Source organism: Apteryx mantelli, chromosome 3, assembly GCF_036417845.1.
Source record: "Apteryx mantelli isolate bAptMan1 chromosome 3, bAptMan1.hap1, whole genome shotgun sequence".
NCBI lineage: Eukaryota > Metazoa > Chordata > Aves > Apterygiformes > Apterygidae > Apteryx > Apteryx mantelli.
The window spans coordinates 100,725,356-100,869,534 of record NC_089980.1 but is presented as its reverse complement, the minus strand read 5'-3'; the positions used below and the strand labels follow the sequence as shown (position 1 = coordinate 100,869,534).

Below are 144,179 nucleotides of genomic sequence, written 5' to 3'. Positions count from 1 at the left end.
ACCGTGTTCCTCTCTACATCATCTGTCATTTGTTCAGGTTGAATATAATGAGGCAGAACCTTAGAGTTTGTGTGGAGGGGAAAAATTAGGTTCTTATCTTTCATTTACAACAAGTGAAATAAAAAGGCCCACATGAGGGTTAGAAAGTAAGAAAGACCCTGGCAGAGAGCCCTAGTCCTTGATAATGCCCCAAAAAAGGTCCTTCTTAAAAATGCTCCACCAACACTTTCTGGTGCTTTCACTGCTCTCGGACCATCTCCTTACTGTGTTATGCTGCTCATCTTGGCTTCAGACCAAGAGACTGTGGGCAGTATCGTGCCTTAAGATCTAATCTGCACATGTTTGTGTAGGTGCTCCTGTGCCAGAAAAATTTAATTGCTTATGCCAGTATCTTTCAATGCATTCAAATTCACTGATGCATTTCAGTGCATCTATGTTTTCATCCACTGTATCCACGGGTGTATAGACTGAGGCCAGTGGGGAATCATGCACCAGTGACGAGATGCACTGTAAGGACACCAGAGACCTGCTGAACAGATTTTTCTTTTTGTAGCATTAGGATGTATAGTAGTATTAGATGGATATGCACACAACGCAATAGCAAACACAAACTGCATTTCAAGGACTGGAACGCCCCTGCAGAGGATAAACATCTTGGTTTTGCACATATTCAAGTAGCTATGCATGTTTCCTAGAAATTATGGGGGGTTGGTACTTTGAACTACACAGAGTAATTATTAATTTTAGTCAATAATTTAATTTAAATAATTTAACTGATTACTAAAATTACTTTGTATAAGGAAGATAGAATAAGCATGTTTATAAAAAGTAGAACTCTCCAGGCACTTCATTTCTCAGGTGTCTTAAGTATTATGACCAATGGCAGGTGGAAAAAGCTAAAAAGCAGTAACACAATGTGTGCTCACATTATTTAAGGTTACTGTTTGTGAGGAAGTTTCTGATGGAATAAGACAGGATTGGATGATAAAATATTCCAGAAACCTTCATTCTAACCTAAACTATATATTCTGTGAGACTAGGCTTCTTTCCAAATAATCAATTCACTGCTGTCCTCCTATTTTCCAAAGCAATTCCCAGAAGACTTTTGTTATGACGAAGTACTCTGTTGGAAAGGTGTGACATTTTCCATTTATTTTGTGTTAGAGTAACTACGCAAAGAAACAAAGGTAGTATGAAACATCACAAAAAAATTGAGGGGCTGTTTTTTCTGAGAAAAAATGAACAATGTTGGGATGTAAGTTTCCATCTGCAAAAGCAACCAATTGAAGAGAACTGTCTGCAGAATATTATGGTAATTCACAGTAAATTAGTTTTAAAATATGTAATTAAATCACATTTTCTTGCTTCACAGGGGTACATGGAGTACATATGTGAGGTCCTTTACTTATTGGATTCTTTATTGTGCTATAAGAGCGAAATTTTTAATGCTGCGTCTTGATATCAGGAAAAAAGTAGAACAGAATAATTAGCCTTATAAAAATTTCAGGTCAGTAATAAATACATTGGAAAGTTTTATATTCTTTCTTTTCTTTCTTCACCAAGAGCTTGAGTATCTTTGCATCCTTCTCCTGTAGCTTCCCCTGTTTTTCTCATCTCACCTATTTAAGAAATGGAATCTGATTTGAAATTTGAATGCCAAAGGAAAGGTTCAGAAACATATTACCGCTTTTCAAAATGCATGTGTGCCATCAAGGCATTCCCCCATGTGAGATGCCAGGCAAATATGTATAAAACTGGAAGTCGAATATATACTGCTTCTGCTCTGATCTGTAGCCTTTTCTCCCTACTCCATTCTTGTAAATGGTTAAACAAGGTACAAGTAACCGGAAAAAAATCCCATCCTTCTCAGATCTTCGCCATTCTCTAAGTGCCATCAGCAGACGGTGCTTAACTGAAGACCATAATTTTTAACTTGCAGGCAGGGCTATATAAAGATACAGGCACAAAACCAACCTACTTTCCATACGTTCCGTATGAAGTGACAGTCCTATATTGACGAATATGCAGCACCAGCAGTGGCCAAAAATGATATTAGTACATGTCAGATGGGACAAAATGGAAGGGTCAGCTGTGTTTGGCTGGGGCACTGCCACTTCCTGGGGCGTATATCCTCCCTTACACATCTGTGCCTTGTGTGAGGAGCAAAGCAGCTCTCAGCCCTGTTCCTGCAGCCGAGGTGTCCCTGGGGCCATGCCATGGTTCATCCTTTGCCTCTCTCAGGCCTGGGAGAGCCAGTGCAACACTCCAAGCTGCTACCCCTATGCCTGACCTCAGGTGCACAGAGACACAGAGTAAGATTTCTTCTAGACTTCTGAATTTTTGAGAACTTCAGACAACTTTAATCTCCACTTACTTTCTTCCGAGGCCAACCATGAGTGTCTCTTTCTTATAGACACCCTCAATAAAACTGAGAGGGACCCAAAAGAACAAAATCTCTGACCTCTACATGCACCCATCCCATCCATGGTGAGACTCTGGGAAAGCTCCAGCCCACATGTTGCTTTGCAGCACAAGCCCAGCTAGGCAACACCCACCGACAAAATATTTTTTCTGGTTTTCACACAAAAAAGGACCCCATTGTTCCAAGGAACTATGTTTTCATTGCCATCATTGACCTTGACAAGAGATTTTTCTCCGTATCAGGCACACTAGTCTTCCTTTAACTCCTGTGAAAGATCAAGGTGGCCTCAGAGCAGCAAGAGGTACAACTTTGCCGAGAGCAGCCAGTCTCACTGTCAGGACCGCCATCTCTGACGGCGGCAGCAACCAGAGTCATTGGTCCTCACCAGCTTTTAATGAATACAGAGTCATAGCCTCCAAGCCACATGCCATCAAAAATCAAATAAAAAACAGCCCTTTCCCATTCTGGATGTTTTCTAGGGATTGTTGAAATAAGAAGCCTAAATTTCTCAAGGGATCATCTTTCCCCCAGGACGATTTCTTTTCCACCACATAAGGCTCCACGTACACAACACAACTTATGCTGGTTGAACTTGGCTTGGCAAAATCTGGACTGCCTCTTGCATAGAAATTCCTTCATTTTTTCCCCTTTGCCCCTTCTGTCCTCCTTACTCAGAGTATTATCTATCTCTGCTATTCATTGATTTTCTTTGATTCAGAAAACACACCTACTGAAAGAATATAGGCTAGGTAGGGAGGGTTTTAGCCACTCAATCCTGCCAGGTCTACTGAACAAGTTAGCAGTGATCATATTTTTCATATTCCCTGTATTCTGAATCATTACAGTTAGAAAAATCCACCAATAAAAGGGTTCCCACTAACAAGTCTACTTATAAAGCTGCATTTCCAATATCTTTGATAAAAAGAGTCTTACAGATGAAAGTTAACAGATCCTGCTGGTTATTTTTAGTTTTTGCTGTTGTCAGAGGTTCAGTAGGGAAATATTTGTGGTGTGTGGCAGATACTTCTACTGCCTGCCTCCACCACGGTAGCAGAGCCATGTCAACGCATCTCTTGATGGCCAGGAAATGCTTAAACTTTGCTAGTCATCATTTTAAAAAGCATGAAGACGTACCTATTCATACTGATCTTTCCCCAGAGGAACAAGCAGCAGAGACAGGACCATGCTCCAGGTGATTTCCACACTGGTCACCTTGGGCTGGAAGTGATTAAGGGAGTCCTTTTTCTCACTAAGTGCACCTACAGCTGGGGGAGAAATGGGAAGGGAAGAGAGTAGCTCATTCCTATTGCAAATAACACTGGTGAGCAAAAAAAGTGAAGGTACAGGCGAAGGGATTTACCACCCCAACTCACCCACCTAAGAATATTTCTCATCTAAATAGTTCCTAAAACCTTTTTTCTTTTTTCCTGCAAGATATGAACTACATGCAGAAGGCAGGGCGGTGCTGGCTGGCTGCGTGTGCACCCTTTTCTGGAGATAACCTTAAATAACTCACGATGGATACACAGGGGCAGGTATGGGGTATATAGGGCAGCCCCTCAGGGGAAGACAGCAATTCCTTGGGACTGTGAGGGAGCTCAGGCTGCCTATGTAGAAAACACGTTAGAAAATACTAACTTGAGAGTGCCTCTTACTATAGCCAGTGCCTGAAAAGACAGCAAGCCTTATGTGTGCAGCACCTTCAGGTGTTTAAGCTTTGGAGAAGAGAAGTTCTTAGATCTGGACATACTCTTTGGACAGTGCTGCTTGGACAGCTTTCACTGAAAAGGACACGTTTGCACCATACAGGTGCTTCTCACAGAAACCTCAGCAACCAAAAATAGATATAGCTAGTACAGAAAACAAAATGCCAACATCTGATTAGTATAATGAGGCCACTGAAATTTTCAGTGCTAATTAGTACAAATTCTAGATGGCAATAAGAATATGCTGTCTGAAAGTAAGGAAAAGCACACTAGTTTAAGCTAACCTGTTTTTCCTTTTTTAAACTCTAAAAGAGACAACATGATTTGTGAAAACTTTGACTTGTGCTTAGGAAAAAAATGGGTCATAACACATTTTATTTTTTCTGGAAACTCCAAATATAATTTCCTTCTCTTTTTCTCCATATGCTCCTCCACAGGATTAATGAACCTTGATATAAACACAAATCAGGCACTTGGTTGCCCTTTTGCTGTTCAGTGCCTCAGTATCTGTATGGAAGGCTTGGTCACAATATTGATTCTGGATATGATAACAGACATCAAGACTAGCAGTTTAAGGCTAACTAGTTTACTGTGAAATTACAGAATAATAGTAAAGGCAAACAAATATTATCACGATTCCAGTCAAAACAAGAATAAACTTAGCTATCCAATAATACCAAGCTAGGGTGAATATCTAAGCATGCAAGTACTTAAAGAAGGATAGATACCAGGCAAGCTTGAAGGAACCAGAGCATGGTTTGGTGGACGAGTGACTCAGACCAGCCAGCAGGCTCAGTAAAGTCCAAATTTCCCGGTTGTATCCGTTCCTTTTATTCGTTGAGTCTCGGAAACACTATCCAGACCCATCAGCCCATCATCACCTTGTTACAAGTTTTGGTGCATTTTCCCCTTTCGGGGTTTTGCAACCCTTTGTGCCTCCAGTCCTTCATCACATTTTGGTTATCAGTAGCTTACATATTTTGTTTTTTGCAGGGGGGTGCTTGACGTGTGATTACAGCATGAGGCAATATTAGCCTAGAGTTGCATTACAGTATCCCTCTTGCAGAGTCAAGTACAATGCACCGCTTATGATATTCAGGTGTGTGATGTTAAGTGATCATTTCGTTCAGTGACTTTTATATTGTTACAGTCTGAGGTCAGAGATCTGATATAGCTTAAATCTGCGATTTTAAAATCTGTTTTAATAGAATAAGAGCTCTTATTCCAGCCATTTAAGGCTACATCCATGAAAACTTGCCTCCCATAATTAGAATTTGTTCTCCAGGAACTTCAAACGTAACAGACTGGGTCAAACAAAGGGCAAATTGTGGTCTGTTTGGGATAAAGCTGAACATGAACTTGTTTATGGCAGGCTCCAGAACGAATGGAATACAATATGACAAAACAGCGATGCTGTCCTCACTTGGCAAGAACCAGACAATAAAGTTATTGCAGAGCTTGCAACGGTGGAGTTGGCAATATAGTTCATTTTAATAAATTGCGTTATATTGGATATTTAATCTGTGTAGACCAAGTCAAGACTCATTCCAATGAACTATATCATATCCTTCTAACCCATGAGAAAAGGCAATAAAAAGCATTATATACGTATGTATACAGACACACACACACACACGTATACATCTACGCTTTGTAGATGCAGCAGTCAGCAGATAGTTGGAATGCCACGGGTGTATATGAATGCTTTCCCTCCAGTCCTCCTCCTTGCTCGGCATTTCAGCTTACTGTCAAGTGCTACTTCTCTACCGTTTATTTAAATATGTAAACTATGCTTAGTGTATAAATATATTTAGATGCCTTAATCCTTAGAATTCCAGCTGTCAACTGCTGCTTCCACTGCTAAACGCCCAAAAATGCATGTTGTTCAAGACTATTGTTTGCTCAGAATCATCAATATCAAATATTCAGAACATTTTTTGGCTCAAACTAGGCACTTGTTAATATATGACCAGTAGTGGGAATGTGCTAGTTAGCAACTGTACCCTGCCTTGGGGATCTTATTTCTCCATTCATAGATATAATTAAATGTGGGGGAAAAAAACTTCATTCTATTTTGGAAAAAATGGGGGGGGGGGAGATTAAATATGACACTTTCATCTGAGTCAAAAATTGAAAAAATACATCATTCATCACTTCACAACTTTTTTCCTTCTGATTAGGAAACAGACATTTAAGATGTGCATATAAACAAGTTGAACTTGCCAGTTAACTGACTTCTGCCAGGAGAGTTGCAGTACTTGATAAATGAAAGCAAAAATCCTGTTATGATGAACGTGAATCAGTAATTCCCCTTCTGGAAGAGCGAACCCCTTTGGCAAACAGGAAGAGCTCAGTTTACCATTACCAGCCCGTTTCAGAAGGGAGCAAGGGCTGTGCTCTGTTAGGTCTGCCCGGTGGCCCGCTACGTCCTGGCCCTGAGAAGCAGCATGTGGCTGGTGGGCCACAAAGTGTAGTGGGTCCCTCACCTATGCCAGGACTGACCCTACCTTAGTGGGTCATATGTATGATATGAGGGAACCAGGCCCCAAAACTTGTCTGTAGAATGACACATTTTTGATTCATGAATGAAAAAAGCCTGTTGTAAGTCAGATCTAAGTCCCTCCAGCCCAGTATCCTGTCTCTGACAATGGCTGCGGTCAGGAAAAATGTGGTCAGGAAAAATCCTTCCCCTTTCTAACCGTCAGTGACTTATGGACAACCTGGCTTGAAGGATGCAAGTGGACCGTTGCATTCATTTATTACTGACAGCTCTTGCCTTCATGGATTTATCTGGTTCCTTTTGCTCCCTGCTAATCTGCATCATGAGAAATCATGAACAAGTTTCTTATTCACGCGCTCCCTTCCAGTCAAGATTGCTTAGATCTCTCTGTCTCAGCCTCAGTCATCTCTAACGTTAACAGCCACCTCTGTAGTCTCTCATGCCTATTTACCTGGAAAACTCATCCATCCCAAACCACTGGCTTTCACATGGCCCCATTTACATCCTCCTTCCAGGCTCCTGCCCCTTGAGACTGACTCTAGAGCCTAGGCTTTGCCTTATTCATCTGGAATCCCCCGTACCTTATTTTCTTCTGTTTTCTAATGGGTTTTTGGAAGTCCCATGGAGTGAGTCCATTCTATTAACTCCAACTTTTCTTCTTCTGTCACCTTCCTCTCAGGGCCTACAAAGCTTTGAAAAGCTGACACTTCACTATTCTCCTGCCCCAAGATAAATAATTGCCTGAAAAGACACCCAGTCCTAAAGTTTCAGACTTTCTGACCTTGGGGATAAGCCTTAGCTTGCATAAACCATTATACCAGACTCTGGAAACTAGTCAGTGAAGCCTACTAATACCCCAATGAATAAAGTCAGAGAGCTAGCTTGACTTTCATCAGTTCAGAAAGTGGCTCACTCAAGTTCAATCTAAGGGCTTTTTCAATCAAACAAATGAAGAAATCAGCCTAAATATAATGTGTGTGTTCAGCTTGATATCAGGAATTCCACATATAACTTTAACCCTATCCGTGTATCAGATCAGTTGTTTGTTGACAACGAGTATGTCGTGTCATGCCAGTATTTTGTTTGGAAGCAGCCATGAAAGCCATGAGAGAATTTAATGGGATTGCCTCTGTCCTAGGAGATCAATGAATACACTGAATAGTCCAGCTGAGCTTATGGAAAACCAAATCTCCCCACCCATTTGTAGGAGGTAGCAAGATAGAATTCTGCAGCAAGATAGAAAAAAAGGAGAGAAAGGTGTTAGCCGTGAAAAAGATATGCACTTTGAATTGAGGAGAAGCCAGAATGGTGAATGGAGACAGAGGGACTAGCGTTTTGTGATATTTCATATAAACCTGGCTTAAATACAGACTGCTTCTGATACTCACTGTTTCTGCTGGTGTCTAGTTACAATCTAAGCAGCTGAGACAAGCCTTGCAGAAACACTGGAATTACTTGCTATGATTTCTCAGAGATAAACTTGTAACACTAAATTTTGGAAGAAATTAGAATAAGAGGAGATATGTTAAAACTTAATGCATTTTAAAAGCCCAGTACCGTGTTGCATTTATTCTTGAAATCTTACAGCTGGAATTCTGGCAGCAGCAGAAGATAAGTAGGCCTGTACGTGTTTCCTAAGGATGACAACTACGAAAAAATTCCCTCAAGGAGGAGAAAAGCCTGGACAAACACTTTAGCATCAAGAGAGGGAAATTTTCTGTGAGAGAATATTGTAATAGCAAGCCAAAAACTGCTGTTGATTAGGCAAAGTGATTTCTGTCAGTCATAAAACAAAGTTTAGGTTAGTAAAAGCTTGGCACAGAGGGACTATCTTTGAGCATTTTTTGTTTGTTAGGCAATACTTTTAAATTAGCGTAGCCATTTTTAGGCTGTTAAAACTGAGATTGCCTCCTTTCATTGTTGATTGTTATATGCCTGATAACAATAAAGGATGAGGGATCTGGGAGTCAAAGCACCAAGCTTAGAGGTTAGACACAAGAAGCCCTGCTTGGCCGTGTCCTTCCCGCGCAGCCCCGAGCACGTCCTGCCAACCACTCGGGCGTCCCCCGCATTGGCGTAGATTGGGCTGGCACCACCACCACCGAAGGTGTGGGAAGGATCTGCTCACCGGGGGCGAGCGTAACATCTGTCTGCATAACATAGTTTTTAACTTTCTTTTGTTTAATAGCAGGACTATCAAAAATAATGTTTTGTACCACTGAAAGTTCCAACGCTGCGTTTGAGTTTCAGCTCGGTTTTCTGCTCAATTAGGGCTGTTAAAGTCATCTTGACATTTCAGAAGTTAAGATGATTTGGAGAATAAATAAGTTTGAGCTCAGTGGATAAAATAAGCTGTTTTTCTTTGTGAGCCTTATAGATTTGATACTAAAAAAAGGTAGTGTATCCTACTCAACTATTCCCCGTTACAATGCCAGATTCCCATCTGGCACTAGAAACTGGAACTGGCAATAGGCAGGAGTCCTGATTTGTAATGTGAAAGGCTAAATAATACTCAGAAATAACTGTCAATCACAGATAGAGATGGAACCATTTTAGTAAAATGAAGTCTAAGTAGCACATCTGAATAATTTATTGTGGCAGCATAATCTGCAGATTTCAGTAGTGATTACAATATAAAACTCTATTAAAGACTAAAAAGCACAGAGAATAAAGCTCAGAATAAATCAGAATCATAAAGCCACTGTTAGCAAGAGGAAAGGAAAAGTTCTCAGAAGAAACCAGCTAGAGCTTCATGTTACAAAAGTCATTTCTGCAGGTGCTAGGAATTTGGTCTATGGAGCTCAATGACTGAAGTTAAACACCTAACTAGTGTCCTGCTTTTTTCAAATGATGTTGACTTTCTTGTGAAGTTAATGCAAATTGTGGGCATCAACATTTCTGAAAATCCAGTCATTTAGAAATGTAGTTTTCAATTCTGGTTCCCCAAAATTCGGGATATATACGCTGCTGCCAAAAAGCCTAAGGAAAGTCATGATCTCTATACTTTTTTTTTTTTTTGGTATACCAGAGTAATACAGTAAGCCCTACTCCTCACTTCTTCCTCTGAGAACTATTGTATTATCAATATCAAATCAAGTTAGATACTAAACAAAATACAGAGAAGATCAGTTTTATAAATACAACACAGTGGCTCTGTTTGTCTTAGCCCCTTTTCCAATAACGCGATAGGAGAGTTCTGCATTTTTACCTCAGCAACTAATTTATGGGATAAGCCCTAACTTATCCTGGAATGCTTTTTTAAGAATCGGACAGCTGCATACAGTCTATTGATTTTTTTCTTAGGGTTTTGAAGGTGCAACTGCTTTTAAATCCACACCAAGAATATAACTTTGGAGACTGCAGCTGTCTCTCGCCTCTCACACAATGGGGTCTCAGTCAATGACTGTGGCTTCCGGGCAGTTTATGACGGGTATAAATAAAGAAATCAGAGCTTGCTGCACAAGCTCTGAGAAGCATAACACGAAGGGAAAAATGAAAAAGTCAGGGGTCCAGATTAAAACCTGATGGATAGAAATGCAAGAGTGATGTTTGCACTGAGGTCTCCCAGGGGAGCCTGTCCTCAGTCTCTCCCCGTTAAGGCTGTGACGAATGACATGGAAGGAACAAAGACTGCATTTTAGCTTCAGCAAGGAGAGGACAGAAACGTCTCTTAAAATAAAAGCAAAACCTAAAAATGTGCTTTCCTCAGCAAAAAGTGATAACTAAATTAAACCTTCCACTGGGAAGAGCTCTCAGCAGAGGGAAGGGAGCTGTAAACAAAGTGGCTTCTTGTAATTATAATTGTATCTTCTGGCTATTGCTAAAACTCCAAACACTTCTGAAAAACAGAAGAGAAAGAAACAGATCCCAATATAGTTTAAGGCAACTGTAAAATAACACAGGCAAATATGGGCACCACAATTCAAACTGCCTCCCTGGATTTCTTAACTAGTTATTTTCACTAAACATGTGAAGCTTTGGACAAAATGAAAAAGAACTTAAGAAAAGGAGAACTCTATGATATAATTCACATCAATAAAAACATATGTATATAAAATAATGCATACCAGTAAACAGTCAAACTTCAGAATAATCCCCTTCCTAATCTGGAAGCATGCTTTTCTACCATTTGTACTTTCCTTTTTTTTTTTTTTATCTCAGTACTAATGCCAGTTGTCCTAATTCCCCCACCCTGCCCTCCATGATGACATAGCAAAGCTTTCTGTGTGGGCAGCTACGGCAGAAGTAGCACTTTTTATTTTCCATATTTAAGAGCATAATGCGCTGCTTGGTTAGATCAATGGTCCACCCAGTCCAGTAGTCTGTCCAGCAGTGGCAATAGAAGAGACTATTTATGGGCACACATGGACCTCACCACATTCTAATGCTCTTGTTATATTAGATCCCTGCCTGTTCCTTCTAGTATCTGTTTATATACTTGTTGGCCATAAACGTGGTTTATATAGTTGTTGGCCATAAATGTGTCTAATTCCTTGCTTAACCCGCTGACACCGCCTCAACAAAGTCCAGTGGTAACACGTTCCAGAAGTTCGCTACCTGCTTTCACAATGCTATTTCTTATATCTGTTTTTGACTGTCCTGCTGGTTTCAGTCAGTGCCCCTACTTGGGGTATTTGATGACTAAAAATACCGCATCGGCCTACATACCACCTCCATGGCTCTGCAAAGCTCAGTGAAGTGCCCCCTGAGCCTTCTCCTCCCCAGACCGAGGTGGGACTTCCCAGGATGTTTGACAGCTTTAAAAATACAGCTTTCATTAATCAAATACCATTTGGCAAAATAGGCGATGCTTATATGGCAGTGAGAGTCCTTGGAAAGTACAGCAGTTCCCTTTATGAAGTGGCATTTACCAACAAGCATTACCATACTTTTCCCCTGTGTTTAGGAAAAGAAAATAGTTGTGATAATAGCTGGCAAACCAAGTCCTTCTGATATATTTCATTTCACCAGTGACTGGTGCAATGCTTTTTCTGGTTACTTCCCTTGCCCTTCACTGCACAGAACATATAAAACCTGTTCTAGTGCATAGCAGTTTGTAATTTATCTATCATCAAAAGTATTTATAGAGCACTAGTCATCCGAGCATTCAGGATCTAGCCTCACTGACTCATTAGAAGAAAGAGAATAAGTCTCATTATAACAGAATGATAAAGCATTCTTTTCTAGCAAAAGGCTTGGAGAAGCTGTTTTTATATAGCTTCCTTTGAAAAGCTATAGGTTTTAGAAAAATATTGTTAAAGGAAAAGTTCCAGCACAGATGCAGAAAAGGTGATTTCTGCAGAAAAGGTAAAGAGGATATCCTAAGCTAAAAAATACTAAAAATGCTCTTTTTGAAGTAAAAAGGTAAATGAACTTCAGAAATCAAAAAAGGTTCTCATATGGTGAAAAAGTTATTTCATATTACTTCAGTTATTTCAGAATTATTTCAGATAGTTCCACCCCTGATCGAAGTACCAAGATCCCAAGCAACTTGGAATAAGCATACTTACTAAAAAATCATCCTGACCAGTGTAGAGCATGTTTTCATTGGCAACACTGACTGTAAGGCAGACTTTCCTACAACCATCACACAGGAAAATGTTAAGGGGATCAAAGGCTAATGAGAAACATGAAGTCTTTAGGATTTTCCCCTTTAAAAGTGCCTTTTGCCTATTGTTCCAATATTCATCTCCTTAGAGAGAGCTGGAAGAGACAGATGAGTATTTCAAAGCATTCAGGACTTGAAAAACTCTGCTTTTATAGTTGTTATCTCCAGAATCAACCAGACAAGTGAAGAAATGTTTGGTTCACTATCCTATGTCCTGATTTATGCACCATAAAACACTCTTGTGGAGTTCAAACTGACATTAGCAAAAATGGCTCAATGGGAGTCCAAGTCTAACAGAGCCATGAGGTTAATGCTGTACAACAACTCAGTTAACACAGAGAACTATTACGTGTGCAAAGAATGTATGAGGTCTGTTAGACTACAAGGGCAGAGTCTACACAGCAGTGTCTGTAACTGGGTGAGTTTAAGCCCTGTCTTGGTACGGGATAAAGTTCTCCAACCTGCCAACCCTGCTTTGCTTCTGGTTGCACATCAAGCCCATCCAAACAGCTGGGGACACTGCAGACAGCTCCCTTCCCTCTCTCTTCTGCCTCCAAAGAAAGCTGTCGAGAAGTCTTCCTGGCAGCATTTTAAAAAACAGCGAGCTCCTATATGCATTTAACTATAAATATATTTAAAATAACAAGCCCTTAAAAATTAAAACCTATCTGTGGCTGCAGAATGCAAATTCTAATGCAATTCATGGGCACTTTAATGCAGTGCTCATGAGAAACGAAAGATGAAGCTCGCTCTTTGCTCATTTCCTTAACAACATGGAGTTCATGTGAAATGTCCCTCCGTGGCACTAAAACACTAGCTATTTTTCGTGGCCATGCAGCACAATGTAGAAAACAGCAGGATAGTGATCACTGGTGCCATATGCCTGGTTAGCCAGAGCTCAGACTTCAAGCTCAAGTTGCAAATGATGCAGAGACCCTTGTGTGTGGAGGCAATGCATGCTAAGGTGCTTTTTGTCTTCAGGAGCAGTTTCAAGATCTTCCTCAGCATGTGATTGGGAAATGCCAGATATATTGTGCATTGAAATAGTTCAGTACTATTTGCTCTTGCAATTTAGATCGGTATGATAGTACTCTGAAGACAAAGGTGGCAGGCCAGTGCTCACTCTAAGGCACGCTCTCCTACAAACACCGGGTGGGAAGAGGTTGAGGGTTGGGCGCAGCTAACAGAGGCAACAGACGCAGCAGTCTGCGAAGCAGTTCATGCAGAAGGGTGCAAGAAGGCACCTTTGTTTCCAATTCTAGTAGTGTACGCTTCCTCAGATATGGTCATGACATGCCACAGAGCACATTCCCCAGTAGCTGTTGGAGTTGCTGCATCAGCTGTGTCAGAGGCTTGGATCCAGACAGACCCTCTGACAGCTGATGCAGCTCTACAGGTCTCAGGCTGCAGGGAAGGCTTGGGACTTCTCTGTGAGGCTTAGGCTGATAGTCAGCTCTCCTGCAGGAAGTGTGCTGTTGTTGATGAGTTGTGTCGTCAGGTAAAGGAGTTATGGGGGGAAGTCAGTAGGCTGTGTAGCATCCAAGAAGATGAGCAAGAGATAGACAGGGTATTCTCGGAGACTGTACAGCTCCAGGAGTCCCAACCCCCCACAGCAGTGGAGTTGCCAGAGGGTTCTGTGCTGTGTGAAACGGTACATCATAACACCGTAGAAGAAGGCTGGAAACTGGTCACTGCTCGTGGGAGAAGAAAGGCTCCTACTCCTCCCGAAGACTTGCAGCTGAAGAACAGGTTTAGTGCCCTCCAGGATGAGGAGGAGATGGGCATGGCTGCAAGGGAAGTACCTGGGACAGCAGACCCTGTGCCCTGCCGGAACGCCTGGAAGAAGCGGCGGGTGATTGTTGTGGGGGACTCCCTGCTGCAGGGGACGGAGGCACCTATCTGCAGACCTGACCTCTTGTCTAGAGAGGTTTGTTGCCTGCCAGGGGCTTGCATACGAGATGTCATACAAAGACTGCCAAGACCTGTCCACGCATCTGACTGTTACCCTCTACTGCTCTTCCATGTGGGTGCTAATGACACCAAGGGCAAACTGGAAACCATCAAGCAGGATTTCAGAGCTCTGGGGATGGTGGTCAAGGGTCTGGGAGCCCAGGTTATCTTCTCCTCAATCCTGCCAGTGAGGGGGATGGATGAGAGGAGGAGGAGACGGACTTTCCAAGTTAACGACTGGCTGTGCCGCTGGTGTTGGCAACAGGGTTTTGGTTTCTACGACCATGGGACCCTGTTTGAAGATTGACAACTGATGGCGAGAGATGGGATCCACCTCACGAGGCGGGGCACGCGGGTCTTTGCCAACAGGTTGGCCAACCTGGTAAGGAGGGCTTTAAACTAGGAAAGACAGGGGAAGGGGAGAGTTATAGAGACAGGGTAGTCAGCAAAATGCAGCTTAAGTCTGGATGTCTCCAGCAGGTGAATGCAGCCGGGGAAGTGCACACAGGACATGACTATGGAGGATCCTCTTGCACAACTCCTGGGAAACCTGCATGCTTGATCACCTCTCTGAAATGCCTGTACACCAATGCACGCAGCATGGGGAACAAACAGGAAGAACTAGAGATCTGTGTGCGGTTACAAAGCCATGATCTCATTGCAGTTACAGAGATGTGGTGGGATAGCTCGCATGACTGGAGTGCTGTCATGGATGGCTACGTGCTTTTTAGGAAAGACAGGCCAGGAAGGTGAGGTGGTGGAGTTGCTCTTTATGTGAGAGAGCAACTGGAATGCATCGAGCTGTGCCTAGGGGTGGATGAAGAGCGAGTTGAGAGCTTATGGGTAAGGATCAAAGGGCAGGCTAGCATGGGTGACACTGTTGTGGGTGTTTACTACAGGCAACCTGATCAGGAAGAGGAAGTCGATGAGGCCTTCTACAGACAGCTGGAAGTAGCCTCACGATCCCAGGCCCTGGTTCTCATGGGGGACTTCAACCACCCTGATATCTGCTGGAAAGACAACACAGCTAGGCACAAACAGTCCTGGAGGTTTCTGCAGAGCATTGGTGACAACTTCTTGACACAGGTGGTGGAGGAGCCAACAAGGAGAGGTGTGCTGCTGGACCTCGTACTAACAAACAAAGAAGGACTGGTGGAAGATGTGAAGGTCGGGGGCAGCCTAAGCTGCAGTGACCATGAGATGGTGGAGTTCAGGATCCTGTGAGGAGGAGGCAGGACACTAAGTAGGATCGCAACCCTGGACTTCAGGAGAGCAAACTTTGGCCTCTTCAGGGACCTACTTGGAGGAATCCCATGGGTGAGGGCCCTAGAAGGAAGGAGTGTTCAAGAGAGCTGGTTAATATTCAAACATCACTTCCTCCAGGCTCAAGAGCGGTGCATCCCTATGAGTAGGAAGTCAAGCAAAGGAGGTAGGAGACCTGCATGGATGAGCAAGGAGCTCCTGGCAAAACTCAACCAGAAGACGGAAGTATACAGAAAGTGGAAAGGGGGACAGGCCACTTGGGAGGAATATAGGAACATTGTCAGAGTATGCAGGGAGGCAAAAAGGAAGGCCAAGGCTCATTTGGAATTAAATCTGGTGAGAGATGTCAAGGACAGCAAGAAGGGCTTCTTCAAATACATCAGTAGCAAGAGGAAGACTAGGGAAAATGTGGGCCCTTTGCTGAATGGGGTGGGTGCCCTGGTGACGAAGGATGCAGAGAAGGCAGAGTTACTGAATGCCTTCTTTGCTTCAGTCTTTACTGCTCAGGCCAGCCCTCAGGAACCCCAGACCATGGAGGCAAGAGAGAAAGTCTGGAGAAAGGAAGACTTTCCCTTGGTGGAGGAGGATCAGGTTAGAGATCATTTAGGCAAACTTGACACCCACAAATCCATGGGCCCTGATGGGATGCACCCACGAGTGCTGAGGGAGCTGGCGGATGTCATTGCTAAGCCACTCTCCATCATCTTTGAAAGGTCATGGAGAACAGGAGAGGTGCCTGAAGACTGGAAGAAAGCCAGTGTCACCCCAGTCTTCCAAAAGGGCAAGAAGGAGGACCCGGGAAACTACAGGCCAGTCAGCCTCACCTGCACCCCTGGAAAGGTGATGGAGCAGCTCATCCTGGAGACCATCTCCAAGCATGTGGAGGACAAGAAGAAGGTGATCAGGAGTAGTCAGCATGGCTTCACCAAGGGGAAATCATGCCTAACCAATCTGATAGCCTTCTCTGATGGAATGGCTGGCTGGGTAGATGAGGGGAGAGCAGTGGATGTTGTCTACCTAGACTTCAGCAAGGCTTTTGACACTGTCTCCCATAGCATCCTCATAGGCAAGCTCAGGAAGTGTGGGCTAGATGAGTGGACAGTGAGGTGGATTGAGAACTGGCTGAATGGCAGAGCTCAGAGAGTTGTAATCAGTGGCACAGAGTCTAGTTGGAGGCCTGTAGCTAGCGGTGTCCCCCAGGGTCAGTACTGGGTCCAGCCTTGTTCAACTTCTTCATCAATGACCTGGATGAAGGGACAGAGCGCACCCTCAGCAAGTTTGCCAATGATACAAAACTGGGAGGAGTGGCCGATACACCAGAGGGCTGTGCTGCCATTCAGAGAGACCTGGACAGGCTGGAGAGGTGGGCGGAGAGGAACCTCATGAAGTTCAACAAAGGCAAGTGCAGGGTCCTGCACCTAGGGAGGAATAACCCCATGCACCAGTACAGGTTGGGGGCTGACCTGCTGGAAAGCAGCTCTGCCGAGAAGGACCTGGAAGTGCTGGTGGACACCAAGTTAAGCATGAGGCAGCAATGTGCCCTTGTGGCCAAGAAGGCCAATGGTCTCCTGGGGTGCATCAGGAAGAGTGTTGCCAGCAGGTCGAGGGAGGTGATCCTCCCCCTCTACTCAGCCCTGCTGAGGCCACATCTGGAGTACTGCGTCCAGTTCTGGGCTCCCCAGTACAAGAGGGATGTGGCACTACTGGAGCAAGTCCAGCGAAGGGCTACGAAGATGATGAGGGGACTGGAGCATCTCTCTTATGAGGAAAGACTGAGAGAGCTGGGCCTGTTTAGCCTAGAGAAGAGAAGACTGAGAGGAGATCTTATCAACGTGTGCAAGTATCTGAAGGGAGGGTGTCAAGAGGATGGGGTCAGACTCTTTTCAGTGGTGCCCAGCGACAGGACGCGAGGCAACAGGCACAAACTGAAACACAGGCAGTTCCATCTGAACACGAGGAAAAACTTCTTCACTGTGAGGGTGCCAGAGCACTGGAACAGGTTGCCCAGAGAGGTTGTGGAGTCTCCTTGTCTGGAGATATTCAAAACCCGCCTGGACGCGATCCTGTGCAATGTGCTCTAGGTGACCCTGCTTGAGCAGGGGGGTTGGACTAGATGATCTCCAGAGGTCCCTTCCAACCTCAACCATTCTGTGATTCTGTAATTCTGTGAGGACTTGAAGGCTGATGATGGATAGAGGGGGGAGAAACCCAAACACCCTAAGAGCTGTGACTTATGAAGAAGAGAGAAAAAAACATACTTAGCTGTAACTGGGGCTGGACTAAAACAAGCTGCAGGGAGAGAGATACCTCAGTTCCTCTAGAGAAAAGGATGCTCTCTAAATTAGAAGATTTTCCAGGAGAGAGGCCCTTGCTGCTGGTGTCCTCAGTGGAAGCTGCAGGCATCAGCAGATACTGAAACTCCAGGATTTGCTGCCAGCTGCTTCTCTCGGGGCTGGCAGGCTCCTGCTACCACCAAGGGATGGCGTTCACCAGTGGCCCCTTACAAGCTTGATACTATGCCAAGTCCTTCCAGAAGAGAACAAGCAAAAGGAATAGTGATTTAGCAACTCATATCTCAGATAGGTATAAATGCATTTTCAAGTGGAGAGGGAAAAGCATTTTCTTCCCCAAACACTTTTCTTCAGCTGAAAGTCACAAAAACCTGACACAAACAATGGATGTGTTAGACTTTCTTATAAAAGGGCTCCAAGAGTTTTTATAATAGCACATAATACTCAGCCTAAATATAGGGTTAGTACTGGCTTTCCTATAAAAAGACAAGTACCACACAATCGGTATTTGATCTGAAAATTTTGAATACTTAAACTGGGTGTTCAGAAGAAGTTTCCTTCCCTGTGATCTTCCTGTTTAGTTAAGAGAAAGCAAAATACCATGGATATTATTCTGGACATTATTTTTGGTCAAACCACTTCCTGTGATTTCTTATTTTTCCTTGCAAGTGTGCTACCAAAAAAAATAAAAATTAAAAAAAAACATGAAAACACTGCAAGTGCAGCTCTTGAAAAAATTCAGAAAGGACCAAGAAGAGCAGCACTAATCCTAAGATTAAAAGAAATGACTTATGAGAACAAGTTAGAAAACTATGTTTGTAAGTAGGGATTTAATAGAAGTGACCAAAATCATAAATAACCAAGATAACAGAAGCTTCTTTTTTAGCTTCAGTGCTGAAGACTGGATAAGGGGAACACAAACAGAAGTTAAAGAAAAATAAATTGAAAGTAAGCATTAAAAAAATCTCTTTTCATCTCTGATAGCAGTAAGCAGGTTAAATGACCTACTGCTCAAAGTTGTGAGGTGATGACCTTGGGATTACTCAGGAAGGAGACAGAACTAGAAAGTGTTGTAAAAACAAGCAAACTGCACTGAGTGAAATAGCTGTTACTTGTGGGTTCCCACGTGCTCTGCTTTTTTAAACATTGCCACTTTAAATACCATCTACCAATGCTCGTAAATCCACCATTCCACACTGTACTTTATCAAACTTGCAGAAATACGAGGCATTTATTAGATCAAGAAAGTGATAAGTTTCTGCAAGATCTAAGTAAGTAACTTGATATTTAGGATGTGCCATCTAGGCACCATTTTGATGGGTTTGGTGCATGAGAAAGCAAATGCTGCTGGTGTATGAACATGTAGCAAGTGTAATTATGCTAAGTGAACAGGAATCATAATCTAACGCGAACGCTGCGAAATAAACCCATCCATTATCTTCTATTATGTTAGTGCTAAAAAGGAAGCTTTCTTTAGGCTGAAAGCACTATTTGACAAGCTCTTCTAGACCATCAGCTTTACATAAGAGTCTAGAAAGATCATCGTGCATGAGCATATATTTGGTGCATGAGGAATCTCCCACAAGGCACATAAGGGTCCTACTGCAGACATTGTTCATGCAGGCTTCCTGGAAAGTCCTTCTTTGTGGCAGCTATGAAGGACTGAACACACAGCTGATTTTATTTAGCCCTTCCACTTTCTCACCTGCCGTATTGGTTTAAATTTGGGTTCAGCGAGCTGCTCTGGCTTACAACCTCAGCAAGACATGCAGAAAGGTATGTTTGCAATCCTGCTAAATCAAGGGCTGAGCCACTGGTCCAAAGCCCAGTAAAATCAATGGCTTCCTTGGATTTGGGATCAGAGTCATTTCTTCAGCGAAAGGGTTAGGGTTTTTTTTCCCTATTATATTGACAGTAATCCATGGCCTGGCTTTTGAAGAGGACCAGAAGGACCTGAGTGACTGGGGGAGAAGTAAGTAGACCAGAATTGACTCAGAAATCAGGAATTAAGGTCAGAGCTGAATTCTCATCTGCAGCACCCAAGCTGAGGTGAGGCTAGCATGATGTTACGGTTCATCCAATCCAGCCCCCAAGCGCAGAAGAGGCCCTTGATGCCTCTAACAGGAGTCAAAGTACACGAACATCTGGGAGAGGGAGCTTCCTTAGTAGGAAGGAATGGGAGCAGCAAGCTGCAAATTACAAAGTGTTATAAAAGGAGGCAAAAGCTAATCTTCATGAAGTCTGATGTGATAGCTGTGAAAGATACTTGTAATTGGGAATGGAAAGTACATGGCTGAATCCTAATTACAAAAATCTCTCTCATTGCAATAGGGTTTTGGGTCATGGCTTGCTGAAAGAGAATTTTAGTTGCACAAGCACCTATTTCCCATATATTCACACAGGTTGAAGACTGGAACGATGGTAAAGGTCCTTAGCAGATAAACTATGGTATCGTCAGGAATTACTAGAAATAGCATTACCAAGTACTGAGATGCCATAGCCATGATTTAGAAGTCCATGATGAAGGGTTTATACATACATAAAAGAAACAAGCAGTCCATACTACAGCATATTCGCTATGTGAAGACCACAGCACTCAAGTGCACTTTAAAAGATCATCAGAATAGAAATGTATTCTTTGTTTGGGTTAGTGAAAGATTTATTATTATTAATATTTTTTAAGTTAATAGCTGTTGTAACACAGCTTTGCACTCTAGTAAGCAGGCTGAATTTTGGCCTTGAAGCAAAAATGGCTAGAAGCTGCTTATACAGAATTTTTGCTCATCAGCAGAATCTAAAGAATTAACCAACCCAATGGTGTAATATGCCACCACAAGAAAAATTTTCCATAGTGCCAGCTGGCCAGTAAACACACTTTTAATAACTTTTATTTTTTGAACAATCTTTCTCAAAGCTATCTTATGCATTAGCTCTTTAAAATAAAAGGGTGCATTGAGACTGATCTCATAAAACCCAAGCAATCTTTTGCAACCCAAGCAAGCATCTGAAGAAATGCATTTTTTTTAATTATTACTATTTTAATAAAACTGAAAAGATTACTTTTCTAATCTTTTTACTATCCAGAAAACACCTTCTTCAGGTAGCGAATGAGAATTTTGTGACGAGGGCAAATATTTCTAACAGCTATTCCACCAGCAAAGTCTCACTTGCCCTTCTCTTGCATCCTGTCTCACAAGCTCCATCTAAGCATCTTGATGCCCTTCACAAATATTAAGCAAGCCATTTTCCCTTACGAACTACGTCTAGATGTTGCTGAAACTAAAGTTTCCCATAGCCATGAGAGCTCACATACACTAGAGGGATTAAAGTATTTATATTTGATTGCATGCATCCACATAAACCAAGCTTCAAAACAGAATGTGAATAAATACTGCCTGATTAGTAAAATTTGTCTGCTCCAGTGCAATTCTTCAAATACAGTAATGCCGAATATGGAAAGTTCTTAAGATCTGCTAAGTGTTTGAGGGGATCTTTTGTTTTGCTTCTTTTGGGTGGGGGGAGGAGGTCGCATATATGTTTTAATGGAGATGATTTTATTGAAACTGGTTTCCTTTCTCTGCCATTTCTGCAGTAGTAGATAAATATAGGTAGGAGCATAGACAGGAAGTACAGGTGATGGTGGAGCAACTTAAGTTGTGGATGTTGTCAAACAGAACCTAAGTTCTAATTTTCTGTTGTTTTCTTTCACAATGACCTTAAAAAAAGTTTGAAATATATTTAGTCAAGGGCATCAGACTGACCTAGGAATAAGCATGACTTTTAAAGCAGGATTTAATCAGCCACCTCCCAAACAGGAGAAACATTTGTACCTAGGTTTGTGGTTATTTTACCATCCTTTCTAACTGCACATTCAAAGATGATGTCTTTTTCAACAAACTTCTATCCACATCCTTCATTTAATTATGCAGATAACAGATGGGTATGAAGGTGACCCATTATTATTCTGTTCATTCTTTGATCCTTTGTTAAAGGTGTCTTTATTTACAGTACTTCTTTGATCATAGATGTGAAAGTAAATTCAGGCCACACAGCATCAAAAAACGATAGGTCCACTGCAGTTTCTTGAAACAGTCAAGATATCATCTATTAAAATTTTTCTGCCTATAAAAACTTCTTAAGACCCATTTATTTAAAGTAACACAGACAGTTATTGCATTTAATATCAAGGAGAGGTAAAGATATTAAGACAGGTGCTGGCTCAGTGCTTGCTCAGGCCCTTTGAATGACTCCTCAGAGATGACTGATGAATTTGCACTGCTCACATCTGTCCTTACCAATCTCCTGGAGCAGTGTGTAGAGGAGGAAAAGCACTGACCCATGGGTACGACATTGTGCAGAAGGGAAGCGCAGCTGGGCAACATCACCCTCACTATTCTGCGATCCCCACCAGCTCACCCTGCTAACTCTGTGTTTAAAGGGGAGATTGGCTGGCAGAGGCATGCAAGACTGTGGACCACTCTTCTTTATGCCTATTCTGGTCCGTGGATCCGCCTCAGGGTTTTCCAAAATCCTCCTTTCTTGGGGAGCCGACACCCTCCTATGTTACATAGGGAGACTTTTGTCTGAAGAATGACAGGCAAGCAGTCCCCAATACATTTATAATCCATTGTTTTTCACAGTTTCCTAAAGGAAGAATTATTGGTCTGTAATTGCCAAATACATTACCATTGTTTTTTGTTTGGGGCATTTTTTTAACGCGTATTTATTTGACATTTGTGACTCCCTTGGGGAGCAGTATTAAAGACTCTGCAAACTCGCTGGGAACACTGAAACCTTGGATTAGCACGGTCAGGAAAACTGGCAGCTTTTCCGTATGTTGAATTCAATGGCTTGAGAAACACATCTTCTTTTGACGTCTTTAAACTCTAGCAGCAAGTCAGCTCTGCTTTCTGTAAGGAACAAGACTGAGCAAGCCTGTCTCCAGCATCCTCTGGTGCAAATGGAGGTGAGGAAGTCACTTAGCTTCTATGCTATATTCTTATCGCCTTTAACTGCTCCATTGACTCCAAGACTGGTAGACTTGCCATTCTTTGATTTCTGCTTCTGACTTTCAGAAAAGCCTGTCCCCTAAGGTGAATAGTAGACTCTGTAGCAAATTATGCACCTCTTAAGACTTGCAGGTTTTGCAAGTGTTAAAAAAATCACTCTCCCCACAGAGAATATAGTGAGAACATATTATTGCATGCAAGCTATTTAAGAGGAAAGTAAGGACATTTTACATCACACTTTGAATGGTAAGACTTCAAAAAATATGCATATCCACATTGACAATTTCCTGGATCGCCCTCACAGAAGCAATATCCGAACTGTTTTTTTAATTGAATTTTGCATATGTGCAAATGTATATTTTTAGAAGCTCAATCTTTAAACAGCCAGTGGCATAAAAGGTACTTCTTGTTAGCTAAAACAATATGTTACCGGTCAGCCCTGCTTGCTCAACGTCTGTGCTGGCAGCGAAGGCTTGCTGCGCTCTGCTTTCTACCTGGTGCCTCTTTGCAGCAGCTTGGCAGCTGCAGCTGCTTCCAATCAACCCCAACAAGTGCAGAGGTCACAGTCTTGCCTTCATCTTTTCCCTCCCCTTTCACATTCACCGAGCTGTTTTTCATCATCGAACCGGGCTGGAGCGATTTGGACAAGCATTGTTTTGCTGCTGTGCAGGCTGGCTTGGTTTCAGGCTCATCTGTTGCGGGTCTAATTCCCAATTGCTCGTTCAGACGGGCCGCCCGTGCCCCAAGGTGGGTGCCCTGCCCTCAGACATGTGGCACTGGCATGTATGCCAGGTTTTCTTGACCTTGGAGGCCTTGGGTATACTTCTTGCTGCTCCCCTCAGTGACTACTGCTGCAGAAAGGCAGAAATTAGAGATCTGGGCCAGATCCCTTCTGCACTTGCCATTAGACCAGCTCCAGAAGAGCAGGAACCTCAATTTATTTCAAAAACCAAGGCTTAGGAATGGGAGGGAAGGCAGTGCTCTCCCTGCCGCCCTCTTCACCCATCCCCAGACATACCCAGATTTCATTAAAACCTCTCCTCAAAAAGAGAGGAAGAAGGTCTGTGCATCTTAAGGATCATCTGTGTCCTTAGTACTTTCATTATTTACACTGAAATGGCAGCAGGAGTAAAAAGAACACCAGCTCATACCAGCACTGTTCCACCTCTAGCAATCTGCATATTTTTAAATTACAAGTTTAAATAATAATACATCAAATGTGACTCTTGATAGATGCTTACTAATGTTTTCTTTAGTCCTCTGCATGAAACTATTACACTTTTCTCTGAAACCTTTTTTCTCTTTTTTCACTAAAAAATGAACGGAACTCTTCCTGTTTATTCACAGCAATAAAGAAATTTTATATATATATACATATATATATATATAAAAAATTAACAGTGATTTAAATATAGAAGTGTATGGATACATGAAGGAAAATATTCCCATTACGTGCCTATTTCTGTATTTCAGTGGGTGTTTAAGTTACTTTAGTCACATTACTTAAAAAGGGATAGAACATAGATAGAATTTTGTCAATTCTATTGCAGTTATTTGACTTGTATAACTGTACATAATTATGCAGTTGGGGTAAATATACTCAGTATTTGCAATATGTAAATATCTGGCATAATGTGTTCAGAAATGCTAGAATATCATGGCAGCATATACATGCTAGTTGAAATAATACAATCAAAAAATTAGCATTTTGTTCCATTTCATATATGCAATTTACATTTGCTTACTGTAGTAGAGCCTCACTATCACTTTTGTTGGCTTTCTTATATTCATGTTTGTGCTTCTTTCATGTCCACCAGCACCTTTGTACAAGTTTCACTACTAATTCCTTTCTTCTGTCATAAAGCAAGACCTCAGCAATTCGCAAAGATTTCTGACTTTATCTAATCACACCTTCCTTCTCAGCAAGCCTTTTCATTTTCCAAGAGTTTCCATTAATTTTCTAGACAGCTCTGACCATCCTGCACAGACAACGAGCGACCAAAACCAGTACTGAATTCTGCCCTTCATCTCAATCCAGTGGCCTCTAACTTCAAAGCAGTCCAACTTTTTCATCTGTTTGTATTTTAAATCTCCCAGACCAAAGACCCTTTCCATCAAGTCCAAAATTTCAAAAATTAGATGCAGACCCTGCCTGACCTCTCTCCTCTTCTTACCTCTTAGATGTGTTTTAGTTTTAACACAGTTGTTATTAAGAAAAGCATTTGGACAGAACTGTAGAATTTGGGCACTGGTGATTAGAAGCCTTTTTAATTTTCACAGCTAAAATATTGATCCAGTCTTCTCTCTGCTAGTTGCTGGAAGGCCTCAAAAGTGCACTGTATTACTCTTACTTAACTTTTCCCCTCAGAGGACTAAACGTGCCCACATTTTGAGTTAACCCCTAGCACACTCTATCCCAGTACATTCCTTTTGATCCAAACATTGCAAAAAAATTCAGTTATGTAAGACAGATCCTGTTCTTTTCCCATCATACAGCATAATACAACATTTTGAACAATTAAAAATTATAAGTCCAAAAACAGCCTGCATTCCAAATTCATATTGGAAATACATCTTCTATTTTCAGGTAAAAGAAGGCATCATAAAATAGAGAGTAAGGGACATGCTAGGCTCCTTAAGAGCTGCAGTCAGCTGTCCTGACAGACATGAACTTGGCAATGTGCTTTGAAATATTTGAGTTATGAGGACTAATTTGGCTCTGTGGGTGTTCACAGAGGTAACTTTCTCACTTCTCCTTCGTACCCTAATTAGGCATATACCAGGGGATGCACGCAGGTGAAACACAGGGCACCAGAAGGACCGCGTTCTCTCTCACACTGTCCTCCCAGATGTTCAAATGATATCTCTGACACGAGATGGAAGACAGGCACTCACACACACATACCAAGAAACAGTAAAAACCTACAGTGAGACCCAATTAACCATTGAACAGCTGCTAATGGGAACCATTTATTGGAAGATTTAAGACCTGTTGTCATGAGCGTGAAATGCTATTGCTGAGCCTTCAGAGATTGCTGGCGTTCTCAGGGATGTGGACTCACAAATCTCTAATTTGGGGTCTTCAGTTCTGCAGAATTGCAGGTTTTAATTCAAAACAGTACTCTGCAATTAATTAGGAATCTTGTTAATGGAACCAAACAAGGTTTTGCTTTGTAATAGAGTTATGAAGTGACCGCACCGTGTAATGGGCAGTCACTTCTTAAAGGGAACAGGATCACGCCTGCTCTGAAACTCAGACAGTTGCTCTTTAACCATTCAAACACATGGAGATAGCTAAGATTTATGTTTGCTTATCTGTTTCTGTTTCGGACAGTGCTGCACCTGCAGATTTTGACAAAGTAATATATGAATGTGCTCAGTATTTTCCTAACTCAGAAGCCCCTGTGTTCTTTAAGGTATGGAGATATTCTTAGAAAGACAGCTTAGTCTGGCAAGCATGCACTAGGTACTTTTTGATTATATGCATTGTAAATGCAACTTTGTCAAGTACGACTCATCATTGGGAAGAAGTACATGACACAAGAAAGTAACTCTCATTTTAAAGCAGCTTCATATTGTAGTTATAGATTTCTAATGTACTTTTAATTACGGTGATTACAAGCGCTTATAAATTATCAGCCAGGTCTTTGGGAATATCACTCTTTTTATTTCACTCTGCTTTAATTTATTGTTCCTAAATAGACCACAATTATCATTTACAGCCAGCTGCTCCTGAAACACACTAGAGAAAAAGGATTTGTTTCTGAAGCTCTTTCTCGATTGTTCTTTTCTTTTTTTTTCTCACAAACAGAAATGTATGTACTTTCCCTTTTTGGCCAAGGGACAGACCACTCCTGTGGACTCCATTAGTCCCAAGACTGGTCCTCACAAGTTTCTGATTTGAGAAGAAAATTTGGTGGGTGCCAGGGACATTTTTTTCCCATTTGTTTCTCCTAGGAAGGTGCCTATTCACTGCAACACACCGTCCACCAGGCCTGGCCCAGCTCAACCCACTTAGAGGAATTTCACGAATGTGAGTAGGAGGAATGAGATGATTTAAGTCTTTCTGGGCTGCTCCAGAAAGATTCTTGGAAAAGGATTAGTAGATGTTTATTGCAACTGGTATTTGCCTGAGAAGAGCAAACAAAGCCAGTGTAATATTACTCCCCCATTATCTGCTGGGGCTTACAGAATAAGGGCCCAGTTGTGACGTGGTTCCTCCCCAGCTACCCAATGCCTCTGTGGCAGGGGAGTGTCACAGTTCATTGTGAACTCTCAAGTTTACAGGACAGCATACTGTGTGCCTCATAACTGACTTTAGTTTTATGAGCTCATTAGATAAAAAAAAAATAAGCAAAAAAGTAGTTAATCCCTTCTCTGTAGACTAGCCTAAACTGTTACTTCTCTAGTTACTTAATTTGCTATTTTGTTAACTTGATAATTCATCCTTCTTCTTCCGCCACAACACAGGTGGCTCCTGAACTGCCCTGGGAGCACAAGAGCTCAGCAGTGAGGCTGCTGGTGGACCCGCTTCAGAGGTGATTGGGAGAGCTGGTGTATTCGCACCTTCCGGCTCGGGCGTTTGGCCTGTACCATCCCTGTTGGTTGTTTCAGTCACCGGGCAAGGATTTACTGAATTCCAAAGAGTTTTGGTCTTGTCAGGTGTTAACAAGCACTTACTTACAAATCTGCAAGGATGGCAGACCAGATTCTTTTTTGTCCTTCAGTGTCCGACATAGGTGTTGCTCTTGCTTTAGCCTAATGGCACTGCTCCCAGCATGCAAAAGTCCTTAGCATGAGCTGCATGTTAGTTCCGAAGCCTAAGCATGAGTCACATGAACAGTCATGGGGGCCAGGCAGGGATGGAAACCAGCAAGAGGGATGCGGGAAGTAGCACCCATGATGACCCAGGAAGCCTCTCCTGGCCTCACCTCTGTCTGGACAACTGAGCCAAGCCCTGCTGGGGTGGGAGAGGGAGCACAGCTCCCTGCTCCAGAAACAGAGAGACTCTTCTATTCATCCAGCCAAGCAGAAGGAGGTCCTGCAACAAAGAGAAATGTTAATGGGAATTTAATGGAAATAGCAACATTTTAGAGAAAACAAAAAAGAAGTTATTTATTTGTATACATTGTTAGTGGGTCTTCTCGTCTGTTCTGTTGTGATAAAACAGCCAGTAATAGCATTCATAAATGTTTCATCAATTCTTTATTTAATCAAAAAAGAGAGATTTAGGCCCCGATCCCCAAAAGAAGCAAAGCTCAAGTGCAAGAAGCTCCTATCCACATGTTTAGGAGGCATGGGAGCATTATGGCCTCACCTGGGTCAAGAGCTGGACACAGTGCAAATGGGCTGAGCTCGGCAAGCCACAGCCAACAGGACAATGCACACAGTGTCATGAGCCTTGCGTGGGCCACGGACCACCAGCTGCCAAGAGAGCATACCTGAAACTGCTGGAAAGGTAGTTTCCCTCACAGAGCCTATCCCTCACTTGGTCCACTAAATTAAATTGAGCTTTGCAGTGTCACATGGTTTGTGTTGCTTTTCCGCCCTTGACATCCCCCCAAGGTCATAAACCTTGGCAAACTTGAGATATTCATTAGAAAAAGACCAACTAATATTTTATCTTTATCCTAATAATAATCCTAACAGGAAAAGCTACTGAAAAGTTCTTATTGCAATTTTAAATCAGCATAAAGGAGCAGAAAGATAGCTGAATTATCTGTAGATAAAATCTGATTTAGAGAAACGGGGCTGTGGTACAAGGAACATAGGTTCCCGGCCCCCTCGGGGCAAAAGGCAATGCTTTTCATCAGATTTTGTTGACACGAACAGGACTGGTGTGAGTGAAATAAGGACAGCGTCAACAAATCAAACTTAATGTAGCATTATCAGTTTCAGTGCTCTGCAAGAATTAGAGATAGGTAACAGACAGCAGGACTGTGACAAGTGTCTGCACTGCGCTGGCTAAAGATGCCTTTGGTAGAAAAAAGACAAAATAAAACTGTAAAATCCCAGACTTTAAGACAATGTATTAAAGTCCACCATTCCTTTTGGACAGAACACTGTTGCTTCCTTTTGCTTCCAGTTGACATTGGTCAGCTAACCAATGGACACTTGATTGAACTTATTCCTTTGTGAATCACATACAAAACTGCTCAGACAACCCAAACAGACGTTATTAGCACAGCCTTAATGATTCGGCTCTGTGATATGGAGAAGAGAGGAAGGTAGAAGGCATCATTTTCTTGCTAAGCTTTCCTCCTCTGTCCTGAAGTCATAAAAGATAATCATGCAACAGCAAGCTGGTTTGATTCCTCCCCCTTCAGTCTCTAATGTTCCCCCTTTTGAAAGTGGGTGTCTAAAGGAATAGCTAGCAAAGCTACCACAAAGAGAAAAACCTAACCATTTGAAGATGGTTTTTAATCTGAGGTTCATACCTTTGAGACAATGGTTCTGTGATCATTAGTGCTTATCAATATGCTATCAGGTTACTCAGCAGTACATACATGATCTAGAGCAGGCAGAAACAAATGGTCATCTTTCTGTTGAATAGCCTCCATGTCCAACATGGAATTTATCCTACGTTTATCAGGAGTGCTTTATATCGGCTACAGAGGACAGCTGAAACCTAATCTTGTGTAAAGCTTCTCAGTACAAAATTAGCCCATCCAAGTTTTCTGGAACAAATCTGAAACCACAGGGTGAGTTCATGCCATGTCAGCTCGCTGCATCACTTTGGGCCTGCTATCAGGAGGCCTGAAGCCAAACTTACTGTACCATCTAACCACAGCCTTAGATCTGAAGTCCAAGCAAATCTCTTCATAATCTCCAAAAGTTTAATTCACTCATGTCTGCAGCTTTTTAGATGGAGCTTTGTCCATTAACTCTAACCTGTTTATATCAACACCAATCAAGGCTTAATTGAAAGTTTATGAGGTTTCTGGTATCACAGAATCACAGAATCGCAGAATCACTGAGGTTGGAAGGGACCTCTGGAGATCATCTAGTCCAACCCCCCTGCTCAAGCAGGGTCACCTAGAGCACATTGCACAGGATCGCGTCCAGGCGGGTTTTGAATATCTCCAGACAAGGAGACTCCACAACCTCTCTGGGCAACCTGTTCCAGTGCTCTGGCACCCTCACAGTGAAGAAGTTTTTCCTCATGTTCAGATGGAACTGCCTGTGTTTCAGTTTGTGCCCGTTGCCTCACGTCCTGTCGCTGGGCACCACTGAAAAGAGTCTGGCTCCATCCTCTTGACACCCTCCCTTTAGATATTTGTATACGTTGATAAGATCTCCTCTCAGTCTTCTCTTCTCCAGGCTAAACAGGCCCAGCTCTCTCAGCCTTTCCTCATAAGAGAGATGCTCCAGTCCCCTCATCATCTTCGTAGCCCTTCGCTGGACTTGCTCCAGTAGTGCCACATCCCTCTTGTACTGGGGAGCCCAGAACTGGACGCAGTACTCCAGATGTGGCCTCAGCAGGGCTGAGTAGAGGGGGAGGATCACCTCCCTCGACCTGCTGGCAACACTCTTCCTGATGCACCCCAGGATACCATTGGCCTTATATATATTAGCACTAGAGCAACCAAGGCTTCTGGTCCACATTATATACTATCAGTATTGTATACAGCATTGTTGCATGTAACCTGCAGTAACAGCAGGGACTTCCTGGCCTGGACAGAAACATGAGACACGATGTCTCCTGCATCCTCACAGTGTGGCCCCCAAGGCTGGACACACTGAGCTATGCAGCTCACTTTGAGGTCTTGAAAGTTTTCATAGTGGCTTCATTGCCTGCTTGCTTAAACCTGCTGTTACGTGCAGCAGTGTGCTGATGCAAGGCCTTGGCAACAGGAGAACCCACTGCAGTCATCTGAGCCTGAATCGTAACAATTAATGTTTAATTACAGTGTTTTAGGTAAAGCTCATTCTTGCTTCAATGGCCTTTCATGGACTTCTGCTTTTGGATTGGTAGCATGTATTTAAACTTTCCTTGGTCTTTTCATTGTCGGCTGATGCAAGTTGGCCTGAGGGGTATATTTCATTAAACTTGTACACATATGGGATGAAATTCAGTTAGCACAACACCTCAGAACCTCATACATTTCACTATATGCTGTATTTGCTCATTTTGAGGGCAAAGAAGAGACATAAACGATGCCTAAAGCACATGCCAGTGTGATTTTCATCGCTCTTCCCACAGATGACCTAAGCTCTCCAGCAAGTATTTCACAATGCTATTTAATGAGGAACACAAGTTAGTTCCTTGCATTTTGCCTTACCGTGCTTGTTGGCTCCTTTCAGTAGGTTTTCCTGGCTCCAGGGAGAGCAGAGATCAGTAACACGAATCTAATATTAGAAACATCTTCAGAGCAGCTGCAGCCGCGGGTGCGCTCCTCGCCTGCAGCGTCCCCTCACAGCAGCATGCAGTGGCACCTGGGGCGCAGAGCCACTGACCCATGGGAAGTTGTGCACAGGGTGACGTGAATGCCCCAGCACTCCCTGCCTTGTTGCAATAACTGTATACTTTGCAAATAATTTGAAGAAGCCATGGTGTATGATAATGTTCATATAATTTACTTTCAGTCGCTGCTATCTTGAGGGTAGCTTAAAGCTATCCTCAGAGTTGAGAATAATATTTTTTTAGTGTTGCAAGGCCTAAGAAGCTACAGCAGTTTGAAAATAAGCTAGATATTACTTTTTCATGAGCACTGGGCTCGTCTGGTAAACAAGTCAGAAGACAGAAGTCTGTAGTCTGCTACATGCACATGAAGTTGTACGGGTCTCACTGAGAGCATTTTGACCAATAACATTCCTAGCGCTTTTGTCTTATGTCACATGGCCAGGTATGTTTAAAATTTTACAGGTTTATATCCAGCCCCACAAATCACTAAGAGGAGACTTAGATGCCTGTCTACAGGCATCTCACTGTCACCAAGATCAAGAGTATTGTATTTCCAAGTAGAACCATCCGTTAATGAGATGTAGAAATGGCTAAAAATTTGTTTCTCTCACCTCTTGGTTCACAGCAGGAAAGATAACATACATGTCTGTAATAGCTACCTAATGCCATGACAAAACCAATATCCAGATGTTGCAAGGTTATTTCTGAGTCTCTCCAGTTTTCTGCGAGACCTTATCTTCTATCAACACCCTTCATAACTTCTTAGCAACATAAAATTCTGTTTGCAGCTTATTCAGTTCTAATTCCAATGCTCAAATATTATTTGATAAAATAACTGCTTTGAAAACCACACAATCATATTTCATATCAGGTAGTCAGAGAGGCCTGACTTAAGGTGAAATGGCTAATAACATTCCGTCAGGTACTCTTTGGCAATCAAAAATACAGATTGAGGAGAGAGACATCGCTTACGGACCTGGTCAGCACCAAGTATTGCTGCAATCAGAGAAGACTGGCAAGGATGGAGAACAAAAACATTCCCTCCTCACACACCAATTTTAATCCAGAATGCCAAGGATTTTCCACAGACACCCATCTCAATACCAATACAGCCAATGTATTAGTGAGGGGAAAAATCTGACCTCACAAGTGCCACTTTTAAATTAAAATTGACTGATCACTTACAAAAATAATGTGATCTGAGTTACTCCTAAGAACATATCTCCAGTTAGTGAAAGAATACTGTCTGAAAAGCCATTTTCTAGAAACAGACACTAGAATTAGTGGCGAGTCAGAAAGAGAACAGGGTAATGATAGAAGCCACCTCAGTGGAGGAGAGGCCATATCTCCTCTTCCCATTCCCTGTTAATTTGAAGAAGGCAAGAATGATAGACAGGTTCAAAGGGACCAAAAGGCAACTGAAACAATCTCAGGGAAGACCCAACACTCGATAAAACTATTATCCCAGCGGCAACATCCAGCTCAAGACTGGAAGAGTAAAGAGGAGAAAGCCCAGTTTATCTTAAGCTTACATATAGCAAGAGGAGAAAACTTTATGAGACCGAATTCTGCATCTCCATTATATCCACCCACATCTGCAAGGAATGGGTATATTCATCTCAATTTACCGGATTTTTCTATCAGATACACAGAGGGTGGAGCAAATGGTGCCTTCTTTTCATAAATCACTAGCAACCCACTAGTATAGTCAGAGCCTTCATATATAGTGGAATGCATCTGATTTCCAAAATCTCTATTATGGTTGCAATAAAATTACAGGAAGGAAAGGCAGAATTGTCTGTATGCAAATAAATGCCTAACAGAATTGGAAGTTTTTAAAACATGTTTCTAAAATGCAGAGTAATAAACCCATGCTCACATTATCATCACTGCTCAGGCATTTAAAGATTTGCTAGACACATTTGCCACGCCTGCATCCTTCTCCTTTTTTCCTCAGTACAATCTCATTAAATGAGCAGCAGGATAACATTTCCAAAACGTATGCATAGCAACATAGGGAACTATGTTACTCCAGATTCTCAGACTGTTATTCCTAAGTTATATATTGGCCATCTTTGGTTTCTCATCTGGATTGTCAAGAGGCTGGAGAAGAAGACAATACACACAAAGGATCTCTGAGTTTATGCACCTAAAAATATAATATTAGAAGGGCACAATATAAAACATCCACAACTACTGAAAGATGGTGACACGGACAGACGGAGGCTGAGGCAATCTTCCACTACAGTCAACACCTTTGGAGAAAGGTGGGGGAAGGCAGAGGCCCTGCCCCAAAAATAGCCGACTTGCTGAGAAGAAGCAAGAGCAGGGAAAAGAAAGGCAGAGGAGGATGTTGGCATTGCTAACACTTGTCTCCTGGTCTCCCGCTGTCCAGAGAGCTGCCAGGCTGAGGGACCTGGTGGACATTGGCCTGGCTTTGAGCATGGGCTTGGGGCGGTTGACCTCCAAGGGTGCTTTCCAACCTGTGCAATCCTGTACATCTGGGAATGTTATCCCTAATCACACGTTTTGTTTTTGTCTCCTTGGATTTTGGAGAGGAAGGGATAAGAAGGAGGTGCAAGTTAAGCTTTGTGCCCTGGAACAGGTTTGCAGGTGGTTATAGGCAGAGAGGATCCCCTAATCCTGCCGGTGAAATTGGGCAGGATTGCTCTCTTCATCTGAGCCCAGAGTGCATTTTTCACACAATCATGCTGCCCTTTAGGGCACACTGCCATGTGCTTCTGGCCAGTGTGCTCCAGGACAGATGCCTCTCCCAGATATCCTGGCTTGCACAGACATAAGAAGAACCTCAGTTGCAGAAGGGTGGCATTTTCCATTTCCTCCACATTGATGCTAATGTTCACATAGCTTCAAGGAGCCCTCACTAGGAAAGGGGTTCTCTCTCTGCTGTCTTTTGTGCAATGGGACTGGAAGCACGCGTGGGACCCCCTAGCTGCACTGTGACCACCACATCCCTGACCTACCACACTTTCTAAATGGATATCAGAGAGTTTCGCAGGAGACAAATAATATTTTCATTTTACAAATGGCAGGCAGAGGCATGGGAAAATGGCAGTCACAGAGTGGACCCCAATTCTCCTGATTTCCAGTTCAAGGTTTTATCCAGCTGACGTTCTTCAGCAAACTCCTGCTATTAGTCTACATGCCCAGCACTGCTCCAGGGCCACCAACCCCTGAAATCCCAGATCACTAGAAAAAAATAGTCTGCAGCCCAGAGATGCCCTTGAGCCTTAAACTGTGAAAGTTGAGCTCCCAGACCACCTGCTGGGAACACTGGGCTCAAAAGAAAACCTGCCAGCAATTTACTTGTAACACTTAATTTTGCTAGGAGATTCACAGTCAGCTTGGGATATTACTGAATACCTAATGATATTTAAGAATTTATATTACTAGCCTTGTATTTTTTTAAAAAAAATGTTTCTTTAACTTCCAGAAGAATGACTGCTGCTAGAAAGAACATCATCATAACTGTCACAGAAAGGGAAATGAAGATGAGGATTTGCCAGCAGATAACTTTTGTACATAGTTTCTATGGATAAGGAGAGGAACAGGGCCGTTTTAATTCCAGAAGCAATTTGATTGCTGAAGCTTGGCTTCATTTACATTTAAGTGGTTATTGCATCCTGCTTATGTTCATTGTTTAAACTTTAGAGTCACAGACAGTCCACAGAGGGTCTTTATGCTTCTTAATCAAAGACTTCTGGAATATTTTCCTCATATTCTCTGTCACGTATTTTAAGCTTCAGTGTTGCACATCAGTTCAGGAGACATATTCTCTGCCGACTGGATTTTTTTGAGGATTTTTGCTATATCTTTTCTTCAGCTTCTCAAGGAAATGGCACCAACTGGCTAGCTTTCTCTTTAATGGGTTCTGAAATCCTTCAAAGGAGTCCAAAAAAGAGGGAGTTTCTCTCCTTTTTACACTGCAAAAACATTATACATTTTCTTCATTCTTCTCCAGGGTGAGGGTCCCGAAACTAATATAAAGTTATTTTCCTCAACAGACTTACAAGGCTATCATTAGTACTTTCGATGGAACAGCTCTCAGTGGAATAGCTTTATATAATCCCTGGGCCTTGAAAAGATACCTTGCAATTACTCTGAACCTTTTGTGAGAAACTTAGGAAGCTTTAGTGCATCACTGAGCAGTTAACATCTGTGATTTCCTACTGAGTTCTGAGGTTTAAATCAATTAGCAGTAATTGGGGCTGTTTACAGTGCACTCTCATGTGGAACAAGCATATGCTGGTGTTTTAAACTAAATATTTAGGTTCCTTCACCAAGTGACCATACTGCGATTTTTAAAAAATATTTTGACCCCATGCTGCACTGCTAACTTAATTATTAACTCATTGCTCTTAAAAGAAGCCTTTTAAACAAAACTGAAATCATCAGGTTTGGAGAAATAAGTGATTTTCTGTTTTATTTTTATGTTCTCCATTTCTCAACATCTAACTGCTTATGCTACACTAAAATTACATGAACCTGAATTAATTAAATGTAACAAAACATCTAATTCTGCATGGAGTGCTCTGTAAAATTTTCTCCTGCCTATTAAGGTAATAAACCTACCGCATCAAATTGCTCGCAGAAGTGCTATATGCAGTTTGTGTAGGGGCTCAAAGCCGCTGATAACAGTAGCTAGCTGTGAGGGAATACAGTAGAATTATACTGCACAGTTTTAAACAAATCTGCTGATGTTTCGATATGGAGAAAGTATCAGGGTTAGCTAAAAGTTTGCTGGGGCGTTTTCCTGAACACTTGGAAGTGAATTCCCCCATTACTTCCCAGGCAGGACACCAGGAGAGAAGGAGAAAGGTGCCAGCTCTCCAGACCTTCAAATGCGAATGAAAATTGGGTTGATTTCTCAGAGTCTGCAGCTTCTCAGTATCTTTAAGTAGATTTACCAGTGCTAGCACTTCTGAAAACTGTCTGCAGGGGTTAGACTGAAAGCAGGTGCCAACCAGTAGTAGATGTCTCAGCACCTGCAGGAGAAGGGAGCTGCTGTTTGTCCCAGTTTAGAAAATGGGAAAGGTGAAATATTGAGAAGCTGTGACACCAACACAGTGAGAGAAACCTTGTTTGCATGAGCGATACTTAGGAGCTCTTTCACCTCCATGCAAACGGCAAAGCTAGAGAGCTGCTGTGGATGTAAAAATGACTATTGCATATTACAGCTGAAGCAGAAAAGGTTAGTACAAATTCTTATTTCCATTCTGTTATGTTGCCAAGGAAATCTATATCAAATACAATCAGTGCTGCAGAAAGCCAGGTCAACCAGAGAAACACTTATAAAAAATGAAAGTTGAAGGGAGACACAATTATATTTTGTTCAGGTTAATAAGGACTTTCACTCAAGAGGATGATTATCAGCCAGCAAATGTGAGGATGCAAAGCCATCGTCACTCCGTAACGAACCAAGTCTGGAGCTGGTTTAGCAGCTATAACCTGAGGACAACACAACCAGCTGTGCATTGCCCAGGAGCTCACATGCTACCCGCGCTTGCCGGGCTTTCTGCCCAGGGCATCCTCCGCCAGCGCCTACGGCAGGACCATGAAAGCCCTTTTAGTAGTTTCCCCACAGTAAATTGAAGGGCAGAGCAAGAACCATTCCTCTCGGTGCTCCTCAGCCCCAAGGCCGCACCTCTGGGCCGTCTCTGGGCTTGGGAGTGATCATTTATTTTGCCTTGAAGAACAGACCCAGCAGAAGCCGTTTTCAGTTCTGCCAACACATTGCAGCGCGTGCGTGAGCGCTGCTTGCCTAATTGCCTTGCTGCAATCCAGTTCCACCCCACAGGAGCATCATTTGCATCCTGTGACATTGCGAAGAGGCACGGACAGCTGCATCCCCTCCCCCAATCTTTGATCTAGCAAATACAGCAAAGCAGAGGAAAATGAGGCATACAGTCACCCAGAAGTTTAACTACGTACATTTTCTTCATTTCAGGCAACCATTCCAAGTTCTTTCTTTGTGAGTGTTACCATATTTCCTGATTTTTTTTTTTTAATGCTAGCTAATCTTATATTTCTCTCTATGAGGTTTCTGGATGTAACAGAGGTGATGTAAATTTAGAAACTGGCCTTCCTAAATTTGTCACAGTGTTGCAGTCAAATTCTTTCTTTGTCATCCCCCAGCAACCTGTGTACATCATTAAAAAGAGCATCTTGCTCCCAGGCTCAGCTCACCCTGGGATGCAGGAGGTGACTGAAGTCCAGTTCTTCAGGAAATGGGGAATGGTTGCTTCTTACAGGAATATCAGTGTTTACATATTTCATCGTTGATCAGGGAGAAGCTTGCACTGTACCTGCTGGTACTCATTCTTTCTGTCTGAAAGGAAGATAGCACCCGCCCAAGGACACTCAAGCCAAGCCCATTGGCTTTCACTATGTTTTCCATTTTTAAAACCAAAAATATCTCTACTTTGAGGAACTGAGTAATCTGTAATTATTAGGGTAGCAACATACCAGGACAACAGATGTACTTGTTTTATCCTAGCATCTTAGCCAATTCTGACAAATGAAGAAAAAAATGTTCAAATCACCTCCAAATATATAATTTCATATTCAGGTTTCACAGTCTTTATATTAACACAGCAATATTGCAATGTTTGACAACAATTCCTAAGTCTTTATACTCCATCGAACAACCCAGGGCACATATTAAATAGTTTCAAGTGTATTTGGGAGACTAAAGGTGACAGAACTGGTAATTACCTTGTTTCTCATTAAAGATGACTTAGTACTCCAGGGACCCATATTAGAATAAATATTGTATCTCCTGTTTATTAACCTTTGTTCCTTAAAATGGTAAATGAGTGCTGATAAAGCTATTGCTGTTGTGACTGGCTCAGGAACTGATGATGTTTCCTAATATGATTTGGAGTCACCTTACCAAAAATAAACAGAACTTGACTCTGTCGTGCTCCAGACTGTCTGTATTTCCAATACACACATTAAACCTAAATATACATGCAATATCAACTGATATCTTACCATCTAGTAGGAATGAAACCTACTGTATATCTCATGCATAGTTTTATATATATGAAGCTGTAGGGATGCAAGTACAGAAATATGCAGAGCCCTTAAGTTCCTTGGCCCATATTATTTTGGAGTGTGAGCTCTTCTGAGTAAGGAATGAACCCAAATTTTCCTATACTGCATGGGAAATGTCATCTGTCTTGTTTCCAACAGTGGCCGGAACCAGCTACTTCAAAAGGAAGTTCCTAAAATCCTAAATTCGGCTGTTATGCAGCAACTTGTTTGTCTATCCCCAAACTAAATGTCCTGAAGCAGGAGAGTTTATATAACTGATAATAACTTCAATAACTGATAATTTTAGATCTGGCAATTTCCCCTAAATGCCAATGCTAATGAAGTATTATTGTTTTGACTGCAGAACCTCAAAGGAAACAGAACAAGCAATGAAGAAATGGCACAAGCACCATTTTCACAACAAGACGAGATTGTGCCATGACGAAGAATAGGCAGCTGGGGTCAAGAAAAAAGTGAAATATCCAAGTGCTACCTTGTCATATTGGGCACACTTGGTAGGAGTAAGTCCAGTAAGTGTAAGAAGCAGGGTGACTGGAATCAAGGGAACTAAACTCTCAGTGGTTCAGTCACTATCTTCAGAGTAAATTAACTTGGTAACATTTATTGCCCTTGTGCAAATTAACACTTTTTAGGCTCTGTGACTGGATAGCAAAAGGATGTTCTTTTGTAAGTCTATTATAATTGTATTTGCATAAAACTTGAAAATAAAACATTTTTTCAGTCCAATAAAAGTGAGAAACAGATCAGACTTCCTGTAAAGATTTCAAGGCTGCCAAAGGTATTTAGGACCAAGCTCCAACCTCCTACAACAGGTCCCTGTCATGGACACTGAAATTATTATACTCATTGCCATCTAATAAGCCAAGACCATGGACCACAGACAATGGACACGCAGAAACTCATTAAGTTTCTGGATGGTGCATGTGGGGATGGACAGATTATGGTTCCCAGATGTTCCTACTAATGGGTCTGGAGAACAGTGAGTTCTCAGTGACACTGAAAAAATCTCAGGAGAAAAATTCCGGCATGTATATACCCTCTTTATTTTTTGCTATAAAGAATCCCAGGAATGATGACAACCATTTTTGATAGGAACTGGAAGACATACCTGAAAGTCAGCTACACTGATTGCTTTGTTACCTTTTAACTTCTCTGCCTGATGGCCACACTGACAGGTTTGACACTTCATTTAGTGGGGATTGGTAGTAAAATCTTCTTGGCTAGACATTTGACACCTACCTTGCCTTGTTATGTTTCTGTGCTTCTCCTCCCAGGGCTGATTCATTTTAGTAGCATTTGCTGCAAGCAGAACCCACTGGAACACAAAGTCACAGATATCTGGGTATCCAGCTCCGTGCTCACAAGCTACACAGGGAGCTACACCAGAGGCAGGCAATCAGGGCACTTGCTGAAGTTGCTGAAAGTTATATGCATTATTGGGTTTGGGAGGGAACATTCAACTTTCCTAGTTTACTTATTAACTGAAGATTATACACTGCAAATCAAATGAAACAAAAGTGAATTGATCCTCCATCTCAAGATCTGCTTGAGGAACCCAATCAATTCCCCGCTTCTCTTAAACTGCAGAAGCCCAGTCTCACTGGGTATGACAGGCAGGCAACTGAAATGAGTTAACTATGATTTCAAATGAAAAAGCATGACAGTGTGAAATACACAAGAGAAGAGAGACCGTGGCTCGCCTTTCCTAGATGAGCATCTTAACTACTGGGCTGAGCAGTCCTTCTCGAGCTCAGGAAAATATTTTATTGTCCCATGAGATGTGGAGCACGATTAACAGGCAGGATCATACATGGTACAGTGGAGCCAGTCTGATACACCCCTGCCGCACAAGGAAGGAGCTCCTGCTCTTCAGCTCCTACCCCTTTTCTCCCCTTCCAGGAGAAACTTAAACCAACAAAACCAAGGCGAACATCTTGCACTTAGTGAACATAGCACTTTGCTGTGCAGTCAGCAAACCATCAAGGCTGGCATGAAGGAGAGGGCAGGGCTACAGGGCCGGCATGGCACAGCCGCACCTGCTGCGGAGCCATTAGGTAAAATACGGCCAAGTCACTCTAATTTCTGGAAAGAGCCCCGGCACAGAGACCCTGCATCCTGGTGTCTATTCATCATGCGCTGACAGCAGACAAAGATGGGATCTGAATCTGTGCTTCCTGCCTCCCAGGTAAGCGCTCTGTCCACTTGGCCAGTATGTGACAGTGGGACTGATACGTCTCCACTCTTGTTGGAAAGGAAGCCTAATATTCACCATTCCCTTTTTCTTTTTTTTTTTTTTTTTTTTACTTTTCAAGAAAGAGATCAAATTCCTAACTCCAGGAAAGGGTTCAGAGTTGTTAGGATGCAGGAACATGTCTCCTGCACGCTTCCCACTCCCTTGCTCAGGTGGCAGCTGGGGTTATTTCCCTGCTGAGGGGAGACCACGGTCTCGCCGTGCAGCCCATGGGCTCCATAATCCCACTAAACTGCTCCACCAATCCTGAATGCTGCAGCATTTCACTTCCATCCATCACACTGGCTTTCGGCATGCCGTTAGCCTTAAAATAGTTGCTGGGGAGTGTTTCTTTTTGCTTCAGAAAACAAAAAGAGGAATGTGAAAAAAACTGGATAAATACTTATGGATGTGCGTTACTACGTCTGTGCCTTTGCCGGCTTGCCTAAGAGATGGCAGCGATAATTTCCTTTGCTGGTTTCTGATATAAAAGTGGGAGCATGATACCAATAAATGTTCTAACATGATCGCTGCTAAACTACCTGTATTCCCAGCAAACCAATAGTTGTTCATGAACAGAGAAAGAAATGGAGAAAGAGAACTTCACTCTTTGCACTGAGGTTCACTCTTCCAGAGAGGAATAAAAACCCAGCATGGCTCAAGTGTACCAATGACAAATTCCCTCAGGACCACTGAGATTCAGGTATTTTCCCCACTATCCTGCTAAAGATCTCACCTAGTGATGCCCCACCAAGGCACCAAGAGACAACATGCCTCCTCCCTCCTGGGATACCACCTCCCAGACTGCTTATTAGGACTGCAGCAGCCTTTGGCAAGGAAAGTCTTGTTTATAACCAGTCACTTTAACTCAAGCTGGGATAAGGTAAAATGCAAATGGGAATATTTATTTACAGCATCCAAAATAGACAACACAGTAACAAAAGTGTTTTCAGGCTTAGTAAAGAAGACGACACTCAGTCTGCTTACAAGAGGAGGTATAAAGGTCCTTTTTATTCAGTATCCCACTCATTTGCTGCAGATGCTTTCCTGACACATCAGAGCTTCTGTCCCCTGGCATATTCTGTGTTTCCCATTGCTCTTGTTAGAGAAAACCTTTCCTCCATGGAGCGCACCAACTTCTATAACTAATTTCCTTTTCAGGGGCTCTGAGCAGATTTAATTTTTCCTCTTGAAACTTTCTTTCTTTCTATCTGAAATTTACTTACTTCTAACTTACTCAGAAGATGATCTTGACATTTCTCCAGGTAAATTAAGAGAGTCTCACTTACCTGGAAATGCATATGTCACTTTGTCAGACCAGCTGTCATCCCCTGTACTTCACTAGCCAACAAGCAGCTTCTTGACTCAGTGCCGCTTCACCTGCTTAACTTCTCCTTTGGCAACTCAATTGCTTTCATCAAGAAGGTGTCCCTGTGCATTGAAGTTTATATCTGATATCAGTCAGAGCCCTCATAAACACCCTTCGCACAAACATCCAATGCAACAAGTGAGCACAGCTCATTACTGTCCCCTGAATGAGATGGTAATACCGGGCTGAAAGCACCCAAAGGAGACAGAGCTGAAAACCTTTCTTCCAAGTACGCCTTGAAACTATCACAAAGCATTGACAACAGAACAGCCCTTGGCACCTCTAACAGAGATTTTCCTGGAAAATGTCATATTTTCAACTTACATTGACTCTCTATAAAACAAAAGCCCGTACAAACAACAATGGGAGGGAAAAGTCCAAGCCATTTTGCATGTACGTTTAAATAAGGGTCAATCTTATTTTAAGACTCCGTTCTTGGAATGATCCATTTTCTTTAAGGCTTTTAATGTGCTCCTGGATGGGCTGACAAGTGACTGACAGCAGAGCTGACAGTTCTATTAGCTGCAGAGCAGGCCAGCGAACGCCAGATCACCTCTGGATAATGAGCCGGGTTTCCGAATGCAGCCCAGATTCCTGCAGGACAAGCTGCAATGTGACAGGTTACTGGTAGACGAAGCAACGCATTCTGAGGACTTGTTTTATATCCGGGGACTTTACTAACATACCTGCTATATATAGTGCAAAGAAAGCAGGAAAAGTGGTGTTGAATGGCTCTGGGGTCAGCCTCACCAGTACAGATTTCAGTTACCTGCAAAAGGCTTCCCAGAGAAACCGTTGGGGAAGGTGCTTTGAGTGCAATCAGCCACAAGCTTTGCCCCAGCAGCACTCTGCCCTGACGCCTCTGCAGCTCAGGTTGCTGATTCCTCGCCTGTCCCTACCTGCTTGCACCACAGCTCACCAGCCCCACGCCAGTGGCTTTTTAAAAAGGGGTGGAAAGAAGGTAGTTATCTCGGTTCCTGCTCCTGGGTCTCGCCGTTCCCCCATCGCAAACCAAAAAGGCGAGACAACAGCCTCGAGGAGGAGCCAGGCAGTCTTCATAAGCCTCAGCACGCTGCGGCGATGGGGATGCACCCGTGCATTAAAGGACTAGTACAGCATGATGAAACGCACTTGTATCACTGCCTTGAAGCCAGCTGGGATGTTTGTCTAGACCTGGGGAGCTCTCTGCTCGGGAATTACTGGTATTCAGTGCATTCAGACCAACTTTGTTATTCCCCTGTTAAAACACACAATTGAATCATAACAAGCTATCCAGGCCCGGGCTGTTGCTAGGGCTGCCTGAAACATTGGCAGTTGGGCTTTTTTGTCTCATCTTGCTCGGTTGGCTGTTGTATGAACTTGTTTCTTCCAAGTTTTACCAGGAAAACATTTAACTGTTGAAGATTTGTTCCCTTGCGCTCTCTTTTCTTTCCTCGTGCTTCGCCTGTTAGAAAACTCATAAGTAAATAAGATTTAACAGAAGGGAAAGAAAAAAAAAAGTAAAACCAAACCAAAAAACAAACCAGACATTTTTGGTTGCTTCCTGAGGCAGCAGTGAAAGTGCGATTTATTGAAAAAAGTGAAAAAATATCCAAGAGAATTAACATTTTCCAAGAAATATTTAGGCCATTTTCTGTGAGGAAAAGATGGTTTTCACAGAAAGCATTTAAACTTCTTTTATTAGGTCTTCACTATATGGCAAAAGTCAAGGAAACAAATAAAAGATTTCTGTTAGGCTGAAACACAGAGAGAGAGATGCACAGCCAGCCCATATCCCTAATATTCCTGATATTGTTTGCCATATTCTTAATTCAGATCCTTGTCAGTGCTAGAAGAAAGTGAAAACTTTTGTGGGATTCTTTACATTCTTTCAAGTAACCTGCTGAAAAACTCTCTCAGCACCCATCGTCTCCCTGCATTAACAGAATTCACAACACAAATTCACAAATTCAAAAAAAAAGTTATTTCCATTGTTTAGTTTATAACTTAAGTCTGCAAAAGACACAGAAGGGCCTCACTATGAAATAGTGAAAATAAATTTAACAGGGAAGCAGAAGGTGCTACTGGTTATCTTTCAGCTATTCTCTTATTAAAGGTACTAAATAGACTTCTCAAAAATACTTTCAGATGGAGAGCACTGGAATTATTGTACCTCTGCTGAAAAAGAAGAGGGAAAAAAATGCACGTTGATATGAGAAAAGAGGATATGAAAGCTGATCCAAGGACTAAAAAGTGAAAAGAATTTCAGAAACTGCAAGACATTAAGGAGATGTATTGATTTAATTAGCCAGCGCGACACCATTTATCATGCTAACCACAAGAGATGTGCCCGTAAAGACCAGTGTTTGAAGGTCACGGTCATATGTAACATACCTCCGATGCTACACAAATGTTCAGCTGTATAGATCCATTTTACTTAGACTTGGAAATCAGTCACATGCTACTGGGACTTCTAAGTAAGCAGTTTTTGAAAGATAATTGTGAAAAGCCTCCACATGAATAAGATAGGGCTATACATTGCAATTGGATCTATTCATCCTGTTAATAATCTGGGATTTCTCTATTTCCAATGTTTAGTCGATTTAAATGTCAGAGGTAAATAATAAAGACTTCTTCAAATAGTGGTATCTCTAACGAAGTTGGAATCGTTAAAGTTACAGCATTTTTTATTCTTTTATAATAGTAGGTTCAGGCCTGCCAGTCTTTTTCCCTCTACTACCTCTGCCTGTTCCTTATTCAGAAAAGAACTTAAATAATGATAAGGCTCTGAAAGAATTCCTGATAGCAAAAAGCTTCTTAAGGGCTCATTTATAATTTCAGCTACACTGGGGTAAGGCTCTAGTACCCTGATGAAGTGAACAGAGTTCCTGGGGATACATGCCAGCATAAATGAGAACATAATTTGGCCCTAAATTAGAAGCTTTCTGTCAGCTGGCGGCTTAGATATCCTACAGCATTTGACACTGCTCCTCTGACTCTGAGTATTTTTCCCTTTAATTGGAATTTCCTTACTTTTAGTATGCAATTACGCATATAAAAAATTAAGCTTTTAATGTCATTTCCTTTTTCATTTTCTGATTTATAAAGTGCTTGTGAAAAGTGCTTTGCAAGTGTTTATATTTGTTTCAGGTTTTAAGCAGAGCATGGGGAGCTGTTATGTTTTCCTGTGCATATATTTCTTTAATTGAAACTTCTTTTTTAAAAAGGCATGATAGGGTCCATGTTTACTAATTTCCTCATCCACCTTCCCATTAGAGTTAGAAAGGTCTCCTTCCCCCACCAGGAACACACAGTTTCCACCCCCCTTCTTACTGGCCTGAAAGCACAACTCAGCCCCTCATCAGATGAGCCAGGGAAGCTCATACAGGTTGGAGCCACATAAAACACTGATTCACAAGCCAAAAGCCCTTGTGTATTTAAGGGGGCAGGAAGGTGTCCAATGCTAACACCCACACGAGTGACAGTCAATGCGATTTTGGACATGGCTGCAGTGACTTCTGTTTGCACACATTTTGGATGCTTCAGAGCTGAACAGTGATGTTGGAAATTAGAGTCTGCTCACAACTTTTTTAGTAAGTCTGTTTTCCCCTACTATATTTAAACTTCCTTTGCAATTGGTGCACAGGAGATTCAGTCTGAAGGATGCTTTCTGCTACAGAGAAGGATTTTTTTTTATGTTGTTTTTGCTCCATTATGTGCAGAACACAAAGAGCTTAAGTCTTAACATAGTTCTTCTATTTCTTCTCTCTCTTTGTTCCCTTTACCCCTGCTTGCTACTTATTTTTATTTGGGGTAATTTAAAAATGTGTTTTCTAAAGTTAGCACAGTACTGAAGAACCATTTCTAGCACAAAATGGCCCAAGTAATTGCCCATTGAAGCTGGTGCTATTTTCTGAGGTTATAGGGAGATTGCAAGCTATGATGCTCCTACTGACCTAAGAAATACAGTGCAACAGGTTGCGCAGACATAAGGGTATCTGCATGTAAGGGTATTTGCAAGGTTCATTACCAGCACAAAGGGAGAATCCCTGGCTGATAGGCCAGTAGCTTTTTAGGGAGAATCAGTCATCAGGGCAGTCATCAGGTTTCACTACACAGTTCAGCCTTCAGCTTTCCAGCCTGTTTAATGCAACAATTTGCTTTAGGACCGCACCCTAGTCTTTAGCTTTTTTTCTTTTGTAGGGTACTCAAGGAGCAAGGGAACATCAGTAAATACGTGAAATTTCGCCTCATCCTACCTATATAATGGACAGGGCATTTTTATTTTTCCTGCCCCTCTGTTAAACCTTCCTACATTAAATGGCCCTCAGTACAGATAATGTAGCAATGCTCAAATTATACAAAAATAGTTTACACTTAAGAAGTCACCTTGTACTCCACAGTCAGCGGCAACAAGGGTGGCCCTAAGGAAAGACAGCACACCTCCTAGGTCTTAGCAGCTGCCTTTAAAAGAAGGGACCCCACTGACAGTTTAGCTGGGCATCTGCAGTGCAATGATGAGGTGTACTTCATCCACTTAGGGAAAGGGGCCTCCTAGGATCCCTTGCAAAGATAGGATTGTCTCCCTTGCACCAGGCAAGCATTAGATTGGGAGATGGGAGAGGTAAAATTAAACCTTTAATGTTAAGCCTTGCTCCTTTATCTGCGGCAGGAACTTCCAGCCCTATCATCAAACCAACATGTATAATGCATAACTCGTTTAACCTTTTTTTAAAAAACAGATGGATTAGAATGAAACAAGCAATGCACATTTTAGGGGGACTGAATACTATATTAATGTCAACTCTGTGAGAATATAAATAAGCTGCTGCAGTTTAATAGAAAGCAGAATTTCCTAGACTAGCATAAACTAATGGTTCATTGGCTAAAATAGATCTGCAGTCTCCATTTGCTGTAGAAACCCAGCTAATCTGCTGATCTCAGAGAAAGAACAATTGTAACTATAACAAACACCCCGGGATCTTGAAAAATACAGGAAGACATCAGCTACTGTTAAACAGTGTAGAAATAATAGAGTAGTGAAACTAATAAATAAATACAAACAGGTTTAAGGCATCCTCTTTGGAAACACTATCCTATGGGTTAAAGATGTGAAGATTTAGCTTTTCACAATTCTGGCATACAAGGAACCCATCCTCTCCCCTGTGTAAGTGCTTCAGTTCTTGTTCCTAGCTACATAAATCACAGGCAGGGTAAATGCATTACAAGTTAAAAGAAGGAAATAATACGATATCCTAGCAGGTACTGGGAACAACAGCTTTTCACATACGTGCCAAAATGCTGTGCAATTATTAGTAGGGGATAAAACACACTGCCTTTTACAAACAGTCTACAGCAAATTAATATTTTATCTATGAAATCCTTGACTGCTTACCTAAAATATCACAATTTGTAACATGTTCCTCCTCCCAACATCTCTTTTAAGGCTGGCCTGTGCTTTTCTCCCATTTTGTAACTGCAGATCTGAGACACAGCCAGAACTGGGTTTAGATCCACAGGAAAAACAAGGTGCCCAGATCCAAGAGTGTCAGCCACAAAGCCCCTGTGTGACTACTTAGGTGCCCTGACTTTTTCCAAGCTCCTGAAGTTCTTCAGATGAGCACACCTAGAGCATTGTAGTTTTCATAGAGCCCAATATCTCAGCATTTAAAGGACCTACGAGACTCACAAACTGAACATCTAAGAGCCCTGCTCCTTCTGTGCTCAAAGCATGCCTAAAATGCACCCACAGCACCAAATCCATGTGGAGCAGCTCCACAATTAATTAAGTTAAAAAAACAAGGTTGCTAAAGGAGCTGCTGGTAACTCTTTTTGTCTAGTAGTGTAATGGCTGCAGTATTGTGGGGAGGAGGAGATAGTTTCAACACCTTCCCCAACCTAAAAGTTCGTGTCCACAGATCTCGCTGAAGACAAAGCTGGGGTGGCGGAAAAGAGCCACGATGACGTTCCCCAGCCCTCCTGTTGAGGCTGTGACCCTGTGCAGAGTCACGGAGAGAAGCGCAAGAGTCGGGGAGAAAACAGACAAAACGGAGCCTGGCTCCCCGGCTCAGCTACCCGGGCATGTTCCAGCACAACAGCTGAGGTTTTTAAATGAAATAAGCTCTCCAGCCAAGACCCTGGAAACCTACTCATAGGATTTTTTTTCACAGTCACGGGAAGAGTAAAAGATTGCAAAGACTCAGATAAGTTTATTTTAAAGCACTTCTTAGCCCGGGGATATCCATTACAGCGGGTAAAAGCCATAGTGCTGAGAGATGGGAAAGGTCTCTGCTCTAATACAATATGACAGGGGACAAGGGTTGACAGAGTCCATAGACACTCCTGACATGTAACAGCTCCCTCAGGGTAGTGGATACACCTGAAAGTGGGTGACCAACAGATAGGAAAACTGTGACCACCTTGTCCACTTTTTATGATTACAAATCAGTTTTCTGTTGACAAGGCTCATTTTTCACTGCAGCATCTTTGTCTCCAAGCCTTTGCCAAACAGTTATAACTTCATCAGTGCATTTGGGAATACATTTAACAAAATGGCCTTTTGCAGAAGTGAGATAGTACCAAAGCAATGCAATTCTGAAAAACAACAACGCAGAGGGAAGGAGAAAAGCTATCTGGAAAAACTAGTGAAGACAGCCCTCAATTTTCTAATAAAACACCCCAGTGCATTGTTGCATGCCTATTATCTTCTTTATGAATTACAGTAAAACAAAATTACTAGAGTTTTGCAATGTGTGCAACATCATTTCATTAGAAAGTAGAAAGTCAAATTGGGCTTTATTATCAACAATCTCAGTATGAAGACTGCTCATACATGACCCTTAATCTGGAATTCTTCAAGAAATCAGATGAACAAGATATCATTATTTGAAGGAGCAAGCCCAGTCCCTGAAGCTATATGAAAGGCTGTGTATAAACATGTGACAAGCTCAGAACTGCTTAATATTTTCTTCCAAATAATCAAAAGCCTTTTCATACATGCCATCAAAAATTTAAAACCACACTTAGGTTATGTGACAAAGCACCGTAAGGCAGAAAATACCAAAAGTAAATTTGCACATGTCATTTCGTGCATTACCACGTAATCTTTAATTACAGGATCAAATAAAATTAATAAATTCTAAAAGCCTGGGTTATTTTCTGGAGCTTGTTGCATACATATGGTGTTCCTGTGCATTTGTTATGTGTGCATTAGGGTAAAGTCCATGAAATGTGTTAATCTACAAAACACAGTTAATCAAAATTTCTACAGGAATTCTACTCCTTCCATCCACCCTTCACCTCATAAAGTCATCCCACTCTCATTACGCTGACTGATGTTTCAACAACACTAGCTTGACATGAATTGTTACTTGAAACTGAATTTTGAATTTAAGCAGGTCAGAACAGCTGGAGTTTGTGGTAGTAAGCAGAGGAATGCAGAATCTGTTGCCCTGGTGGCAGACCAACCAACTTCTGGTTGCCCAGTGTAGTCTGCATTTTAAAAATACTACTGGTGATGAGGCTAAGATTGCACAATGCACACTCAATGGATAATGTTTTTAACACAGTTTGTTGACAAGAAAATTCTTTCTAGCCTAGTTTCAATAAAATATGCCTGTCAATGACCTAGTGTCTGCTTTCTATACTGCTGTCTCTTGGAGTTGTAAAATCAAGATCCTGAACTCCTCTCTTCAAGCTACCTGAAAACCTTGGCCCAGGACAGCTATCAGACTGTCCAAACTTCTAGGATAAAAACTATATTAAAGCATTTTCTGCTTAGGCACAGTGGAGAGTTATCCCGCGTGCATAAGGTTGATGCACTCAAGGGGAAAAGTTTTCCACAGCGGCCAAGGCAATTATGAAAGGATCTCACATGGAGACGTTGGACCACGACAAACCCGACCACCTTCTCCTCCAAGGCACAGTTGTCACCCGCCTCTTCCAACAGACACACCAAGTAGGGTGTACATTTAAAACAAACAAGCAACTGCTCCCTGTTCACCCCCACCAAATCAAACCATGCAGGTGTTTTGTACCTCCCCTCTGACAAGAAAAGGCGGCAGCTAAATCACACTTGGCAGGTGTTACCTGTGTTATGCAATGTACAAAGCTGCTCAGACACTAGAGCAGTGATAAACCCACACTACAGAGAATGACAGATCTAAAGGGATCAAAGTTGAAAAAAAAGCTTATATAGGACATAATGCATTATCATTAGCCTGGGTTATAAATAATATTACATACGGAAAAACTAAAGCACAGATCAGTAGTGGTCTGTCAAATGTCTCTCTGAAAGTGTATACACTGAGGCAGGAAAAGCATGAATCTCCCAGGTCCTGTTTATCGCCACAAAGCTACGGAGGCTAACACAAGTGTCTGAGCTCAGAAAAAGCAATGCTTCCCATTAATGACTGCTGGAACTAGACCAGGGTCTTGCTCCCATTATTCAATTTTGGTCTCAATTCATCAACGGACTGTGTTTAATATTCACAGCTGGAGGGAAGGAATGAAACACTGTTTTTACATGAGCATTTGATCACTACAGTGACATTCAGTTTGTACCACAGATTAAAATAAAAAAAAAAAGCTCCAGAATGCATTTTCTATGGACTAATGGATCAGCAACAGAGAGCTAGATAGCAACAAAATAATCTGTAATTTTTATCTAATAGCAGAAAGATGTAATGCACCAACACACATCTTCAGCTGACAGGGGGACTCTGTTCACTAGAGCCGGTATTTACATTTCTGGTCAGGACTGTCAGTGGGGTGTCAATGGGAGCTAGACGACTGATTCTGGATGTAGATCAGGACAGGCCCTGGGATGGAGATCACAGCATAGAGATCCCAACTCCCACTGAGGTCTTAGTTGAATCCCCAAGGTGAAAACTCTCAGTGGAAACCAAAAAGAGAATTAACTGCCCAGAGGGAACAGTAGTTCCGTCTACAAACCAACCCTGTTAAATATTTTCACTAGTGACTATGGCCCTGGCATAAGGCATGTTTTTAGAATATTTGCTGATGCCACAGTCAGAAGCATCATTAGTAAAGACAAAGATCAGGAGAACTAGCAAAAGCATAAAATGTACAAAGCACCAAGTCATGCACTTATGAAATAATGATATTTCCTGCCAGGGAATAATGGTATCCTCTGGGTCTCCACAGCTGGAAATGGAAGAAAAGCTAGGGTATTAGCTATGAACTATCAGTGTAATGCAAATGTGGAAAAAAGAGAAGCAATCTCTGATGCAAGTGAGGTGTTTCCAAGAGAAGTAAGGAGGTATAAATGCCACTGTGCTGGGATCCACACCTTGTGCGCAATTTGGTCACACCTGCACAAGGAAGATTAATTCAAACTGGGAGAGATGCAAAGTGTAGTATACACAAAGTCTATCCTTCGTGAAGAAACTATTAATAAAATGAACACTGAGAGGAGACAGGATTGTTCCCTAAATGCAGAATGAGGTTTAAGAACCTAACAAGAAAACTAGCTACTGATATTAAAGAACGCTGTTGGCACAACAACAAGTGGGTGTAGATTAGCCAGAAATACACTTAGATCAGAAATCAGAAGATTCCTATCAGAGAATGAGGCTCTGGATCAGGTTTCCAGTAAGAAAAGCAGGACAGAAAGAAAATATTACGGTGGATCAGGATATGAAAGGAGTCATAATGAGACAAAAACATATGAAAAAGTGCCAGCGGTAACAGGATTCAAGTGATAGAAAATCTTCCTGGTTCTGAATTACAATTCTTTTGAAAATAACTTAAAATGATGTTCTATACTCCAAAAGAAAATGATTAATACAAATAACGCAAAAATTGTCTAGTAGAACAAGAGACAAAAATCTGCTCTAAAATGTGAAATGATACACAACAAAACAAATAGCTCGTTTAAGGTCTTTCTTACTAGCATTCTGGCAGCAAGTAGCTCTAACAACAAATTATGCTATTGCTGGTTCCTACTTCAAACAAATATTCTCTAAATTTGGTGAAAGCTAATAGGCTCTTGTGTAAATGGTGACTCTTGCTGAGCAAGTGTCAAATCTAGCAGAGGATGAAGGTACAGATTGCAATGAGTACCCTAGTAAAGCCACAGCTAATTTGAAATATTTGTAAAATAAATCAGAATTATTATACAAAAGATGTTCTTTCGAGTTCATGTGAATATTGAAAAGCCCGACAGGCTAGGAGATATGTTTTCATTTACAAAATTATGATGCCAGTTTCAAAATCCCCAACCCACCAAGATGTTTCTTCACAATGCCTGCAGCAATCTAAAAAGCACTTTTACAAACAGGAAATAATGTCCTTGAGGCAAGTGGTTAATATATTTTCCCTGTACGCCTTTTGCAGAGCGCTCTCCTGAGCTATGCTCCCTATATTCTGCTGGGCTCTCTCACGCCGTGTTTACCTACCTAAGTGGAGAGCTGCCAGCCCCATCACAGCTGTGTTTGCTGGATTGGAACAGACACTGTTCTGTGGGCCCTGAAGATAAGAGGTTGCACCAGTCAAGCCATGTTTGCATATCTCAACCCCAAAATATCATTTTAATAATTACTGTGAATCAACTAAAACAACAGCTCATATCTTCTCCGCAATAGTCAGTTATTTAAAATGCACTCTTAATTTAGTGCATTTTCATTTTGCTTCATGTGTTTGAGAATATTTGTTCCAGCAATTTTACAAAAACCTTTTTTCCTCTTCAGCAACAAAGCATAAGCTGTAAATTGTCCCATACCAGGATTTTCTTTCAAAGCTCAAACAAAGGACTGTTCTTGCTCTTCTCTTATTAGGTCCACATAAATCAAAGCCTGGTAAAGGGCAAGTCCAATAATCTGAGAAAACAGCCTACACTAGCTACACAATTGGATCATTGCATGTCATGCTTCCTATTAGTCACAGATAGAGCAAAACTTTTGACAAAGTTTGCAAAGAAGTTCAGAGAAGAGCCTTGATGCATTGCATCATGAATAATCTCAGTTAGCCTATTAATCTAAGGCTATATCATGCAGCTGTTGATAGAGCACTGACTAAATTTCTTTCTCCCCTCTTCTTGTTTTACAGCTAATGTCCTTCTGCTGCATTTGTATTTGTGACCTGTGCTGAGCCTTCACATTACAATAGCAGGATGATGGCTACAGCTATCCCCATGTCTGCCCAGACATGGTCTCAGGCCTTTCTCAGACATGTCCAGCCCCATTTCTATAAGCATGCTCATTTAATTCTGCATTCACAAGTGAGGATGAAAGGGAGAAGTGAAGACAAGAAACTTCACCTCCCTCCTGTCCACACTGCATGTCCTTGGCTAATGTCTATTGGCAATAGCACCATTAAAGTCAGGACAGCTTCGGCAGTTTTGTCTTACCTGAAAATCTGCCCCCAGTGTGTGTAACTCTTGTGCCCACACGGGGACTTTCCTCACAGTTGCACTGCTGAGTAATGACCTTGTTACTGATAGGAAAACAACGACCCTTGTGGCACAGTCATAGTTCTATAGGTGAGGAGAAACATGTTGGCAAAAGGCAAGGTATCCAGCCAGTTAATGTGTAATTAATTGGGGTAATTAATTAAGGTGCAATGTTTGCTTCACAATTATTAGCTGGTGGAGTGGCGAACGACACAAACAGAACCCATCTGCTGCTCAGTCTTCCTGTGTGCACTACAGAAAATCCAGCTAGTGCAGAAAAAGATAAATAATAAAATGCTTTGCAATCTTCAAGAAGTCATTAAAAACATATGAATTAAAATGATACTTTATATTTTAAAATAAACACAGTTCCTGTTGTTTGCAATGATAAACTGATATGCATTTATGTTAACATTGCACCCAGGAGGAGAGAGACACATCTGTCATTCAGAACGCAGTATACAGAGCTGCACAATCCATGTGTGCATTACACGATCGGATGAGATTAGAGCATACGCCACTAGACACAATCTGACAGCGAGACAATACGATCACTGTCACGTTTAAAAGTGCATCATCTGAACATACTGAGCCACAATACCACAGGATCTGAACACAGCCATTGCTGTCCACAATAAGCAAAATGCCACGCTTAGTGTCACAGTCAGATATGGGAGGACACACATGCTGCTACTGAGTAATTAGCATGTGGACCAGTAGAGTTCCTGATATTCTGGGAAAACTACCTAACACTGCACAGTCTCTGTCACAAGGCAATTTATCCTGCTCCAGAAGAATAAACCCGAGAAGCCTAGTGAAGACACAGCTGCTCAATGTTTCCATTAATTTGTCCATTTGCAGATTTTACAGTGCTTCTATGACAAATGATATAATGCTACCAAGCAAACAGGTGGGGGAAAACCTAAAGGAATCAGGCAAATGAACTGATGCAGTACTTCAAACAAGTTACCTGCCATTCTTAAGGGAACACAAATGGCTAGGAGAAAAATGAAAGAATGCAAAGTATAAAATCAAAACCATAAAATGATATTTTGAAGGAACAAAACTGAAGGCAGTAAAATATAAGAAAACTACTGAAACACATTTGCATTTAAATTCAGAATGCTAAAGTGCAAAAATATCTATTTTAAATTTTAATTAAAGTTGCTCTTTATATCTAAAAGATTGTCTGCAGAGAAGTGATAAGGAGTTAAGCTAGAATTTGCACTTCAACTGATAGAGTAATACCAGTAGAGCTCCCTGCATCAATCCCTTCATTATCATTACTCAGTTTATCCTGAAGTACTCTGGAGGAGGATTTAAACTAAACTAGAAAAAGTCACCCTAATTTTGGAATTAAAATAACCGCATTGGGACTTAATTTGCTATGCCAGTCTAACTATCCCAGTTAATTATAATGGTCAAACTTGTTTTAAAAAAGTAACAAGCCCTACAGTAATATAAACACCCTACAACCCATTAATATCAGAAGCAATATTGTTGTCTGTCTTTGTTTATGGAGAGGACAGTACTGGTCTGATAGATAGGCATGTTTTGAGCACCACACCAATAGTCATCTTTATAACTTGATGGCATATTAGAATTAAAGCTGACATTTTTAATATCTTCTTGTTGCCTTACACTATTTGGAAACTGCACATTAGGAAAGGATGCACATCTATCTCAGTTAATGTGAGTTGGGGACTTCTTAATGTCATTGCTGATTTATTATTATTACTTTAAGACTAACACTGTGCTTGGCAATACAGAAAGCAAAAATTAAGACTTTCTGCCACGAAGAACGCAGAGTGTAACAGGCAGACACAAAGTACAGGGGAGACAGGGGAAGCAGTAAGTGGGACAAATAATTTTCTAAAAACCACAGCTTCCAGACCAATACTTATTTTGGTGCATACTTTTCCATCTGCACGGAGATACCAAATTTGCCTATATACTTCAAAACTAAACAAGCTTTCTGCTACAGATGTATCCAAACATGGCATTTAAACTGTACGATGTGCCACTACAGATGCTAAGAGAATAACACAGTAACTAATTGTACTTTGCACTTGTACAACTTTTCATCAGTCACTCTCGAAAAGCAGATTTCAACAAGAAAATGTTGTAATGCTACTCTACAGACAGAAACTGAGGCAGGGAGCAGTGAGAGGCCACGGCCAAGGAAGGAGCCATGAGCGGAACTCAAGAGTTTTGCTTAATCCAGGTCCGTTGTTTATGGGGTACTCCATGGTTCACTGCTAAGATAGCCCTGGAAAAATGGCCAAATTTCTCTTCTTATAAAGTGGCTAGAATGCAAGAAAGTGTCAAATTAAGTTGTCAAGCTTCAAATCCACTACTGCCTCTGCAGAAGATCGTGGCGATCTAGGGAGCTTGGGGGGCGGGAGGGGAGCAAGGGAACTTGTCTTCAGAAACAGTTCTTCACTGAATAACTGCCTGTTAACTTGGAAAAAACAAAAACATTCAAAAACATTCCTTTTTTTTCTGAACATGGCCAAAGAAACCTGCTTTCAGATGGAAATCCTTCTGAGGCATTTATATATTGCCATATGTGGACTGATATTTTCCAGATAAAGTAAAAGTTAAAAGTTAACAGAGATCCCAGGATGAGAACCAAGGAAAGGGAAACATGTTTTCCACAGAGCAGGTTCAACTGTCCTGCCCCTTGCTTGGACATAGACAGGCAACCAGGGCTACTGGTAATCTGGGGAAGGAAAGTGTCCCCAAGTGGGAGGAGAGCTGGAACAGAGTACTTTACTCTTTTTCCTTTGGGCAATCCATGACTTTCATTTCCAGTGTACTGAGTGAAAAAGAACAACGGAAAATTTTAACCATGCGTAGGCAGCATGCAAGCTCCCAGAGAGCTTAGCGGTACAAGTGCACACGCTGGGCTTAGTGCTCTCTCAGCATTTGCTTCTCCAGACCTTTTTGAGCAAACTGCAGCACTGACACGCTAGAAGCATGAAGTGATAAACCAGGCAGAAGGGGTTGGTTTGTGTTTTTAGTACTTCATCTCTGGAACACCCTCCCCCCCCCCCAAAAAAAAAAAAAAAAAAAAACTCTATACTGCTGGTGAAACAATTTAAGTATCTGTCTGCACTTGTCATCCTGGAACAACATATGTTACTACAGGCAGATTAACTGTTTATGGCCACCACACCAGATAAGGTAGCACACAACAGAGACTTAAACTGAAAAGCACAAATACTGTTTGACATAGGATTGCTCCATCAATGCAAAACCCCATAAGGGTCATTTAAACGGGCTGGAAAAGATTTTAAAGTTGGATATTTCTGTGTGATATAAATGTTTTCCCTCTGCAAATTGCTCAGTCATATTCTGGGAAACCAAAACTGTCACAGAAATTGAGCAGAATAAACAAAGTAAACTGATTTGGAAAATATATTTATTCATAAAATGACTAAACACTGGTGCACAGACAAAATACACTGGTGCTAGATAATCTAGTCCTTGAATACAAAACTCGGAATATTTTTTTTCTTCCTTGACTACTGAAAACTAAAATAACAACAGAAAAATAAGATGCCCAGGATGGGTGCTGAGAGGCCTCAGCTACTTGTCGTTGGATACTTAATAGCTCACAGAAGGCACTCAAAACTTTGCAGGGTCAGTTCCTACATTATAATGATTTCATCATCAAGTGAGTAAAGGGCATGTTAAGTTTCCATGAAATTCAGAAATTTTGGAAGAATTCCTCTACCAAGAATATCCTCCTCAAAATCAGTTCCCTTTATACAGCTGTCTTCCAACAAGGTAGTATCTTTTTGTTTTAAGAGATTAAAGATGAACTTTGAAAAAGCCAGCCTACTTAAACAGGTTCTCCTTTTTTTTCTTTTTGGAGATCTTTTTCTATACATTTTGAGAACACAGGAATTGCCACATTATCCAACACAGGTCAGATAAACTAGTCCAGTACCTGACTATGATGTGTCAGTATCAGCTGCTTACAGAAGGGTGCAGACAGCCTAGGCAGATATGGGACAATCTACCTCCTACGTGAGATCTCTGAATTCTCTCTATAAGGCTGATTTAATCCCTGAAACAGCAGGTTTATTAAGCCTTCCAAAATCTAGTAGAAAAACTATTACAACAGTGGTCAGTCTTGTTGAACTGTGTAAAATACACAACTGCTGTTTGAACCCTTCTACTTTTATGGTCTGTATAACACTACAGACTTGTGGATGCATCATAAGGAGCATCTCTGAAAGTTTCACAATGGGAGCAAGTTCCATGCACGTGTAAAAACAGAGCTCAACTAAACAGCAGCAAGTATTTCCCCTACGGCTCAAGCCATAGACTTTGTCAAAACAGAGCTCAGAGTAGCTGCTGAATGCACAGTGATGTCTGTGCAGACCGAAATAAGCCATTTCTCTCCCTCTCCTTAGCCCTTGCAGATATACCATTCTGTCCTCCTGGGCAAAGGGGAGGTGAAAATTTTTGCTGCCAGCTAACAAGCAAGCAGTCCACTCCAAAACTTAAAATAGCAAAAGATTTTCTTTTTTTTTTTTAATGAAAATGTGCTGTCATTCCCACGAAAGGCAGGTAAGCATCCACAACAGAGAAGGACAATTTAGGGAAGCTGTACTGACTTGCTACAATTATCTTCTGTCTCCATTGGTTTCTGCAAAGGCACCCTTCACATACACACTCTTTTTTGAAGTTCTATGAAAATTATTCCAAGCAACCATGAAAACTTGATTCTCCAAAACATTATAAATTTCATCAAATTCTGTCCAAAGTGCAGGAATATGGAAACTGTCTTCCTTCTCTCTCAAGAGGGGAGAGAGATCTTAATGTGGAAACAACATACCTCATAAATATATAATTTTAATAAAAAACAGATTTTTTTATTTTTAAACTGGACCTCTAACTTTACCAGATCAAAAAAGTAAGGAGCTTATTTCAGCATTCACAACATAAAATATTTCAGAATCTCTCCCTGTTACCAGTTGTTCATCTTCCTTAGGACATGTAAGTGACTATCAACCACTGTCCCATAAAGGTAGTACTGGGTACATAGATAATTCTATGTATTCATTTGGCAATGAAGGCACCATAGTAACAGTCATCCCAGCTTTCTAACATGTCAGATAAATCGCACTCAGAATGACATCTAGGAATGTACTCCGTCTTGGGTTTTATAATTCTGAAACGCATCCAGACGTGAAGAATACCCCCTGCACCCCCAAATGTTGTTTTGTATCGCCAGCAGATTCTTTTCTAGAAAGCACACCACTGGAAGGTAGCTGTACATTTTTGCTGAAGATGAATTTGAGAAGAGTTTTCAACATATATATCTGGATTCTTCACATCTTCAAAAAGGCAACCTGTAAAAGGAAGCAAAAACAAAACCGTAGTTAGTCTCAGCACTGCAGGTAAAACAAAGATATTTCATTCAATTCATTTAAAGTATATATTAGAATCACCTTTTCACTTAAAGAAAAAAAGGATAATATATTAATGCAAAGTTGTTCAGTACTGTACTGAAAGAGCAGACGCTGTATTTGAAAGCAGCATTACTTTCCTATTACTTTTCTACCTAATAAGTATCTCCTAAAAGTTCCCAAACTCCCTCTTTTTGATCATGCACTGCACTTATTGCTGAACTTAGTCAAGAGTAGAAGTGTGCACATTTTAAACAAAAAGTATTACAAAAGCTCTCTGGTCTGTACTCCTCTATAGGAAATTCAAGTACATGCATTTTTCTGCTTGCATGTCAAAAATTTTTTTCTCTCTCAGAATAACAAAGCACAAGGTGTTCATCTTGTCTATCTTAAAAGGCTATCTGACAGTATTCTGAAAGTAGCTTAGATTAAATCTCCAATACATTCCCTGTTTTGCCCAAAGTATTAGCTTGTTTGAACAATGTTGTTGCTAGTTGCTATGAGTGAAATCCTGATTCTAAAGTCAATGAAAAAATACCTTCGATTTTGAAGCGACCAGGAACCAATCCAAAACTTTTTATTTAGAAAAAAATCCTTCCCAAAGCAAGCATGGGGGAGAAGACACAAACAATTGCACCTGATTCAGAAGACTGCAAATGAGCTACCTTTTTCTCTCTAGTGCACTAAGTGGACTCTTAGGATTAGGATTAATAGCTATTTAGACAGAAGGTAACCTACCAAATATAAAAAGCATTTCTGGTGTCCTAACTCATTTGTTCTTGGTCACAAGCATGCAGCAGCTTCCCCTCCATGTTTTGTATTTGTATAGCCTTCTTCAGAACTGGCAGTGACCTAACCCAGAAAGTTAACTTAAATGACTGGAAATGCAATCACGTGCCAAGATTCTTATATGCCAAGGAGATTGCTTCAGATACTGAATTGGGAGGAAGTATTACACTTTGCTAATCACAAAGACAGAAGAGAAGATGAACAGATGTCACCACAGAAGGACAAAAAAAAGACTACCAGGCTACTTTAACAGTATGCTGAAAATGGAACATGTTTCTCCTTCCCCATAAAAACACACAAGAAAAAAAAACATATAATACATATACTCCTCTTTTTTTCTCTCCATGCTCTTTTCAATTGCAATGGATCAGTCACTTAAGTGAAGACTCAAATTATTATCAATATCACTTTGGATTTTTACAGAAGACCCTCAATCACCAGTCTGCTTGATACTGTAATTAAAGAATGCATGAAGCATGATCAATCAGAAGCAACTGAATTAAAGCATAAAATATCACCAAGTGTTCAGCACAGAGGGCAAAAAAGGAGTAAAAATAACATCTATTTTGGATTCTATGGCCAAAGAATGTTTAAGAGGGAGTTGTATGTTCCTTTAGAGGATGCAAAGAATTAAACAAGCTTAAAATATCTAAGAGATTTCTCAGAAAATTATTCATACAAAGAATCCACACCTAAACCTGAATACAAGGCATGAATGGGATGCGACTATAGCAATTCTTGGCTAAAATGGAAAACAATCAAGTCATCTCACTTGCTTAATGTCTCCTTCCCTATTCCAATAACAACAGCAGTAATCTATTAGAAAGCTGCAATGTTACTACATAGAAGAGCTTGTACAGATAGCACAGCTGAGATCCAGGAAAGCTTCTGCATTTCTGAATCATTCTGTTCCTGTTCCAAACTGAAGCTAAAATTCTGAAATAAGAATTTTCACACAGAACATAAATTTCCAGAAATGTCTGTAGATGAAGCTGGCCAGCAAGTAGCCAGCTCACCAGCCTTGGAATCTGCCTAGTTTCCCTTAAAAATCTCACCACATTGACAAATTCCCACTGAGTGTTTTGATTCAGCTTAATCAGCATTTTCCAACAGAAATTTGCTACATCAAAAACATTTCTGTCAGCTCAGCCAAGGAGTTCTGTACAGGCTAGAAACTACTTATAGTGTAGGATAATTAATCCAGTAGGCCAAAGACTCCCACTCTGAAAGACATAAAATGAGAGAAAAATCAATATGCTTGTGACCTTTCTCATGATTTATTCACTCATATGAATAGAGACAGACACATAAGCAATAACAAATGTAAAACCTTACCTATGCAGAAGAGTTCTAAGTAGCACAGGTTAGGGCTGAAATTCTGGCCTCAATTAAGTAAAAAAGCCCAAAACTCACATTGACTCTAACAGTGCCACAAATTTGTCCTGGCATTGCAAGGCAGAAAAACAGTCAAGAAAAACAATAATCATTTCAATACACCAGGTTCAAAACTTTGGGCAGCTTTTGCTAGCCTAACAATGCTGGCTCCTTTGATGGTATCATTAGAGAAGATATATTTGTTTAATTTGTCCATTTCCTATATATTATAATATGCTTTTTCGCTCCTTCAAGGTGTTTATTTGCAATGTAATGTTTCTCTGGACTGCTAGGCTCCCCTACTGCTGAATAAAATGAAAAACATCAAAAGGAATCATTTGTCGGTGTCTATACCTGTAATTTCTATATGAATTTCCTAGATTATACATCTTGTAACTGTGCACCAGCTTCAAAATTACAAGTCTAGTAAAGTGAGAGTGGTTCTCCCCCAATTCTCAAACTGTTAGAATCCTTTCTCTGCAAGATGGATGACTACTGGCGTCTTCAAGGTCTAGTAACAACTCTTTCACCAAAGTCCACAAATCCAGTATTTCAATGCTAGTGGAAAACTTTGAAAGAAAAATAAAGTCCAAACAGCTATCAGATCTACAAACTAAGGCTTATCACTAAATTTGCAACAAATGTCAGCCTTCCAATCAGTTTATGCAAGGATTTTTTTATTGCTTTTAGCTCAGCACACTGTACCCTTTTTAAGATAGCTAATACTAATCCATTGAAAGAATTGCTTTTTGTAACCTGCCACACTTATTTATATGACAGGAGACATGGCTTTTCATTTTCTCTCACTTATTTGTGAAGATGACAATCTTATTCTATCTCAGGGTATCAAGTGCATCTCAGCACTCCCTCTCATTAGTTTTCACAATGCCAGAAGCTGCTAAGAACTTTGGAGAATGAATGAACACAAATTCTACATGTTGAAGCCTTCTAAAGAGGTATCTCTATATATAGTACAGTCGAACACCAGAGACATACAAACTATACATCTCACAAACTCACTTTTTTTATAAATGATAAAATAGCAACAACAGCATTACAAATTATCAGAAACAGAACAAGTTAAGAAATGCAGGTTATGCTCAACTCTAGAATCAGTTCCACAGTCATTGCTCTTTTAGATTTCCCAGGAAAACGGGAAAATGCAAAACGTTAAACTGTTAAATATACTCCAGACTACATGCAAATGATACTGAAAATTAGAAAAAACCTCTAGACAGAGAGTGCATTTATGTCAATGCCACATGCCAGACCTCTGCAGCACGACTGGGGTTCTCATGATCCTGGGTTGTCTGCTGTTGCTGCATGCTGATCTCTTTGATCAGTTGTGCCTTTCCATTTAAGACCCGCTGTTTGCAACTACTTCTCTTTAGCAATGCCCACATCACACAAACAAAGGTAACAAAGCAGATGCCCTCAGCTTTGTTTCCTCAGTACTCTCTGCCGGAACACAGCACTGAGGAAATGCAGCATTCACCTTTCACGGCTATGTGCGTGTGTGTGTATATATATATATGCTTACATATATATACATACATATATACCTCCCAATACTTCCCAAATGTGATTCATCCATTGAAATGGCAGAGCACCCAGCAAAAAATGCAGGACACGTGCTTCCTGACCATTTTTTTCCAACTGCCCCACACTGCATAAATTGTTGAAACTTTTTTTTGTTTAAGGAAACAATTATATCGGGCAATTAGTGGCCATCCAATGCTGAGAAAAGAAAGGCTCACAGCAGATCTTATCCACACATATAAATACCTGATTGGGGGGAGTAAAGAAAATGGAGATAGATTCTTCTGAGCAGTGCCCAGTGACGGGACAAGAGGCAACAGTCACAAATTGAAACACAGGAAATTTAAAGAAAAGAAAACAATTCTTCACTGTGAAGGTGGTCAAACACTGGAGCAGGTTGCCCAGAGAGGCTGTGGCGTCTCCATCCTTGGAGATGCTCAAAACCCAACTGGACATAGACCTGAGCAACCCGCTCTAGCTGACCCTGCTCTGAACAAGGTGGTTAAGCCAGGTGATCTCCAGAGGTCCCTTCCAACCTCAATGATTCTGTGTCTCTGTGACAACTTAAAAAAAAATAATAATAATAAAAATAAAAAATAAAATAAACAGCAGCAGCATGCCAGTGGAAGTCTTTTTACTATAAACTCCAGAAACAGAGGCTGGCAGTATTCCTTCCTAGGTAGGGAGAAGGTAGAGATGGGGTTATAGGTTCAGCCTTTCTGAAACTTTCTAATAACATTATTTTATAGAGTGTTTCATCAAGTTGTATCTCAAAGCATTTTCCTGCTTCGTACAATAAAACTCTCACAGAAATCAGGGTAAAGGCATTCCGTAGCGAGTTAAGCATCCAGTCACAGAGTCAAAAAACACGAGGAATAACAGGTGAAAGAAAAAAGTTTAATTTTAGAAAATATTTGAAAAGCAATGGAGACCTGGTGAACTAGGGAGATAAAAGAAGGCTGTTCCAGATGGCAGAAGGTGCATGCGTCTACCCAAAATGGTAACACAGTGCAAACGGGAAGAGCGGATGACTGGTATAAAATAAGCAGAGGTGAGAATAGCTAAACAACATATTTTAAAGAAATACAACCTGCAAGTCCAGTGCACACAATCTGTTTTGTGGAGCTGACAATAGACAGGAAATGTAGTACTAGGAGAAAATTATCTTCTCAGCTTAGCAAAGGAAAAAAAGTTCAACCTTTCAATCCGCTGCAAGAAATAGAGAAGCCAGATTCTTATTTCATCAAAAAAGAAAAACAACCCATATGTCAAAAGATGCATTCCCATGCTCTAACACAAACATTTAAATTGTTCTTACATTTATATTCCCTTCAAAAGGAGACCAAGAGAACAATGCACAAATAAAGATCCCTGTGTGTGTCTCTAAAAGCTGAGGATGCACAATCTCTAATACCTATGCCTCTCCTAGTAGTTAAACACAGGTAGGTAGAAGATATACAACAGTATTCAGTAGTACAGGGGGAACTGTACTTCTGTTTACTCCTGCATAATTATAAAGGAAATAGTGGGTTAAAAGTAGTTATATACGATTCAGTTTCAGCAGAAACTAATAAACCTGTTAAACCTATGAATGCTTCCTGAAATATGACTGCTCTGGTTTTGCTTTTCCATTGCATGCTGAAGAACAAAACTCTGCCACCACACTCAAAACTGAGGCTTAAATACGTAAAAGAAGTTTTAAGTCTTCCTGTTCTTTGAACATTAGACCAATTTTTAAACACTATCACACAGTTTATAACACTACATTGTACACAGCTTATAACACTACATAGTGGAACATAACTTACATGGCTATCTTAAATCACATCTAAAGCGAGCAGACAGTCTGAACATAAACAGATACCTATGCTTTAATCCTGCACACATGCTAGTGTGAAATCAAGCATGCTTGAATCATCCTGTAGAGGAAACATTGATCATACACCTTTGAAACCACAGTGTATATTCAGTGTCAAATGCTGTATTCATTAGCTCTCATAACTAATAAGCCATCAAGCACTGCCATGCAGTGCATGGGTACAGGAAACGAAAAACCTTCTGAGGAAGAAGTGGCCAGACCACTGCTTCCAGATCCAGCTGTGCTGGCAGAAGAATTTAACTTCACAGGTTCAATGGTATCTCCTCTGCTGCAAGTTAGTGTTCCTCACTCCCCACAAAAGGTCATTTCAAGCTTTCTTCATAGTGTCTGGTGAAATTAGATAAGTATGCTAAACTCTGGTCTGTGCTACTCCGATTGATTTATCCTAGAAAAAAAAAAAAAGGGAGGGCTCGCACAAACAATTCTGCTGGCAGATCATAGCAGAGAGACTAAGTGCTGGTAGCAACAACAGTGAAAAGCTGGGAGTAGCATATTCTTCCAGATTTGGAAGGTAACATATGCTCCAAGCCTCAGACCAAAGTCTAATTCAATACAGACTTGTATTGCCACAAACACTACGGCTAGGGCTAAGTGTTATAGTTTTACTCTTAATAACTACAATTAATACAACAGTTTGGGTGCTTGCAATTATACTGCCATCAAGATGCCATCAAGATGCCATATACATAGAATACACCCATACCTTGAAACAAGAATCAGGGTGATATAAACACATTTGTGTGAGACTACATGGAAGAAAACTTATTTAATAACACACTGGTACAACTACAGCAATAACAAGTGCACAAACATGTAGACAAGGCCTTAATCCTGCCTGATACATTTTACACTGCTGTAAAATAAAGACAGATCAAGGAACAAGAGGATTAAAGCATCTGTACCATGTCCAGGCCCCAGCTCTATAAATACCTGTTTTCTGATAAACTCTGCTCAACCTTTGGTGTTCCCATGCCTGCTAAGGAGGGACAGGAGGAGTCGATAGAACCTGTCTCCCGTGAGGCACACAAGCATTATTCTGGTTCCTGCATCACCACCAGAAACAACTAGGTCTTACAGCTGCTACAATTAACTTGTGGATCAGCAGCTCTTGGCCATATTGGCAACTGACTCTAATAATCACGGTAAAACTTTGAGACCACCTGCCTATCCACACTGCACAGTTTACATACTGTTTTTCACCAAGATGTTAGGGACCAAGTCCACTGAGATGAGATGCACAAATACCTGTTCCAGAAAGATGTTTTGGCGACAGTGTGAATGAATAGTCACAAAACAGATTGTGTTAGGTAAGCAGAGACTTGAAAGAATATTAACTGCTATATTTGTGCTTGCCCCCACTGAATCCCCAGACCCATAAAAAGCAGCTGTCTCTACCAGACTGAATGCTACCAAGCAGTTATTTACTATCACTATACCTCTGAAGCTGTTCCTGGGGAGTGAAAAGGTGTTTGTAGATTCAAATTTAAGAGGAAGAGGGCATATTCAATACCAGAAGAACGAGAGCAACACAGGAGCCGGGCATGGCCCTACCTTAGCAATGTGGGATTTACTTGCCTCAAGACAGCCTCCTGGCAGTCTGCAAACTCCCCAGCTGCCCTCCATTACACTGATGTTTTATTCTTTTTTTCCACATTCCAGACTCTTTGGATGATAGCTGAAAATTATGACACTGCATTCCTGTTTCCCTTATGCCACACAGGTCATATAAGTAGACTTGGGTGCTCTAAAATCCCCTCCACAGTCGATCAATGGCAGCCATTTATCACAACCGATCAAAAAGTATTATTCCAGTTCTCCTCTCAGACAGGGAAAGTTTCCCAGCATGCTTTAAACGTCATGTAGTGAGAACTCTGGTTTTAAGTATGCACCAGAACATGAAAAAGATTTTTTATATAATTACTCTTCCCTGGCATTCCTGGATTAAGCAAACTGTAGAAGGACCACTCTGTGCTGATAGGAGCAGAAGTTCACACCACTAGGCTGTAAGTTTTAGATACTTACCTACAAACATAATTTCAAACAAAAATGTCACTAGAGGAATATGACTCCTTGCAAAAGTTCACTAAAACAGTATTACAGATTGACTGAATGGATACAGTTGGACAAACCAAGTTTCAAATATTACATCAAACAAGAGTCCACAAAGTCTAGAGTCAGTATAAAAGCATTCATGACCATCTCTATTATGCTTGAATTCCAATGGAGATAGAAACTAAAATATTTCCAGTACTCTGAGAGCCAAACATGGCAGCACTGCACTGCACAGAACTATGTGGTCACAGTGATAATAAAGTCAACAGAAACAGAGGTTGTGGGACTGTTATCCTGATGAGTTAAAACCTTGCAAACTGGATTTAGTAAGGGAATGTGGAATGGCAGCTTTGCAGTCTGACCCACTAATCCCTATAGGGCTCAGATTTGGGGCTGGAGGAGAGGACATCTTGTGGTAGACTCTTACCACACTAGCTCCGTAAGAGCTGAAGGTGATCCTTTCACATATTTACTCGCAAGAAATTTCTCATCTTCAAGAGAAGCATTTTCAAGCAGCTCTAAGGTCTTATGGGAAAGCTGGTTTTGGTCAGTGCCACACTACTACAGCAGCTCAGAGGAAAACAGGAGGCAGTGCAAGCTGGGGAAAACTTGGCTTCAGTAGACCTACCACTTAAACAGCCAAATTCCCCAATGCTTCCAGGGTAAGGCTGGGGGAGGGAAATTCCCCCCTGTACCATATGAAAGGAACTGCAAATTTGTGGATTTTCTAGTCTTCACTACATGAAGAAACTGGTTAGGAATATGGCATCCTGAATAATCATTTTCTTCTTCTGTCCAGGCTGGGAAAAAAGTAAAATATAACCTAAAAAAACAAGCAGAAAGGGACTTAGATTCCTTATATTTAATTGTCAGTAGAAATAACTGTAACCAAGGCAAGGATTTATTTTTTAAATATGATTTCTCAAGCTGATGATGCCCCTTCAGGATTTATAAAATAAACCCATCTATAAATCATCAGGCACTCTTTCACCTAATCGTTCCTAGAAGTTTTAACTTCTCGTAAAAATGAAGATGAGTTTGAAATGTGACACAGACAAATGAGAAACGCAAGAGATCCCTCCGAAGTCCCAGGCTGTGTACGTGCACCGTAGGCTATCTTTTTGCTAACATAACAGTTGCATGCTAAAGCTTGCCCAAGCTTGAGAGGGAAACCTATAAGCAGCTGCAAGGACAGGAGAAAATAAATCCAATCTCTGGACATTTTTATTTTGTATGAAGACAACCAATTTTTTTTGTTAGATAAAGGAGTTCTACATGTGGAAGAAGAAAGATTTATTTTTTGGGTTGAGTTGGAGAATGCTGTTAGTCTTTTGTTTCTTTAAACCCAGATACAAGAAGCCCCAAAACTTTGTGGTTTTATTTTGTCTTTTGCCAAGTCTTACTCATTAGCCTATATGAGTTTTCTTTCCACTGCAGACATTATTTCTTGTGGTACACATCATGAAGACAGGCACAGAAACAGCGTTGTTTATCTTTGTTAGGCTGAAAGAGAGTTTCTCCCTTGAATGCAAACCACAGTACAGGATGGAAACTGGTACCAATATTGCACTGTAATTACTGATCTGAATCCAACTGTGATATGAAACCCACAGAATTTAGGATTTTCTAACTCAACACCAGATGATGTTTGGTTTATACTCTGGTAATGACCATGGCGAACTTCAGCCTTAGCTAACCAAGCAATCTTAGCAGCACGTATTCTTCTGCATCAAGTGGTTTTACACTGCTGTAGATAAGATATTTGTTTGAGCACATGCATGTATGGGCAGCTGAGAGACAGACATTAACCTAAAACAAACAAGGCACTGCAGCTGCTACATAAATTTACAGCATTTTAGCTATCCCATGGGCAACTGCCTGCTCTCATCCCAGAGTAAATACAAGAGAGCAATACAGTACATCTCAGAGAAGCTGAGATAAACCATTTACCAAGAAGTCAGAACATTATGAGCTTACTCCAGAGTATCAGATGAACTGCAAACCCACACGCTGCTTCTTGAGAACTTATTCATGTAGTCACATCCTAAAGCTAGAGATACATGAAGAGGTTAATCCTTGGCAAGTCAAACTGGAACCTACGATGCAACTCTTAAAAATGTTTGAGCCCCACCAAAAGGTGTTGCCCAAGGCTGAATCAGAGAAGATTGCATCTGCCGCCCTTTCAGAGACCTGCATTCCAACGCGCAGCTTAGCCATTCCACACCTTCAACTGCACAGCTTGCTGCCACAGCATGATTTGCTCCAGGCCAATTTCCTGAAAGTCATTTCAATTTAAGGCTCTGCTGTGTTTTCGCAGTTCCAATACAACTAGATTTCTTTGCACTCTTGAGAATCTGTTTCAACTGACCAGTATCATCAATACCAAAGCACAGCCTTATCTCCCACAGAGAGGTGAATGGAGTGGCACCCCACTTCTCCTGTAGTATCCAGAAACTGCAGTCTTGACAGTATTTAAACAGTGGGGAAAAGAAGAAAAAAAGCCCTGAACAAGGCACTGCACATAGTCTTACCTCTTTTGAAAGAAAAGTCTAAATAAAGGGATGCATGGATACATTTTGGTGACCACAGACCAGATAAGTTGTACCTACTTCTAGAGGGTCTGAACAGGGTCAAAAAAGAACCAACACGATTTCTATATTACCAGTAAGAAAATAATGCTTTTCATGATAGATATTCCACAGAACTTTAAACCACTGTTTTCTTTGTTAGTGTGTTAGGATTGCTAGATTTTGAATCTATTACTTTTGCTTGGAAGGCATCAGTTAAAATACAGCTTGTAAAATATAAACCAATACTAGTGATCTGTGAGCTCTAAAACCATCTACAGTGTCCTCAGTCACACAAGTTAAGAATATGGCATTGTGACTGATGCCTCTTCAAAAGTTTCATGGTATATGTATCAGGCACGGAAACCTTAGGTCTGAAAGACAGTATCATCAAATCAGTTCTCTCAAAAGTAAGCTGACAGGGTATGGTGCATGTCAGGTGTGAGATCAGAGGAAATCAGCACACAATGGACTTCTTTCCTGATGAAATATAACTTTACCAAGATGTGTGCCGTTCTGTTCATGTGCATGGTTATTGCTCTAGATGCCATTTGGTGCTATCCTCCGCACATCATTTATGAAGCATCCTCTCCTCAACAAAATACACTGTTATTGTATTCCAAACCTATTATGGCTTAAAGAGAGTGAAGCATTCACAAATGTGAGAGAAGCATCAATTTTAGTTCTTTCCTACACAACACAATGTTCAGCTGGATTCTAGGCTGCCTTTTTCTCCTTCCTTCCTGTCCTTGTTCTCTCCCTTTCAGCCCTGAAGTATTGTAACAAACTGTTTAAAACAGGAAGGTGACTTTCAAGTGCTGCATCATCCAAACCAGAGAAATGAATAATACAGTCTTCTTTTTCCTGCTCAAATCCTTCACCATAAACTAACATTTGTTCTTTTATTCCCTAATACTGAATCATTCACCCCATTAACTCAGGTTTTCCCTTTCTCCTCTCAAACTTCCTATTTCTAACCCCTGTCCTTAACATTTTTCTCCTCACACCAATCCAGTCCTCTCCCCTAGACCCACACAATTAATGCTCCTTTGGTCAAGATCTACCTCCAACCTCTGCTATGGCTCATATACTGCATTACAGTACTTAATATAGTAGCAAACTCAGTTCCCATGCAGACTTGAGCATACTGCTTCCTTGGGAAAATAGAGTGCACTAAAAAAAAAATTATTTAATTATTTGCAACCAGTTCCAGCAGGTAAGATCTGCAAGGCAGAATCACCTTCAGGGTCTGGCTGAAGAAGCCTGTTTCTTGTTGGTGCTTCTTGTCTTTCTTTTCTCCCTGGGCCATACCCCCCCATCCCCAGTAGGAAAAGAACAGCAAGCTAAGATCATTTTGATTTTAGAAAAAGTAAGGCAGAAAGCTGAGGAGAACAAGGTACTGAACTGGAAATACAGGGAGAAAGGAAGAGAAAGCAGGATCTCTTGCTAAAAACTGGAGTGTAGACAACTACTCACACTAAATAAAAGATATGTGAGTGGTACAGCGCATTATCAAGGTACCATGCAGGTATCAATTAAAAATCTGATCTGGGTTTCCTCATGCTCTCCATAGCCTTCAGTATAATTGCAATACAGTCATCCGCAAGATACAGCATTAGCAAGACAGCAGAGACATTAAATACTAATATTGTGGTCAATGCATTTTTGTATTTTAATTTAATGAAAATCTTTCTGACTCTCTTCATCCAACCTTAGCAACCTTTTAAGGGTCTGCTTGAGGACACTGGTAAGAACCTTCTCACCTCTTACCAAAATGCTATAGAAAACCCAGAGAACAGATAACACAGATATGATAGGCAATGGAGTAGCACCAGAGATCATCTGTTCTGTCTTCAAACTGTCACTAAGGAAAAGTTCTAATAAGAAGTGTTGTGGTAAAGTGCTTTAAAAATGAAGAGGCAACAAAGAAACAAGCAACTACTTCTGGCTGAAAGAAGTTCCAGTTTCTGCTTTAGTCTTCAAATTGTGTTTCATCTATATCCAAAACAAAAGTTTGCCAAAAACCAAAAGCAAAACAATGGTCTATTATCTTTCTCTCCTGCAGTGTTTTAGCCTTAGTGATGACAAAGAAACCAGTACACAGAGGCAAACAGAGTTTGTAAGAATATCGCTCCGCAAATGCTACATGAACACACTTTGAGGTAACGATGAAACTGCTTACCACATACACAGTACAGCCACAAGGTGAGAAATGGCCAAACGGGGAGAACAGGCACATCCGTTTCTGAATACACCAAAACTAAACACTACTTGAAAAAACATCTGAAACGCCCAAAGAAGCAGGGAGGGGGCAGAAGAGGCATGACAGAAAAGATGCATTAGCAGAAAAAGATTTGCAGGGATGAATATAAATAAGTGATTTCTTTTAATGAGAGGTATTTGTTTGGGTACTCACATTTACACGGAATGAATAAGGTCCAAACAGCAAATCTACTGTGAGTCAAAAGAAAGGTAGAGCAGATTAAAGGACAAAGTGATGCTGTTAGTAAGTACTTTAATACCAGACAGTTTGAACAGGTGTCTTCATCGGGTTATCTTTTGAAAACTTTCCGGAAAAAGAAAGTTTGGAAAAAATACCTGCTTAAATTCTCTCTTTGCTTCCTGACAGTTAAAACTGGAAAGAGAATACACACCTCCCTGCAGAGGTATGAGGACTCATTAGTTTGTGTATATAAAGGGGTATATGAGCACCAAGTACTATTTTATTTTTAACACCTTATTGGGACTACCGCATTCCTACCCTAGAGTTCAGCTTTTGGCAAGAGATTAGGATAGAGTTAAGACGGGAACAGGTGTTTGGAAGATGATATGGCAGCAATAAAAGCACTAACCAAGAAGAGGAAGGGAAAAATAATTTAAATATAGCATTTATTTGTACCCTGTGAAAAACAGAGAGAGACCCAAAAGAAAATACAAAATCATTTGTCAATTAACTAAGGGATATTCAGGAAAATGCCTGTGCCCACTGTGATCGGTTTATACGAAGACAAAGTCTGAGCAGGGCTGTCCCTTGGTCTAAGGTGAAAAGGACAGACCACCAATAAACAACAATTTCACTGTTTAATGGTGGCTGGGTAATAAAACATTTTCAAAACCTCAAATGATTTAGGAGTTTAAGGCCACTGTCAGCGAGATTTGGGCTCCTAAATTATATCAGGTATTTTTGCAGTGTGGATCTCTGGCCATTAAGACCTCCTACAGCCATTACTGGGTCAAAATGATTTCTCTTTCTAGTAGGGATCTAGCATGCTCCTTTTCCAGCTGCAGTCAAAAGAAAAACTGAAACCACTCATTTCAGGGATCAAACTCAGGAAAACAGATGTTTTCTTAGCAAACAGAGGAGTTAATTGATTTTGAAGCTTCATAATAAAATATAATATTCATCTTCTTTAGAATATTTTTCCCTCAACAATGACTAAGAGTAAGATAATTAAAAATAAAAGCTTTCAAGTGTTTTAAACAGCAGACTATGCTGAAACCTCAATCCCACATGTTAAATCTGTTCTAATTAAGATGTACTAATAATTTCATCCAGTAATAAAAGCAAATTAAGCAATGATTTTAAAAAGCAAAGATTTATGGTGGGAAGGTGTTGTAGGATTATGGTGTCTATTATTACTTTGTTTTTTTGCCAAACCCCATGGCTGTTTCACGTAAAAGTAGAATATAACGTATATAATAAATACAATATAACTGAAGAGATTTAGGCAAGCCTCTCTCTGTCTGCAGCATGGGTCCTCAGCTGTGGGAACCCACAGGCTTATTGACTCTCAAGTCAGAACTTTGAATGAGAGTATCAGAAGAATCTAAAATGGCTGTCTAGACTACATTAAAGTCCCTTGTGTCTTTCATTATTAAAAAGCTTTCCTGTAGCCTGCAGAACAACTGATTGAAGAACCTAGTAATATAATTTCTAGATGCTAGATGTTTATGTTGCTGGTATTAAATGATTTTTGCATTTTAAGCAGGTTTAACTAATTATCTTTGACTTCAGTATGTTTAAGGTGCATCCTTTCTACGTACGTTTTGTTAGTAGTCACCCATGAGAGAACAAGTCTATTATATTAGCAAGACAGTAAGGAAGGTCTTAAAGTGACAGACAATGTGCATTCTCTCTTTGAGGAGAAAACCAAAAAAACAATTTCAACCTGAGACAAATTCACACATCCTTTAGATTCTAATAATTTTAGCAACAATAACACAGTTATTCAAAAGCTGAACTTGGCCTTGTATCATTGATGTTGCAAATACATTTGAATAGCTCTGAACAGCTCCATTTAACTCAACTGTCCATAGGAGCCAATTATTCATGTGGCAAAGTGCTTATGGGACTCAAATTTAGATTCATAAATGGGTTGTGGATTCCTGTATCTGACAGCCATCACACAACTGTAAATACTTACTCTCTATCAGGACAGAATTGCAGAGTTTTGATGAATGCATCAGAATTAATCATCATTTCTGAAGCCATTGGAAGAATCTGGACTGGCTTTCCAAAAGGAGGGATTGAGGCAAGGAACCTAATAGACTTTAAGATGGAGCTTGATTAATTTATGATACCTGACGTTATCTGCAATACCAGGGGACTAAACTTGATGACATACAAGTTCTGCATGGTCCTAACTGCAAACCACACTGATTACTGCAAACATCTGGAATAAAAACTGTTCACAAAATCTCAGACAAGCATCTGAGAGCAAAGAACCCAGAGCAGGGGGTATACTAAAGATCTTTTTCAAAACTTTTTTAATCTGGTTCACATGCCAGGCTAGTAACGCAGCAGCAACAGGGGGAAATGTTAATGCTCTGGAAACAGAGGTAAGAACAAACTCTCTCTCTCTGCTACAGGGGCAGTAACTTCCACTGTAGGGGCAGGACTGACTCTTTGGGACAATGATCTTTTTATATACCTTGGCATGAATCGGAAGATTCTGAGTTTCAGAACCTTGACATCCTTCCTCTCAATACATCACTGCTATCAAAAAGAGGAAAAGAAACATAGAGAAAAAAAAAGCTTAAGCATTTTATAATTCAAATCCAGAACCCTCACTCCAAGCAGAGCCTTTTTTCTGAGCCCAGCAAAGGGCTATGAAGATGATTAAGGCACTGCAGAATCTCTCTTATGAGGAAAGGCTGAGAGAGCTGGGCCTCTTTAGCCTGGAGAAGAGAAGGCTGAGAGGGGATCTTATCAACGTATACAAATATCCGAAGGGAGGGTGTCAAGAGGATGGGGCCAGACTCTTTTCAGTGGTGCCCAGCAACAGGACGTGAGGCAACGGGCACAAACTGAAACACAGGCAGTTCCATCTGAACATGAGGAAAAACTTCTTCACTGTGAGGGTGACAGAGCACTGGACCAGGTTGCCCAGAGAGGTTGTGGAGTCTCCTTCTCTGGAGATATTCAAAACACGCCTGGACACGATCCTGTGCAACGTGCTCTAGGTGACCCTGCTTGAGCAGGGGGGTTGGACTAGATGATCTCCAGAGGTCCCTTCCACCCTCAGCCATTCTGTGATACCTTCCCAAAGGAAATGTCAAAGATTACAAAGACCATAACAGCCTTTGCTGATGTACCTGGTCCCACACAGGAGAATGCATTTCTTTGGAGGCAGTTTAAGGAATGAGCATACGCTCTTACAAACTTCCTCCCTTGCTGTACTGGCACAACTGTTTGCACACCTGCATAGTGAACTGGATCATGCACAAGAAGGAGGAGAGAAGGGGCAAAATGACATGAGCAAGAGGCCAGGGGAGATGGAAGGGCTAAGTTAAACCAGATTAAATAGTTTGTTGCTGAAGGTAAAACTACTGCCCTAGGCATAACATCAATTGGAGCTACTGTAAAGCCATTAAAATACTCAAAATAAAGCTACAGGCAATGTCATGTGAATGAACGCTGAATGGACACAGTATTAAAATGTCTGGAAATACACCCTGAAGCAGCATGCCCTGTAGACAGCTTTTCATGTCATTCAGCCTTATCCTAGTAAGTCACTTAAGCAATATGGAAGGCAGCTTTCTTTTCTGTCATATTCTGCTACTTTTGGATGTTATTTTTCATGTTTGATTTATCATGGAAAATATAGGCAAATCATCCCATCTGGACTCCTTGATCTCCAAATAATGCCACCTGGAACACCCCCAGGCATTTGTTCTCTGCAAAGATCTCCACAAGTTCTTCTAAACTGTGAGGAAAGGTTCACATACTTTGAGATGTGAGATGTAAGACGACAGGCATTTGCATACATTTATTCAATAACACCAAACCCATGTCCCCAAAAAACCCTCCAGGAGAGTGTTTGGATTTATGAAGTTGAGCATAAGTTCATCTATATAGCGCACATACTCTATTCTGCTATAATTCTTATTTGTCTAATTCATTTCAAATAAGAAGGCTCTGAAACAAGGGGTTGTGTGTCCAACATTTAACAGAATAGATATTTATTGAGGCCTCTATCATACTGCAAGTAAAAAAGAAATTGTTAGTAATAGACATCTCCCTCCACAGACAAATTATGTTGCTCACAAGCAACCTACTCCACCAGTATTTGTCTTCTACCATCTCTTCTTCCAGTCCAACTTTTGCCATGCTTGGATTTAAATTAGAAAATCTCCTTGGATCATGTACCACGCTTCTAATTTTTCAGCCAAGTGCTATGCACAACTTTTGTCTATAATAACAACAGATTACTGAAGGACACACAATGAGTCATGGAAAGAGTCAGGATTTCATGGTTCTTAATCCTATATTCAGACTAGGCCTCTCATGTTACTGATTTTGGGGGGCTGGAGGGGAAGTGGAAGAGCAGAGACAAAGGAAAAAGGTTTTTTTTTTTTTTTTTTTTTTTTATAAAGATAAGCAAATTCCATAAAATTGACAACCAGAAGAAAAACACAATCTCTTTCCCTTTTTGGTTTCAGATGACTGATGTCACAATAATAGCAAAAAATGCTGAAGAGTTTAAATCTGTTTTTAAAAAATGTAACATAAAGAACAGAGGAAAGATGCAGCATGAGAAGCAAAAAGGACAGAAAGATTTAAGGTTTCTTAATGCAGAAACAAAATAACTAGTTTGCTCAACAAGCCTGGAAACAGAGGACAAAAAGATTTTCATGCTTTCAGGGTAAGGGGTTTTGAGAAGCTTGCTCCTCTGGGACCAGCGGGGAGAGGAGAGCAGCATTAGCACTTGTCCGTCCCAGAACTGTGGAAAAATGTGGGGAGTATTAACATACACGTAGGCCATAGTCAACTGTCTCATGCCTCATTTGAACACACTTCAAAGATAATCTGTGTGTTACACTAGTCTATTTAACTTAGGAAGCCAGTTCCCTCAAGACCACCTATAATTAGCAAGAGATGAGGAACATTCAGGAGACAAATATAGATCATGCAGAGGTGATGCATCAGCAGCCTGAAAATAATTAATACCCATACTAATAATGCCACCTACTCCAAAAGACTGTGCAACAGTTTACAAGACCCATAATGTCACAAAGGAACAGCAAAACCATTTTTCATCCCCACAAAAGTAGGTCACCCATCATATTCTGAAAAGGAATCCAAGCAAAAAACAAATGGATTTTGAGACAAGTTGTACTCATTTATCACAGCAAAGCACAGTTCACACATGGGCTTTGGCAGCACTCTGGCTAACTGGTCAAAATGAGACCCATTTCAAAACAAAACAGATGTTAAAGTAGTCGTGCCAATAAAAGACAACTGCAAATACACATGCATACACACACAGACAGAATATTTAGGGACTGCTTGTCTCAGTGGGATGGGATAATGGGATTATACAGAGACTATTGCCTCAGGATGAAGAAAACTCAAAGTGCCTGCATGCTATTAGTATCTGCATTATAGCAGCAGCAAAAAGTCTTGATGTATTTATGACGAATATTTTAGTCCCAACTTCACCCACGCTGAAGAGATCTAGCCCAACGTTTGACAGATATTAGAGGTACAGTCAACCCTACAATAGGAGTATGGAGATGGCCTTTTTGGGTCCCTACTCACCCTATTTAAATGATTAATCACAATAACAGACATCACCATAACAGCAAGCTATTTTAGCAGAGCATGAGAACCAAGTAAGCCAGGAGGTGGCTCTTTCCAGGTTCTCAGACAGGCACAAGCAGCAGGTCAGTACAGCATTATTCTGAATATATTTCTGCTGCACTCATTTTTAAAGTGAACCAACCCATTTAAAAAGATTGGTCATTCTTCAAGAAAAAAAAATATTCTGGTAGTTTTGTAAAACCTCCAGATCAGAATTTTTCCATTTTCAGTCACATTTTATGCTCTTTTTTTTAGGCGTTTAGGTACATTGCAAATTTCATTTTCCCTCTTCAGTTAGCTCCCTAAGCTTCCTTTGATACATCAATCTCTGTCACTCACTTGAAAGATACTTTAGTCAAGCAATAGACAGGAAATACTTCCAAATTAAACATTATCTTGAAGCTTTGGTCAACTTGTCTTCTCCCCACCCATCACACCCTCTTTTCTTTATATTACAATATAGTATGAATCTGTCCTTTAGCTCATAGTTCCCTGCAGTTCATATTATTCTTTTTAAGCTCCTTTTTTCCCCTCTTTATTTTGCTGTTTTTCTAGCCATTGAATTCTTTCCAGTTTCAGATGAAAATAACAATTAGATTTTACTATTATGAGACAATGTCCTGTACTGATAAAAATCTTATCATTTGAAACAAAGCTAGCATGATTTCTTTTAACAACAGGATTTTCATGTTCACTTTTTATTTTCCTTTTCAAAAACATTAATGACCTCAAGGATAATCAATTTTCCATCTTCTTTCTATTTTTTTTTTAAAAAGATATATCCAATTTTACCATCAAGAACAAGTATATATGAACAAATTATACACTGGACTCACATCTCCCTTGAGGTATCATGATGGATTACTGAAGTACAATTATTTTAGCAGACTGGTCTGCTCTAAGACTTCCAAAATACTGTTTAGAACTCCTTCCTTAGAGCAAGGCCACTAAAAAAATGTTATTAAAATCTAATTTACCTGCATTATGCAAAAGAACAAATGGAGAACATAAGAAAATTCAGTGAACGAAAGAGAGTACATCATGCAGACAGATGATCATCAAGAATGTGGCTAGAAACATACAAGATCCAAAGTTAAAGATACTACCATGATCTTAAACAGTCTGAATGAAATAACTTGAAGTTGCTCAAAATGTTATCAGCTTTGAAAGATAAATATCAAGAACCAGCAAAGACTGAAAAACAGCCACTTAAAAACTCTGCACGAAAAGCTTGAATTCAACTGTACTGAATTAGGGGGGAAAAAAAGAAAAAATGTTCACCTCAAACTGTAGAAATAATCATACTCTTGGCCTTGCCAAATTCTTTATAATTAGCTCACAACATCCAATTTGAATTTCAGGAACTTTATTTTGTCCATCAGTTACAGACAGGCACAATCACTAATAATATATTTCCTAGTATACAAAAAATATACATATATTGTTAGTGCATAGAAGACAAAACAGAATATAAAGGAAGGACATCATCTGGCTCTTCAGTTGGTATATTTTATGACAGGGTAAATAAACTGTAGCTCTTGGAATAACTGTCCTTACCACCAATGCAGTTGAGTTCATATCAAAGCCTACTACTCTAAATCCCAGCAAGTGATACATTACTCTGCAGTGTAATTTAACTGTAAAGAAGACTACCAGAATAAGGCCTTTAAATATTTTCCAGGCACCTGTTATGTTGGTGTCCGAACATCAATTATGCTTTCAAAATGTGTGTACGCATCCATGCATTTCTATGCATTTGGGTGTATAAACAAATGCAAATGCATTTGATTTTAGGTCCCCCCTCCCTTTTTTTTTTTTTTTAAACTTTGGTATTAAAATGGCCTATTACCATAGTATCTGAGCATTTCAGAGACTTTAATGGATTTACTGTAACAAAGGCTCCATGAGTTAGATAAGTGCTGTTATCCTCATTTGAAGGCAAGGAACAGACATTAAAAAAACCCTAAAACTTGAGCAGTGTCACAAAGAATGCCTGCAGTGAAGGGGGGACTCGCATGCCTCAAGCTTCAGGTTGCTTCTGCAACATCATTCTGTAACTAGGGTACTGCAGCAAAGCAATATTCAAAGGATGGCCTCAAACTAGACCTACATTAATTTTTTTACTTAGACACTACTAAACCTTCTGCCTCAGCAAAACCACACCAGAAGCCTTTGCTCTTGACAGATTATTTGAATGGATATTCATTATTCACTGAACATTTGTCACATTTCACTCATTTTGTATCCTGAACTTAAGCACTTGATACAAAATCCTGTTGTACTGCGTAAACATATAAACTCAAAAGAGACTAATTACACATTGATCCTCAAAACCCTTACACCCCTAAGTAAGCCAAATTAAATGACCAGGGTTGCTTGTATGTGCAAGGATTACTTTAAAGTATTAAAAGTAGGTAGGATCAGTCACATTACAAAGATCATTCATTTCCTTTTAATTGACTTTTTCAAAACAGGCTTTTAGCCTTTCAGTCTCAGAAATCATTCCAAATACCTTTTTTTCCACATTTTTTCCACATTACATATATTTTACACACAGTCATAGATTTATGTTCACCATGTATTACAAAGCCAAGCCCAAATACAGAAAAAAACATTTTGCACCTTTCCCTTTGTTTTTTTTTCCTCTGACTAAACTTCTCTTCCCCATGATAAAACCCAAACAAACCCTGTTTAAAAGACAGAAAGACTGAAAGACAGACAGAAAGAAAAGCCTAGACCTTGAACACCAAGAGTGAAATTAAATTAGTTAACTGCTAGAAGCATGAAGCATTAATGAAACAGAACTAGAGAATTTTCCCCTTATGAGGAACATTTATTCAGTGTTAATTAAATTCTTTTATTCAAAATCTATACTCACACAAGTGTAAAATATTACATCATACCAGTAACTGCAGAGTGTAAGCAAGTACTATAAGCTCCTTTTTTCCCCTCCCAGCAGAAGGAAGCCTTTAAATCACTTATACTGTTTGAAGTGTTCAATGATTAAAAAAAAAAAAAAAACACAGAAAAAACATGAACCAGCAATCACAGTTATTAATCCATTTGTCTAACGAATAGCTAACAGTGACTAGCTCCAAGCATTTGCTTGCAAAGTTCACATCCAATAGTGTTAATGAAGAACTTACGGAAAGCCTGCAATAATTATTTCTCTACAATATATCCAGCTGGCTGCTTTATTCATTTGCAATCTAGTTCTGCACCACTGAAGCCAAAGTGAGTTCTGACATTAACTTCAATAAGTTCAGGTCCTTGCCTACAATGTCGAGTGGTCATCACAAACTCTTCAGGTGCATTTCTATACTATGACACTAACTAATTAAAGCAAAGCTGAAACTATTAACAGATCATCTCTAGCATTTTTAAACTTACAAGCTGGGAAAAGGCTCATAAGTCTTCAGGTGAATCCGCTAAATATGTTATCTGATCATCAAAACCACTCAGTAGTTGTTCACTTGAACAAGAACACTAGGTGATCTGAAGTACCAGCAATTCTTATTTAGATGACCAAAAAGAGTCAATGACAAGTCAGTTTTGCATAAACACAGCAGTATGTGAAACTATGATAATGCATGACATTCTTGGGACTTGCAGTTTCTTCAAGATGATATTTTTGTAAAAAAATTTATGCATTGTTTTGGGAATTATTTTGAAAGATTTCAGTAGGCACTCACTATTTTAAGTTATCCATCCAACCATAGGTTGGGAAAGTAATATAATCCAGCAGCTGCATTTTCAGGTGCTAGCATTTATATTTTAATAAAACAGTATCAGTGCTGTTTAAAAGAGCCAAACTTGATTTCTGCATTGCTCTCTATTAAGAATGCATGATTTGCCTTGACAGGAAAGGTTGACTATGAAATGACTAGTTAATAAGTTTCACCAGGGTTTCTTCAGCTCTGAGCTACCTTTAAACATATGTAAATAGCATCTCACTTCTGGCAGTTCATATTAATTAATCACAGGAGCACAAGTAATTTCCAGGTGGAATCAGAGCTCTGCTTCATCTAAATCTGGTGTTGTGGTTACAGCACCGGTGACCCCAGTGCCCTCAGAAGATGGTCTCCTCCCATTTCTCCTCACATAGGAGTGTCTTAAAAAACTAGAGAACAAGATTCAACAGCTCATCCAAAATCAATGTTAGCATCAAGCCATCTAGCACTGCATTTCTCATTCGCATATCCCAAATCCCATTCCACTTGAAATCTTCTCAAATTTTGGCTTCAACAATATCCTGCTTCCTCCTAGAAGAGCAGCAGCAGACTGCTGGAGCAGTGGAGTACTTTTCCAGTTCCAGTTTTCCAATTTTAATTCTCCAAAAGCAACAGCAATTGAGCAGAAAAAAAAAATTATCTAAAATTCCTATTTACTCATATGGACAAATTTCAAGCCCTGAGGATTCATTAGCTATGTGGGATGTAACACAGAGTTAATTTTATTTGCTGTTGAATTTCTTGTTAAAGAATTCTAGGTCAAACCATTCAAACTGAAAAAATTTTTACTTTATTCACCGGTTTAAGTTCAAGTTTTAGAAAGCGCACTACCTGAGAGAGCAAGAATGGGTAGAAAATAAGAGTAGAGAAGGAGACTAAAAACTTCCAGAACAGAACACAGAAGGTTCTATAGGCAATATTTAGTCACATTCTAAATATCACCTTAAAATAGCAAAAGCAGTCACTAATGGAATATATCCCCAAGATACCCCTGAGGAATAGACACTTTTGATTAATTTAAATAGTCACTAGCTACTGCTCTATAAAAATACAGCTGAAAATGCATTTCCTTTCTGTGGAAGCAGAGAATGCAACCTGAAGGAAGTTTTTTGTGTGCTCAGCAGATCTCACTTTTTTTTTCCTTAATAAGAAGAAATAGAGTTGATTCTGCATTGTTACAAAGGAGATAAAGCCCAGCTGTTTCCCTCTCAGCCTCAGTTTTTCTACCTACCCAAAAAGAGGCAAATACAATTAGATAATCACAACAACCAAAAGATAGTTTCTAACAGCGAAAAGGGATAAGTGAATTACAAGGCTGCCTGCTCATAAAGTTGTGATGTAGCCAAACCAGTACACCACTGAGATGTAAGAGGTCACAGACCATGTCTCTCTCATAAATCTCACTAGTAAACTTCAAGGAAACAAAAGTAAAATGGTATGTAATAGAAATGAGAAGGTGACATAAAAACCTATCACTGCAGAAAACCTAAGCATGCAATAAAGAGGAAAACAAGGCAGTCCCAGAGTTTAAAGAGTTCTGAAGAGCTGGCAGATGATGAATGGAATGGATTTTGTATGAAAACATCAAATAAAGAGTAAGCAGCAGGCTCTTTGGTGAGTTAAAAGAAAATAAAAATTTGTTAGCTAGTCATCCCAAATTATACAGTGATTTTTTTTTTTTTTTTTAATTAGACAGGGCATCTAAATTTGGGGGAAAAAAAAAAAGGTGTCCAAGATTGGAGTACCACCAGCAAGCAGAATGTCTCTCTAAAACTGAATTATTCAGGCAAATAGTTATTAATAAGAAGGACTAGACTCAATAGCTGATGTTAGTAGTCACTGAAAGTAAGAACAGCTGAATGGTACAATATAAAACACGTGGCAGTCCAATCATTTTCAGGATCATGTTTTCGGAATGCCACATATCCTGCCAGAACTACTTACAGGGACTGAGCAGCCAGGATAGTCAGTAAGATTAAGATAACATTTTCAGTTGTCCAGGTTCACAGGCAAGACTTTTTCATGCAGCCAAGGTGCTTAAAACTCATTTTTTCTTCTATTTTCCTTTTAAAATTCAAAATTTACTACAAACAACAGAAGGAATATAGCTCCCCGATTTGTTTCATCAATTCACAATGCCACAGCTCACAGACATAACGGAGACTGGGAACTGACATGTTAAAATAGTCTCTCTCTATATAGACTATAAATATACTGTATGTATTTTAAATTTCAATTGGAAATAATATGGAAATAATGTTTTTATATTTGTTTTCCATAAGGCAGAATCACTTCCTATTTCACTTGTCAAGCAGCTAGGAGACAGATAAAGAAATATTAAGCAGAATGCCTGGCAGAAGTCCAAGTAGCAATCACATTCTGCCTACCCAGCACTCCCCGAGATTTCACTTTGCTATGGCCTCTTTAGATTCCTGCAAGTTTTTATATACACTGTTAAATGGTAGTCAGGTTTCACCTCGAGGCATAACAGCTTTCCACTGAAGGCTAAATGGCCTCTGTATTTCAGTAGGCCGTGTTAATACCTAGATGCCTTTTTGTCCTTCTCTTCTTTTTTCCTGTAGGAGTATTCCAAATGTTATTTTGAAAGCATTAAAATGCATACACTGAGATACCTTCTCACACACCCATGTGTAGAACAACTTCCTTCAATTCAAAAGTTTCCATGTTTTATTTTAGGTGCAGCTATAGCACAGAAACATTTCCACAACTGACCTTTTTTTACTAGATATGAGTGCACAATTTAGAGAGGATGGAAATTAAGACCTCGTAAACCTATTCTCTTTGTGGTCTGTCAAATTTTGCTGGTTTAGGTCAATGGGAACAACAACAGTCTATTGAAAAGGTAGCTGGTCCATCTTCTCTCTTCCACTTTCCTTCAGGTGTTTTCCAGCCCCTTGACAGATAGCAATTTGACACCCCCTCCCCCCGCCACAATGTTTCTTCCCATTCTAGCTTTCCTCAACTCTAAACCTAAAAGTTTTCTTCCTTAAGAAGCAAGAGCTTTCAAGCACTACCATTTGTCACCAGCCATCAATCACAGATCACAGACCTATGATTTAAAGATGCAGATTTAGAGCATAGTGCTGTCTTTACCGACACTGCAACAGAATGATGGACTTCCATTTCTGAGAGCAGGCAAACCGTATGTTTCTCACTGGAGGCATTACTGAATTCTTCACCAAAAGATCCATTCCAGACTCATTTTCAACTGACAATAAAAAAAGGAGAGCTTAACAACCCCTTCCTTTTTGTCTACCATGTACTTCTTCATAGTCAAGTCATGGATTCAATTATTATGCTTTGGCTTTGTAGACTTCTGTATATTTCTCCATTTGTCTCCTTGAAGACATCATTACTGTTTCCAGCTCTTTAACACATAACACTCTTGAACTCCTCTGAGTGCCTTGGCAAGCTGCCTTGTCTGCTAATACAATATACTATGGTTGACTAGCATCCTCTTTTCAGGGTCCCTCAAAACTTCTGTAATCTGTGAAATATACCTATTTCAGCCTACAGCTGCAATCTGCTAAGGCTGAATCCATCTATTTTTAAAGCACCTGTAAACATATTAAGCAGCACATTTATAAAACTCTTTCCTTTAGATCTTTCTGGACTTTATGAGTAGCTTCAAAACTTTCATCTGGATTCCTAAAGGAAACAAGAGCATGTTATGGTTTTCCATAACAATACCGATTTACAAAGCACATATAATAATAATATAGAACTTTACGGAAAATTTTGCATTATAGAATCATTGCCATCCAATGACTCAGTAATATATTCAAATTAACAACCGACTGCCTAGCTCTGTGCAGCTAATACCAGACTTCTGCACAATGCTGACTAGCAGATTGGAACTTACTCCTCATGTAAGTCAATCCATTAATTATGAACTGGACAGAGCTAAGATTAACTTACAGAAATTAAGGTTCAGGGGGAAGCAGCCCGAAAGAGAAACAAATTACCCATTGACCATGTGGTAGATGTAGTATTATTTGATTTTGCATGAGGCTAAATATTTCTTTTGAGCAGCGCCTGTTTCTCAGTCACAAATGTGGCAACCTCTGTTAGCAAACAGAAATGGATGTTCTTGAAGTGTACCAGCCCTCTCATATGAAGCCTCTGCGTTATGCATGCACTGAAGTACATAAAATATGGTTATCTGAGTGGTCTCTTTCATTATAACACATTCATGGTAAACGTTCTTTGGGAGCTTGGTGCCTGTTGATAAAGAATGCCAACTCTCAGTTTGTGTCTAATAGCATGTTACGGACACAAGCACTAGATAATTAGGACATTACAAAAACAGCTTCTTTTTTAGATTTCAGAACGACTTTGGAAAAGCAGAATTTTCATGATAGAAGCAAACAGGAAGTAAAATGAGTAGTGTCAATCAGACATTTCATTCCTCATTAGTTCTGCACTCACCCTTTCTGTGTGGTTGATAACATGGGCCATACCAGACTATCTAAACTGGAGTTCTGCAATCTATCTTACGTTTGTGTCTACATGGTGAACGACATATTTGAGCATGTTTTCTAAGAAAATTGCTGTAAAATGTATTACCAGGTTATACTTCATCCCCTGGTACAGGGATGAATACAGGTCCTTTTTCTCGGTATGCAGGGTTCTTAAGAAGCCCATGCAGGTGTTTGCTGCTTGATTCCAGGTAGAGGGAACTGCATGCAAGTACAGTTGATTCCTCAGGCAAGTCTTCCCTCTCAAGCAGCACAGGACTTTATTTCTAGAGTGGGCAATTGCCTGTGTGCTGCACGTACACTACTACTCAGTGGGAGCTCCTGTTTGTTTGTTTTTTATAAATAAAAACTACTTATGTTTAGGATATGCCCAGATTCCACCTCTTGGAATTCTTCTATACTGAAGAACTGTCTTAGGAAAAAACCCAAGTATTTAGCTCTTCTCAGAAACAGATGACAAATTTTGAATCTCGGTTTAGGATCACTGCTGTCAAGGTCCTAACTCTCCATCACTGAGCACTGAACAAATCATAAAATACTTCAGTTTCAGCTCAAGACCCTGAGAGCCAACCTTAAAACAAAACAAACCAAACAAAAAAGCAGAATAGTCTCATTAGCTCAAACAAATACCACAGAACATTTTAGAGATGCTTTTAAAAGATAGCTTACAGTGAGCATGGGGTAATATATCCTGAGTTGCTTAATAAACATCAACTTAATAAAGGACAATTAAGTAGCAGATGCAAGAAAAACAGGACAATAATCTCTTAATTGAACCTAGAAATCTCTATCATTCTGCAAAGAAATATTCCAATTAGTCTTTGAAACACTAATTTTTAGTATTGCTTGCTTTTGTCAGCATTTGCTCAACATCATTTTATCACTTCTTTTCTACTTATTCTGCAGGATTTTAATAGAGTTATTATGACTTTTAGTAAATGCAAACAAGCACAAGCAAAAAAACTCCATATACACACATTGTAACTTCTTTTATCTTAAAGTCAATGAAATATTTGCATGTATTTTTTAAAAATGCATCTGCTTGCCAAGCACTGTATAAGCCTTGAGTCCTTATTCCGTATTTATGGAAAATTGTTTGAAATCAAATTTAAAAACATTTCCACAAAATTGTCTAAACCCTCAAAATAAAACACATATTTGCAGATATAATGCAAAAAGAAATATAAACATTTGGGAGAGGGCTGGGTTTTTTAGATCATTTCCATAGGAAAAAGGTTTGTTTTTTAAAGAAACTATAAAAGCATCCTAAGCAAAATTAAGCCATCCTGTGTCATCCTAGCAACCTAACAGAGTTGGTCAAAACCAGAAAAAGCACTATAGCAGGCATTTTTATGCCTGCTAAACTGCACTAATCAAAACACTATTGGTTTAGAGGAAATAGGAACAGCTGATAGACACTGACACTAACTACACTTGGTTTCCTTGCTGTAGTTTTCGTTTTGCAAAACTGATAAGTTAAGGGAAACAAAAATGACTGTATCCCAGTAGAGACCGCAATGTATTTGCAGCCATTTCTCCATATTACCATCAATGTTCCTTCAGAAATTCCAGAGACAAACAATCTGGGAGCTTCAGGAAAAAAAAAAGAAAAAGCCTAAATGTCAAAAAAGCCCTAAGGAACTTAGAATTTCATCTGCTGTCTGTAAAATATTACAGAATATACATATCCAAATCTATTTTTCATATTGTGGCAGATCCTCAGTAACCAACTAATAGAAAGCTTAGTTTTAAAAAAAATGCTTAAAAAGAAAATAAGCTATTTTACTGAATAAATGGATTCTTTTTTTCCTTTCTGGGATAGATGAACTAGAGACACAGAAGGTTTTTGAAAGCCCATTCCTTCCCTCTCCATATTTTCATTTGTTATATCACTGTTTCCCATTTTGAACAAGTGTAGCTGTTTCCCACAGTGCTCCAAAGACGTGGAGTCCAGCTTACAAAAATCTGGGTCCGTGTCACTTCTGCAGCTCCAAATGCTCAGAAGGGAGCAGAAGCAATCAAGCTGAGCAGATTTTTCTAAATTTTACTCAGCTGCTTGCTTCAAAAAGGACTATCAGAAGACACAGGTGCATCCATAATTGTCCTCAATTCCTGAAACATATCTCAAGCTAACTTCATTTTGAGAGTTTTTATTTTTAAATAAGTCTTAGCACTGAAAAACCACTCAATGTTCAGTTCAGACAGTGTGTATGCCTGACAGAAAGCACTAATTTTTTATTTTGCCTTTCACAAGTCTTTTGAATCTGACAGCATGCTACTTACATACTAGAGCCATTAAATTGTAATGAACATTGCTTTTATTATTTCTTATATTCTCTGAGCAACTTGCTTTTTGATATCTCTAAATCTGTCTATTTTAGAAAGTTTTCTGCATTTCATTATAAAACTTCAAATGATGGAGAACTTGATACGTTGTACTATGGGAAAGTTTTTTTTCCTCCTTTTTTTTGGAAGTAAATCAATGACAAATGAGTTTTTCCTTTAGAGACACCTTTATGAATGAATAGCGTAACAACAGAATGAGTATCTTTTTGTATCATTGGCTCTATTTCTCTTAACCAAAGTGGACAGTGTGCCTATAAACTCCCAGCAGCATTGGGAAGCACCAAAGAATATCAAGAGCTATTTCAAAAAAAGTTTTGAAACTGCTCTGCAATTCTTAGAACACAATCTTCTTTCAATTTCATGCAATTGTAAAAGTAAAAAATAAAAATATGATCTACTTAACTCTGAGAGCTACTGTTACAGTCTGTGGCCTTACAAATAGAGACTTGATATTGGGAGTAAAATGCCTGGTTTCCCACAGTAACAGCACTGGGAGAGAACGTGCTGAACAGCCCCATATATCATCATAAGAATTCAATATCCAAGACATTTTCTGTTCACTGTGCCTGAATTCAGAAAGAGACAAGATGAAGTTAGCAAAACGCAGCAGAGATTACTTGTTACTTTAAAGCATCTCCGTGTTAACTGTTTTGTGTTGGAAGCTCTTAAGTACCAACATGTTTGCCCAGACTCTGCACTGAGAAGTAGCAACTGAACAGTTCAGTGATAAAGTACACAATAACTCAAGTGGGTGCTAGCTACAAGTGCTTGCAAGTATTACAAATAACATACAACGTCAAGTCCAGACATTCCTAAAGCAAAGAGCTGTCAGCTCATGCGGGAGGAGAGCCAGATAGATCAAGAGTCTAATAAGGTAACACCACTTTCTGCACAATATAATGGAGCTGAACAGAGAGGGGCAAAACAATGCTGAGAGCAGAAGCGAGCTAGGACACTTCTAAACCTTTGAATTAATTCTGGGAGCCAGGTCCTCTCTCCCACCTGACTTTTTTGCATTGCTCCAGGATAAAAATCAAGTGCCTCAGTCAATCCTATTCCCTTGATCCTAGGCATCCTTAGTATGGGAGATGGACTACAAGTGTAGGAAGGTGGAAGTCAGGGCTGTAAATTCATGCTCTCCAGTAAACCTGGGAGCAGCCATCATCCAGCAAGAATTTGTCTAACCCATTTTGGTCCCTCAAGAGTTTCCAGGCTCAAGCTTGCCAAGATTTGTCTCTCTACAGTCTACCAAAAAAATGACAGTGTCCCTGCATAGACAAAACGAGAGATGAGCCAAAGACCATCTACCACCTCAAATCAACAGTCTGTTCTAATAAGGAAGGGAAGTTTAAAAGTTAGCTGCAGTGAGCAGCTGCCCCCTAAGCTCAACAGGGAACTACATTACATAGTCTGCTGCCGCTCCTCTCTCCCAGGCTGCCCCAGGGAAGTAAATTACACTGAAAAATTTTCAGAGTGTCAAATTGGAATGAAAAGTGATTTCAAATATTATGTTACTAAGCAGTAGCACACTGTTGGAAAATAAAACGTAATTCATGTCTCAGCACAGATATGGAGTCTGTTAAGCTACTCCCAGAGAGCATCTCTGGAGCACAAAGCAGAACAGAGTTTATTACTATGATTAGCAACTAAGCACATTTTCTTTGCGTGCTTTTTACACCCCAAACATAATCCAATGCATACATATACCAGCTGAAGATTGTGGGTCTTCAGCACTGCAGTATTGTAATAAAATAAAGAAGGTAAATACAGTCTCAAAACACATAGGGGTACGGGCGAGATCATTTTTGTCTACCTAATTATAAAAAAATGGGATGTTTTAAAGCTTTACTATATGATCTCAGGAGTTAAGCTGTAACTTTCAGATAACTACATACAGATGCATCATGTAAATGCTGCTGTAATTTAAAATACTGTATCAGAACATAAAAAATACTGTGCTGGGAACCAGTGGTCCATCTAGCCCCATATTATGTGTCCAACAGTTAACATTCAAGGAAAGCACGCAACTCTGGCCCTTTCTTCGATCCTTTCCCTTTGAATTCCTGCAGCATTTAGAATCACGTGTTCAGCTGCAGAGACCCTCTCTTTCTGCTGAAGATGACTGCCGCTTGAATCATCAGAGATGGATACAAGAGCAAACTCTACAGTTCTCTTCAGTTCAAACACAAGTATTATTTTAATGCAAATTTTAAAAAATTCAATACATTTTTCTATACTACTGCAGATCTACCACAAAAGAAAACAAAACTATTTTTTGCCATTGAATCCTTTAAGACACATGATCCTTTAAGATACACATCACAGTCTTTGTTTACCAGCCTTTTATTACTCACTGTTTGACTCAAAATAAACTTCAATATTTTGGATTTAGAGGAATCTTATGCTCAGGTAACAGCATAATTTAATATCACTGTTCAAGTTCTCTGCAGATCTTGCCAAATTTTTCTGAGAAAAACTAGGACATATTATTCTAGTATTTGCTGTACAAAAGGTGAGTATCAGTATAAAGAAGCTAGCCAGAAAAAAATAACTCCTGATATGGCTGACCGCACATTGTAAAGAATTGGTGAAAAGCTCAGGCAAATTTTGTTTCTGCTTCCTGACTTTCCTTGTTTGCAAACTTGGATCTAAACAAGGTACACAAGAATAAAAATAAATAAAGTTTTTCCTGGATAACTTTTGCCCTCTAGGACAAACACTTGATGATATAGACTGTCTGGTAAGGAGAGTGAAGTTGGAGCCAGAAGGTTATGAAAACAGCCATTTTTTCCACATGTGGGAAAATGCAACATTACCTTATCAGAGTGGGTTTCAGAACTTTGCCTTTTCAAAAACTGTGAAACTCTCCCTTGCTTGTTTGCTCTGAAAGCACAGTAACTGGGAGTCATCTTAAAATGATGAATAGTATCTTCAGCATGAAATCATTTTCTTAATCAAGATTATAACAATTGGATGTTGTCATATCAGCTACTTTGCCCTACAGACAGGAAAATTAAGGTCTGAGCAGGTCACTACTGGAAAATGTTCTCCACAGTACTTCAATCCAGCAACTTCTACATTTGCTTTAAATTAAACCCTCAATGGTTCCACTGAACTTTGAGTTTGAAATGATCTGTTTAATCAGAAACCAGAAGTAACAAATGAGAATTCAGAAAATATGGCTTCTTAAACCCTAATCTGCATTATTAGTTTTTTGTCATCCCAGAGGGACACATTTGAGAAACAAAATTAAAACCTCCAACTGAAAGTATTTTACAGGAACCTCAGGAAAAACAAAACAACACAACTTTCTCTGGCTCCCAGTGGCAGAAGAGGGCATCCATAATGAGTACAGGCAGGCCAGGATAACACACACAAGGGCAAGTGCTAGCAGACTCCCCAGCGCCAGTTGACATCAGTACGGCACAAGTTAAAGCACTGGATTCAGAAAGGCTCCCCAAAGACTCCTGGGGCCACCCCACGGCTGAGATAACACTACCACTGACTTGTGCTAGGTCAAGCACTGCACACATTTGAGATGATGGTTCATTTCCAAAAGCTCTCTCATGAAGCTAACATGATCCAGCAGCACTCAAGTACAGTCATAAAGATTCTGCCACAGGAAGAGAAATGCTATGGTATTCTCTGTTCTCTGAGGTAAAGCAGCTTCTTGAATTTATTGATTCATATCTGCGCAAGTTCACAGGCATTAATCACTTCCTATCTCTGTCCAGATAAGAATCAAAAGAAATCCCAACTATATAACCTCTGGCTTGCTACATGCAGAAACAATACTAGATGTATAGCCCCAGCTATTTAACCTATCACAAATAGGGCTAGAAAGATTTTACCACAGATTATTAGCAATGTGATGGACAACAAATACATTCTCCTACATTAGACAACCAAAATGTTCACTTCTTAACAAGAAACACAGATTATTCAACTGTACAAATAGCTAGTATTAACCAATCTTTGAAACTTGTAATTTTGTGATCTCACTCTGCTAGCATGATTTTATAGTCTACAAATGTGCAATTCGATAACAACTCTTACCTTGGATACTAAATATCATTTTGAAATGATCAATACCTACTGTTTACTCAAGAGTTCACAGTACACAGATCCCCTGTTTTCAAGCTCAGAAGATACAAAGGAAGCAAACAGTGCAGTTGCACATTCATTTTCTAACATCTAGGTGTGTTTTCAGAAGTTGTACAACAGTGTAACTCTATTAAAATCAATTATTTGATTTTGGTTTATGATCATGGTGTTTCTGGCCCCAAATTCTACAGTAAGACTATTTTTCACTAAACATCATGTAGGAATATAAACTAAATATTCTCTTGCCTTAATTACAAATTGGGAGTATGCACAAATAGAAGGCAGTTTATTGCCAAGATCTCTTGCTATAAACTATTTTAATGACACTCAATTCCACCACAATGACAATTCTCATATAGCTGCCAAAACAAACACAGATTTAGATATGTTTTCTGTCCAACATCCGATTGCTTTAAATTTGTAACAATACATAATTGGCAGACAAAGTAACTATAGGGGAGAAAAAAGTATCATAAAAAGGCTGTGTTGCTATGTTTTACCATGATGAATTAGAGATGTCTGTATATTTTATTTGTAAAAATTGGAAGTATTCAGAAACATGATAAAAACACACACAAATCGGTTTAACATCATGCCTGTAATAGTGGTTTTATTAGGAATTTTAGGAAGAACGATTTCTGTGACTGGCGAGAACTTCAGCAGTAATTTGCAGTAGAACACTTTGGACAAACTGTGAATGCTTCACTCCTAATTTTACACACTGGCTTGCACTTTTAGTCCTATTCCTCACAAAGGTTTTCACTACTGTGAATCTTTATTTTTAGTTCAGCTGAGGATACATTTTTTTTTTGAAGACAAGACGGTTTTTTATAATAGTGCATTTCAACGGAGTTGAATGATTCCAGCTACTCAGGCTTAAGTTTGGAAATTTGAGGATATCTATTTAAACATTTAATTTTACTTAAACAGTGATGCTCTGTTTAAAAATCCAGTGACATCTCCTGCCTTGGTCTAAATTAAATATAACTGAAAGAAACTCAGCACTAAAAGAAATTCTCCATTGCTATATTTAATATAAGGGAGAGTCATGCAACTTTAAAAGATAAACTTTACTTTGAAAGTATTTATGGGTATCCAGGGATCTCTCTTTTTCCTAGAAATAACACCTTTATATTGAAAAACCAGCAGTTCCTTACCTGGAAAGAGTTCATGTAACGAAGTGAAGGTGGCAGAGAGGTGCTACTCAAACCTAGTATTAGCAGTAATTCCAAACACGTTTCTGATGGAAATGTTAAAGGATGAACTCCAATATCATTTTCCCATGCATCAGCAAGGCTGTAAATTAAATTAAAAAAAAAAATTAATTCTCTTAAAATATATCTAAAACCTAAGTTCCAAATAAATATTAGAATGTGGTGTAGTTTGTGATAAAAGATTCTCTTCACATTTTCCCTGTAAAAGTCACTGATACAGCTTGTATTTTCAGCAAAACACGCTTATTTAGAGTACTTCATTCTTACCACCAATTTTACAAAAAGATACATCATGTGACAGGAAAATTTAGCATACATCAGAACAATCCACTCATGTTTCTAATTCCAAGTTTGAATAATATTTCTGAATGAAATCTCAACTGCCACTGGCAATTTCCCATCAGATAGTGTGCAGCAAGATCAACTCAAATCATAAGCATGTTCCCCTTCCTACTGCTCATCAGACTGGTTTCTTCCTTCACGTAAGGAGTCAGATTGATCAGTGATCCAGATCTGTAGGTGAGCAATTAGTACTCCAGAGCAAGATTCCCATATCAGGGAGCATCACTTTGGAAGACAATGACAATGTTTGCTACTCTTCCACATCCAAGACTTGCAGATTTCAATACATAATTTTGGTATCAGCTTTCATTTATAAATTCCTCCAGCTTTTCTGGAAACATATTACTTAAACTGACTGAACTGGTGCTCTTGAATTCACCAGCTTATTTTAATCTCTTATCTAGAAACTGCTGAATTTTTATAAGCATCTAAAGGAGTAGGCAACACCCCAACATTCACCATGATGAAAGCTGAGCAAACATTCTCCTCACAGTATCTGGATGGTTCTCATTCTCTCAAGTCTACCAAACCCACCAATTTTCTGCGAAGTCCTGCTTCTTAGATATACGCTTGCATATGTGCTTTTTGTGCATATCCTCCCACTATTAACTGTTCCTAGCCCCTTCTTAGATCTTCTAGAAGATGTTTTACTTAGCATAATTTTCACATCTTTTTTCAAAGAGCGGATGTATTTTCACTTTCTTGCATTCATTTGTCTTAACTGGCCTCCTGAATTTTAATTGGCTCTTTCTTTCCTAACCACTGTTTCCTTCTCTTTCCTTGTTTATCTGTGGGTAAGCAGGAATGCAGTAGTTCTCCAATACACAGAAGGAAGCCGCATAATGCACACAAGGTCAGAGGTGCCTCCACCTCCTTGAAAAAAGGAGTGCTTTCTCTTATTCTTTTTCTAAATCCACAATAAAAGACAGAGAATTCTATCACTTCTAAATTACCAAACACACCATGTATTTCTCAGCTCTCACCACAGCAAGTGGGTCCCTGTGACATAAGGAGCTTTGAACGGTTTGCAGGGAAGGAGAAGGAGGGAGGCTGTCTGGGCTAGGCAGCTTCTGGCATTCTTAATGGCAGTACATCATATAAGGTCTCCACACATAGCTGATACCATACCAAAGAATAGAGGCCAAAACCTGCTGTACAATAACAGCCTTTATAATGTGTAAGATGTGACTGGAAATGACCAAGTGACAGCCAGCGACAAAGGAATCTTGTTAAGCGTAATCCAGAACTGAGTCTTACATTTCATTATCTTTTCGTAATCTGATTTCCACACTTATAATTAGAAACTTACCTTTATATATCCCTTACTAGGCCTTTGTTCTACATTTTTGATAAGCTTGTCTGGTGATACAAGCGAATTCAGGCAAAGCTATCAAAATTGAGGCTTTCCATTTTTCACAGGTCAGCAAGTCTAAATAAAGCAGTGTGTAGGCACCTCCAAACACAGTTAGAGAAGCTGAAGACTGTAGGTGATGTGCTAAGCTTCTGGTGCTTGGGGAGGTGTTTCCGCAGACCAACACCCTTCCTGCAAAGAAACCTTTCAGGACTCCAGACAATATTCCAAACATTACAACCATTACAACTTAGCACTTGCTTAGAATCAGGATCCTGATTCTGTTTTCATGTTTTGACTTGAGAATCTTTTGGAGCTCCCTCCTCATTTTAAAGCCCAACTTTTACAACACTGACACTGCCCTAGGGCCTTTTTTGGTGGCTGTTGGTTTATTTTGGGGGAGGACTGTTTCCATAAAGACATCTAACCTAATTATATTGTAATCCTTGTTTTTTAATGGCTTAGTTATGAGTATTTCCTGAAACAATTCCTTTAGAGCAAACAAATCATGTGTGTTCTAGCACTTACTGGTCCAAGTACTGGTCTTTAAATCTTGTCCTTTTGCAGCATTTAACACAAGTTTTAGTGGGCAGTTAGTGTTTTATTAGACCATATGCCTCTTTGTTGTTCTTCACTCCTCTTATTCACAGGAGTATTAAAATATTTTTTTTTCTATAATCTTCACTGTAGAGGAAAGAAAAAAATATCTCTGCCTTAAAAACAAAACAAAACACCCTAGTTTTAAGTCTTAGTTTTACAGGGCCTGTCTTTACTCTGTACAAGGAGAGCTGTCTCACTTCCAGTACAGGAGAGGGGATTGCTCATTTCTATTTACTGAAAGTGGCAGAGAGGTTGGGAGTGCTCCTCAGGAGAGCGAGCACCCATGGAGGACAACTCAGCCCAGAAGCATGGTGCTTCCTCCTGGAACTGCCCCATATGCCAACATTCAGATAGCTCTGGCTGAAAGCTCCTCAGCCTTGTAAACAAAACTGCATTTTGCTGTCCTGGTCTTAAAAAAAAGTGTGTGTGTATGTGTTTATATATATACATGTGTGTGTATATATATACACGTGTGTGTGTGTATACATATATAAAATCAATTTGACTTTAAGATAGGGCAAATTGTGGGAAGACACTTTTGCGAGGTCTGAGGAAGATGACTGGAAAGAAATCAGGAGGACTCAGATGTGTGAGTGGCAACTTTGGATGAAGGCAGGACTTGCATGTACTCTCTTCCCCTGCTTCCTAATTCTTTTACTCAGCAACGAATCCTCACTTCTAAGCTTCCCATAAGAGAAAACCGAGCAGGCCAAGACTGCTGTTTTTGTGAGTAAAGGCAAGAGGCAGGATGATTCCCAGAGAATAGAGCTTGCTACACTGGCTGATAGGAATATAGGGGAGGTAAGAAGACTTATTAGCTGGAGGAAGGTGAGGGTTAGTAGAGGTAATGGAGACAGAGCTCTGCCTCCAGAAATAACTTAATCAGTGACTCATGTTATTTTGTGTTCTTCCTTCAGAAAACATTCAATTTTTCCACACTGCAAAGAAGTCTTGAGCTTCTGGAACTTCCAGTCCAACACAAAAACACTGTGAGTCTCAGCACCAAACACAATCCATAAACTCTACACAGTTTCCCTAAATCATCATGGGTGAAAGACTACATAACTACTTCGGACTGACTTTGTGACAGATAAAAGCTCACCACTAAATACTGACCTTGACACCTTGACAGTGTTTGAAGGAGATGCGAGTCAGGTTTAGAAACCAAACTTTAAATCAATAAGATGTAATAAAACATAATAAAACAGTCCAAGCTAGAAACAGGCTCTGAGTTAAGAAAAGGGCATGTCAAAGGGTTGGTTTTTTTTCCACAGGACATTAAATCCACCTCTATAAACTGTCATAATTCAGCTAAGCCTGCAAGCAATCTCATCATTAGGAAAACCCTAATCACTCTAATAACTATGCCTGTTTGTCCATCTCTCCCATTTTCTCCCTCATTTCTTTATCCCCCTCCCCTCCCAGAACTTTTGAACCAATTAGCCTATTTCAACCAAGTTTTCTTAAGATCTCATACATGTTAGGCTTTGGGAAGTTTCATGTTTTCCTGAAAATGGGTGTTTGAGTAGTGGAAAGAGATCTATAGATTTACCACAGAAAAAAAGCAGCTGATGGTGAACATCATAACTCATACTAGACAAACAAGCAATGTTTACTTGAGACAATATTAACATAAACTCAATAATATGACATTTCCTGCTAGCAACATCAGCTACTTTAAACAGAGTAAACATATTCTTCACAGCCTCTTATACTTCCTAATGAGTGAGCCAGATTGAAGTAAAAGGACCAAGTCTCTCAATGCACTTCATTGTCTGGATTGAGGACAACTGGAAAAAAAAAAAAAAATCTCCTACAGTTTTGGGCTGGGAAGAAGGGTTGGTGAAAACTAAACTGATCTCCAGTAAGGGCAAGAGTCAGAGCTCTTCCTGGTGACAAACCGAACTTGAGATGCAGCCCCTACAGATTAAAGTGGTACTTCAAACTCACCCTTTCTGTTCCAACTACAAGATATACCTTAGGTTCATCCACAAAAAATACAATAAACATATATAAGATTAATGTATTGAGAGACATAAATAAGACTTTCATATAACTTTGATTCTGAGAATGACAGAACCACATGTGACGAATATTAATCAAATTGCTTAATGTGGTTTTAGTGTACATTCCAGTACTGAAAGGAAGCAACACAATACAGTGAATACAGTAAAATTCTACTCAAGTGAGAACATATTTGGCTACTGTGCTAAATGCTGGTATAAAACAGCTACGTCATGCTAAGTGCTAAACTTTTAAAATAGAGCATTCAAAACAAATAAGAAATAAAGATGAAAGGCTAAGGCTATTTTCCCCTTTGTACTTTTCAATGCTCTAAGGAAAGGACTGTCTGAAGGAGAAGTTTAGAGCATATCTTTGTCACGTTCCCGTAATCAGCCAAAGAAATACATCTAAGAAAATGAGATTCCTGTAAGAATATGTGAAAGAATTAAAACAACAACAACAAAAAAAATCAAACAGTAGGATATCTTCAAAGCTACTTAAATGACAATAAAGGAAAATCCAGGGCAATTTGAATTCCCTAGAATTAAGAACTATCAGCAAGTCTTTTGTGACATTTAGCCAACTAGGTCTTAGTGCAGAGATGAGCAAAACTGGAAACAGTTATCCAGATGAGACTAAAGATGAAACTGCACAGAACCTGCAGCAGAAGTAATTGATCACAGTGCTTTCAGGTAAGCACATTTGAGTCACTGTTCAGAGAACAGTACCTCTCCGCTGCTCATTAAGGAACTGATCTACGCCCCCTGAATTGCTACAATGCCTGTGCAAGTCAGAGTATGATTTGCAAGTCCCGTCCTTTAACGCAAGGTTTAAGATACCAAAATCAGGAATCCTTCATTTCATAGTTCCTTGTCTCTACGTACGAGCAGACAAATGCAGTCATCCATCAGGTTGTGGAACCCGCTCATAATGCCCTAAGTCTTCATGAAAAATACATATTCACAGCATGTCAGTGAAGCAACAGAACTCTAACTTTCAAAGCCAGGAAAAACCATAGGGAGTCTTACAAGAGTTTGAGAAACTACACTACACTTTTCACCAGATGGCATTTCTTTCAAAAGAAGCTGAGTTTTTGCCTCTTCCACTAATGCCAAAGCCATTTATCTGTGATAATTATCCTCCACCATGGATGAGATTCCCTTCAAAATACAACTGTCTCAGCAACAGACAAAACAGTCTGCTCTTCCATCTGAACATGAGGAAACTTTTTTGAAGAGTATCAGGTAAGCCCTTTTTTTCCTTTGCAGAGCATCCCCATTACCACCTCTGATTTACCAGGCTACTTCTATAAATACATTAACCTAGGGCAAGCTAAGTAGATCAAAACTGGAAAATGAAAAAGCTCTTACTCTGAGCACTTCTCAATGTTACTTACCAAGGCACTGGGTTAATTTGCCTTCAGTAGCTATGACCTAAGTAAGCGTGCTCTGCATTTAGGCTCCAAACGCTGTGAAACACTTGCAGGAAATTACTGAAAGTTAGCTATGGCTTCAGTGTTTTGTTGAAACAAGGCCTTGCTGACGAATCTAATATAAAAGCTGACAGAGGCTCAGCCCTGACTCTCAGAGTTCACTGAATGTTAAAGCAGCTCCTTCCACAAGCCACAGCTCTGATATAAATGACAGATGACTTTACTGAACCAAAGGACAAACTTGCTAAATTAAATAACTATTCTTAAAAATGATTTAATCTAAAAACAATTATAAATTATGGTAGATGATGTGTCTATATACTCAATATGCCAGAAAGCTAAGTTATTTATACTTTTTAAATTTAATTATCCTTGCAGTGATCTGAAAGTGACACAAAAATCAATGCACAGTCATTAGCTACTAAACTCTTGCCAAAATTTAAATAACATGGAATACTAACTGCAGTGCTTCCACAGCCTACACCAAATTCCTTTAGAAAAACTTTCTTTACAGAATCAAAACACTGCTCCTTTTCTGAAACAGTCATCTCTAGTCTTGTTCTAATGCAGTTCATTATTCATTTTTAATAGCTGGGAGAGTCAACTGATTTTTCAATCAAACAAACTGGGATCTTAACTAGTTGCGTGGTATCCCAAATCAACAGGTATCAAGTCTTTCTTAAGATACAACGAAGGGAGGAATGGAAATGTGACCCACTGGTGGCCTTGGAAAGAGAAGAGCAAGAGTAGCAGAACATACCAAGGGCAGGAGGAAGACAGATAGCCGTAATCCAGGAACCCACATGGCAAGCTGCAATTTTAGATTTAGTGCAACTGACCACAGTGGCCAACAACAGAAACACTCTGGATCCTTGCTCCATCTCTGAGTATTAAACCTTAAGTTTTTTCAGGGAATCACTATGGAGACAGGATGAAGAATGCTTGTATATCTGTGAATTTAGTCTTAAATATTCTCTCCTGTAAAGCATTCTTATAAAGCTACTGACACATACACACACACACACGTGCACACACACACATATGTATATACTCAACCATTATTATGAGTTTGTCTTTTCTCTGGGTAATACATACTTCAAATTGAGTCACTGTGTACTTTGGGAGTTTGGTCAAAAACAAGTTATCTAGAAATCCACTACAGAAACAATTCAGCAGGTTTAAAACATCTTATCCTAAAAAATGTGAGTCTGGCTTGAACTTTCAGTTTGTCACCATTTGAAAAGGACAAGTTATTTAATACTAATAAGAAAGGCTTATGATGAAAATTCAAATTTAACCTCAGAGTACCATCTGCTCGTTGCCATATCTTTCAGAACAGCTTACATAAAAAATATCAAATGTTCTTGTAACATTTCAAAGGGTTTTTTAAGTAAAATTATACTGTTTGCTCCAATGAGTGCTTCCATGATTTAAAACAGACATTTTACATGCAATTTTCTCATTTCTAACTGGAAAATAAATCAAATACCTCATGCTAAAAGATACTGGGTTAAATTGTTTTGTTTGCATTAGATGATTGCAGATGAATCTCAACTACAATCATTTTCTTTTATTTTTGTATTTTAAATTATTTTACTACTTCTCAACATAGTGCAATTACTTTAAATTATTTAAGGGTAATCAGAGAGAGAAATTAAAGCTGCCTATCTCAACCTGTAAAGTACAGGTCCAATTCTTTCTCTCTCTTCCTTTTCTTTTTTTAATCTCATGCCCACCAACATTTTTATTAGGCTCAATCCTCCTATATTTACTTAAATACAACTATGCTGGGTTTGGGGCAGTTTTTCAAAAGTTTTATTAGCACAAATAAGGCCTGTGTTTAGAGCACAGTTTTGGGTTTTTTTTTCTCCTCCTTGAAGTGGAAAGGAGGAAAAACAGAAAACCAAACAATTTTGTTAGTATATTGTGGCAACACAGATATGGTTGTTTACAAGTAGATTATTCCTCTGAAGCACAGAAAGCTATCTCCACTTACTGCAACTTCTTGCATGGAAATGAATCTATAGAGTTTAATCCTCTCCAGAAGTAACTTTGCTTTGGAGCATATAATTTCAGAGTAATGCTCAACATACTTCTCTGGACCAAAGATTTTTTGTCGTGCACTAACTGCTTTTCCACATTGCCTTCCCTCCTCCAGCTGGCTGCTATGCAATTTAAAAAGCACTGATTCTAAGATGTAAACCCTATAACTCATAAAATATTTTCATCCCACTGCAAAAGAGCTCCAATTGTACAGTATCTGCAGAAGACAAAACAGAAACTCAGCTGCAAGAATCACTGTAATAAAGGCTAAACATCACAAGGCTGATTAGCAGGTGTTCAACTTGACTGTAACCTTTATGCTGATGATTCATAATACCTAAAATAAATGTATGAAAAGTATGAAAACCAGGCAACAACATGTAAGACAGACTTATATTCAATGGGCCACCTAGATGTGCAGGACCATACAGATATACTATACTTAAAATTCATGACAGTACTTAAAGCATGCACAGAAGACACTCCAGATGGCCAGTGGGTACAGCTAAGACATTATCATCTTTATTTAGTTTGAGCACCAGGTAAGCAAAAATAGGCAGTCATAGAATGAAGAAAAAGAGGAATTTTAATTTTGAAGGAACTGACCTTGGATATAAAATTCCAAGCCTGCCTAGTACTTCCCGGGACATGTTCTACCAGCAACACCACAGTGCAAAAAGGTACCACAGGCAGCTGTATGCACAGAGCCAACCCATAACAGTAACTGCATATAGGGAGGAAAATTCTTTCTTCATTCATCTGCAAAAATCAACATTTTATGGCAAAAACAGAAGCTATAAAAGTAGAAAGTTTCAGAAATTTTTCATCAGTTAACAATGAAGCTCTGCTTTAGAGCATCTGACCTTGAGGAACACAAGTCCATAGAGAAGTCTGAGCTCCCTCTGGGCTTGTGACACCCAAGTACATGTAGACAAAACAGAAATCCTGGGAGACAGAATTCAACAGATTTACACTGTGTTTCCTTGAATCTACTTTTTAAAATTCCCTATATCATTTTTGCTTAGCTGGGTGCAAAAGCAGAACTCACACTTTGTTTCAATTCAGAAGCTCTCAGACAAAAACACAAAAGCACAGAAGCTTAGCTCCTGCTGGGCGTTGGCTGAAGTCTGCTGTCACTGCTCTTGAACATCCACGCCATGCAAAACTGCTGGCACAGCTCCAAAGTACAATGCAATTGCAGACTTCTCAGCAGCAAAGCAACGTGCTCCCACTAAAAGGAGAAGCAAATTACTCTCGTCAAAACTGCATGGACAATGCTTTAGAATGTGTTGCTTCAGTTTAATGGCTATGCTAAGGGTTTAAGCTGAAACTTTTGAATTACTTACTGCATCCTAGGTAGAAAGAATTCCTGTAATTTTGCCTGGAAGCAATAAAAATAGAGTGCTGTAGCCAGACTATTGCTGAGGAACAATTCACCATAGTGGATCCAGTTCCTTAAAATACTTTTCTTCCTCTTTACCACCTCTTGATTCTTTCCCAGATACATCTTATTCTAAATTAGAACAGATGGCTCACTATTTCCCTAACATATAGCAATAACTGTAGACTACTGTGCTTGGGATGGATGCAAAGGACACAGAGCAGCATGCTATTGGCATATTGCTAAAATCCAGACTGGGACCATGTTATGTACTCATATCAAATATGAGCCACAACACCACTGACCTAAAAAGCTTCCTTTCCCAGCATGTATTAACGGAGTACTCAAATTCTGAGGTTCCATCTTTTTCTTCCTACACTTAGGGCATGTAGAAAACATGAGCCATGGCCCTAAACTGGACAAATGAAATGGCAGTAGGTCTCCTCAAACAGCACTCATTTCGTGAGGGCTAGAAGCACATGCTATGGCTGTAGAGTAAAAAGTACTGTGTAATAGCTACTCCATAGTAACTGCTGATGGGAATGTGGTTACTCCGTGGTAAATGCAAAGTAATTCAAGATAGATCACCCTTGAAGGAGTCATGTAATTTTAAGGAAGTAGTTCCACCTGCTCATGGGACTAGTGAAGTCTGGTTTCCTACGGACTGATTGTCTTCCTCAATGGATTCTCTAAGATCTTATAAAAGTTGTTTTCAGGCTATAGCTATTTCTCAAGCAGGTGCATTAACAAGGTTGCCCTCCTTTATGTAGCCATCTGTTTCACAGATGTTGTGTGAAAAATATCATTGAGACTTTTTACTCTCTATTAAGTTTAACTAAAATTGTCCAATGTGTTTAAAGTTAGTGGTGGGAGAAGAAAGGTGTGGGTAACCGGCAAGACAGACAGAGTACTGTCACATATACGTCACCACCCAGAGAAATAATACATATTTGGTTTTTTTTGTTTCTTCTTTAAAACAACCCTAAGAACTTATGGAAACCTTTTAGATTCAGATGCTATGACAGTGTGTTTAAAATCATGCCATCATGGAGAAACGAGCGCTACCTTGCTATTGGTACAGCCAAAAAACCCCCAAACAAACAAACAAACAAAAAAACCCCCAGACAACAACTCTGCTGGCTCCCCTCTATTTACCCACACTGGATTGGGAAATGCTGTTATGATATTTCCATACATGCAGTAGGCCTCCTTCTACTTGTGTGTACACTGATACAGCAGATCATCTCTCAGCCTCTCTATAGGCATCGTGATGCTAGGCAGGAGCCCCAAAGAAAACACACACAACATTTCTCTCCCCTCTCCTGGGCTACGTTTACACCAAACTCTCACAGAGGACTGATTTCATGGACTCTCCCTCCTTTTTCTCCCAAAGGTTAGAATCTCCAATCAAAATACAGCAGGAAGACTCAGGATCAACACATATTTATCATTATTGGCATGTCTTGAGTTTTGAATGCCAGGATGCTACCAATAACACTATTCTCCAGAGGTGCTTTTGCAACTCTTCATGGAACTACAGCATTAATTTAAACATCATCAAAATGAGATACTCTATTAATAGCAGAACATAAAACACAAGTGTCGAGTATCTTGCTACAAATACAAGTGCCCCTTACCAAACCAGAAAGATTCCCCATGCACAAATGCTACCGTCAATATCTGAGAAATATTTTGCACTATGTAAAATGTGAAACGTTGGAAATCTGGCAATCGGAAAGCCTGAATCCATAATTCAAAATGGTGGCAAGGCAGCTAAAACACAAAAGCTAAATTCTTTAACTAGTTTAGTATGAATGGTTCTAAAAACGTCAGGAGCAGTCTATCCAGCCTCTGTGAGGGGCAGAGAGGACCAGTCTCATTTGAACTGACATCTAATTCACCTCAGTTTTTCCGATCAAAAATTATTCAAGGAATATTCAAGGACTCATCAGAAAAGTTTAAAAGCCAGGGACAGTAAAGAAACCTTAGCTTTCAAAGAGGAATAAGAGTTCCCACAAAAATGAAAATGGGGACAGCTGACCAAACTGCACAACCTTAGCGAAAGAATTTTATGAATAAATATATTTCGAAAGAAATTAGTATACGATGTCAAAGGTTTAAAGACAATAACTATATATACCTATAACTATATATATACATATATATATATAAAACTATATATATATTCTGGACCTCCTATAACAATTCCAAACATCACAAATGCAAGCTCAAAAATTATTTCAAGTCATTTCACTTCTAGTTTCAACTGTGATTGATTGATTTTTCAATTTCATCTGTTGCAAGCCCTTCTTTGCTCACAGAGATATCACTGAAGTCAGTTCAAGAGTATCTCAGTTCACTCACCCAAAACAAGTATCAGATGATTTCCAAACTGGTAAATCTGATTAAAATATTTACAGAGTATCAGCAACTAACCTGTTTCATGTGCCTAGTTTCAATTTCAAACACATTACTGATAGAATCTCAAATCTCACAGATGCTGCAGGGAAAAAAAATCCAATTCAAGAGACCAAAGAAAATTGTTTGGGGCTTCATCAGATTTACAGATTGTCTTTAGCAAGGTTCTTAAAAAGCAGAATTTTGTATGCAGACTAAATCACTCTACATTAAGTGAGATGAACACAATGATGTTCAAATACAATGTTTCCATTACTTATCATGAGGGAAAAGAGGATGGGAGAGATGAAGCACTCCTGTTGTTCCTATACTGTGGAAAGATATATGCATATGCTGCTTAAAGGTTAGCAGCATTAGCTTAATAAATAATCTAAAACATCTATGCTTAAACATCCCTTCATAGAATATTCATTGTCACTGCTGTAAAAATGGGAACATCTGCCCAGCTTACAGGCTTCAGGGTTATATAAATGTAAGTGCAAATACTTACATAGACGTAAGCTTCAGGCTTACATTTTTTCATCAATGCTTTTGGGGGTTGTACAGCTAACTTACCTGCAGCCTGCCCTTTGTGGAGTAACCCTGCAAATGAATTTAATTTTTTTCAAAAGCAGCTCATTGTACACCCTTTCAGAGCTAGTTATAAGAAAGCCTTGATAAATGGGGCCCTTTGCAGGGAAGAGAAAGTATACTTTCCCAGTCACAGTTTCTTTTTATCATCATTTTCCTTATTCACTTATGTAGTTGTGACAAAATTTGTACAGAGGCCCACCCCACACAGGTAGTACAGAACACTGGCACTAAAATATCAGGTGCAGCTAGCTACAAGTCAGATTTAAAGACCATCTGAATCCTAAAAAGATAAATAAAAACAGCAGCCAAGCACACAACTTCCTTTCCTAAAAATAATCTTAAAGTTGATTTAAAACTGGCACAGTAACATTTTTAATATTGGTCACAAGTGAGCAAAACATGATTTTACTATGAGGTCATTCAAAGAGGAGATGCAACAGCAGAAAGTAAAGCAGCTGCAGACAAAGTACTAGAAATCCTTTGCAAAAGAAGTTAATTAGAATGGACTTTAGATATTGGAAAACACATCAGAGGTAGAGAAACAATATCACACCTGACAATTATTAAATTGTTACACAGAAGCCCAAACAAGACTGCAGTGCCAATGTGACTTTCTGGGCATACACAGACAAACTCATCACTCTGAAGAGCTTCCAAAGAGCAAGCGAGACACAGTGGAGGTGAAGTGGAAGCCTTTCGGCAGCTCAGTGATAAAGTTGGAAAACTGAACTAGAAGGCATCTCCTGGCCAGAAAGCACATTTCCCTGCTAGAACAGGAACCATGGCAGACCATTCCTTTTACAATTCATCATGCTTCACTTTAAATGCAATTACATTTCTTGACAATGCTATTCCCACTGGAAGGCTTGTGCAGGAACCTCATTGCTCTGATACTGGAAACCTTCCAATCTCCAGTCTAAAATTCTTCATAATCAACTATATCTGTATGTTCTCTCCAATTTTTCCTCAAGACAATCAAACTCTACAGTTATCTAGTATCCTATACTACATTACGCTCTTGAAGCAATTTGCCACATTAGAGTCACATCATACATAATGGGTGATACAAGCAACCCATCTGGATAACTGTGTTGAATTCAATGGTACTACTCAAAGAAAGCTGCAGAGGTGCTAAAAGTGTCTTTAGAATTGCTATGTTGGGGGCAAAAATTGCTTTCCAATAACTGATTTATTCTTGCAGAAGCCAGTGACAGTTTCAGTGGTTTCAGAAAAACAAAATACAGTTTTCTATAAAACAACCTCTGTATCCATAAAACTTCTTCCCCATACCAAAGAGTTTGCATTTTTTAATCATGATATGTTCGAAAAATTAGAGACCTTAATAATGTTAATGACATGCAGCCATTTCTGTTTGAAATACATCAACTGAACAGCAGTTCACAGCAATAATACGCAGACAGCTGAAAAGAGGCAGTAGAGAATATCTATGGGCAGATTTTCAGGTATTATTACAACCAACACAGCTGGCACTTGGTAATGATACTAGATTCAAAATACACTGAATCATTAAATATCTGAAGATTCTTGTTCTTAGAGTAATTTTATAAATCTCCTTTCAGAAGATGATTCTTCACATACCAGCATTAATTCCAGCTGGTCAAAACTATGCTGTATTTTTTTTTTTAATAATAAAAAAAATCTTCTGGAAGAAGTTTAAAATCTGGAAAAAAATTAGGGTAAAAGATATTTAGGAATGCTTCCAGATGTCTTCTCTGTAGGCCATACTATTGTTCCCATCACAAAACATCAACTCCACTTTTGGACAAAAAGTCCATATTGCTCAACCATACTGCTTCAGAGAGAGAATAGCTGGGAAGACAGCTACTAAGGGAAAAGGAGTACATAAGAAAGTGAAACTACAGGCCTGACACACCTCAACGATATTTCCATATTGAAATAAAACAACTCTGGAGGGTCCAGGAAAATCAGCTCTTACTGGAGAAAGAAAAATTGTGCTTAGCTTAAAAACCAACTTCTAAGCAGCTCTGCTACTGATACTGTGCTGCAGCCTTGATCAATATCAATTCAGCTGAAAAGCCCCAGTTACAGCACTGGAGACATGGGCAGCCAGATAAAACAAATGCCTGCAGTCATTTCCCTGAAGACTGAGCTTCGATCAGAGACTGCACAATTTTGCTTTCCTCAGGAAAGCCAGCAGGGCCCTTGGGAACACTCAAGCGATATCTGTATTCCAGAAGATATATATGAAATTCCTGCCTCCCGGACTGTGGAGAACTCCATAACAGTAGAATCTGTTCGGTTCCACTGTGGAAAAAGGAAAAAAATGGAAGGCTTAACAGGTATTCTGGGAGTGCAAAGACTCTGGGAAGAATGAGTGGAGCTGGGCATGTTCAAACCAAAAGTTGATTTCTAAGTAGTCCTGCCTTGGGCAGTTATTTGAACATATTCATCTGAAGTTCTGCAGCAGTTTTATTCCCTGGAGCAGTACCTTCCACCTTTCCAGTCAGATCTCCTCCTCTTCTGTCTCAAACATTTATGGCCACAAAAATGTCAATTATTATGCCTATTACTCATTCAAACTATTTCATTTATAGCTCAAGGCCAGTATTCAGAGGACTCAGTATGTGAATTGCTTGTTCCCCAAAAGACTCAGAACAGAGATGCTTGAAAAACACCAATGTCTGATTTTCTTCTTAAAGATGTTCTTCAATCTTTGAGAGGAAATCAAAGATTTCTGTTTATCCTTGATGGTACAGCATTCAAAATAAGCAAACAGTAATGTCCTATTGTTATGACACAGAAATTCAGCAAACAAATGGAAATATCCCAAACAACTTCAAAAATTAGTCTTCCTCGAACTCAAACCATATGTTCCCAATTTGCTTTTGCCTTACTGATATGAAAAGTATTGTAAGTAAAATTAACACCCTTAATCATTTTGTTAATCTAAGTACTGTTAGTTTATGCAGCCTGTCATGCAGAAATACAATAGAAACACAAATGCCAATTAATTTAAAACAGACTGAGATTCTAGAATTCTGTAAATCAACATTTGAGGTTCAAGCAGTTCTTGTCAGCAGTCTGCCTAAGAGGCTTTTGTAAGTTTTATTTTTTTACTCTTGGCTCATTATACTTGACTCATTAGTGATTCCTGCTTGCTCAAATGGATCCTGTCATTTGAAAGGCATTATAGGAGTTGAGTATTTACAGTTCCCAAGTGAACCAAAGAGTCTTTATAATTCTGTAAGAAACAAACTGTAAGTATCTAAGTGAAAGCTACTACAATTTGGCTTACAATCATAATTTTATCTTCTATGGATCATCACTATCACATTTAGGCTATCTGGCTCTCAAAAAAGCAGTGCTACAAGAAAAGCAAAATGAATGTAACACAGAGATATACAGATCTTACAGTAGGACTTGCATGTATGTGACATTGCTGTCCCTCCAGCAAACTGGTCGGTAAATTTAACTCCTAAATATAATCAGCAAGAGCAGAGCACCGCATGCTGTAGTACCAGTTTAAAGTTTAGGATTCCCATGTCCATTTTGCCTGTATGAATGCAGAATTGTTTTTCACCAAATCCCCCAATACTGCATCTAGAGGGAACTCACCGCAACAAGCAGGAGATCAGTTTAAAACAGGTTAAAAAAAGTAGTTCTTTACAGCAGTCATGAACTTCTGGAACTTGCTGTTACAGGAGATTGTGCAGGCAGGCAGTACCAGCAAGGACAAAAAGGGGTTATTCAAACAGATGGTCAACAGATGCATTAACAGATACTAAAGGAAATGGAATGGGTTGTACCCTCTAACACCCTTCGTACAACAACTATAGAAGCTGGCCAGTACAAGAGAGAGGCGAGGCGAGGCTCACATGCTTCCCTAAATAACACTTCCTGATGTTGGAGTGAGAATACTGGGCTAGATGGAACAGTGGTCTGGCCCAGTTTGGCATTTCTTATGTTTTTATGACTTTTTGACAGTGGAATTAACTACCTGACAATGCAGCTGTTTCAGACTATGAATTAGTTCCAGATAATGTTGCTTTTAATTCACAAATTTTTCACATGCAATTTCTCTCACTGCAAACTCTGATACTCCGCAAAGAGCTACAGCAATATTAACTAGAGACATGAGAAGTAGTAAAACTGTGCTTACCTGAATTTGTTTCACTAATAAATATCAAGAATTATAATGAAAATAATACACAAGCCTGAATTATATTTTTGTTCTGCCATATTAAAGAATCACAAATCCTGCTTCAAAAGCATATTAAACGTGTTATGAAATCTCAATAGCATATTTATCTATTTTTTCTAATAAAATTAGCACATAAGTAGTAACTCAGCAATATCAGTAACAGTTTCTTATTTTTACATTACCAATTCCTAGGTATATAGCATTTTACACTTCCAGTGAACAGTGCAACAATAGTGCAGTGCAAGGTGAGTAGTAACACATAAGCATTTTCTATTCTACACAACGAGAAAGGCAGACTATGGGTCAGATTTTTAAAAAATGGTTAAGCAAATCAGGAATGCGGATCTATTTTTAACAAAGCAGTCAGAACCCTCCCTCCTTTGACTTCAATGCTAAATTTCAAAGGCAGACTTCATTTGAGCAAAAACATCCACTTAAGTAACCAGTCCAACTGGAATTACAGTATGGTTAACCTGCTTTGAGCAAAAATCCAAGACACCTCTTTTGGTGGACACAGGCTTTATTCCAACATTTCTCTCTACTTCGGTTAGCGCTTCTAATACTACCTATATTTAGAAAGATTAAAATATGACAACTCTGAAGAGTTAGGAAGATGCATCATACCTGTGTTGAGGAACAATAATGACAATCTAGTAATTACCATAAAAGGATGTTGCATGTGGCAGGTCTACTTTCAATAAACAGGAGAGTCAGAATGTCTCTCCTGAAAGATACACTTAGAAGTTGTATACATCTTCCCCTAGTGATGGGGAAGGATGGTACCAGTACATTCTGAAGAACAAATCTCAAGCTAAAAATGATAGTTCTCAGCTGGAGCTTTCATCTCTTCCTCCAAAGTTCACCCCAAGCATTCAAAGTTCAGGCGGCCTATAGCTTTCAGAATGTCTATCTTAAATTCGGAAACGTCTTCCCCCTCATCCCCCCCCACCCCCATCCCAAATCTGCCCTCCAATTCTGACTGGCTTTAGAATGTTTCTCTCAACAACCTTTGCTTGGCTGTTCAGTTAGCTCTTCTAAGGCAATTAACCTCATCTATGGTGTCAGTTCTCTCCTGTACTCACCCAAGCAAAAGAATGCAAGAAGGGAGCAGAAAAAAAGTGATCTGAAATAAAAAAGATCCTTCACACTTCATTTACAATCATATCCACTCACTTAATCATCCCAGATACAGCACAACAAGCTTATAGCACAGAAATAGTCTTAAACAGACCACAGAAGACTAAAACAATGGTCACTCAGCTAGTCAGCTCTTGATCTGCCTGCTCCCACATATTTTCTGCAGACAAGAGTTACTGAAGCACTAGGAAAGAGCACTCTATTTCAGACATACAAGAATCAGTGAAATACTGTATCATTGAACAAATTTCAGACTGAATTAGGACACAATTTGGAGCTTTTATGAGAGATGACTTACTGTATAGTCATATACAGAATGAAAGTCATTCTCGGGACAAATAAACAACTTAACATCCTGGAATCCATCAGTTCACAGCTTCATAAGCAGCTCAGTATACATGGACTCTGATGTAATCATAAAACTATAACAAAGGCATTGAACTCACAAATTCCAGGTTTTCAGCCACAAACTCAATTTTCTAGCTTATTCTGTCTCTCTAAAGCTAATAAAAACCACACAAAATTTCTGGAAGTCACTTTTCAACTCTCAAATGATAAGTAGCAAATTCTTAAATAGGAGAAGGCTTCTGCAAAAGCTGTAAACCTTTTAGAGAGACTCTAGAAAAACAGAAAAAGACGAGACACAGAAAGAGTAATCAATAACTTTTTGACAACAAAGGTTTGCCCAGCCCACTACTATAAAAGGAAAGGTGTAATTTCCTCTCATGCACCTTCACAAATCACTTTCCAAGGTCGAGTTATGATTGAATTGCCATGCAACTTTATTTTCTTTATTTTTACAACATTCTCACTTCAGCAGTATTTAAAATAATTATTCCCAGCAGTCAAGGCTGTTTGCATAAGGTGTTATTTGCCAAGAACCTGTTACTTGACAGGAAGACCTCTTTTGTTTGCACAGCAGATTTGCAGGTGGAGGAAAAGAGCCTTGCTGAGAGAAAAGTGGAGAGTACCATCATAACATATACATCATCTATAAATGGTGGAGTTTGGAATCCTGTGAGGATGGAGCAAGGCAAAAAGCAAGATCCTGGCCTTCAGGAGAGCAGACTTTGGCCTGTTCAGGAATCTGCTTGGAAGAATCCCATGAGACCCCACCTTAGAGAGGAGAAGGATTCAAGATAGCTGGTTGATATTCAAGGACTACCTCCTCCAAACTCAAGAATGGTCCATCCCAACAAGCAAGAAATCAAGAAAATGTGGCAGGAGGCTGACACGTGTGAATAAGGAGCTCCTGACTAAACTGTAACATAAAAAGCAAGTGTACAAGAGGTGGAAGCAGGGACAGGCAACCTGAGAAGAATACAGTGACACTGACCAAGCATGCAGGGATGGGGTTAGTGATGGGCTTTAGCCCATCTGTAGTTTAAACTAGCAAGTTTAAGGGGAGCAAGAAAGGCTTCTGCTAGTACAGAGGCAGCAAAAGGAAGGCTAGGCAAAATGTGGGTCCGCTGCTGAATGGGGCAGGGGCCCTGGTGACAAAGGACACAAAAAAAGGCAAAGATATTGAAAGCCTTCTTTGTTGCAGTCTTTAATGATAAGACTGGCTTCAGTAATCCGAGTCCCTGAGACCAGAGTGGAAGTCTAGAGCAAGGAAGACTTAACCTCAGTGGAGGAGGATCAGTTTAAGGAACGCTTAAACAAACTGGACATAAACAAGTCCATGGGTCCTGATGGGAGGGACCTACTAGTGCTGAGGGAGCTGGCTAATATCATTGCAAAGTCACTGTCGATTACCTTTGAAAGCTCATAGTGATCATGAGAGGTTCCTGAGGACTGGAAGAAAGCAAATGCTAAGCTTATCTTCAAGAAGGGCAAGGAGGAGGATCTGGGGAATTACAGGCAGGTCAGCCTCACCTCGATCCCTGGGAAGGTGATGCAGCAACTAATCCTCGATGCCATTTCCAGACATATGAAGGAGAAGCAGCTGAAGGGGAGTAGTCAATATGGATTTATGAAGGGGAACTCATGCTTAACCAACCTGATAGCCTTCTACAACGAGATGGTTGGCTTAGTGAATGAGGGGAGAGCAGTGGATGTTGTTTATCTTGACTTTAGTAAGGCTTTTGACACCATCTCCCATAACACACAAACAAGCTGATGAAGTAAGTAGGGGCAGATAAGCGGACAGTTAGGTGGATTTAAAACTGGCCAAATTGCCAGCTCAGAGGGTTGTGATCAGCGGCGCAAACTCCACCTGGACGCCAGTCACTAGTGGTGTACCCCAGGGGTCAATACCGTGGCCAATACTGCGGCCAATACTGCTTAACATCTTCATTAACGACCTGGATGATGGGACCAAATGCACCCTCAGTAAGGTTGCCGACAATACAGAACTGTGAGGAATGGCTGATACACTAGATGGTTGCGCTGCCATTCAGGGGGACCTTGACAGGCTGGAGAAATGGGCAGAGAGGAACATCATCAAGTCAACAGAGGAAAATAAAAAGTCTTGGGGACCCCAGGCATCAGTACAGGCTGGGGGCTAACCAGCTGGAGAACAGCTTTGCAGAAAAGGACCTGGGAGTCCTGGCAGGCAACAGGTTGAGCAAGAATCAGCAGTGCGCCCTCAGGCAAAGGATGCCAACATTCTTTGGCATTCTCTCTCCTGAGCTGCATTAGACAGAGCATTGCCAGCAGGTCAAGGGAGGTGATCCTTCTCTTCCGTCTACTCAGCACTAGTGAGGCCAGATCTGGAGTGCTGTGTCCAATTCTGGGCTCCCCAGTAGGTCTGGCAAAAGGACACAAAGACGATTAAGGGATTGGTGCATCTGATGTATAAGCAGAGGCTGAGAGAGCTGGGACAGTCTAGCCTGCAAAAGAGGCAGCTTGGGGGAACCTGATCCATGTTTATAAATATCTAAAGGGGGGGGTGTGTACAGAAGATGGAGCCAGACTCTTCTCAGTGGTGCCCAGTGACAGGACAAGAGGCAAGGGCACAATTTGAAACACAGGAAACTACTTGAACATAAGAAGAAAATTTCTTCACTATGAGGTTGGTCAAACACTGGAACAGGTTGCCAGAGAGGTTGTGGAGTCTCCATCCTCAGAGATATTCAAACTGCCTGGACACAGCCCTGGGTTGCACAGCAACCTGATTTAGCTGACCCCTCTTGAGCAGGGGGTTGGACCAGATGATCTCCAGAGGTCCCTTCCAACCTCAACTATTAAGTTTTTCTGTGATGAATATCTCAATAAGAAGGGAGAATAAAATGCATGAGGCATCCTCCCCTAATAGGACTTAACTGCACTCACTACTAATACTCTTTTCAGAAGTGACAAGAAATGATAGCGCACTGCTCCTCTGCATATAATTTCAACTGGTTTCTTGTAAAACAGCTGCTCATAAAGCTCCCACAGGGGATGGAAGTCAGACCTATCCAGAACACATGCTACCACATACATGATACATGCGTAAGTGCTTCCAGTCCTGTTTAATAGCCAGAGGAGTGAGATACAAAAGCTGCATCAATACAGTACTTAAAAAACAACCCTCAGGAAGATTGGAAGAAAACAGCTCTACAAGGAGAAAAGTCCAGAGCTACACCATAAAGAGCATATCTATATATACCTAACCATATCTTAACATCATGATGCTTTACTAGCTACTCAATGTTCTTGAGTAACACAGTCAAACATACAGAGCTAGTTAGAAAAACATACCCAGAGCATAGTTTAAGTCACTACCAAAGTAAATATATACAGAGAGAGGCTCCATGCGACATGTTCTTAATTCTGTTCTCTTCGATATCTCAGTCAATATATTGGGTAATGGAGTTACAGAGATGAGTCTTTCATTCACAGAGAGCATGAAACTGGGAAGAGCAATCAGTATGCCACATATCAGAATTGAAAGTAGCAATGACTAATCTGGAGATATGATCTGAACAAAATTAGGATGTAATTTGGCAGGGACAACTGCAAGGTACAAGAACTACCAACTGCACAAAAATAAAAAGGAAGGCAGCTTATTAGACTGCCATCTACAGGAAAGGATCTGATAGTCATAAGAGATCAACAAATTTAACATGAATCAACACTATCATCCTGTTAAAAAGGCTGACACCGCACAAGAGAGAATTACCTTTTCAGCAACGTTCAGCCTAACTCAGAGCAGTTTTTTTTACAACGGTCTTCAGATTCTGTCCACCCTCAACCAGCTATCACTCTCCATGAGTTAATTATCATTGTGCCTGGTACCACTCAGCAGCCAGTTATGAACTAGGAACATTTATCCTACTTAGACGTTTGTCTTATTTGCATTTTTAACATACAGAGTGATACTGAATATAAGGTCCAGTGAAAGTTGGGCTAATGATTTATTGGAGGGAAGAGAGAAAGTTCTGTTACTCACTGAAGCAAGGTGTTGTTCATAGGAGATAATTCCTGATTTAGGAAAACAAAACAAAAACAAACAAGCAAACAAGTTTCCATATCTGAGGGAGTAAAATAAGCATCATGTTAATTAAGAACAATGGCCAACTGTGTTCTGAATAAGAAGGAATAAAACCAGTTTTGGGGTGAGAAAGTAAATCTCTCATGACTTCCCAGAAGTTTTCAAAAGGAAGATTTCATGTATAAAAGCTACTATGTTAGCTCTTATACAAGAGAGAGATTCAAGGGCATCCCAAGGAATCTGAACCTAAGGGTTACCTTGAAAAGGGGGTGCCTGAAGGTGAGTTATTAGAGAACCTCAGTTAGGCTCTCTCTAGCAGAGGCAACTTGCCAGGGGAAGGTTTCACAAAGCCTGAGACCTCAACTGCTACCATGAAAGTCTTTATCCCAGAGTAAGCAGACTTACGCTTGTGTAAGTAGATGAAGTACAGATTTTCTTTCACTTCCTCACCCATGTTTTATAAACATTTGTGACTTATTATATTTTGGATGTTACAAATAAATATTTTTGTTTCTATTTTATCTTAACCTGTCTTAATTTAGGACCTAGCTGTCCAGTACAGGTTCCACTGTGTCCACAAGTATAGGATGGCTGCTTCCCTTCTCTCTCAGATCAGATCTTGGCACCGCAGGAATCAGATAGGACCAAAGTGTATTCCCATAACTTGCAACAACTGAAGCAGCTCTCTGGCATGCAATACTAGATAATAGAGCACGTGCTTGTCCTTTGAGGCTATTGGGGTCCACAACACAAGCGAACCTTTTGTTGACTCCCTCCTACACAGGAGATATCCTTGCTTACTCCCCCACTAACAGGGAATAGAACAATGTTCTGGTCCCAGAAATAGAAGAGGGGCTCTGAATCCTTCAGTCTTTCAAAGGCATGTGCGTTCACAGAAACAAGCAATAGAAGTATTGCAATTATTGGAATGCGGACATCTAAAATACATTTGGAACCTGTACTATTTAAGAAATCAGACATTTTCTATGGAATTCTTGAAATAAATAACATTAGACCTAAATGCAAACACATTGCATTAAATAAGTTACACTGGTTTTGATATTTTTTTTCTGCTATGTTTGTATTACTGTTCAATACAGAAAGGCTTCAGTCTTACTGCACATATTCAGGCACTACTTCAGGCCAGCTGGCAAATGAGTTAGTGGAAATAGACTCAACTAAAGTCCTTTTTATTGCACTTCATTAGAAAGATAAGAACAGGAAAACAATTCTTAACCAACCATAACTTTGGTTTCTGAACTTTATTAAAAAAAAAAAAAGATTATGAGGTCATACATCAACCAAGATCGAACAACCAGTTCTCCTGCCCCAACAACATACATGCATAAGGGTTTTTCTAGATACCTAGAAGAGACTAAAGAGATGCTTGTCATATTAGTTAAACAAATAAGAAAAGGAGGTTTGAATATCTTTGTTCTTCTATCTCAAAGTCCAAAATCATATGTTTATTTCTGTAAGAGTGGGTGCTGTGATTGCTTCACAGAAAGAAGATTAATAACTACAACAGGAAATTGCCTGTCAGAAGAATAACCAATCATTCCTCAGTTTCAACATCGAGCAGGTGAGTTTAATGGGTGTCCTTGTTTTTGAATTCACCTAACCCCCGGTATATCTGACTGGAGCAAAAAATCCCCCTCCAACATTTATTTTGGATGATTATTGATTTTTATATTTCCATTTTCATCAAGTACCACAACAGCAACTCATCAGACAAAAAGGATTAAACAAATCTGCAGGCACTAAAGTCAATACTGTGCAAATAAAAATATACTGCTGCTAATGCCTATGAATCAGTGCCATTCAGTTCCATACTTGTGTCTAATCTGCAGTTAACTATGTTCTTTTCAGTTAGCATTACAGGAAATATAACAGCAGTTTCGATCACACTAATTTAGACATACTTGTGCACTATACTTAAATTCAAAAGATGTAGTTTTATTATTCCCAACAATCCTTAACCTTGAAGAGTTATGCTAAGGTAGAATAAATTTATACAGTCGATTTAAGGAGACAAAGGTATCTTTGAAAGCTTTTTTGAGAAGTACCATTTCCACACAGGAAACTTGAAGTACTTTGGGGTATAGTTATTTATCTAAAATTACAGGCAATTTAAATACTGAAGTCAACTGGATCCAACCAAAAGGATCCAAGTTTTATTCCTTCATGCACTGTTTGTATCACTGCACACTAGTTACACCATTCTGTGCTCCCTAAAACACTTTAGGATACCACATATATGAAACGTGCTACAGCACAAAACTGTAATTTCAGCTTCCTGCTCCAGCCAGTGATCTTACATATAAGACTGAATCAGCATATTTCATAACAACTTGCATACAGACTTGTATGGACATCCACAATTTTCTTCTGTCTTTTAAAATACTTAAGTGGAGTAGTTGCGACAAAAAATGGCATGTACAGCAAACCTGAAGTCCTTGGGCTCAGTTAAGAAAAGCAAGACAAAAAAAGTAACAAGCACTGTAGAGTTTAATCAGGAATAGGAAATGATAAGAATGTCACTAAAAAGGAATATGATATTGTACTTAAGTAATGAACAGCTCAGAAAGCAAGCAAGAAGATACAGTCTCAGATATATAAATATCTGAGATATTTAATATATTTATATATAAATATAATACATAAATATATTATATAAATATATTTAATATATAAAACCCCCAAATAAATATTCTAATAGGAAAGAAATTAGAACAAGCCTTTCTGTTCTTTCTTATCTGTTTTTTGCATTTTAAGCCAGGGACTGGACAGGGAGGATGTCAATTACTGCCAGAGGAGCACTAAAATCTCAGTTATGCCTTAGTACTGCTGTTCACTGCCAAATCTCAAAAGATAAATACAAAGTAATCTTCAGAAACAAGTGATTTGTAACCAGTCTACCAAAGAAATGGAAAGAACTGAATATAATCTCACAATAAGATTCTGCTGTGGAAAACTCCATTCAAGAAAAGCATTCTTCTAACACTTCCCTCTGACTGCGCTTTTTTTTTTTTTTTTTTTAAATACAACAAAAAAGTAGATAGCATCTTGATGTCCATAAAAGTTACTAAGCAGATAAGGGTTTTATCTCAATAACATGTCAAAGTAACTAAGTGTGTGTCAAGGCAATTAGCCCTTCCCTGTGATAAAGAATTAAAAACTGAAAGGCAAAGCTATAAGTTACACTTCTCCAAGACCTACAGTGGTAAATTAGGTATCTTTCATTTTGAGAGCTGGTACTTGTTCTTGTAATATCCCCCATTCTAAGAATAAGCAGTTTAAATGAAAATATTTTAAAACGTAGTTTGGAACACTAAATAACATTTACATTACAGAGCTTTTCCAACGCCATGTTCTGAAGCTACCGCATTAATAAAAGTAATTTTTTCTCTTGCATGAGTAACAGTAATACTTCCTATTATAGAGTGATCTTCTCTGTACATGTTAGAACTTCGTATTCCCTCCATATGTTAGAGAGTTTATTTCAACTACTCAGTGCTAGATCTGTTTGGAAAAAAAAAGGGGGGGGGGCGCGGATACACTAAGCAACAATCAGGACAAACACTATGATGAATCACACGTTCTTTTAAGGTACACATTTTTTCTATGAAAATATTTAAATGCATGTGCACATGTTTGAGTGAGGCAACATTCTTGTACTTTGAGCTCTCTGGCTATAAGTTAGTTGTGCGTTGGTACTGAGTCTGGAGGGAATGTCTTCTGAATTTTAAATACATACATACCAGTTTAAAACTGTCATCTAGTTTCCAAGAGCTCAAAGGAAAAATAACAAACCCAAACCACTATTTAAGTGTGACCTACACAAAAACAATGCTTTCTCTTCTATCACTGCAGAGCAAAGAGCAATAAATTATGCTAGAAATCAGACTCTGTCACCTGCAAACACTGGAATCACAGGTGAATCAATATTCTCTCATCTTTGCTCTCCAACAGTTACAGGCTTTTATTTGTCAGGCAGTTTTGTCCCCCCCACACCACCACAAGGCAGAGTTCAAAGCTTGCAGAAACCAAATGTTTCCTTTATGAGGGCTCGAGCAGAATGGGACAGATTGACCAAAAACAAAAAAAAACAAAAAAAAAAACACAAAAAAAACAAAAACCACCCACCACACAGCTTCAACTCAACCACCTTCCTTGCCTCTTCTTTTTCCCCATCCCTCAGGGCCTCAACTATTTTTGAAACAATGCAACCACTGGGCTGAAAGCAAGTTACAAGTACACACAGAGGCTAATTTGATAATTCAATGAACCTCATCTGCATCGCATCTAAAAAAGATCCTCTTGGAGGAGCCCCTTGCATTACTGATATGGCATTATTCGTATTCTTCTGCTAGGCTACATAAAGTATCTTTTAACAGTGACATTGTTAGATGCACTGCCCAGGTATACAGAGATGCTGCACCATGATCCTTCCAGCTTCTGTCAACACAGCCAGAAAAAGGATCAAGCTCTAGAAGTGCACAGCCAGTTAAAAAGTGGGGGAAAAAAGAATGAAAAAGGGAGGACATTACTTTCCTGTATAAGTGGAGACAGTTCCTATTTGTATCATTTACCTAAGTTATCTACGAGTATGTCAGAATAACATAACTCTTTCACCTACATTTTAATATTACTACGCAAAAACGTAACCACCAGATTCTCTCTGGCTATAACAGAAATTAAACTGCTACTTTTCTGGCTTTTTGCTAAAAAAAGAAAAAAAAACATATGCAATTTCAAAAAGATACACCTCTAAGATTAATGGACCGCCCCAAAGAACACCAAAGAAATATTTTTGATCTGGACGGCAGAAAGAAACAAGGTTCAGAACCCGAGATCAGAAAAGGCAATACTCACTCCTTATTCCTGCTTTTAATGCATGGCTGGTAAAGAACCTTGACAGCATTCCAGGTCCCAACTGGTCCAGAGTCAGGCCTCAAAGTATCTCCAAACAGAGTAAAAACACTGTGGGAGGACGAACTTCCCAAAGACTCCACCAGGAGCGTGTCAGAATTTAAAAGCCATATCTATAAATGAAAAAATCATTTCTATTACTGAAGATGACATGAATTTCAATTTGTTCTGTTACTCCGATCCTAAACCTGGTGTGCTATAAACAGCTGATACTAAAGCCACACTCATAGTGAGGTTTCTTTACGTTTACTTGTATGTCACATATTAGTTTCTAACAAAGAGTAACCAGCATGAATTGACATTTTACTTTCACTATTATTCAGCACAGTTTGCATAGCCTCTACTGGAGAAAAATAAGGGTTAATACAATAAACTGATGCCTGATTTATCACAGTCACTATTAAGATCATTATTTCCATGAAGTTGCTTCTTTTTGTGGCAGCAGCAAATTCCCTTTGATAGTAACAGAAAAAACAGCCGCAAGTCTTCTTACCAAATGGATGATTTTTCTTTTTTTTTTCTTTTTTCTTTTTTTTTAAAGGAATGTGTCAAGCAGATGGTGTTGAACAACTGAGTACTAAAGACAGAAAGGGAACTGAAAGACTGCCCATTGGAAGAGCCAAGAACTAGAGGGTTTTAAGAAAAAGTAAAGATAGTTGAGACTGGACAGAGCCAAGATGTGCAAGAAAAATGGATGGCAACTGGTGTAGTCTAAAGTAAAGATGGGATTTACAAAAGGCTATAACAGAGCCTTACTAGAAGATAAATCTAATTCGAATTTGGTAATGGGTTTGGCATTCTTCAGCACTAACTGCTCGTGCCATTTGAGAAATTTGAACTTTTTTCATCACATTATTGATCTCCTTTAATCTTTGTGTGCTTGTGTACCAGTATTCCAAACCAAATTAGCTTTCATGCTAAGCACTGTACAAAAATCAGTCAGGCCTTTCCCTTACACACAGCCTAAAGGAGTGAAATGACCTCAGTTACCAATGGAAATCAACTTCACAAGTCCTCAGCCTGTATGAAATGTTTATATAGGAAATATTTATCATAGAAAATAGGACTTAGGCAGTTCTGCTCACTAGAGAATAATCTTTTGCTTCTCATGACCTAATCAGCTCTAAGTAAAACAAGTTACATGACATTAGGTAGCAGACCTATAATACACCTGTGAAGTGAGCAAGTCACTGTTAACAGGACACACAATGTACATCATGTCAGCTGAATGCCACAGTCACAGCTAATCAGGGCCCAAGGCTCAGAACATTGCAGTGAGAGCTCCATAAAGGAGGAATGAGATGTATTGATAAAGATGTCCTGGGAGAGGATGGGAAGGAGGAGAACTCATCTAGCATGTGCACATAATGATAACAAGGAACTGTACTACAGTGGCTTAGCAAGTTGCTGTTCATCAGCTCTGTTCTAGTAATTGACAGTGCACATTTATAGCCTCAACTGCAAAATATGCCGCATTAGCTTGGACCACTACACACAGTGCTTTAAGCTCAATGTTGAAGAAATGCTGGAGAAAATGGGGAGAAAAAGAAGTGACCAACACACACATGCCACTAGCACTAAGCTTAGCTTTAACTAAAGAGAGTTCCTTACTTTTGCAAACATTAATGCTCCCCACCAACTGCCCTCTGAAGGAGTCTCCTAAAACGCTTTTCAGAAGGTGAATACCCTTCAAACTACTCTAGGGAACCATGTAGTAATATCTGTCTCTTGCTTTCAGAATTCTTCTGTAGCCTGCATTAGAGAAACTAATCAATCCATTTCATTTACAAGGGGATCCATTTGAGAAGTGCTTCCATCACGTGTTGATCTGTGAATTCTGACAATAGCACTCAATCACTTGGTCAGAACACATCTTTGTCTTCATCCAACAAATACCTGTTAATAATTTAGCACAAAATGCATAGAAAGCAATCAAGTCTTTAGGGGGAAAAGACACTTGGCTATGAGAAAATTTGTATATATTTTAGAACTATCAAATTCTGAACTAAATCTGTTTCTTTAGGCAATATTTTCTGTCTTTTCCTCCTGCATGCATTATTTTCTGATCCTGCTTTTTGTCTGGAAGAATAACCACATGCTAAGTCTCTGATTCAACACATTTCGATATGTTATTTCTGGCTTATAGTTTTCAATTTCAATCTACGCTCTAAACCATTTTGCTGACAATATACAACCTTTCCTTCCTCTCTGCTACTTTGTACAGCAGAGCCTCCACTACCACATTCCTTTGATGTTAACTCCAGTAAGAAAAGAACCTCTACAAAAGCTCATACGTAAAGTTTAGAACTTATTCACTGTGCAGATTGTTGACCCTTTCTCAAATGAGAGCATCAGGAGAAAGTGGTCGTCTTTGACACCACCCTGTCAATATGCTTCAAGGATGTCGCTAAAGAGAAACGCTGCAACAAGCCTCAATTACCTTTAGTGGGACTTGATCCAAATAGATGAACTAGAGGGGAGACCTACAGTCTGTGGATTAGTTCCCTAAAATCTCAACCTCTGTCTCCAGCATCACTTTGTGGACAATTAGGCATCAATTAAAATTTAACATGGCTAAAAAAAGCCCTCGCTCTTTCTCATTAGTCCTTTCTCAGTTACTGCAGATACTACCATTACTTTTGTCATCACACAGGCTAGTAACATAACCATCATTTTTTGTTACAACTTCTGGTCTCACACTCAGACTGTACATATAAGATGTGGTCTTCCTTATCCTTCACAAAACTAAAACTCTCAAGGAGGTGTCCATCATCTCACATCTTGATTGCTGCAACTTCCCCTTCTCCAACCTTGACAAATGCAAGACTGTTCTGCTCATGCCCTCAAAAACGTAACTGAAGAATCAGTATCTGACAGGTCTCTCTTATTTTGTCACTTATTTCTTTTCTTGGGATATCTTCCCATTCCCTCCCCAGTTGCTGCTGAAATACAAGCTGCCTTACTTTCAAAGTACCCTACAGCCTAATCCCACCCCAAAAAACATCTTTCATTCAGCATTGGGAGACCGGAGTCAGTATTCAATTACATCAGATCCCACTGCACACTTTTAGATTTTCACAGCTGTATCTTTTGGAGGGTTTTCTCATGTTGATCTCATCCATGGAATGAATTCCCTGCATCTATTCACAGAACAACGTAAGTTACCTCTTTCAAATCTATCCTCTACTATAGTACAGGAAAAGAATGACATCTGTTAAACTGCTACTATGCTGACCAATAATGTATCATTTTGCTTATGTTCTCCCATCTGACTGTATCCATTTGCTGTCCTCATCTTATACTTAGATTATAAGTCTGCTTTATGTGACTTCAGGGTATGGAACTCTTCAAAAGTGGAGCGAAGAGAGGAGGCAAGTGACTCTTCTTTTAGAAGAATGTAAACAGGGCAGAGATAAAGTTAGCATAAGTAAGGAAATCTTTATAGTTAACATTTTTCTGAGCCAAAAAGACTTTCTTGACTATGTCTTTAAAAATAAATAAATAAATAAAATAACAAGTACATAACCAGATTTCTGAAAGCTATCAACCAATTAAAGCAATAAACACAAATGACGATCTCTGCAGATAAAGTAACTGGGTAATGTTCAGTGATATGTGCAGAGGAAATCAGTAATGTGAGTATACGTAACACTTTAAAAAATTTTTAAAAGACTTGAGAAAGACTTTAACCTTAATCACAGTGTACACAGCCAAAGCTCTGTGCACTCAGATATGTAAGCACAAATACTGTGAACCAGAATCTTTGGCTCATTGTCAAAATGACAAGTGGCACAGCTGGTCCATGATGCATCAGTGATGAGACCACCTGTCTAATTTGGCTATGCACTCACAGCCTCAAGCAGCTAAAATTTTTTACTGTTTAGCTATTTGCAATCATTAATATAAGCAGTGCTTACATTATGCTTGTGTCCACAGGACTTCTGAGTCCTAAGACTTAACCCACTACCCCAGACACCTGTGGGTGTTTATTCAGTTCCTAGAACCTTGTCCTGGACATAACTAAGGGCTTGTTGATGTTAAACAAAATACTGTTGATGTTACAATAAAAATTAGCAATATTTCATTAATAAAAAGAAAGGGATACCAATTAGAACCAGAAGCAAGTAAGCCCCTAGGCTAATTCAGTCCATTCCAAAGATTGACACACTGGCAAAAATGCAACTCAGAACTAAGAGTAATGGCAATCTGCTACAAAAGGTGATTTTTCTGTTAGAAAATGAACCAACTCATTCTATATAAACCACTGGACTTCAGTATCAGAATAACAGGTAACTTGGAAACATACAAGCTACAAGGGAAAACCACCACAATTTTCAATGACTCTTCAACTAGATTAGATGTAATAATGACTATGGGACTGCTCATGAGACCTTATTTTGCCATTGCAGAAGAAGTATTTCTCAGTGGTTGCATAAATGTTATCCTGGCACTAAAATTTATTTAATGGCAACAGGTATACACTTATCTCAGGATCCGGGTGTTTGAAAATTATAGAACTTGTACAATGTATTTATAAAACAGTTTATTTAGATTGCCTGTCTCACCAGAGTACATCTACAAGTTTATCCAGGGAGAGAAATCTCCAATCACATATTTCGACATCTCCTTGTTTATGAATCACTCATACAAACCGCAAAATTCCAAGTTGTGTGTGTACATTTAGTTCATGAATAAAATAAAATATATCTGGTTATACTAAGTGCCTAATGTTAAAATAATTCCAGAATCAAATTCCTATCCATCTTAAAAGTTTGAAAAATTCAGCTGCCACCATTTATGCATAAAGCTTAACCAAGTTTAACAGCATTAGAACATTAAGTATAATTGGCAATTTTGTTTTTGTTTGCACTTCATTTTGCAGTGCAATATATTGACTGTATTAGTAAACTCTGCTGACTTAAGACAATATTTGTGAAATATACTATACAATTTGATGGACTTCAGTGATTACAGATAAGAGGCACTCAAACAAGAAGCTGTGACCTATATTATACAAGCCAAAACCTTAATCCTTCAGCATTATTTGAGTAGAAAACACTGTTTCTGTGCTGCTTACGGCACTTACGTAGTAATTTCATTACTGTACAAATAGAAAAGATTTCTGCATGTACATCTACTTAGATTTAAAAATGGGGAAGAAGTTTCTTACTTGAAACGAACTCTTCAGAACTGTTTAGACAAAAGAATTTAGGTTATTAACTTTATTATCTACACAATCAGGCATAGCACAAATAATACATTTTAGGAGTTGGGATTCATAGGTTACATTTCTTCAAAATAAAAGCTTACCAAGATATAGACTTTTCCATCATCCCCTTTTATGCTGAACCTAAATGTGCTTTTAGCAGAGGAAAATTCCACAAGACACTGAGCTATCATGCTCTGTACGAACTGAGACCTGTTGAAGAATAAACCACATTATATGTTTTGATAACAACTACATGGGCAAAGTCATCCATGCTGATCGAGCATAAGTATTTGAGCAACACCATATTGTCAATTCCACCACACACTACAATCATTTTTATAGAGCTAGAGCTTTCTTCTTTGTCTGCTTCCAAACCAAAGCACTTCCCCTTTCCTCCAACAGGAAGTCTGAATAGATCAGCAGTCTAAACTGCCCCAAATCCTTTATTTTGACCAACACCAAATGTCAAATGTGGAGAAACAGCTTTTCCCTGTTGTATTTTACATATGGACACAACAAGGTTCAGAATGATGGCACATATCTCAAATACAGTTTGCAAAAGGAAAGAACTGTAACAAATGCATAGTACATGATACAAGACAGCTAGAAAAAGTTGTTTCAGCTTAGTCACAACTTCAAACTAGAATACTTCAAAATTCATAAAACCCACTTCCGATTAAAAAGTTTCAAGCTTTACATAAGTAGTGTAACCTTCCACTTGCATAATTAGTCACCAGAAGTCATCAAAATTTAAACAACTCAAAATAAATAACTCTTTTTCAGCTTATTGTCTGAATACTGAGAATCTTTGCAACAAGTGATTTGTAATCTCTTTCCATGTTATATCCACATACACACACAAGCAAACAAGATTATACAACATGAGTGAATTCAGACATTTGCAATTTGTAATTCTGTGATAACTACATAAAGCTTAATAGTATTTTATTATACTTAATTATTCAAAAAATTAATTTTTACCGTATTTCTAGATTCCTTCTGAAATCTAAGCCTGAATAATCCTATTTCTTTTTTTCTTTTTACCTTGATATTGTGCTGAAACCTTCCTCAGATGGTCGAATAATCACCTCAGTGACATAATACTTAGTGGTTTCTAAAATGACATAAACATTAGATTTTTAAAGTACAGCAAGACTTTTGTAGTACAAAGTACAACAGACTTTTTAGAGTAGACTAAGTCACTGTATCACCATACTAATTAAACTTTTGTTCAGCACTCAGTTAAAGAGATGCAGCAGATGGTCAAGTTCCTGTTTTGGTTTGTGGGAGGAGATCCTGGGCAACTGGTAATAGAAAGCATTCGTTGCCAGAAGAAAACTGCTCTGAGCTAATTACATGATCAGCAGTTTGTCATTTGTATTGATCCTTGTTTAACACGAGGAACAATCATCTTGAAACAAAGTAAGCAAGATCCAAAACACTTGGACTGAAACATTTCATGTATTAAAATGTTTGCTGGTGCCAATTAACTTTTGCCCATTATGTGTTATTGTCAAGCCAAACCTGAAAGATGAATTGAAAGAACTTTCCTAAAGCACTGAAATCAGCATAGCTTACATAAGTATTTTAGTATCCTCTGCTGCTCAGTAATTCTGCAGTGAATCACAAGAGACAGTTTTAATAACAGCACACACAGAGGACTAATTTTCCTCTTTGCTCAAAGAGCAGAAGGGAACTTTTCCAAAAATTGCACTAACTAAACACTAATATACAAAGTGTACATTCCAAGTTTCAATGTAAATGTTCCCAAAAAGCTCCACTAAGACAGCCTTTAAAAACTAAGTGCAAGTGCTTGAGTTCACAATTTAATCCCTATCAATAAATTCAAGTCAAAGGCAATCATATTGAAGCTCTGGGTCTATGCTACAAACACAGCCTAACCAGAAAGCAAGCAGTACAACAGATTAAGTATACAGAATAATAAGTTCATTCCACTAAGCCTTAACATGCGGACAACAGGAAAGATTAATTTCATAAATTTTAAGGGTTGAAGGGATTGCCTCAGCTGATCTCTGTCCACACACAAACTAGATGAAGGCAAGCTTTTCAGAAAAACACCTAATACTGTTCTAAAGATTCCAAAGGTCTGGCAAACCTACCCCTTCTCCAGCCAAGTATTTCACTTTTTAATTATCCTCACCGCAAGGAAATTATGTTTCACCTTAAGGTTTAATTTTAGTCTGCTCCATGCTGTGCCTAGTCCTGGGAGAAAGGAGGAAAAGCAGCAGCAGCAGCTAGTTCACTCATGCTAGCTCTCCAGCTGTTACCTTGAGGAATTAGTGGTGCTGCTGCAAGGGCATTGGGAATTGAGGAGGAGATGAATTGCTTGTAGAGGGATAGAAGGTGAGATTTCGCACAAAAAAAGAGTGCAAGTATATGGAGATAGAGTTGAGGGAGGAATAACCTACAAAACCTGGCCTTCATGGCTACACCGCCCTGATCCAACTTCAATTTCCAGGCACTGATATTTTTGCTCATAAGAAACTACCAAAGCATTATAGTCAAGTCTGCTCACTAGTCTCTTTTCCACAGAGATGTTTCTGTCAAAACTCACACCATACATTTCTGGTTCATTTGTGTCTGTTCTTTGAACTTTCTCTAATGGTCCTACAGTAGTCATGAAACATGGTCACAAGACCTGGACATGCCACCTAACTTTAGCTATGTACAGAATTCAGATCAAATCCCTGCTTCTACACAGTATTTCCCTTTTCCCATATCCAGTGATCACATCAACTGCTCTTGCTACAACTGTGTGAAAGCTTAGATTAAGGCATGTATTCATGATGACCAGTAAAGCTCTTTTCTAGCTATTGTCTTCCAAACACCTTACTTGGCTTTCAAAGGCCTTACCTTAAATCCGGTTTTATTAAAGCCTGTATTGCTCAAACCCTTTTGCAGGACAATCAGAATCTTCTGTAACTGTCTTCTGCCTCCTCATGATTTATTTCTTAAACAGGCTTTGAATTTTCTGCAAAGATTTTATATTCTCCAGATCTCTGAACTGAACTAGACCTCACACTGATGCAGTGGAGCAGAGGGAAAACGAAAGCAAGAACCCTGCTAATAAGTCTTATCACTGATACTCTCCTGTTAATAACTGCATTTTAAAAACCATCAGACTCATCTCTAAACCACTTCAGATTCAATATGACAGCTTTTAAATCAATAATCTCAATCTCATCATTGCATGATAATGAGATAACTTCTCTCATCAATGAGAGATGCTTCTTTGACAAGGTTTACTTTACATGAAACCAGGCTGGCTGCTATTATATCTTTAGCTTCTAGTTCTTTGTCGATCAAGTCCTGTTTTAACCTTTCAGTTATTCTGTATGACTGACACCATGCTAAACTACCTGTAATTTCTCAGATCACCTCTTTTATTGGAATTCCTAATAAACTGGAATTATGCTGCTGGTCTTCCAAAGCTTTGGAAATAGCCAAACATGCCACAGAAACAAGGATGAGGAAAGCTCCTGCAGTAAGTCACTTTTAAGTTGACAGTGCAAACAACAATCTCATCCATTCCAGAAAGGAATGAGACAAATACACAGCAATCAGCTCTATATCTTACTCATAAATTATTTTCCTACAGATTTTTTTTTTTTTTTTTTAAACCTCCAGTGCTCAGTGGCTGAGGCAGTCAAGTCTAGTTTGGTTTGTATATCCCATACCTGATGATACTGTTTCTCCCAGCATTGTCTTGCAGCGCTTACAGATTACTCTGGTATTTTCCCTTGATTTCTGTAGGACAGAGAAATGTCATTTAAATGTCATTCAGCCACTCTGAACAAGGAATGCATAATTTTAACACAGTCTCCAGAGTATATATTGAACTTCATACTTTATTCTGTTCTTTTTATGTTTACATACACAGAGATTTGCATTGACTATTTAAGCCCTCTACACTTTTGACTTGCTTGCAAGTTTCATATTAGTTTTAAAATCTGGAAATACATACTGACCGTGCAGCACAACCTGTAATAGGTAACAGGAGAATCTCAAAACACTGAGAGACTGGGTGATAAAATGACAGAAGAAAATCAGTTTTGGTAAGGGCAAAATAATACACATAAGAAATATTCCTAACTATACATACAAATTATTACACTGTAGTGCAACTACCATCAGTCAGTAAAGAGTTCTAGTCACTGTGGAGAGGTTTTAAAAAATACTAGATCAGCAGAGAGCAGAAAAGGTCCACAGAGTATTTAGAACTACTAGGAAAGGGCTAAGGAACACAACATACTACAATACTCCAGAAAGACATGGTGGTTCAGTTCTTGAACAACCCCACTCCCTCCATTCAAGTAGAAACAGAAAAAGCTACAGACAAAGAGTAAGAATAAATAAGTTTCAGAACAGTTTCCTCATGTGGAAAAACTAAACATAAAAGGAAAAAGCTTGAAATACAGAAAGTGGAGGGGGTATTACTGAGATGTACAGAATCACAAATGTTAAGGAAAAGCAGAACAGGGAACAATTATTTACTCTTACAACTCATGCAATCAAATTATTAACTTGTGTTTAATCAAACAAAAGGCAGGGTCTTTTCACAATATGCATAACAGTTTGGTACTCACTGCAGGTTCAAAAAGTCTTCGGAAATTGGGGGGGGGGGGGGGCACTTACTAAACACATAAAACATCCCAGTTCAAGAAGTCTCTACACTGGCAGAAACATCACTCAATACATGCCTTGCTCCTACGCACCTTCCTAGGAGCATCTATTACTGCCCATTGAGAAAGGTTTCATTTGGGGCTGAATGAACTGTGATCTGACCTAACAAAGTGTATTAATTTCAGCACTCAGATTTAAATTCAGTATTAGCATAAAGACACAAGTAAGCACAACTCTTACTTTAATACAGAGTATAACTCCAGAACTATGGGATTATTATATGTGGGACTATCAGCCTGGGTGTAGCACATTACAGCTAATGTAGCTACATTACAGGTGTAGCTCTGGTCTGGAAGCAGTGTGTGTATAGAAATGCAATGATGTTCTGAGTTAGTAAACCCTTCTGGAGCTGGAAATCCTGGAAATGTAATGAAAAGACACCTAAATTAGATTTCTATTTGTGATCTTTGTACAATCAGCTTTAAAATTGTTCATTTGGGGTACAGTGCATAAAGTTACCCACATGTAGTTAAAAAAATATTGACAGATTTGGTAAAATCAAAGCAAGTCACTATCAAATCATAATGCAGCACATGCCTACAAAAATAATATCTAAATTTAGCATAAATTAGACTTGTTTGGGGGGGGAATTTTTTGCATTTACCTTTTTCAGTAACCATTGTAAGAGATGGCCACTGTTCCCACTGATTCTAACTGGAGTGAATACACATGTGCTTCTCAGGGAGCACAGTCTTCATTCATCACAATGATCATACTCCTCAGTGTTTAAATTTTAAAATATATGTAATGGGAAACAACTATATGTGACTGGTGTCCAGAACACAAAATGGTGCCCTGTTGCCTGCCATGCTACCCCACAAAAGAAAAAAAAAAATCACAATTAAAGCTACTTTAAAGATGTTTCTGAGCTTCATGAAGTAAATGCAATAGTCTTACCTATGCCAGATACCACAAAACTTACTTTGTTAGATGAAAAGCGTATCTCCACATCACCGGTTGTCTTCAGAACACGAATCAAGGACTTTCAGATTATGCAGATTTCCAAGCATAGTTACACTTGTCAATGTCAAATAACACAGCGTTATTTGGTTGATTCTAATTTGTGGGCCTCAAAGGACATCTGGTCTGTGATTAGACCCGTGATGAAAGAGTATAGCCAAGTCAAATACACAGGTTTGGCCAATTTTTTCAGTTACTCTATGGAAAAGTCCAAGTACTTACTGTCATAATGATAGAGGAGCAGTAAACAAGGGAGACAGATGAGTCATACACTCAAGTCTGGATCACTAGGCTAATGTATGCTTAGTCTAACCGCATGCACTAAAATATAGCCAAATGCCAGATCATATATTCAGGAACAAAAGAAATAGTCAGTGATGACAAAATAAAGGAATATATCATGGAAAACAGGGAAAGTGAAAAGAATTGAGACATTGGTAGCTAACCAAACAGGAGTTACTAATGAGAGCCTATAGAATGAAGGGCAAATACAATCTCTGAATGCACAAACAACTGAATAGTAGGCAAGGATAAACAGAGAATATGACTTTTGCATTCAGAATTAGTGAGATGATTACCGCAAAACTGTATCTTTAAAGGACGTTAAAAATTTGAAAAAAGTTTGGAAAATGGCTAAGAAAACAGAGTCGAGAAAATATACCTTAGAGAAGAAAAGGGAGACAGAATTGCCATTCTTAATTTTTTAATCTAATAAGAAGACAACAAAGAGTCTTTCTCCAGATCCCAGGTGAATTCTTTAAGCTAACAAAAAGTGATGCAATAATATCCAACTGATGAATTCTGGGATGACTCAAACTCTGCATGAAAGACAGACACATTTTTTAAGAGTCAGGATGATTTACCACTGAAACAGCTTACCAAGGAATGTGATAAAGTTCCCATCATTTGAAGTATTAAATCAATATTGGACATCTTTCTAAAAGACGTGTTATAGCTCAAACAGAAATGATGGATTTGATGCTGGAAATACCTAACAAAGTTCCCTGATCTGTACTATGCAAGTAATAAAATGAAGAGAAAGCAGCAGTCTAGCTCCAAAAAACCTGTAAGTGACCTAGGTGGAATCTGAGCTTATGATCAGAAAGTCCTGACTCTGTGCTCCTTCTCGCAAGTTAGAAAGATTGTGATGGTATCCTTCCCCTCCTCACAAACGAGGAAACATCAACTAAAAGCTCCAGGGAGGGCCCTACAGCCTCTTCTGATGCTTCAGAGAATGGACAAACTAAACTGGAAGTACAGCCCCCTTGTTTTGGAGATAAGAGCACGGACAAAAACATATTTCACATATACACAGTTATCCCCTTCCCCAGTTCCCACCCTGCTACTCCCATAGACATATACAGTATAACCATTTGCTTAATGTGAAGAGCAAGGATATGGAGACTGGTCTTTGTGATACCCAATATCTGAGATTGGTACAAATGCTGCACAGTACAAGTATACAGTACTTCTTTGAAAGCTACCACTTGAATGTTGCTTTCTGACTACAATTACAGGTGCTGAGAATTGTGCAGTACAGTACCTAAAAACCACTGCAAACTCATTGTATCATGCTTCAACAGAGAAGACAATTATTTTAGCTAGACCAATTAAATCAATATATCTATTTGACAACTTGCAGCTGCTGGCAATCTGCAGATGGAAGTGGATCACCAACCTAATATTCTTCTGTTTCTGCTCCTAAAGATCGTTGATATGGTGTCAGGGAAAATATTTTCCCCAAGAGATACTATTAGGATGCTGCAAGACCATGTGACATTTAAAAACTATGTTACACTGGAAGACTAATAGATGTGAGAAATGTTTGCAGTGGAAGGATGCAGTCTAGGTCCCTCAGGAGGTTGGAAAAGATTGTTTAAGCATCTCTGGTACATTCCTGATACTATTTTGGTCATAGGCAAACACTTTCCAAAGAACTGAGATGTAATTAAAAACGAACTTTCATACTGGGGCAAACTGCAAGAATATTCTCTAAAATGAGAACATTTATGCCAATAGCAATCTGTCTTGCTTGTAACTTTCTATTACTCTCATATTATAGAATAATCTTCTGTTTCAGTATAAGGGTTTTTTTCCTTATTAGTCCAGTTTCTGCTTGATCTTAGTTTTGCTCATTTGCGTAGCAATTGAGTGATGCTGGAAATACGCAAACACAGAAATTAGAATTCAGTGCAAGTGTGAAAGACGCAGGAAGAAAAAGGATTTGACACAAACAAGGAAAGTAATCTTAACTTCAAGGCAAGTTTAAGGAAGCAAACATGAAAATTCATCATACTGAACAACTACTGTGGGCCTCTCACAGAGAATAGCCTCCTCCCTCATTCAAAAATTCTACTGTTATCCTGGCTTGACCCACATCTCAGTAACATCTTTTTATCAAGTTTCTGCCTCAAAAGCAACCCTTCTCCAGCTAACACTCTCTCTGATTGATTTACCAAGTGTATTGGACAGACCGCTCCCCTCTCCTTGTATTGCAACATGAACTTCATACACTATACCTCTTCCCATCTTTGTTCCCACTGTTCTATGATCTCTTCCAAGACTACAGAGATGTGAGATAATTCAGTTTTGGGACCAATGCAAAAAGCATTGTCATTTTGGAAACTCAGTGGCTTCTGCTTAGCCTCTTTATTATGAATACTTAGAAGAAATACCTCCAGATTTCATAGAGTTAATCCAGATTAATCTGTTTCTCCCAAACAGATATCCCTTTGGGATATCGATTCTTCTTTGCCTCTCCCCAAGTTCTGCTCTTCAAAGAATAATGGAACAAGAAACCAAAGAGACCATAGCTGCAAGACTTGCAGCTATAGATATTAGGACAGAACTGTTCCCGAAACAGATGGGTCCCTGGTACACATCACACGACCAGCAGCTGAAATGCTACAATCCTTGTCATTTAGTTTGGGATAATACAAATGACCAATGATGATAAATTGCAGCAGTGGACAAATATCAGGAACCTCTGGTGTTACTTGCCAACGGACCAAAAGTTGTGTGTTGGGAATCTGTGCATAGCAAGTAATCAGTTGTTACAGACCCATATGGCTAAGGCAGCAATTGTTTCCACAATTACTGAAGGACTTCAATAATTAGGTTTAATATTGGTATTGGAAGAAAAGATAGCACCTGTAGGCCCAAACTTTGCCAGCACAAATATAGACAAGCAGCACATTAACAGAAAATGCTTTATGGAAACACAAGATTTGGTGAACTAAGATCAGTTCCTGGATTTTCTTTTGGCGGAAAAAGAAGCAATTGTTGTCCAGATTTTTGTACCAGTGTTAGATTTCCAAGAAGGGAAAGCAGTGCATTTTCTCTCCTCATAAGTTTTATCCCACCACCCATCAGTATCTCTACAAACATGTTTTTCTCCTGCACAATAGTAACAGACTCTGATGTGTCCAGGCTGAAAGACAGCCACCCTCCTAATGACTCAGCTGATGGATTCAGGTCCTCCCTAGAACACTTCAGGGAAGTCAACATGAAAAGTTTACAACCCAGGGTGGCAGGTCCCTTTCACTAGGCAGAGAGCAATCAAACTAGTTACCTCCTTTGTTTTATTCTAAGAGTTTAAGAGACACAATCGAACCCATATCACATTCTGATTTTTACAACTCTTTCTAAAGCTAAAAAGGGGAAAAAAGGGAAAAAGAACACTCCTTTTGACGGTACTTATAGTTACATATCCAGTCATACTTTGAAATGAAAAAGCATTGTTACTCCAGTTTCCCTTGCTCTTGGTTCCATTATCCTTGGACAAACACCTAACCCATTACGGTTACTATTTTAATTAACATTGTCCTTCATCAGGACTTTTGGGGAAGGAAATATCTGGTTTTAGAACTGTATGATTAAATGATTTCTAATTCTGTTTATAGGGAGAGATTCTTCTTCCATAGGTAGATCAGTATCAAGACCATGGTGCATTCTTTAGAAAAAGTAAATCATAGTTTAGAATATTTTCTGGCTTCTATGCAACTGAAGACAGATACTGTCAACAATTCTATATGACCTTTAAAACACCTGTGTAATACATGTAAGTTAAATAAGCCAGTGACAAAGAAATGCTTTACATGGGGGAAAAAAAATTCTAAATATACTTGCTTAAGAATTGTTAAAACAAAATACTTTACCAAGGTGGAGCCACTCTGAGAAGTGTGATGTCCAGTCTCTGAAGAGCACAAGGGAGACCCTGGCACATGTAACTCATTTCCCAAATTCAACAGAAAAAAAGTGTCTCCAAGAAAACAGTCATCTTTCTGAGGGTGCAACGTGCTTCTGACAAAGGGGTTGGGGTGGCAACACCACTCTTCAACTAAAGCACTCCAGTTTTCACTTGGTAGAGGAAGAACTCTGAGAAATTTCCTAAGAGGAAAGAGGAAAAAAATATTTCAATATATCATATGCTTTTCTAAGACACTAACAGAGGGCCTGGACTCCTTACAAGAAATACAGCATTTTCTCTAAAAGGAAGTACTTGACTCTTTTCAGTCAAAGGCTGACTGAAAGTCAACTTTCTTTGGATGAATTCTGACAAAGAAATGGCAGAGTGTTTCCTGCCAAGATTGTGATGAAGCATTTCCCGAGGGTGAATCTCCAATGATTATATAGTAGAACTTGGCATAACTCCCTCATGAAGTGAATCAAATGATAAAAACAAAACAGATTCACTCAGTCGTGAAAAGCATAAAAATGGACATTTTGCAATTATTTTTATTATTACTACTTGTATGGATATTTGGCACAGGCAAACTTTACAAAAACAACAGAAACATCAACAGACTGCTGTCATTGCAAGGGAGAATATGTCTTTTGAAGCCCCTCAAAATGAGATGATCAGACTTTGAAACAAAGTTAAATCCTGGCAAAAATGCTACAGTATAGCTTCATTAAAAAACAAAACAAAAACACACATACACACAACATTGGCTAATGGAATCTTAATTTAGATTCAGATTCAACTTTCAAAAGTCACATACAAAAACCCCCCAAATCCCCTACTCCTGTATGAAGTAAGGAAGCTGCTGTGGGCAATACCATATTTCACTTTCTTCATCTGTTTTTTTTTTTTTTAAACTTGTTTTCTTTGGTTACCACGGTGTCAGATGGTTTCTATAAGCCAGGGGCTTGGACCTGCTGTTTTAAATTGTAAAATACACTCTGAAAGCTAAAATATATACATATGGCTATATAAATACAACTCTGTTCATTATAATGAATCAATGGTCAGTATTTACCTGCCTGGAGTTCCTGTAACCATTCTGTGGTTCCAGGATCTTGTTCACATACTTAAGTTTGTTTTAATCTGTTTTCTAAAAAGCTATAGCACTGGGAAGAATTTCTGCACCTTCACCAAAACAATAAACAATGGCTTTAACTGTGTGCACTCACATAATTTTCTAGATAAACTGATCATTAGAGTGTTGCTGCCTCTCTGCTATCTTCCTAGTTTCCTTGGATGTTTTCCTGTTGTTCCTCTATTTCTCCTGCTGTTGCCCAAAACCTTTACAAACAGTTTCTTGATTACACTCCTTATTCAAAACTTGCAAATGCAACTTTGCTTATGCTGCTACTTTGCAAATAATCACACAACCACTGAACCAACAGTCAGAGAGCCTGCATTTCTTGCAGTTCACAGATGGTTATTTTCTGAAAATGCCAGTTCTTCGCACTGTAGTTTCTTGTGCCTTCTGTATTGTTGGGTGAAAGTAAAATCTTTTACAGAAGCTTCCTTCTTTCTAGATCGACAATACATTTTGAACTGTGCTTGCCCCATCTGCAGATGAAAGTTGGAAGTAGTTAAAAATAACTGGTCTTCTCAACCAGCTACTGTTACTAGTAAGATCACCTCTTGGCACTACCTATTATTGTCTTCACTCTCTGCAGACTTATATGTTGTCTGAGAAATTATCATGATTCTGCTATGGTAGACCCTTAATTCTGGCATTGGCCTAAAGACTGGTTATTCTTCACAGCTTTGTACAATTAGTTCCAGTGCCTGGACTCACACTGAAAAAAAGTCCCTTCCCATGTGCTACTCTCCACGATAGGAACAAAAAGCTGGTAGTGCTTAGTAGTATTTTTTCAAGTGTTACATACAGGACAAAAAAAGACAGTGATCACCTTAAGCTGCCGGCCAATACTATCCAGTTTCTTTATGTCACCCTTCCTTTACCTTCAGAGCCTACAGTACCTCTTTGGATTGCAGCAAGATCTTGAATTTTTGCCAAACAATAGCAGTTGCTATATATCCAGTAGGAAGTTCCTAAATAGGCTCCTATATCTAAGCTATACAGAAAATACAGCATTTCCACTATACTTTAGGTGTTGACCATCCATAGGTGGGAAGCCATATTCTGGATCACAACCTGTCTTTAGAATTGGAAAAACATAACACCAATACAAGTTTAGTTTTCCAGGAAAATAATAATAATAAAAAAAGCAGCTTACTGGGTGCTCACTCGTTAAGGCTACTAAACATAATGATAAAACCTAGCTAATAATGGGACTCACCTCTCCTAACTAGCCCCTAATAGCAGCTGGATTTCTACTTTAAGACAGACATCTAGGCTAACTTCACAGTCAGAGAGAGACTGACAATTACTTTAGGATGAGACACTGAAGAGACACCTTCACCTTCTGAAAGTGTCTAATATAGTCAGGCTGAATCTCCCTCTGGAAACAGCTCTCTTGTCTCCAGACAGATCCTAAAGGGCCTAGATGACTAGCTTAATTTCAACAAGTCAAAAGTCAGGCAATAGCCTAGAAAAGACCTGCCATAAGGTTCTAATTCTTAGGTGGAATTCCCAGCTAAGCTACAGATTTGACCACAGAGATCCTTTTAAGGCTGGATTAAGAATATGAGTCCTCAGCAGCATTATTTACTAATATCCAAGAACCCAGAAATTTCATCCTATCTATTGAAAAATCCCCCAAACTGAAAATAGAGTGGACAGACTTTTAAATATATGACCCTTTTTGCTCCATCAGAGAAAAGCAGGAAGAAAAAATACCCAGCTGGATTCCTTTAACAGTAGTCTTATTTATTTATTACAAGAACATGAAAAGCCTGGCTTAACAGTAATTGTCATGCTTGAAGCGATTTCTGTATCAGAAGTGTAATTAGAAGACTTCCTCTGCAATCAGTTTTTCCACAGAATACTTATGCAGTAACAATTCTGGGGTTTTGGACTAACGAAAAGGGTTACTTCTTAATAGTCAATTCATGGAAATTAATTTGCATGACATTCAGCCCTCCAATAACTTCTGCATGACAGAAATAAAGCCTTAAAGAAATATTTTATGTATAAGCTACACTTAGGCAGCATAACTGGAAAGAGTAAAAGAAAGTAACCCAAGTTCTTTGCAGCATTTAAATCATGGAAGGAAAAAAAAAAAAAAAAAAACCTTCTCTAATGTGAAAGAAACAGAGAGCATAACTAACTGCTTAAGAGCTATTAATGTCATGGAAGGAAACGGACTAAACCAGTGAATCTCAGAAAATGTATTAAGAATCACAGAAAACAGAGCTGAAAACACTCATCTAGTCCATTTCCCTGCCTCAAGGCAGGACCACTTACACTTAAACCATTCCTGACATATTTCTCTAACCTAGTCTTAAAAACCTGCAATGGTAGAGATTCCACAGCCTTCCTAAGCAATCTCTAACAGTAAAACAGTATCAGAATGACGTTGTTTTCATTTTTAAGCAAAATTCTTCTTGCTTGGATAGAAGGCCATTATCACCACCTTTGCAGCAACTTCTTACATATTGAAAGACTTTTATGCCTCCTCCACTCTTGTCTTCTTTAAAGAAAATCCCACTTGTTTCAATCCTTTTCCTCAAAGGCATCATTTCCTAGCCCTTAGATTGTTCTTATTACAGACCCTCTCCAAGTAATTCATACTTTATTAAGTTTTCCTCACACATTATACAACTTCCCGTCTATCCCATCACCTATACTGTCATTAGCATAATCCCTATCTCTAGGATCCTACCTGTGGACCAACACAAGAACGCTGTTGTTTCTAAAAGTACTGACCATGCCACTGTCTTTCTTTTGAAAACACCACACTGATGGAATGGAAGGTGCTGGATACACTGGCAGCTCCATTCTTCTACTCTTATCTCAGCCAGTATTTTTTTTAGTGATAACACCCAAGGGGTTCAGAGATCCCCTGCAAGGAGAAATGCCAAGTAGTAAGCAATTAACATGCTTTCTTTTTCCTTTCACATAAGTTCCAACTGTGTCACACTGTAGACTGCAGAGCCAAAAAATGAAGCCTCTGTGCACATGAATTTGGTGCACTGAAATTTAGGAAAATGCCTGCTCGGAAAAATATAAATCCAAGAGGTCCAATATCTTTCGAAAGCAAATATTATTTACTAGAAACTAGAAGTTTTCATTATTCTACAAATATATCAAAAGTTACTGCAAGACATCCTGATGAGACATTTCATAACAGAGAGCTAGTAAGTCATCATTCATTTACATTCAAGCGAGTCATAAATCCGTATGGATGACAAGAAAGTAACAGAAGTCTAAAGACTATACTACATTGGTATTATCGTTTTGAGTATTAGGAGTGACACAGATCATAAAAGGCTGCAAGTGTGCTGTCACCAAAATCGGGAGAAAAACTCCTTAACACCACTTAACACTCTAAAAATTTATATATATCTAACTGAAACAGTCAAAAATGCTCATCACAACAGCTAGGAAGTGCGGCAGTTTTGTATTAAAATTTTCATGCGATCTGTAAACTTAGTGAGGAATAGAGATAAGGCTGAGTCACACAGTTAAGATACAGCTCCTGTACTTCCCAAATCCAATATCCCTGAACTGTCCAGAAGTTGGCTTTGCTTAACAGATAGAAGAAAGTTGTTGTCAACATCCCCTTTCTGACCAGCCATTCTGTGACTACAGCATGCTGACTGAGGAGAATTTATGGGTGACTGAGCAGACCTGAGAAGAATCCCTGAACTACAGAGGAGAAAGAAGTTTAGGCTCAATTTTTCAGTTTTATTCCCTTCAACATAACAAAGATTATGTTAAAGATACTAATGGACTACAAGTATTTTTAAAATCATAAAACCCCCAAATGTCTGACTTGAACATTTTATTTGCAGTATTTCCAGTCCAAAATATTACAGCTTTTTGTTTGTACAGCAAAAAAGAAGCTAATAAGATCAGTGCAAAAAGTTGCTGTATGAATGAAAAGCCATAGACTGCAAGGCAGAAAAGAGCAAAAGAAACATCACCTTCATTTTACACATGGGAGAAACAGCCACAAAAGGAAATGCCTCCCTCATGGCAGGGAACCAGAAAAAAAATCTAGATTTCCCAACTTCCAGAGCAATGCTCTAACCACTGTATCAAACTCTCTTTGTAAGCTACTTCTGCTTTCCAGCTAGAATAACATCAAGAAGTAAACGAATAAATACTGAAAAACTGTTTCAAGAAGTTTTGATTTTAGCCATCTGTGTGCTTCAAAAGTATGCTCATCTATTATTTCTAAAATAAATATGTTTTAGCCTTCTAAGCACACAAAATAACACAAAGAGCAATCACTATGGCACTTGTTGCTCTATGTACAAGACACTGCAGTACTTACCACTCTTTTCTTATGATGTCACCACAGGACTGGCAGTAAAAGACGTAACTCTTCTGGGGTTTCAGGCTTTCACTCAAAGTAGAAACTAATTCTACAGACAGAAGAGGACACATTAAACTTTGCAGTTGTGCAAAATTTTCTCCCATTTGCACACAAAAATCCTTTCAAATACCTCAAACCAAAAAAGATAAGAATCTAGCAAAGCAAAATGCCAAGATTTTAAACACAGCCTTATTTACTTGCAGAAACAAGCAGCTACAATCAGGAAAAAATTGCCACTTCCATCTCAAGCCCAGTACTGCTGAATAGGAATTGTATATGTGAATAATTACTTTAATAATGCAAATCCCCCCAACTGAAGGGGCTACTAAAATCGTCACAGGACTGCCTAAACTCAAATTCAACACTAGTCTTTTGTAATGATAGCTCTGCTAATCGGCATCTCTGCACCATGATGGTATATCCTAATATATAACACAGAATAGACGGGAAAAAGAGAAGAAAAGGAAAGAAACAGAAGGAAAAAAAAGGAGCACTAGTCTTCTAGTCTTAAATTTTCAGCCAGGTAAGAAAAACAGCCACTGTGGTGCCACTCAAGGAAAAGAAAGCAAACAGTACCCTCTACAGGCCATCAAAGTAAAAACAGTCTCACAAAAGCCAGCTCAGGACAACTTTTCCCAATTAAAAAAGGAACTGGAGAAACCTCTACAAAACATTGAAAAAACATTAGGTGGAAGAAAAATAGACCTGTCAGCCTAGCTCTACATATGAGCAGGTTTGGCATTGTCCACTTCCTCAAACATAAGAATAGTATATTCTCAGCACAGGCTTTCAGAATTTAAGATTTAGGCTGCACTCACAAATGAAAAGTACTTCAAAAGGTTCCAGAATGTAAAAGATGACTAGTTTTCCATATCAATATAAAATATTTAAGATTAACATAAAAGGCTATCCAATGTTAAGGTTATACCAAACATGAAACAGGAGGGGAAAAAAGTTTGAAATCCTATGGAAAAGCATGGGAAAGCATCAAAAGCAATTCTCCAACTCCTACACAGAACACTTTTATTCAGCAGTGGTGTTTCCCTTTCATGTCATTCTTTCAGCTTTGCTTGCTAAAACGGATGACTGCTGAATTTGATTAGGAGCAGCACAAATCAGCTCCTGTTTAAATTTTCAATTCAAAGCTAGAAAGAACCTTTCAGAAAAAGTAAGAGTATATGCCTAATGCACACCATAAACTCCAGTTGTTTTCTTCACCGCAGAATGTAAATTTTGAAGTCTCTCTTTACACAACAATTAAAGTATTGATGTTTCAGACTGCCCTAATCAAAGTAGCCTTTTTTAAACAACAGACTAGATTTTCTTTGCCTCAGAGGAGTTTACTAGATAGCGTTAAAACAAAACACAGTGCCAGCTCTGATTCAGCCTTACTCGCATCTGGGCCTGCCTGCACCTGCAGCCTCAGGTGCAGCCCATCGCCAGGAAGGTACTGCAGCCCGCGGCAGGAGGACGGGGCGACCCTGACCTCTGCCGGGAGCGTCGCCGCCGCGCAGGCCTCCCTGCTTCGCACTTCCAGCGAGGCCGACGTTATGGAAATATCCACCGGTAAGCTCCCGAGGTTTGCTTCCCTAGAAATGTAAAATACAGGTTTACTTCAGAGAGCAACTGTCACCATGAGTTGTTATTTCATACATACAGCATTGGCTTAGTCATACGGACCAAAATCATCCAGAATAACTTTAGCTTTAAGATACATAAGTTGTATCGTGGCTCATGCAGCACTGTGTTGAGTGAGAGCATAGAGAAATGATTACAGATTTAAAACAAGTATTAATGCATCATTCACAGTACACGGTTACTGGTGCCCAAACGTGTATACATTTAACACAGGTCATTTACTCCCTCAATCCAGTAACTCACTCATATGTTTCCAAGAGCAGAGCTTGATGCATTTTCAGGAAAAAAAAAAAATCAAGGTAGCGTATTGCTAGGCACAACTTCAAACAACTGCATTCCCAAGTAACGCTAGGTAAACACACGCAGCAAAGCCGCCAGGCGAGACAAAGACGAAGCGCGCAGGCGGCAGGCCCGAACGCGGCCCGGGCAGCCCGCAGCGCCCCGCCGCCCGCCCGGGGCCGCGGGGGTGCAGACACCAAGGGCAGCGGGCCGCTGCTCTCAGCGAGCGCCCTTTGCACCGCAACGCGGGCTGCTCCCAGGCGCACAAGAGCGGGGGATGCGCAGGCACATAACCTGCTTTTCCCCCATTTTAGGGGGCCCCGGCGCCGCGCACTGCGCCTCCCCCAGCGGCGGCGGCGCCTGCGGGCAGCCCCGGCCCCGCTCCGCCCCGCTCGGCCCTAGCGGGGCCGGGCAGGCAGCACCCCGCAGTACCGGATAACCAGCAGCGCGCTCTGCGTCCTCCGCCGCACCTCCAGCAGCAGCGCCGCCGCCATGCCGCGGCGGGCAACGGCCGCGCGGGCAGGGAAACGCCCCCAACGGCCGCGGGGCGGCGCAGCGCGGGGGCGGCCGCCCGCCGCAGCGCCGCCTACAGCTGGGCGCCGCCGGGGCCGCGCCGAGGCCGCCCGAGGCGCCGGGAGCCCCCACGGCGGGGGCGGCACAGCCTCTCCGGGCGCCTGCTCGCTGCCGGCTGGCCGCAGGGGGAAGCAGCTTCCCCTCGCGTCTTACAGACGCGTCTCTTTCCTCACGCGTCTGCCCCCCCGTGGCTCCCGCCCTGCCCTCCGCAGCTTCCTAGCCCTGCCCGGCAGTCACGGAGGGACTCAGACACCCAAGGCAGAAGTTAGCCCTCCCCAGCAGCAGCCTGGGTCCAAAGATCCCAGAAGTGGTAGAAGCAGAGCCTGAAACCGCTGCGCAGACTGCAAGCACCCACCGCGAGGAGCAGCCCAGCAGCACCCAGGCCCACCACCCACACTCTGCCTCGCCACCTGCCCCGCCGCCCCCCACCACTGCTGTTGGCCCTTTCTTGCCAGATTACAAGCCCACCCAAATGCTTCCCAGTCGATGTTCACCCCTCTCACGAATGCCCTCGCGCTGACCGCTCCTGCCCCCAACACTGCCCTCATTGCCAATGGTTGCCGAGCACCAGCATTTGCTGCTTGGGCTGATGCTTCCCACCCCTCAGCAGGTCCCCTATCGAGCAGGGCCCCTATATAAGCCTGCCCAAACACCCCCTGAGTGCCTGTCACAGCTTGTGAGAGCTGTCACCACTGCATGCTTCTCCTGGCAGCACCACCCTCACCATACCTAAGAGACGGTTGATGGTTTATAACTGAGGACACCAAGGAAAGAAGCTTCAGCTTCTGAAAGAAATGGTCTTTTGCAATGCTAAGTGTTAACTTTCTGTGGAAAGTCACAACACCTAATGCTTTTGTGATTGCAGACAGTTATTTGAAAATGTGATCTGCAAAGCTTCAAACAGATAAGCAAATTTGCACATCTTAATTTTAGAGCAATTTGTTATCTAAACCGTGATTAAGGTAATCTTAGTCCTTTAAAGTAATCTTAGTCCTTTGAGTTGGCAATAGTGAGATTTCTTAGAAGAGCCTTGAAGTAGATGACATAAATTCAGATTTTTGTGGGAAAAACATGGCAGAAAGCAGCCAGCTAAATTCTCAGCCAAATGTATTTTTTTAAATAACACAAATTTATTCAAATATTGTAAGATGCAGACTACATTCCAAGTGTCTTCATTATACGTTGTAGTAGTTCTTGAGGCAGGGTAGAGAGGTATTTTTTTTTTTTTAAGAAAGAAAAATACTTAGTCTACATAATGGTTTTCATTTCCAACTACTTCACAGACCAATGTACCTATCACAGGTTAATTTGTTCTGAGCAAGCAGATCACATATCAAACTCTACTAAAATACACCTGACTATTCATATGAGAACATACTCCCAGTATTTGTAAAGTAAAGGCCCGAGGCCTTTTTACTAAGGCTTACACAAGAGTACAAAGTTATGAATAACTTCAGTATTCATAGGGTGTGAGCTTCATATATGCAAAACAGTCTATCACAGATTT

General features: G+C 39.7%; 1 protein-coding gene across 3 annotated transcripts; it reads right to left on the bottom strand.

Moving 5' to 3' along the window:
- Window positions 1-56,625: 56,625 nt before the first annotated feature.
- On the bottom strand, window positions 56,626-142,617 carry UBE3D (ubiquitin protein ligase E3D). 3 transcript variants are annotated; one of them, XM_067294057.1, is made up of 11 exons: window positions 142,532-142,617; window positions 141,575-141,771; window positions 140,141-140,231; window positions 134,659-134,890; window positions 128,536-128,605; window positions 125,882-125,951; window positions 124,939-125,047; window positions 119,572-119,741; window positions 92,762-92,900; window positions 59,380-59,493; window positions 56,626-58,584 (listed from the first exon to the last, which is right to left on the bottom strand). In XM_067294057.1, the coding sequence occupies exons 1-10, from the start codon at window positions 142,591-142,593 to the stop codon at window positions 59,425-59,427; spliced, it is 1,209 nt and encodes a 402-aa protein (XP_067150158.1). In that variant the 5' UTR covers window positions 142,594-142,617; the 3' UTR covers window positions 56,626-58,584; window positions 59,380-59,424. The 3 variants fall into 3 exon arrangements, 2 of the variants coding, with proteins under 2 accessions (XP_067150158.1, XP_067150159.1); XM_067294058.1 differs by lacking the exon at window positions 59,380-59,493; XR_010883801.1 differs by lacking the exons at window positions 56,626-58,584; window positions 59,380-59,493; window positions 92,762-92,900 and adding exons at window positions 101,218-101,283; window positions 101,639-101,821.
- Window positions 142,618-144,179: the final 1,562 nt, after the last annotated feature.

What these genes read in the sequence shown, in the direction of transcription:
- UBE3D (XM_067294057.1), bottom strand. Translation starts at nt 142,593, where the DNA reads ATGGCGGCGGCGCTGCTGCTGGAGGTGCGGCGGAGGACGCAGAGCGCG. An exon ending in GACATCATAAGAAAAGAGTG is followed by an intron (nt 134,891 to 140,140) that starts GTAAGTACTGCA and finishes CTTTCCTCTTAG; the next exon opens with GAAATTTCTCAGAGTTCTTC. An exon ending in CTCAGAGTGGCTCCACCTTG is followed by an intron (nt 128,606 to 134,658) that starts GTAAAGTATTTT and finishes TCTGTCCTACAG; the next exon opens with AAATCAAGGGAAAATACCAG.